General features: G+C 35.6%; 5 protein-coding genes and 2 non-coding genes across 8 annotated transcripts; 2 read left to right on the top strand and 5 right to left on the bottom strand.

The window, feature by feature from the left end:
• Window positions 1-1,462: 1,462 nt before the first annotated feature.
• On the bottom strand, window positions 1,463-20,886 carry LOC138314635 (nostrin-like). Its single transcript, XM_069255071.1, has 16 exons — window positions 20,719-20,886; window positions 14,190-14,275; window positions 13,751-13,831; window positions 12,930-12,992; window positions 11,801-11,882; window positions 11,207-11,269; window positions 10,905-11,012; window positions 10,529-10,645; window positions 9,796-9,903; window positions 9,363-9,482; window positions 8,983-9,091; window positions 8,630-8,718; window positions 7,345-7,473; window positions 6,913-7,039; window positions 6,028-6,138; window positions 1,463-5,451 (listed from the first exon to the last, which is right to left on the bottom strand). The coding sequence occupies exons 1-16, from the start codon at window positions 20,803-20,805 to the stop codon at window positions 5,348-5,350; spliced, it is 1,584 nt and encodes a 527-aa protein (XP_069111172.1). The 5' UTR covers window positions 20,806-20,886; the 3' UTR covers window positions 1,463-5,347.
• Window positions 10,043-10,171, bottom strand: LOC138317109 (U11 spliceosomal RNA). Its single transcript, XR_011207729.1, has one exon. It is a non-coding gene; the product is annotated as a U11 spliceosomal RNA (small nuclear RNA).
• A 17,829-nt stretch (window positions 20,887-38,715) lies between the features above and the next one.
• On the bottom strand, window positions 38,716-63,704 carry LOC138314638 (nostrin-like). The gene is made up of 16 exons (XM_069255075.1): window positions 63,214-63,704; window positions 54,063-54,148; window positions 53,622-53,702; window positions 51,297-51,359; window positions 50,533-50,614; window positions 49,936-49,998; window positions 49,632-49,739; window positions 49,262-49,378; window positions 48,532-48,639; window positions 48,099-48,218; window positions 47,719-47,827; window positions 47,366-47,454; window positions 46,079-46,207; window positions 45,637-45,773; window positions 44,791-44,891; window positions 38,716-44,213 (listed from the first exon to the last, which is right to left on the bottom strand). The coding sequence occupies exons 1-16, from the start codon at window positions 63,391-63,393 to the stop codon at window positions 44,110-44,112; spliced, it is 1,677 nt and encodes a 558-aa protein (XP_069111176.1). The 5' UTR covers window positions 63,394-63,704; the 3' UTR covers window positions 38,716-44,109.
• LOC138317110 (U11 spliceosomal RNA) lies at window positions 48,776-48,904 on the bottom strand. The gene has a single exon (XR_011207730.1). It is a non-coding gene; the product is annotated as a U11 spliceosomal RNA (small nuclear RNA).
• A 24,344-nt stretch (window positions 63,705-88,048) lies between the features above and the next one.
• Window positions 88,049-98,981, top strand: LOC138314637 (prostaglandin E synthase 3-like). 2 transcript variants are annotated; one of them, XM_069255073.1, is made up of 8 exons: window positions 88,049-88,121; window positions 90,193-90,315; window positions 92,064-92,133; window positions 92,391-92,489; window positions 95,053-95,139; window positions 96,412-96,462; window positions 97,845-97,890; window positions 98,502-98,981. In XM_069255073.1, the coding sequence occupies exons 1-8, from the start codon at window positions 88,087-88,089 to the stop codon at window positions 98,519-98,521; spliced, it is 531 nt and encodes a 176-aa protein (XP_069111174.1). In that variant the 5' UTR covers window positions 88,049-88,086; the 3' UTR covers window positions 98,522-98,981. The 2 variants fall into 2 exon arrangements, with proteins under 2 accessions (XP_069111174.1, XP_069111175.1); XM_069255074.1 differs by having other exon boundaries at window positions 88,072-88,121; window positions 90,196-90,315.
• Window positions 98,982-100,104: 1,123 nt separating this feature from the next.
• LOC138314636 (ATP-binding cassette sub-family F member 2-like) lies at window positions 100,105-112,323 on the bottom strand. The gene is made up of 14 exons (XM_069255072.1): window positions 112,223-112,323; window positions 111,029-111,183; window positions 110,560-110,772; window positions 109,946-110,134; window positions 108,096-108,363; window positions 107,302-107,404; window positions 106,949-107,044; window positions 106,002-106,121; window positions 105,369-105,458; window positions 104,898-105,008; window positions 104,570-104,632; window positions 104,096-104,224; window positions 103,067-103,270; window positions 100,105-102,562 (listed from the first exon to the last, which is right to left on the bottom strand). The coding sequence occupies exons 2-14, from the start codon at window positions 111,174-111,176 to the stop codon at window positions 102,416-102,418; spliced, it is 1,881 nt and encodes a 626-aa protein (XP_069111173.1). The 5' UTR covers window positions 111,177-111,183; window positions 112,223-112,323; the 3' UTR covers window positions 100,105-102,415.
• Window positions 112,324-112,648: 325 nt separating this feature from the next.
• On the top strand, window positions 112,649-140,736 carry LOC138314640 (ubiquitin carboxyl-terminal hydrolase 40-like). Its single transcript, XM_069255076.1, has 31 exons — window positions 112,649-113,210; window positions 113,792-113,859; window positions 114,258-114,371; window positions 114,642-114,767; window positions 120,966-121,004; window positions 121,181-121,327; window positions 121,471-121,557; window positions 121,985-122,041; window positions 122,451-122,570; window positions 123,166-123,306; window positions 123,690-123,758; window positions 123,946-124,103; window positions 124,351-124,511; window positions 124,746-124,827; window positions 125,199-125,364; window positions 125,523-125,610; window positions 125,862-125,935; window positions 126,618-126,810; window positions 127,087-127,192; window positions 128,078-128,150; window positions 132,011-132,064; window positions 132,590-132,698; window positions 133,153-133,365; window positions 133,843-133,982; window positions 135,091-135,196; window positions 136,004-136,238; window positions 136,644-136,709; window positions 137,405-137,633; window positions 138,673-138,768; window positions 139,176-139,276; window positions 139,488-140,736. The coding sequence occupies exons 1-31, from the start codon at window positions 113,015-113,017 to the stop codon at window positions 139,588-139,590; spliced, it is 3,717 nt and encodes a 1,238-aa protein (XP_069111177.1). The 5' UTR covers window positions 112,649-113,014; the 3' UTR covers window positions 139,591-140,736.
• The last annotated feature ends 1,224 nt before the right edge of the window (window positions 140,737-141,960 follow it).

Consider the following 141,960-nt stretch of genomic DNA (forward strand, 5'->3'; position numbering starts at 1 on the left):
TTACAACCTATATTAATTGGTATCAGTCAACAACTGATGCATACACCATATCATAGTTTTAACTTACAGAAAACATCACACATGCAGGCAATATAAATGTACAGCTTATTGATACAACATTGTTAAATTTGATCAGTATGCATATCAGCAATTAATTAAAATGCTAAAATATTAATCTACCTCAATATAAAAGATGGAGAATAATAGGTGTTATTAATGGCAAAGTTCTCACCATTTAATATTATGCAAACATATCATTCATTAAGTCAATATCTGATAAAATATCTGTAATGAATCAATCATTCCATTTAAAGATGCTACACTGCTGACGAATGGCATATTTTTCCGATCAAAAAATAGGAGCAGATTAACTAGTATCTTTTTTCAGTTACAAAAGTTACTTACTTTACACCATTACCACTATTGAAAAGTTTGTTTTTGTTTTACTTCAAGATAGAAAATATTAAAAATAATCAATTGCATCCCCGAAAAAACATCATGGCACTATGCTCTATATAGAATTAATTACTGTTTGTGCATGCACCAAAGGAAACTAAATTATTCTACATGTATATGTGTTTTGGTGTTCATTTAAACACATGCATACACAATTAAACATCAGTTATTGTTCAAATGAATGGTATTGTGTATGCTCTATCAGTGGTGAAAAATCTGTTTTAAATGTATTTGTTTGCTTTAATCACTAAACATTAGCAAAAAAATTAGCAAACCAAAAGCAAAAAGCAACATATCAAGTTTTGAATGCAAGTTTGACCAATAAATATAAATCCTATATTAAACTGTTAAAAAATTGAGCAAATTGGGACAAAAAGCATTGTGTATATATACTCTTCAACATAAATATACATGTATTATCAAATAACTCATTTGCTAAACTTATTAGAATATTTCTGTAAAATAAATTGTTTCAGAAGTAATTACTATATTTATGTATTGCAAAATGCTAATCTAACAACGGTGCAATTGATACCTGGTGTCAAGGTTTCAAAATTCTATAAACATTTTCAACAGCAATCATTCAAATAACTATTTCAACATTATACATTTTTTAGAAAAAATATTCTATCCCTATAACTGTAATGATTTTTTGTTAACATGATCAATATTCTACAAAATAATTTATTTCATGCCTACAAACTACAAAAAATATCTGTGGCTCGGAAATCACTTGTTTTGGAATAAAAGTTAAATCCAGATCTTGAATATACTTCAGATTTATTTTATTTCTCAATGCAAGTTGAAAATCTATGTACAGATAGCTGAACTATTAAAAAAAACTTTTTTTTTCTTTATTCTTAGAAAGAAATGATTGTATCTTATTAATGCAGTTGAGCTCTGTTACTCAAATTAATAACTTATTAAAGATGTTCCATCGCTGACAAATGGTATTTTTTCACTATCAAAACAGGAACAGACGATTTAGTATTTTTCTTCAGTTACAAAAGACCATTACCACCATTGAAAAGTTTGTGCTTCCTATTTTACTTCAAGTTAAAATTACAATAAATAAAGAATTGTATCCTGAAAAAATTCCGTGGCACTATATCCTATATGGAATGAAGTACAAATTGTGCATGCACCAAAGGGAAAATAAATTATTTCATATTTTTTGTGTGTGTTAATTAGACATATATATACATGATTAAACACCAATTATTGTTCAAATGGTGAATATCATTTATGCTCTGTCGGTGGTGGAGCATCTTTAAAGATTTGCTTTCAAGCACTATTCACTAAATACTCGACTAGATTTATTTGGATTACATTTAAAAGTTTTTACACTGGTCCTTTCAATTAACCAAAAAAGGAAAACCTGATTATGGGAGTAAGGTGGTATTATATATCCTTACTGATTTTAATAATAAATTGCATCTCATCATTAGCTTTAGAGGGCGAGAAGTTAACTAAAATGTTTGACATTTCACTTCTGTAGCTATCTTTTCCAGGGGGAGTGTGTTCCTGGCCCTCTGGAACTGCTGTCATCACTGTTTCTATGATACATTTGGTGAACAACCTGTCAATATGTACTCTTTCAAAACCCCCCATAGTTTGCTAAGCTACACACCCGACAGGGTGAAAAGGGAAGTAACTCTGACATATCTCAGTGGTAGTCCTTAACTGGATTGCCTGCTACTTTCTCTTGAGGCATGACACATTTTTACATCCGACACATAGAAAATTTGGCTTCTCATGTACTGGAGCTTATCAACACTTCATTAAGGTGTAAAAATAAAGCAAGAGTTGTGTACGTGCAATAAAATATGACATTCAAAGTATTTGGTTTGGAATTTCACTTTAATATAAAATGATAACATAAAGCTATATTTATATCAACGCAGTTGTAAATCTATAATGCAACAGGTATTTTCTACAACCATTTACATGTAACAACAATTTTACGAAAATAAAATAGTATCAGTTATGAAAATGAGAGATGACGCATGAAATAAACAACAGAAAAGAATGAATCATATTTCAGTAATGCAATAGTTGGAATAATATCATGAGTTAATAAACAATCTGTTGAAAGTTTCAATAACACTATAAATTCGATATAATCTTCAGATGTAAAGCTCTAATTTATATTGGTTAAGAGACAGTTAAAATAACTTTTACAAAAAACCTGAAAATCAAGAAAAAATAACTTAGTGTAATATCTACACTGGGAGACAATGTTACTATTTAAAATGTCCCTAGTATAGTACTGCTGTTTGAATAACTGTATGTCACACTAAAATAGCTAAAACCTAATCAATCTCATGTTGACATTGTTATTTTCAAAGTTAATCAATAAAACCAAATGCCATAAACTGATGCATGAAAAGCAACTCTAAAGATTCACCACCCCGGGCAAGATAAATTAGTCAGTGAGTACCTAACAGAATATTGCAACTTAGTCACAAGGACCAAAAAAACTCATATTACCCTCATTCCAAGACAATAAATGTAGATGTTTTTCTACAAGAATTTTAACTAGTAATATTGAAAATTTTACAAACTTACAACAAAATATGAAAATGTACTTATGAACCCGTGTTCAAAACGTGATGAATATCAACATAGAGTATATAAACCTACAACACATGACGGTGGAAACAGACGACATATCTCACTAATACAGTTAATATACAGGTGTTGTTATTCACACTCTGTCCTAAGTCACTCTTGTGATATGTAGTGATTATAATATGTAACAATTATGGACATTTATTGAGGTCAATCAAATGTTTTATAGACCGAAATGAGTTTAAGTATAATCACTACCGGCTCAGTTTTACAAACATTAATATCCCTTAACTTAAATGAAGTCCTTAACTATAAATTTCACAGAAGAAAGTATTACAAAAGTTAAGGAGAAAATTTGTGTTAAGGAACCTTCCTCAACATCTGTAATGCTTTCCTATGGAGAATTTTAAGTAAAGGAATTCCTTAAAGTTAATTATGAATATTGGTGAAACTGGTCCAGCTCCATGTAAATCAGTACATAGATAAACTTATAAAGACATTGCAATTGAAGCTTGATAACTAAATTACATATCGTAAAGCATGACATAACAGATGTTTCAACACTAGTATATGTTTTAATACACAATATAATACTAAAACTAACATTTTCTTTGTGCAGTATAGAATGCCTGCATAGATTGGATTATCATAGACGATTTCCTACCAACACGAATACAGATGTGACAACAAAGATCAGATTACAGGGTGAAGGTCATCAACAAGGTCAGATTACAGGGTGAAGGTCATCAATAAGGTCAGATTACAGGGTGAAGGTCATCAACAAGGTCAGATTACAGGGTGAAGGTCATCAACAAGGTCAGATGATCTTTATCCCGGAATGTGAACCTCAACATTTTAACACAAAGTACAAGTAGTCTGTTGGCTTATTATGCAAGGCAGCTAAATGTAGTATATTGTTTTAATGTTGATTTCATTTAAAAACAGTAAATATTGCAAAACTATTTCTCAAAAACCCATCCACCGGTGACATCAAAATCATCTGACAACAGCAAAGAATGCATGTTCAAACAGGAATATACCAAATCAGTTACATGCCATATGGTCAATCAAAGTGAGAAATTATCAAGAAGAATATCCTAAGAATCTCTTATTACCATGACAATTATAAACTATGATGGCTACCAGTAATATTCAATCTTACCCAGGAAATTCATTGTATGTAAGGGGAGACAACTCCCAAATCAGACAGGTAAGGCAGTACATAATAGATTTAAATATGTAAATTATACAGTACATGTACATTAATTTTTCATGATTTTACGGTATTAAAATTATCTATCTTAAATTACAGTATTATATATAAATATATAATTCTGATGTTTATTTCTGAATGTAGGATTTAAATTACATCCTCAAAATACATTTAAACAGATCGATACCTTTATACATATTATCTACCTAAGCCTTTGCTAAATTTGGTATAAAAACAATGGTATGGTTTTACTTATTTCTTTTTACAAAAAATTACTTTACTAACCTTAAGACTTTTAGCTAAACACAATTACATTTGTAAATACAACACACTTTTTATGATACTCTGACATACTGTAAAACACAGTTATAACGAACCGCTGGGGACCAACAAAATCACTTGATTATACACGTTGTATGATATTATAAACATGTTATATAATTATTGATAGGACATACGAACTACTATGTTATATTGATGAATGTGTTGTAAGCATGTTCGTTATAACCGTGGTTTACTGTATACAACAAAGGGATACACTGTCCACTGCAGTATTACATTGCCATGCAGTAGATTCACTCTTATCATCACTGTTCACATAGCACTATATGTGGTCAGAAACATCTAATGGAGGGACATGTTGTACAAGATCTCTTTATAAAATAGATAACTTCCCGATACAGGAGGTTTTCAAAGATCAATTTTCAGGATTAACATAGCAAGATCTGTAGATCTGTAGAAAGCTTTGTAGGATTAAGATCATATCATCGGTTCAATATCTACAAGTCCCCTAGGATCACATATATTCTCCTCACAAGGAAAATACTTTAATTTATACAAGTTTATCTCACAGTCTGAAGTCCATTACAACCTCAAGTTAAAGCTTCCAACTTCAGGATCAAGTTTCCAATATCCAGACACATCAAATAGGCTTTTCGGCCCTATCACAATTATTATACATAAGTTGTTGAGAAGACGCCAACATAACTCTGCTGGACTCATGCTCATGTACCTCTGTTTCAGGAGGATATCTACATGCACACTCGAATTCCATGCCTCACACTTCCTGTACGTAGGTTGCCTCACACTTCCTGTACGTAGGGTGTCTCATACTTCCTGTACGTAGGTTGCGGGGAAGATACCAACCCTTCCCCGTAATTCTCCTTGCCACCATCCATCTGGCTGTTTTTCGTAGATATTTATTAAATCCCCTAAACATCAAATGATATATTCTTAGTTCAGTGGGTAGATTATACATTTTAATGATTTTATACCACTCATCCAAGGCAGATAGGTGGATAAAACATTCAACAAAATAACTTCTACATGTACATATATATACGGTACACAGACCTGCATTACAGTACAGTAAAAAAATAAACAATGATAGGAACTTCCAAGTCCTTCAGGACAATGTGAATGGCGGAGAAAAGAGGAATAGGAAATGTCAACTCTTTTACACACATTTTGGGTTATGGTAGTAAAAGTTGAATAGTCAATAATATGGAGGTGTGAATGAGTTACCAGTATTTATTCAAAACATTGTATCACCAGGGTTATAGAGGTGTCATCTCCAATGTGTGTTTCTGTATCTTTTCTGTATCTGTCACATAACTTGTATTTCCATATATATAGTATATAAAAGGGACGTTTGTTCACTACAGGATAATAGATAGTAGCTGAAAGGTTAAAGTTGGTTGTGGAATTGTGTAGTTGAATGAGTATTGGATTAGTGACCTATTCAGTTGGTGGGTAGACGTATTCCGTTAAAGGGCGTAATGACTTACCAGGTTGTATGGGTAGTTCATCGTTCTGTGATGGACTGTATTCATACATGACCTTACATCGACCAATCACATGTGTCTCTACGTTTTCATCAAACTCAAACTCGTCATCATCTAGACGCAAAAAAATTATATTCTTAAAGATGCTCCACCGCCGACAAAGCATAAATGATATTCATTAGTTGAACAATAATTGGTGTTTGATCATGTATATATATGTCTTATTAACACAAAAAAATCATATAAAATGCTTTATTTCGCCTTTGATGCATGCGCAATCAGTACTTCCTTCTATATAGGATATAGTGACACGGAATTTTTTCGGGATGCAATTAATTATTTTTCATAGCTTTAACTTGAAGTAAAATTAGAAGCTCAAACTTTTCAATGGTGGTAATGGTGTAAAGTAAGTAACTTTTGTAACTGAAGAAAAATATTTAATCGTCTGTTCCTGTTTTTAATAGTGACAAAATACCGTTTGTCAGCGGTGGAGCATCTTTAAATATATGAAAGCAAGAAATTATTGAAACCTTTAATTTCTTTTTAATGATTTTATATTCCAGTGAGGATATTTTTTTTAAATCCTCTATACTAACATACGTGCTGAGTGCTTGACAACTTCCAAATCAATATCATTAAGATTTACCCTCATCCTATATGAATGCCGCCATTCCCTGTTGGTACATAATACTGTACGGTCAATGTTCTGGAGAGTTAATATTCCCTTGTAACATCATCAATGAGGTAAACATAATGTATCTACAAGTCCAGGATAGGACATTTTTTCCTTGCTTTAGAACTAGATTTCCAACCTTTTCTCATTATTGTCAGTTGCAGTCTGTGAGAGTTCTGTATCTATCTATAGATATTTTAACACACTCAACTTACCAAAATCCTCGTATGTGTCACCTCCCTGACTGGCCAGAGCCCCCACTGTTACGGACGTGACATCATACCCAGAACTTCCCTCTATGGCCAGGTTCATAGGCAGTCTCAGGGTGCTGATTGGGATACCCTGGAAACAAAAGATTTCACAGTTACCAGGACCTCGCCAAGGATGGTACAAACAGGCCTTACATTGTTTACTATAGTTATTGTACCCTTCCTAATAAAGAGTAAAAAAGGCCATATCAGTTGGTTCTGAAAGTCTAGAATTTTAAAAAGGAGAAAATTATTTTAATACTTCAATGAGAAATGCTTATTTTTACCTGTTTATCTTGAGCCGTTTCTATGTATTGTGGATGAGAAATGCTTGTTTTTTACCTATTTATCTTCGTGAGCAGTTTCTATGTATTGTGCATGAGAAATGCTTGTTTTTACCTGTTTGTCTCGAGCCGTTTCTATATATTGTGCAAACTTGTGGGTTAGTTTCTGCTGTCCCTCCAACTTGGCAAGTGTGGACGCCATCTTAAAATGACTAGCTTCTAGAAAATTCATCGTAAATGTCACCTAGAAATCAGAAGATAGTACAACAATTATCAATCATGCTCCTTGGTATATACACTAGAACTTATGTATTGTATAATTATGACTACAAAGAAGTGTGTAATGAAAATCTATACTCACTTAATAAATACTGAACTTAATTCACCACTTTAAGTCTATACCTTTGAGTAGTAAAACCTCACTGATGATTACTGTTGTCAGTTTGCCTAACTTTTGACAGTTTCTGCTCTATCTGCCTAACTGCTGACAATTTGTATTTCACCTACGAAATTGCTGACGATGAATTGAAAGTTTCTACCTTATCATCCTAACTGTGGACAATTTCAACTCTACCTTTCTTACTGTTGAAAATTTCTATTCTATCAGCCAGTGGATAACACTGAATCCTATCCACAAAACACCCTTACATGTACAACTGCCTACCTGTGACATTACTAACTGCCTACCTGTGACATTACTAACTGCCTACCTGTGACATTTCTACCTGCCTACCTGTGACATTTCTAACTGCCTACCTGTGACATTACTAACTGCCTACCTGTGACATTTTTAACTGCCTACCTGTGACATTACTTACTGCCTACCTGTGACATTTCTAACTGCCTACCTGTGACATTACTAACTGCCTACCTGTGACATTTTTAACTGCCTACCTGTGACATTACTTACTGCCTACCTGTGACATTTCTAACTGCCTACCTGTGACATTACTAACTGCCTACCTGTGACATTTCTAACTGCCTACCTGTGACATTACTAACTGCCTACCTGTGACATTTCTAACTGCCTACCTGTGACATTACTAACTGCCTACCTGTGATATTTCTAACTGCCTACTTGTGACATTACTAACTGCCTACCTGTGACATTACTAACTGCCTACCTGTGACATTACTAACTGCCTACCTGTGACATTTCTAACTGCCTACTTGTGACATTACTAACTGCCTACCTGTGACATTTCGAACTGCCTACTTGTGACATTACTAACTGCCTACCTGTGACATTACTAACTGCCTACCTGTGATATTACTAACTGCCTACCTGTGACATTTCTAACTGCCTCCCTGTGACATTACTAACTGCCTACCTGTGACATTTTTAACTGCCAACCTGTGACATTACTAACTGCCTACCTGTGACATTTCTAACTGCCTACCTGTGATAATCTTTGTCTGGCATCGTCTTGAGCATCTTGATCTGCAAAATTTGGTCTCTGCTTGTATACCTCAACTAATTTTTCCACTCCTGTTTAAGAAATGATTACTACAGTTAAGAGAATTTCAGATTTGATTACCGTGATAAAGTAACCATGAAGTTGCTATGGCAACAAAAATAAAACCATAGAAAATCTACCAAATAACAGTATTACAATCCAATTACATTCAATGATTGTAAAGCACACATTGCCTATTTGTCCTAAAAAGTGATTGTCAAACTTTGTGAATTAATTGCCCATATTGGGTTTTTGACTAATAACATGACTGAAATTAAATGAATTACTATTGGTACCTTCTCGTCCTTTCCGTTCCCTTTCTATTGCTTGTCGCAGATACAACAGATAGTTTTGTAGAGAATTTTTTCGTCTTTCAGCTTTCATACTAAATTGCATATCTTCAGACTGTAAATTAAAGAAGAAGTTACACTGAGATATCACAGCAGATACATACACATGTTGTCAGCTAGGTGAGATGGTATAAAGCTTATTACACCACAATACAGAGTTTATTGAAGTTTTTTAAAGAAATATTTTATTACGTTATTGACTTGAAAACAAATATAACAAAGCTCATTTTCAATATTAGACATCAATTTTTTTTACTATGATATGATTCTATCTTCCTATCACTGATTTAATAAAATCAGTAAAACTAAGGCTGGTTAAAACTTACATAACAATCGAGGAGGATTTGTTCAGGAGTCGTCATGGACGATCCTTTCTGTTGTACAATCGTGCGGAGGTCAGACTGAAGGTCAACAGAAATGACCGCTTCATGAAGACGGTCACAACTCTGTAACAAAACAGTTTACAATAGCTTATATAACCCAATCTGAACGCTTGGTGAATTTTGTCACAAATGAGTAAAAAGAGAACACTTCAGAATGGCCTTTGAAATAAAAGCACTTGATTATATAAAGAAGTAATAAGTTATAGCTGTAAATCGGAATCATACAAGTACAGCAAATCACATGAACACAGTCATAGTATCCCAGATTATGAGACTAATGTCCTGTACAGTCAGCGGCAGCAGTAGTTTTTTTGTCCAAAGTGAACATGTCTAACTTATATCTGTATATTCTGTGGTAATAGCTCTGTTAACCTACCTGTGTAAGTCGAGGCCCCAGCACAGAAATGTGGCTGTTGTATTGGTTTAGATATTCTGACATTTTGTTTATTCTCTCTTCTTCTAGTGTTTGTAGTTGAGCACTTCCCTGAAAACATATTATTTATATACTTATCAAGACTTCAAAAATTCCCTATTGTCTAGGAACTTTTAAGTTGTGTCTGGAATAACATTGACAAAAGCTGAAGGCTCCAAATTACTACTTAATTTATTTATTTTGAGTTTGGTGGGGCGTCAGGTCAAAGGAACACCAACTGCCACCAGTGAACAGAAATTATGCCTCCGAAATGTCTTGATTGTCATTCCGCTTGGATCCCAGAGGGAACCAAGTGCCACTCACGACAAAGGCCCTTTTTATTAAAGTTTGCCATTGCTACTGTCTTACTCTATCAAAAATCACTGTTGTACAGCTGTAAGCTAATTTGCATATTAAAAAGTTTTTCATAAATTTTTTAAATTAATGAATAGATATTATATCGACTAACAATAAATCTTTATTTATATTATAATATACATATTACATCAAAATATTTATATAAAATTTGCAGGAGTTTTCTTAAAAATATGCATTTTTAACACACACAAAAAAATATAATCAAGGGAAATAACCCCTATGAAACTGTAATCAGATCTATGGGGCATAACTCTTCCAGACTTACATTCCTGCCTTTAATTGAAACAACATTCACAGATTTTCATATTTCTTTTCGTACCTTGCAGACAGAGAAATCCCATTCCTGTCGCGCTGCTTCTGCCCTCTCGCACAATTCACAATAATCCTTGTCTGCTTTCCGTAATAATTTTGCTGCTTGTTCACATTTCTTATCCAGCTACAAAATAATTAAAACAGAAATCTTTAAAAAAAAAAAGGATTTAAAGACAATCTACTCATCTACAATACTACACAGTTCAGCTGTGAAATTATTGTTCATTGATCGTATTGAAACAATTGAAAAATGAACCCAACAGAAAAAAAATATTCCACTCTTAAATTCTTAATTCATTAACAATCATAATATAACCTATTGTTTATCACATAACTATCAAATTTTCCTGAAACAGAAGTTAGAATATGATACATAAACAAACCTTTGTTAACTCCTTTTCTGAATATTTGCCTTTTCCTGATCGTGCATCTGATAGAGTTTCCTCCCCTTTTTCTCGATCTTTTGCACTAGCATATGCTCCTCTTTTGGCCTGAAATTAGAATTTTCATTATAAACTCTATATTTACATCCCAGCCTTATCCTGTTTGAGATTGACTTCCACTGATAGTATTGTTTTGGTGTCAGAAATAAAATTCTTACTCTGAAAGTTGAAGCTAAAATGATGACATATTAAGTTCTGTTACATACAAATCAGGAGTGTTAACACTATGTAAACTGTATCACCTTGTATTCCTCAGCCCTTCTGTCTGTCAGGGTTTTTAGACTTTTGTCGACAGCAACTTCAATCTGTAAAGATCAAAATTCAATTTTAGATTTCATCAAGGTATCATTAGACATCAGACACAGTTATCAGTTTTCATGTTAAAATTAAATTCTCCTGTACTTGACAGGGCTATCCTGCAGTCTAGGGAAAAGATAACTGTTTACACACCCTAGACAGTGACATCACATCATCAATACATATAGCAACCATTGTCAGTAATGTCATTAATTTGTGATGTAGTGATGTCTTTTTAAACAATTGATTTTTTCGTTAAAAGTATGAGAGAAAAAGAATCAAAAGCCTCAGATTGACCTGACCAGCCAGATTTTTTCACTTGGGTTGAGATATCCCTGTCCACTTGATGAGTGGATTATCTTCAATAAGATTAACTTTTGCTTTCCGAAAATGTAGTGAATTATAAACATTATAAGTAATTTTTTACTTGTGTGCTTTATATATCACAGCAGAAAAATGCTTTGTAAATTTTTTCAAATTATGTTTGCTTATGATTTTTTCAACCTCATTTTGCCAGAGGAAGTGTCTATAATACCTACAGGTTTCCTGGCTTTGTGTTGGGCCTCCATCAGGTGTTTGATAGGCTTACTGATTTCTTCCTGTAGGGCCGATGACAGATTCCTGTAAAATGAAAGGAACAGCATTGCTATAAGGTCTACTAAAATACATCTACTCTGTGTGAAATAACAAGTTTATCTGTAAACCATAATTTTAAGCTATAAATAGGCAATATGATCACAAAATCTTTCAAGGATTTAACTTTGATACACTCATGAAAGCCTATATGGAAGATGACACACACAAATCCATTCCACAAATCTCACATATAATCCCTGCTGGAAGTCTCCACGAAACCACTACAGTAAAGAAAAGAAACCTATGAAACTTATTACAAAGCTTATTAGCCAAATAATGCCAGGAAATTTATCATTCACAGAAACCTATATAGGAATCTCCAAATACTTCGAAACCTCCTCTAGAAAATCCCAGTTAACATCGCAAATTCACACAAATCCTTTGATCCCCTAGATGTCAAGAATCTTTGAAACTTCCTTTCCTTCTAAGACTTCAGATCAGCATGAATCAGCTCCTCATATGTATGTGACCAAAGCTTATCCATCAACATATATCTTGTTGGTTTTTTTTCAATTTTCTTAAATATGCTCCACCGCTGACAGAGCAGAAATGATATTAATCACTTGAACAATAATTGGTGTTTAATCGTGTATATTTATGTCTAATTAACACAAAAAATAATATCAAATGATTTATTTTGCCTTCGGTGCACGCGCAATCAGTACTAATTCATTCCATATAGGATATAGCGCCTCGGAATTCTTTCGGGATGCAATTAATTATTTTTTCTAATTTTAACTTGAAGTAAAATTAGAAGTTCAAAAATTTCAATGGTGGTAATGATGTAAAGTAAGTAACTTTTGTAACTGAAGAAATATACTAAATCGTCTGCTCCTATTTTTGATAGTGAAAAAATACCATTTGTCAGTGGTGGAGCATCTTTAAGCTTTTATTTATTCATATATGGAATGTTGACCGATTGTAGATCTCCAGCAATATAGCTTTCACATTTCAGTATGATGATATAAAGCCACATACAGCCAACAACTGAGTAAGCTTTTTACTTATAGTAGCTAGATCCTCTAGACTTACTTGTGTAATTCTGCCTCTTGCTCCATTGTGGCAGCAACTGCTTTCCAGCCATTGGAAAGAGTTCTACAAATCAAAATAAATTACAAAGAGACAAGAAAATTAAATGATGATTTGATTAATATTGTACATTAAGTGTCACATCCTATAAACAGTGGCTATGAAAGGGGTATCAGCATTATACTGACTTCTCAAGAGTTTGTCAAAAAGAAATTAGACTTGTAATATATTCCAAGGCCTTTTTAGTACAAATGGATACCTATAAGGTCTATAATGGAAGTTTATGAGTAAATTGTTGCTATCACAGGTTTCTATAAATAAGTATGACACCATCTTTGATATCTTTATAGTTCAATAATTACAGGACATACAGTAAGTCTGTAAAGGATATCTTGTCTTCTTTCTTTCAATAAATAAGTAAGTAATTACATATTGTAAAGTTTAAAGTCAATGTAAGTCTATAATAAAGTATATAGAGTTAGCTGTAAATGACACAATATACAGGTCACTTGTTCCGGTATATATTCGGTCCTAACAACAGGTGTTATAGTCGCATTAAACAGGTTGTTGTATTATAGAGATAAATATACATGAATTATGTCAGGCATACTGAGATAGTGGTGCATTATACAAGGTGACACTAAGACAGACTGTATTGTCAACCTCGTTAGCTCAAAAGTCGTTGGGACCATTCATACATGGTAACACTTTTACTTGGATGTATATATTGAAAATTTATTTGGTACAACATAATACTTTGATCTTAGTAGAGACTTTGACTTGTACAAGTTTGTGTTAATATAAGGCAGTTTATCTGTACTTACCCTATCGTATTGCTGGAGGACTTATTCAACTTGGCGGCAAGTTTGGCTAATCCTTTCGCGTATGTGCTTTCTAGCTCAGCCCTGTATAAATTAAAACATGCCAATAGCTATGAATTTCTGTAATGTCATTAACGTGTCCTGGTGCCAACTGGTTCTATAGATTTAAGTCTGCAATTACATAATATACACTGCACATGTAATGGATGTTTTATGTACTTATATGCACAAGGCTACGAAACCAAATAATAAAACTGCAGTGTATTATAATATAGTTTTTATTATCAGGATTCCTCATCAAAATAACTTTTAGGACCATTTAGGTGTGATCAAACAGGTGCTTTCATGTGCAATTTAGCTTTTACTAATATCAGGAAGAGTTTGACTCCATAGTAAGTTTACATAACCATTAACAATAAAAAAGAATCCTAACATCATTTACCTTTCTGCCAGTATGATGGACACATCCTTACAAAACTCACAGCCTTGCTTGATGTACTTCCTTAACTCCTCAAACCCATTCAGGCCCTGGTAAAAAATAAAGAACCTAAACATTAAATAAAATGTCACATTAATACGTAAACATACAGGCCCTGAAAACAGAGTGGAAGCATGTTACTAACAATGTCATAAATACATGAATATTCAGGCCCTTGAAAACATAACCAAATGAATGAAGGTCAAGGTCATTCATTTGAACAAACTAGGTAGCCCTTCATCCCAGCAGGTTACAATATCCAATATCATGCCCTGTCTGAAACTCAATGATCAAGGTATAATTATGCATTCCTTATAAATTAGATATGCATATGAACAAGCTTGCATTTGCAGGGCCAGTGCTTTCAGTGACTTGTAACCTAACTCATGAACATCACCTTTGTATACACCAATTTGAATATTTACAACAAAATTAACTTTAAAGCCTAGAGTCAATTATTGCCAGGAATCACTAATACTACATATCATCAAACTTAAGTGTTAAATAGAATCGTCATCACGTAAACTTTTCATTGTTTTGGTCGGGATACACGAATATCGATAAAAAAAAAGAGAAGAAATTATTTGACCTTCAAGTTTTGACAACCATTACGAGGTCAAATTAATTATATAAGTTAACAATATCAATGTCCCTGTTATGGTGTATCATAAAAATTCTATATCTACAAATTATAAATCATTGTTCATGACAAATACTAGCTATAGGGTTCTGATGATGGATGGCTTAGCCATCTGAAACATGTCAACTTATAATTAATAAACCGTTTTTGTACAAATCCTTGGTGTTTATGCTTCATCATTTATCTATTTACTTTTTGTATCCACTACAAGTTCCTGCACCAAACCTTCACCGACCAGCACCTTCAGGACCTTGGACCCCTCTGCCAACCCCTTTACTTACATATACAATCATTATTCAAGGTAAACTTTAAGTATACATACAGCTGACCTCAGGGAAATTAAGTTTACATGTATTCAACATAATCATGCCAATATGAGCTTTACATACTACATACCATAAGTAAATAACTCAACATTTGTTTACTGTCCACATTTCCTAAACAGCTTAATGTTGTGCAATATGTAAGGACAAACATTGCTTTGATCTGCTATAGGTATGGGTGTGTTTATCAGTAGATTCAATGCTTCAGCTACCAAACACAATATACTTTTTATTCATCAAGTGATAACCTATATTTCAGGTGATGTGATGTCTATATACATATTATATGTACACCATATATACTTCCTGAATCCTGCCACTGATATGATAACTGTCATTTTAGGACGACATGTTGGAGTTGTGACTATTCTACTTTAACTTGTTATATATCAGGACAGGTTTCCTTGAGTCATGATATAGATACAATGTATATATAGTACCCTCTAAACTATATGACACAACAATGTTTTCACTCTGTAAAGAGCCCAGGGATCATAACTACACCAAACCATACATGTTACAGTTAGTGTGACTTTCTAAACCAGATTTCACAGAGACCAGCATATTTGGTCAGTATAGCCAGGTTTCCATTTACTACACGAATAAAAAAAAGAAAATGCCTTACAATAACACTGGAATAGAGAGAGGTCCAGATTAGATATTTTAAGGTTCAGTTTGGATAATTTTGCTGTATTCAGTATATATGTGATCAAATAACTTTCAGATTCTTTTTATTCCTATATGATCAATTGTGACAATTACAATGTCTATTTACATATTTTTAAGTAATTTTGTTAAATAATAGATCCATTCATGAATTTTGGGTATTAGATGTTCACAAAGTCTACTTATCATCAAATTACAAGAATTCATAGCCTGCTGCTTACTACCTGTGAGCCAAGTCTTATTTCAAACTAAATACAGCCCTAATATAATAATAATGCGGTCTCTACTGTGAAATATTAAGAGCTGACATATATCTACAAAATTCCTGGAGACTATTATGGGGATATTCAGCAGAGTATATCTCTCTAAAGTACTGGTTCATTTCTAAGGAAGAGTTATCTCCGTTTGAGACCAATATGAAGTATAACATCAATACCTGATGTGAAAAGTCTTAATTTCACTCACAATGTCAGGACGAAAACTTGCACAACAATGATGTTTGATAAGTAACAGTCAGCTAAGAGAAGATCACTGAAGTTATTATCACACGTAATGAAATATAATAAACTGGATAAACAAACAATGTACATGCCTCAGACACTATATATAACTGACAGCTTCTGAGTAGTAACTACAACACACACATCATATACAGTAACATAGTTACTGTACTCCTGTTGTACATCCCCCCCCCACCCCCCAATAAAGCAGTGTTACTGTCAGTAACATCAGATATTAGATAAAGTATTTCTATGTTAACACCATACCAAAAGCCCCTTTCTACTCAAATCACACAGAATGACATGCTCTGAGTTTACATGTAAACAATTGTATGATAGTAGGGTAAGATGGTCTAATTTCGACCACCTTTGGACCCACCGCTCAGCCTGCAATTATGGTTATCGTTCCTGATCTTGTTGTCGATCATGTAAGAGTAACCTCCCTTTCCTGTACATGCACAATCACTTACTGAGTTGATAGTCTCGCAAATAGACACCAATTCAATGATATAAACATGTACGCCTATCAGGGGGAATATCGACCACCGCTAGGGTATCTTCGACCACCATATCGGGGTAACTACGACCACACATGGGTAATTTCGACCACTGTATATCTTTTTAAAAAAAAATGAATAGATCGTCGAAAATCATTTAATTTTTCAAACTCGTGGACATAACAGGTTATCCATACATAGCTCTTTCCTATTACATAGTCCAAAATTTAATTTCAAATGAAATAGAATCTTAAATATTTGTGAAAAATTCATTTGAATACTAACGCTATATAATGTACATGTATTTAATCGACAATGTTTAACCACACAGGTGACATTGGAACGGGACAGTTACTTCATGGGAAGTAGGAATACATTCCAAGTGCATCCACTTACTACAAGAATCGCACTTTGCCCAGTCTAGCTCTCTGCAGCCAACCGTGTATTCTCCTAAGCAAATAAAACAAGTTTTGTCCAGAACATTTTCTTTCTTTAGACGTCGTTTTTTGTTTGCTTTTTTCTCTTCTTTTACGGCTTTACTCAGGTTTCGTTTGTGTTGTCTTTCTTCCTTTGCTTTCATTTTCTCTTCTTTTAATTCTTTTGCTTTTTGTTTTTCCTGTATAACCTCGTTACTTGTTAATAAACGATGGCTTGTAACAGACTTTTTTGCGGAAGTTTTCTTCACCGGCGTTGGCAACCTGAAAAGGTTCTCAATGTCATCATACACTGTATCCCCAAAGTTTAAGTTTTCCTTTTCATCCGTTTCAAGTACAGAAACTGTACCGGTTGTTAGTGCCTGTAACAAAGGATCAATGTCCGAGACGGGGATATTGAGTCCTTCATCAACACAAGGAGAAGCTATCGGCGACGAAGCCGAGATGGGATCTATTCCAGAAACCTGTGGTGGAAAGTCGGGAGTCTGAGATATTGCTTCTTGTGATGCTATAGCCGAGCCAGGTACTACTGTTTGAGTCACAAAAGGTGGAGGAGGTAGCGCGGTACTTTCAGCAGGGGAACTGTTCAATGATGTGTCAGCGGAGCATCCATCTTCGAGTTGGCTTTGATTAGACAATGGTGTATCGTACACCGACGACGGGAGGAAAGCTGAAGTAGGGATCTGGGAACCATCCACTGGATACAAACCACAGACTTTGAAGCCCTTCGTTATATTAGCAGTTGTCATTGCTGCTGTCCATGCCCCGTTAAACAGGCGAGGCCAAGATGCCTTATTAACCACATGGTTTGGATTTGCAGCAAGGAATTCTGAACAAAGCCGATTGTAGGCTTTGTTGAAGGGACCAAATACCGTTCTGTCCAGTGGTTGTAAAACATGTGTACAGTGAGGGGGTAATGCCATAATGTGGATGTTTTCCTGTTTAGCTTTTTCCAATAGAGAAAGAACTTCATGTGAAGAATGGGAGTCCATTATCAACAATTGGGGTCGTTCAGGACCACAGTTCTTTAGGAAAACATTAGTGAACCACTCATCACCAAGGATATCGCACATCCATGCTTTGTTTTGATAAGTCCATAGAGTACCCTCAGGGGCGTCTACAGTATTAAAAGTCTGTAAACATTTTCGGGTTTTTCCTTTGGCAACACATAGTGGTGGCATAGCTTTGCCGGTGGCATTGATACAGGCTAGAATGGTCACATTTTCCCTTGAATTGCTTGTTCTGCTTTGTAAAGTCCTGGTCCCTTTCTTGGTACAGACATTACTTGGTGAATGCTCAAATTGCTTGCCTGTTTCGTCAGCATTCCAAACAAGATGCGGTTTGTTTTGTAAATTCAGCCCAGTGACAACTTTATTTAGATCAGCAAAGAAGCTGTCAATGACGGGTTTGTTTAACATTCTGACTCGAGATGTTGACAGCCTCTCTGGTTTACGGAGTACTAATTCAGGGTGCCTTCGTTTCAAACCTCGCCACCAGTCATCCCCTGGTACATTTTTCTGCAGCGGAATCTGAGCAGATTGGCATAGACGGGCCGTTTTTAATATCAGCTGGGATTTAGAAATTCCGAAGCCTTTGTCAGCTGCGCTGATGACTTTTGATACCAGGGCTTCCTCTATTTTGGGAGCCAAGTACGGTTTCCTCCCGGGCCTAGCTCCGCACTCGATCCGCCCAGAAACATGGTCAATCAATGTAGTTTTCGGGACTGCATACTTCTTAGAAGCCTTCCTAAGACTAAGGTGTCCATTGCGCACTGCCGAAACCGCTGATTCTAGTGCCTCTGCTGTGTACCGCATATAGATATTTTTCGATTTTCGTGGCATATTGACCTGCAATGAAAATCATTAAATGGTTTATATTATATAGTTCTACCAAAAACCATTAACAGTTTTACCGTGTCTTAGTCTTAGAATGATTTCAAATATTTGAAGTAGATCTACTCACCGTATGGTAACGACACCAGAAATAAGTAAGATTGTCGCTTTTATCTGCATTGTGGGATGTGTTTTGGATCCCGATGTTCCTTTATTATGATATATAAAAATAGATTCACAAGAAAAATCCTCCTCAGCCCCATTCATTGATGAAAATGCAGATAAAAGCGACAATCTTACCTCTGTTCAAATCCGGACTTTCCCAGTTTCGCTTCAAGGGGTACCTAGTTCGGTGTCGTTACCATATGATGCTACTGCTGGTCGAAATTACACCACCTATATAAATCATATAGGGGTAATTTCGACCGCTTAAAAGATTTCAATTAATCGTAATTTGTTTCATTTTTTAGTTTAACAATACATATAACAATAAATAATACAATGTAAACATAACTTATACAGATACGTTGAACTGATAAGACACCATGGAAGGCATTAAAACTATTATGGAGCCAAGCATGCTTTGAACACCTACCTTTTGAAATCCGCGGCTTTTCAACTTCGGTACCGGATGTCAGTCAAGTACCGCAAAATCACGCGAGATGTCTTTGAGTTTGAGACATGGAAGTTGCCATGACAACTGCCTACGAGAAACCAAAGCGGAGAACAGTCCTACCCGCTAAACCATTGCAATTTTATGTGTATGTTTAATTCATAATGAGATACTAAACAAAAGTGGTCGAAAATACCCACGTGGTCGAAATTAGACCATCTTACCCTATAGGAATATGAATTTTATGATGAAGTTCTTACCGTTATATAAAATATCATATTTATTTAGTTACAGACACTTCAGTGTCATCAGTAGGGGTGTGGTAGTTTAGTAGTAAAAGCAACACTTCAGAACAGCCAAACTTATAACTCAAGTATTGTACATATCATAACTCAATCATCACATGACCTAAAAATGAGGAATAATATAAACAATAAGCTTGTTTTCCAATCCTAGATTCAAATGTATGTGTATGTATATAGGAGCATACTGGGATAAGATATTGTCTTATATAGCTAAACAGTTAAAACAAGATACAGTATGTATCAACATGTTTTACTCTAATATAATATAATATGGATCATTCAGAACACAAAAGTTTTATTCAAATGAAAAAATTGCTGAATGCTAGAACTTACTTTTTATTACCAGTAATCTGATTCTAAGTACAAAACTTTCATTGAGAATTTTGTATACTCAAGCCTCATGTGTATAACTTAATTCCTAAATCTAATGACTAATAGCTATGTTTTACAATATACAACCGGGTTCAACAAATCTCCTAACACTTACAACAACATTTAATGAATCAGCTCAAGTCTGATAGTAATTTTAAATGAAATTTTATACACACACATATATATATAAGCCAATGCTACCAATATTTAAAAGTTATACACATTATTGCTAATGTAGAAACTGTAAACCGTGTAGTATAAGGTACCCCTGGCAGCTGTCCTCACATCAATTCATTCTAACAAAAACTGACCCTAGACATCCAATATAAGATCCGATCCTCCTCAAAACATGGTAATGTCGCACTAGCTTCATTGGGAGGTGTCGTTGATGCGGACATCTTGAAAACAATGCCCAGTTACGGTGTAACATCTGTACACTTCCCTATAGTTTATGATCACACACGTACATTTTCACTTCCTGTGGTAATATTAGCATAGGTACACCCTGCTATAAATACCCAATACACGCAATCACAGGACAACGCAGGCCAACAACTTAACATCAAACGTCACTTCAGACATTTAAACAAAACATGATTGAAAGCAATCAATCCATGCAGATCTCTAGGACAAGTAGCGATTTATAGGATTTACCTCTATTTCCCCTATTGGGCCCCGCCCCTCCTGCCCATGGAGGGTCAGAGCCAAAATTTATACAAGTTCTGTTCCCCTTCCCCCAAGGATGTTTATGGCCAAATTTGGTTACAATCCATGCAGAACTCTATGACTAGTAGCGATTTAAAGGATTTACCTCTATTTCCCCTATTGGGCCCCGCCCCTCCTGCCCCTTGGGGATCAGAGCCAAAATTTATACAAGTTCTGTTCCCCTTCCCCCAAGGATGTTTGTGGCCAAATTTGGTTACAATCCATGCAGATCTCTAGGACAAGTAGCGATTTATAGGATTTACCTCTATTTCCCCTATTGGGCCCCGCCCCTCCTGCCCCTGGAGGGTCAGAGCAAAAATTTATACAAGTTCTGATCCCCTTCCCCCAAGGATGTTTGTGGCCAAATTTGGTTACAATCCATGCAGATCTCTAGGACAAGTAGCGATTTATAGGATTTACCTCTATTTCCCCTATTGGGCCCCGCCCCTCCTGCCCCTGGAGGGTCAGAGCCAAAATTTATACAAGTTCTGTTCCCCTTTCCCCAAGGATGTTTGTGGCCAAATTTGGTTACAATCCATGCAGAACTCTATGACTAGTAGCGATTTAAAATATTTACCTCTATTTCCCCCATTGGGCCCCGCCCCTCCTGCCCCTGGGGGATCAGAGCCAAAATTTATACAAGTTCTGTTCCCCTTCCCCCAAGGATGTTTGTGGCCAAATTTGGTTACAATCCATGCAGATCTCTAGGACAAGTAGCGATTTATAGGATTTACCTCTATTTCCCCTATTGGGCCCCGCCCCTCCTGCCCCTGGAGGGTCAGAGCAAAAATTTATACAAGTTCTGTTCCCCTTCCCCCAAGGATGTTTGTGGCCAAATTTGGTTACAATCCATGCAGATCTCTAGGACAAGTAGCGATTTATAGGATTTACCTCTATTTCCCCTATTGGGCCCCGCCCCTCCTGCCCCTGGAGGGTCAGAGCCAAAATTTATACAAGTTCTGTTCCCCTTCCCCCAAGGATGTTTGTGGCCAAATTTGGTTACAATCCATGCAGAACTCTATGACTAGTAGCGATTTAAAGGATTTACCTCTCTATTTCCCCTATTGGGCCCCGCCCCTCCTGCCCCTGGTGGATCAGAGCCAAAATTTATACAAGTTCTGTTCCCCTTCCCCCAAGGATGTTTGTGGCCAAATTTGGTTACAATCCATGCAGAACTCTATGACAAGTAGCGATTTAAAGGATTTACCTCTATTTCCCCTATTGGGCCCCGCCCCTCCTGCCCCCAGGGGGTCAGAGCCAAAATTTATACAAGTTCTGTTCCCCTTCCCCAAGGATGTTTGTGGCCAAATTTGGTTACAATCCATGCAGAACTCTAGGACAAGTAGCGATTTAAAGGATTTACCTCTATTTCCCCTATTGGGCCCCGCCCCTCCTGCCCCAGGGGGTCAGAGCCAAAATTTATACAAGTTCTGTTCCCCTTCCCCCAAGGATGTTTGTGGCCAAATTTGGTTACAATCCATGCAGAACTCTATGACTAGTAGCGATTTAAAGGATTTACCTCTATTTCCCCTATTGGGCCCCGCCCCTCCGGCCCCTGGGGGGTCAGAGCCAAAATTTATACAAGTTCTGTTCCCCTTCCCCCAAGAATGTTTGTGGCCAAATTTGGTTACAATCCATGCAGAACTCTAGGACAAGTAGCGATTTAAAGGATTTACCTCTATTTCCCCTATTGGGCCCCCGCCCCTCCTGCCCCTGGGGGGTCAGAGCCAAAATTTATACAAGTTCTGTTCCCCTTCCCCAAGGATGTTTGTGGCCAAATTTGGTTACAATCCATGCAGAACTCTATGACAAGTAGCGATTTAAAGGATTTACCTCTATTTCCCCTATTGGGCCCCGCCCCTCCTGCCCCAGGGGGTCAGAGCCAAAATTTATACAAGTTCTGTTCCCCTTCCCCCAAGGATGTTTGTGGCCAAATTTGGTTACAATCCAGTGCAGAACTCTAGGACAAGTAGCGATTAATAGGATTTACCTCTATTTCCCCTATTGGGCCCCGCCCCCTCCTGCCCCTGGGGGATCAGAGCCAAAATTTATACAAGTTCTGTTCCCCTTCCCCCAAGGATGTTTGTGGCCAAATTTGGTTACAATCCATGCAGAACTCTATGACTAGTAGCGATTTAAAGGATTTACCTCTATTTCCCCTATTGGGCCCCGCCCCTCCTGCCCCCGGGGGGTCAGAGCCAAAATTTATACAAGTTCTGTTCCCCTTCCCCCAAGGATGTTTGTGGCCAAATTTGGTTACAATCCATGCAGAACTCTATGACAAGTAGCGATTTATAGGTTTTACCTCTATTTCCCCTATTGGGCCCCGCCCCTCCTGCCCCCGGGGGATCAGAGCCAAAATTTATACAAGTTCTGTTCCCCTTCCCCCAAGGATGTTTGTGGCCAAATTTGGTTACAATCCATGCAGAACTCTATGACTAGTAGCGATTTAATAGGATTTACCTCTAATTTCCCCTATTGGGCCGCCCCTCCTGCCCCATGGGGGTCAGAGCCAAAATTTTATACAAGTTCTGTTCCCCTTCCCCCAAGGATGTTTGTGGCCAAATTTGGTTACAATCCATGCAGAACTCTATGACTAGTAGCGATTTATAGGATTTACCTCTATTTCCCCTATTGGGCCCCGCCCCTCCTGCCCCTGGGGGGTCAGAGCCAAAATTTATACAAGTTCTGTTCCCCTTCCCCCAAGGATGTTTGTGGCCAAATTTGGTTACAATCCATGCAGAACTCTAGGACAAGTAGCGATTTAAAGGATTTACCTCTATTTCCCCTATTGGGCCCCGCCCCTCCTGCCCCTGGGGGGTCAGAGCCAAAATTTATACAAGTTCTGTTCCCCTTCCCCCAAGGATGTTTGTGGCCAAATTTGGTTACAATCCATGCAGAACTCTAGGACAAGTAGCGATTTATAGGATTTACCTCTATTTCCCCTATTGGGCCCCGCCCCTCCTGCCCCCGGGGGGTCAGAGCCAAAATTTATACAAGTTCTGTTCCCCTTCCCCCAAGGATGTTTGTGGCCAAATTTGGTTACAATCCATGCAGAACTCTAGGACAAGTAGCGATTTAAAGGATTTACCTCTATTTCCCCTATTGGGCCCCGCCCCTCCTGCCCCCAGGGGGTCAGAGCCAAAATTTATACAAGTTCTGTTCCCCTTCCCCCAAGGATGTTTGTGGCCAAATTTGGTTACAATCCATGCAGAACTCTAGGACAAGTAGCGATTTAAAGGATTTACCTCTATTTCCCCTATTGGGCCCCGCCCCTCCTGCCCCTGGGGGGTCAGAGCCAAAATTTATACAAGTTCTGTTCCCCTTCCCCCAAGGATGTTTGTGGCCAAATTTGGTTACAATCCATGCAGAACTCTATGACTAGTAGCGATTTAAAGGATTTACCTCTATTTCCCCTATTGGGCCCCGCCCCTCCTGCCCCTGGAGGGTCAGAGCAAAAATTTATACAAGTTCTGATCCCCTTCCCCCAAGGATGTTTATGGCCAAATTTGGTTACAATCCATGCAGAACTCTATGACTAGTAGCGATTTATAGGATTTACCTCTATTTCCCCTATTGGGCCCCGCCCCTCCTGCCCCCGGGGGGTCAGAGCCAAAATTTATACAAGTTCTGTTCCCCTTCCCCCAAGGATGTTTGTGGCCAAATTTGGTTACAATCCATGCAGAACTCTAGGACTAGTAGCGATTTATTAGGATTTACCTCTATTTTCCCCTATTGGGCCCCACCCCTCCTGCCCCCAGGGGGTCAGAGCCAAAATTTATACAAGTTCTGTTCCCCTTCCCCAAGGATGTTTGTGGCCAAATTTGGTTACAATCCATGCAGAACTCTATGACAAGTAGCGATTTATAGGATTTACCTCTATTTCCCCTATTGGCCCCCCGCCCCTCCTGCCCCTGGAGGGTCAGAGCAAAATTTATACAAGTTCTGTTCCCCTTCCCCCAAGGATGTTTGTGGCCAAATTTGGTTACAATCCATGCAGAACTCTAGGACAAGTAGCGATTTATAGGATTTACCTCTATTTCCCCTATTGGGCCCCGCCCCTCCTGCCCCCGGGGGGTCAGAGCCAAAATTTATACAAGTTCTGTTTCCCTTCTCCCAAGGATGTTTGTGGCCAAATTTGGTTACAATCCATGCAGAACTCTAGGACAAGTAGCGATTTAAAGGATTTACCTCTATTTCCCCTATTGGGCCCCGCCCCTCCTGCCCCTGGGGGGTCAGAGCCAAAATTTATACAAGTTCTGTTCCCCTTCCCCCAAGGATGTTTGTGGCCAAATTTGTTTACAATCCATGCAGAACTCTAGGACAAGTAGCGATTTATAGGATTTACCTCTATTTCCCCTATTGGGCCCCGCCCCTCCTGCCCCCGGGGGGTCAGAGCCAAAATTTATACAAGTTCTGTTCCCCTTCCCCCAAGGATGTTTGTGGCCAAATTTGGTTACAATCCATGCAGAACTCTATGACTAGTAGCGATTTAAAGGATTTACCTCTATTTCCCCTATTGGGCCCCGCCCCTCCTGCCCCTGGGGGGTCAGAGCCAAAATTTATACAAGTTCTGTTCCCCTTCCCCCAAGGATGTTTGTGGCCAAATTTGGTTACAATCCATGCAGAACTCTAGGACAAGTAGCGATTTATAGGATTTACCTCTATTTCCCCTATTGGGCCCCGCCCCTCCTGCCCCTGGAGGGTCAGAGCCAAAATTTATACAAGTTCTTTTCCCCTTTCCCCAAGGATGTTTGTGGCCAAATTTGGTTACAATCCATGCAGAACTCTATCACGATTAGCGATTTAAAATATTTACCTCTATTTCCCCCATTGGGCCCCGCCCCTCCTGCCCCTGGGGGATCAGAGCCAAAATTTATACAAGTTCTGTTCCCCTTCCCCCAAGGATGTTTGTGGCCAAATTTGGTTACAATCCATGCAGATCTCTAGGACAAGTAGCGATTTAAAGGATTTACCTCTATTTCCCCTATTGGGCCCCGCCCCTCCTGCCCCTGGGGGGTCAGAGCCAAAATTTATACAAGTTCTGTTCCCCTTCCCCCAAGGATGTTTGTGGCCAAATTTGGTTACAATCCATGCAGAACTCTATGACTAGTAGCGATTTAAAGGATTTACCTCTATTTCCCCTATTGGGCCCCACCCCTCCTGCCCCTGGGGGGTCAGAGCCAAAATTTATACAAGTTCTGTTCCCCTTCCCCCAAGGATGTTTGTGGCCAAATTTGGTTACAATCCATGCAGAACTCTAGGACAAGTAGCGATTTATAGGATTTACCTCTATTTCCCCTATTGGGCCCCGCCCCTCCTGCCCCCGGGGGGTCAGAGCCAAAATTTATACAAGTTCTGTTCCCCTTCCCCAAGGATGTTTGTGGCCAAATTTGGTTACAATCCATTCAGAACTCTATGACAAGTAGCGATTTAAAGGATTTACCTCTATTTCCCCTATTGGGCCCCGCCCCTCCTGCCCCCGGGGGGTCAGAGCCAAAATTTATACAAGTTCTGTTCCCCTTCCCCCAAGGATGTTTGTGGCAAATTTTGGTTACAATCCATGCAGAACTCTAGGACAAGTAGCGATTTATAGGATTTACCTCTATTTCCCCTATTGGGCCCCGCCCCTCCTGCCCCCGGGGGGTCAGAGCCAAAATTTATACAAGTTCTGTTCCCCTTCCCCCAAGGATGTTTGTGGCCAAATTTGGTTACAATCCATGCAGAACTCTAGGACAAGTAGCGATTTATAGGATTTACCTCTATTTCCCCTATTGGGCCCCGCCCCTCCTGCCCCCGGGGGATCAGAGCCAAAATTTATACAAGTTCTGTTCCCCTTCCCCCAAGGATGTTTGTGGCCAAATTTGGTTACAATCCATGCAGAACTCTAGGACAAGTAGCGATTTAAAGGATTTACCTCTATTTCCCCTATTGGGCCCCGCCCCTCCTGCCCCTGGGGGGGTCAGAGCCAAAATTTATACAAGTTCTGTTCCCCTTCCCCCAAGGATGTTTGTGGCCAAATTTGGTTACATTCCATGCAGAACTCTATGACTAGTAGCGATTTAAAGGATTTACCTCTATTTCCCCTATTGGGCCCCGCCCCTCCTGCCCCCGGGGGGTCAGAGCCAAAATTTATACAAGTTCTGTTCCCCTTCCCCCAAGGATGTTTGTGGCCAAATTTGGTTACAATCCATGCAGAACTCTATGACAAGTAGCGATTTATAGGATTTACCTCTATTTCCCCTATTGGGCCCCGCCCCTCCTGCCCCCAGGGGGGTCAGAGCCAAAATTTATACAAGTTCTGTTCCCCTTCCCCCAAGGATGTTTGTGGCCAAATTTGGTTACAATCCATGCAGAACTCTAGGACTAGTAGCGATTTATAGGATTTACCTCTATTTCCCCTATTGGGCCCCGCCCCTCCTGCCCCTGGGGGGTCAGAGCCAAAATTTATACAAGTTCTGTTCCCCTTCCCCCAAGGATGTTTGTGGCCAAATTTGGTTACAATCCATGCAGAACTCTAGGACAAGTAGCGATTTATAGGATTTACCTCTATTTCCCCTATTGGGCCCCGCCCCTCCTGCCCCCGGGGCGTCAGAGCCAAAATTTATACAAGTTCTGTTCCCCTTCCCCCAAGGATGTTTGTGGCCAAATTTGGTTACAATCCATGCAGAACTCTAGGACAAGTAGCGATTTATAGGATTTACCTCTATTTCCCCTATTGGGCCCCGCCCCTCCTGCCCCTGGGGGGTCAGAGCCAAAATTTATACAAGTTCTGTTCCCCTTCCCCCAAGGATGTTTGATGGCCAAATTTGGTTACAATCCATGCAGATCTCTAGGACAAGTAGCGATTTATAGGATTTACCTCTATTTCCCCTATTGGGCCCCGCTCCTCCTGCCCCCTGGGGGTCAGAGCCAAAATTTATACAAGTTCTGTTCGCCCTCCCCCAAGGATGTTTGTGGCCAAATTTGGTTACAATCCATATAGAACTCTATGACAAGTAGCGATTTAAAGGATTTACCTCTATTTCCCCTATTGGGCCCCGCCCCTCCTGCCCCTGGGGGATCAGAGCCAAATTTTATACAAGTTCTGTTCCCCTTCCCCCAAGGATGTTTTGTGACGAAGTTTGGTTACAATCCATGCAGAACTCTAGGCCAGCACCTTCAAGGGATGTGGGAAAAGTCAGACCAATGAAAAACATTAAACATTTATGCCCTCATTAATGACCTCGATGATATCACCTGTGCCATTTATGGTTGCACGAGGGTCCACAAGATTGATGAATTAGTACTTCATACGAATTATGGAGTTATGTGCTAAAGAGAACCAATTCCACCATTGGAAGAATGTGCATCTGGTGTAATTTCCATTATGCCGGGAAGTCTGGAACAGCATATACGTACGATATGTTAGAATCTGAAAGAGATCCCACATCCCTGAACTTGTTGTTCCTGATATGAACTCTGGTCAGCTGGATGGGTCATAAAAGGCTAGAACAACACTGGTAATGCAGTGTCACATGAGCTCATCGACATCGAAGACGTCGATCTGGCTTTCGACGAATTGGATACTGATATCTCGAGTACTCTGATTCGGACTACATGTACCAGCTACCAGATATGCCGAGTCTCTTCAGTGGATATGTCAGTGAGGCGAGAAAGCACGCACAATGATAATGGTTATCAATGAGAACCAGTGAAAGACATATTAGTGACATTGTAGTAACCATATGACATTTTGCTTATGCTATGCATAGGGAAAAAAACAATGAATGTGCTCATTTTCAAAGACACAAACGCTTTGGGAACTGTTAATGATATTAACGGAAACACAGGCTTAGCTTAGGTTACATTTGTTACGCTATCAGTAGGTGTTGTGTTATTTTTGAGACGCTGCTAATCTACAAAATTGAGGGTATAACAATATTTTTTTTTTTTTTTTGCATTTCTATATATTTTTGTTGTTGTTTTTGTTTTTACTGATTGATAGGAGTTTAAATAACTGATTACGAGTAATAATTTGTTGTTGGGAAACATTTCTGCTGCGTCAAGCCAAGTATGAAAAATTTGCTGAAAAATCACCATTTTTGAGCTTAAAATATTTTTTTTTTATTTCTTCCGTACAAATCACTACACATATTGGATTATTTGGTCCTGATATGTATTTGTCGTTCTATTGTGGTCATTTTGATACCACATTTGTCTACTTTAGTTGAAAAATATTAGTGTTATGACTATTCTTCATTTTTTAGTGAAATTCGAGATGGTGGCCATCTTGATGACGTCATAACCGGAAGCTATACCATGTTAACATTGGTTTTTGTTGTTGTTTGTTGTTGTTTAAACTGATTGATAAGTGGTCAAAACACTTATTAGAAATAATAATAGATTGTTGTTGGGAAACATTTTTGCTGCGTCAAACAAAATATGAAAAATTTGCTGAAAAATCACCATTTTTGAGCTTTAAATCCGATTTTTTAATTTCCTGCGTAGAAATCACTACATATATTGGGTTTTTTGGTCCTGATATGTATTTGTTGTTCTATTGTGGTCATTTTGATACCTCATTTGTCTACTTCGGTTGAAAAATGTTAATGTTATGACTATTTTTTAATTTTAGTGAAATTCGAGATGGCGGCCATCTTGATGACGTCATAACCGGAAGTTCATCCCAACTTATGCAATGTTAACATTTGGATTTGTGATCAGTGGGTCATAAGGGTTCAGAAAAATATTGGTTCGGAGGTTTGGGGGGGGGGGGGGGGGTGCATGTGGGACCCTCCTAGCCCATGGCCTATATGGAATGGAACAAAATAAAAATCTAACGCCATACCCGCAGGAAAAATAAAATCTACTATTCCAAAGGATAATGTATGGTTTGATCGCTAATCCAGAGTAATTAAATTGTTTTTAATTAACTATCGAGTACATCTTTGATAGTATAGGTATGATAGTTATGTGTAATTACAGTTGTAGTTTCTATGGTAACCATCCTCAATATGTAAAATTTATCAAAACTTTGTTATTCTTGGCCATTTTTGCCAAGTTTTTCATCTAGAAATTATAGAAACTACAGTCGAAACTCGTTATCTCAAAATCGCTTGAGTCAAAATTCCGGTTGTTGAAGTCCCGTTTTTTTCCCCTTCTTTGTGTATGTATTTTAAGATCGGATGACTCGAATTTCGATGACTCGAAACTCCGGTTGAGTCAAAGTAAATTCCTGGTCCCTAGAACGGATATTCGGCGAAAAAAATAGTTGCTATCTCGAAATCAATTTCATTCAAAATTTTAAATAAAAAAATCAATTACGTAAATGAAACATAGATACAAGCAATTGAAATTCACCTGTGGTTTGTCGTAACACGATTGGTTTACCTGCACATATCGCGATCGGTATACGCAGGCCTATGGGAACATACTATAACAATGACTTCTAATTATGAATTGTTTAATAATCCTCTCAAGTCTGGGTTCCTAATTAGTGTCACTTTACAACTGTGACTTACCTGTACATAGACACGGTAAGTCACAATAGGTACATCCTTTAACAAACTTTATATTTTCCCTAAAGAGGTGTCTTGCGTACCCTCATATTCTGAATAAATGTGAAGTATGTTCAAGATTGCGCTCTATTGTTTTTTAGACAAATTCAGTTGATTCATGCATGTTTCGGATGGTTACCATGTCAAATTAAAGCTGCGAAAGTATTATACTTAAATTACAATTTGTTTGGTTGTTTGATTAATTAATCAACGTCATATTAACAGCCAGGGTTATGTTAGGACAGTATCCCATGTATGCAGTGTGATGCGTGTATGTAGTGTGCGGTGTATGTTCTGGGAGACTACAGTATGTTATAATTAAATCAGGGATGTACTAATATATCAAATGCATTAATTTTATTTATTAATTCGATGGTTTTGGGGGCCAAAAGGACCCGAACCATACATGGTCATTGTAGTGCTTTATTTCGACAGACAGTATAATTTCAGGATAACAAAATACTGTGATTATTTTACAGTACTTAACAGTCTTTTAGGTCAACTTATTGTCATCATGTTTCGATCGTTTTCGTGCTTCGTACACTGTCCGTCGTGCGTAAATCTATTTCATTCAAAAGCCTACAGCTACTCCTCCTTAATCCCAATGCGAATTTTATATAAGAGAGCCAGGTCCGAACCTTGGGGTAGATGGGCGTGGCTCCAATAGGGGAATAATGCTGAAATTTGTTTTCAAATTTCACTCCTTCTAAAACCTTTACTGGACTACAACCAGATTTGGTGTGCAACATCATTGGGTAAAAACAATCTTATTTCATATAAATTAGCCTCGTTCCACCTCCAGAGGCAGAAGGGCGGGGTCATAATATGTGAATATTGTTGATATTTTGTTTTAAAATCCTACTCCTCCTGGACTGAGGAACTGAGGTCCAAAAGATTGCATTGCTTGATGTTTGCTTTAAATCCACACTGCTCATTAACGCTTGCATGGGAATCATTGGCAAAAAAATCCACACTGCTCATTAACGCTTGCATGGGAATCATTGGCAAAAAAACAATCATATGTTTTAAATGCATGATGTCTTTTCGTACCTATTGCTCTGTGTCTCTATGTTTATGTGCATGATATAGCTCGTGTTGATAAACACCACAAAAATCCTTATGAATAGTTAATGAAGTTATTTAACAAAAGCATAACCAGCACCTAAAATGCATTGTTCTAGAACTTAACATTCTAAGAATATGTTGCCTGTGGAATTATTTTGGAAGGGAAATCATTTTGGAAGTGAGAAATGTATAGAACTTCGAAAAAAATACTCGCCTTTTATGATAATGCAAGCACATATTAATTCTTCCTTTCTTTATTTTTGGCGATTCAACTGAGCATACGCTCTAATGAGGATTTGGTTGATTAGTTACCAATATACGCCGGCATAGCCTGATAATGACGTTGATTGCCACCAGTGTGTATGCGGTGTGTTGCGTGCGCAAATGTCTAAAAGGATGCTCAAATTTCAGGCCGAAATATACCACTCCTGTTCACCTCTCGATGTACAAAGAGGGCGGGTTCAATTTTGCATGGACCTAGGGATATCTCAACTTAAGTGAAACGCTTATTAGACTAAGTTTTATTCTGTCATGTGGTCAAGATTAATAGAATCCTTTATCCCCGAGACGGTGCGACTGGTCGTAATTAAAGCTTCAATAAAGGTGAGACGGAAGAATCTCAAGTTGTCCAATACGAGGTTTGCCGAATGTTTGAGAGCATGAAAATATTACCACAAGGTTCGAGAATGATCATTTCCTCTTATCACGACTGTATATATGACTATTCCAGATACGTCATAACACTTTTAAACAGTCTCAAAAGACACACCAATGAAATATTTAATGTAATGAACTTTTACTTAATTAATCTGTTAGGGGTTCAAAGTAGAAGTACGTGGCAGGCAATAATATTGAAAGTTTTGGTTGACAGCTCTGTGACTGTATCATCACTAACTGTTATACACCTGATGTCACCTAAGATGTAGACAGGATACTTCAATGCCTTGTCTTCACTCTCACGGAACAGCGTCTACTGGACCGTAATTAAAAACTACAAATGATTAATTGGTAGAACGCGTTAATTACCATTACTGTGATGGATATTTTAATGTTTCCAATATAATTCAATAACATGTCAGAGTCACAAAAACAAATTAAGATTTATTAATTTTTACATTTTTTATTAGACTAAATTTAATTCTCTTCTTTTTGTTTGATTTGAGACAGCGAAAAAAGCTTGCTCACCCTAAAAAACTAATAAATATTACCATGCTATTTGATTATATACTAGTACATGTACAGTTAAGTTCGAAGGTTTCACTAACTTTGTATGGAATCGATAGTATGTTCAAACTGTGTATTCGCTGTCTTTATCAAGACTAATTACGACAAGAAAACATAGACCGCTAGATACTACCTATATGTGAGACTTTTCTGCTGTGTATAGTGAGGCCTATTTGTGATATATATTATAGGTCTTTGAGACTTTTCTGCTGTGTATATTGAGGCCTATTTGTGATATATATTATAGGTCTTTGAGACTTTTCTGCTGTGTATAGTGAGGCCTATTTGTGATATATATTATAGGTCTTTGAGACTTTTCTGCATGTGTATATTGAGGCCTATTTGTGATATATTATAGGTCTTTGAGACTTTTCTGCTGTGTATATTGAGGCCTATTTGTGATATATTATAGGTCTTTGAGACTTTTCTGCAGTGTATATTGAGGCCTATTTGTGATATATATTATAGGTCTTTGAGACTTTTCTGCTGTGTATATTGAGGCCTATTTGTGATATATTATAGGTCTTTGAGACTTTTCTGCTGTGTATATTGAGGCCTATTTGTGATATATATTATAGGTCTTTGAGACTTTTCTGCTGTGTATATGTGAGGCCTATTTGTGATATATATTATAGGTCTTTGAGACTTTTCTGCTGTGTATATTGAGGCCTATTTGTGATATATTATAGGTCTTTGAGACTTTTCTGCTGTGTATATTGAGGCCTATTTGTGATATATATTATAGGTCTTTGAGACTTTTCTGCTGTGTATATTGAGGCCTATTTGTGATATATTATAGGTCTTTGAGACTTTTCTGCTGTGTATATTGAGGCCTATTTGTGATATATATATATAGGTCTTTGAGACTTTTCTGCTGTGTATATTGAGGCCTATTTGTGATATATTATAGGTCTTTGAGACTTTTCTGCTGTGTATATTGAGGCCTATTTGTGATATATTATAGGTCTTTGAGACTTTTCTGCTGTGTATATTGAGGCCTATTTGTGATATATATTATAGGTCTTTGAGACTTTTCTGCTGTGTATATTGAGGCCTATTTGTGATATATATTATAGGTCTTTGAGACTTTTCTGCTGTGTATATTGAGGCCTATTTGTGATATATTATAGGTCTTTGAGACTTTTCTGCTGTGTATATTGAGGCCTATTTGTGATATATATTATAGGTCTTTGAGACTTTTCTGCTGTGTATAGTGAGGCCTATTTGTGATATAATATAGGTCTAAGGACTTCTATAGAATAGTACTGTCGTTGATTGTATGTCCGGTAGGTAATATTCGTTCTTTTGAGGCACTTTGGATGTTTTTTCACTGTAAAATCGAGACTGTTTTTTACAAATTAACCGAGCTGTCTCATTTAGCTAGCTTTTACAGGGGTTCATGAGATAGTTGTTACAAGTTAAAGGAAAACAAAAATGCGTACTTTGATTACACTAATTTTATTGAATATCATCAATATTTCTGTACATTCTGAGTAAACACTAAATCTTTGTATAAGCTGGACTATATCAGTAACCATACACTTCTAAAGAATCGAAACAGTAATATATAATGTGAGAAATTAACTACAGGGACCATGAATACATCCCTGTGATTGACAGTATTTAAAGGATCTTACATTTGGCAATAGTCTGGTCCCTGTGAATAAACCTCGCAAACTTTACATAAACACAACAGTGTTCTTAACAACTACAGCTTCCTACAAGTGGGTATATTTAGAATATCACCTTCTTACCTAATAGCGTCAGAGAAATAGAAGCAAAATATTTTCACAATATTCACTTTAAAGTAAAACTTATAGGAAAAACAATTTGACAATATATGCATACAACATCAAAACACTTTAATAGGACTATAAACTAGCGGTAGAAAACATGTATAAAAAATTGATGTTATGTATATGCATTTCATTACTCGCCGTATCAGAAAAAACTAGCATCTCTGGGAATAACTCACATTTATGTTATTTACCTTGTGATATTAGTTTTGGTTATAGCTGGAAGTTGTACAGATCATCGATTGAGTTCTAGCTTAGCAGTTATAAATACATAATCACCTTTTCCCTTGGTCTGGTAGGTAATTACTGTCTGCCGTTGATGTATGTTAATTGGAATTACATGATATAAATGGTTTTTGTATAACACTCAGTCATGCTCAACTTATGTTGTTTTAGAATACAATCAATACAAAGGATACAGGTTGAAAATATTATTTACATTGAAATGTGGGTTGATCCCTAAATTTATTCTTACAATCAAAAATCATATGTGTCAAATATATCCCGTTTATACATTCTATTGGACGTCTTAGAATCTTGACTTACTTTTTAATTCATTGCTGTTTGAGTTACATTTAACACTTTCCCATTTTGTGTTAAGGTCTACAATAAACGTTTTCTACTCTATCCATACCTGTTTCACAAGGGAAGCTTAACTCTATCCAGTGAAAAGAAGAGATGTTGGCATCGACATAGAATTCTATCATATTACATTAAGGAATATCAAAGAACATGGTGCTCTAAATTGACTAGTGGTGATTGGCATTAAGGCAAACTAATGAAATAATATCATGGAATGGTGCTAATAAAATTATGTTATCTTTTATATAATGTTTTATGACATAGAATAAAATTGAATACTGTTGTTTACTGTTACGACATGTAGTGGTAAGTTAACCTATAGATATAAGATAAAAACATTGGACGGCCCCGTCCCAATATACATGTATTAGTGGGACTGAACGGGATGGACATACTCTGTAGGTAACACTATGTCCCTCTCCACTGTAGGTAACACTATTCCCCAATACTTCACAGGGATATCCCGTGGTTGCTAGGGAAAAGATATCTATCTTACACAGGAGGAATTCTTTTTGTCGAGACTCGAGTTTCGAGTCAACTTTTTCGAGTTTCGAGTTACACAGGGGGCGCAAGACAGCTCACACGCGATAGAAAATAACGTGACGTCATCAATACATGCTGCGTAACTGCGGCGCGCATTGTACATGACGTTCCTGCGGCAATGGCGCGACGAAAACGCTGGAAAAAAAAGTGGTAATTTCATCATTTTTTGTACTAAGTGTCGGGAGCAAAAGAATCAAACATGGGTCTGTGAAGTGGACAAGGATATATCTCACACCCTCGTGAAATTATTTTGTCCGTCAACCCTCGGTAAGCCTCGAGTGGACAAGCCAAAACTTTTCACTCGGGTAGAGATATCCCTGTCCACTTCACAGACCCATGTAAGGTTATATAAGTTCCACTCTCCTGTAGGTAACACTATGTCCCCTCTTCCCTGTATGTAACACTATCTGTCCCTCCTCCCCTGTAGGTAACACTATGTCCCTCTCCCCTGTAGGTAACACTACGTCCCTCTCCCCTGTTAGGTAAACCACTATGTACTCTCCCCTGTAGGTAACACTATGTCCCTCTCCCCTGTAGGTAAACACTAAACGTCACACTTCTCCCCTAACGTAGGTAACACTATGTCCCTCTCCCCTGTAGGTAAACAACTATGTCCCCTCTCCCCTGTATGTCCCTCTCCCCTGTAACACTACGTCCCTCTCCCCTGTAGGTAACACTATGTCCCTCTCCCCTGTAGGTAACACTACGTCCCTCTCCCCTGTAGGTAACACTATGTCCCTCATCCCCTGTAGGTAACACTATGTGTCCCTCTCCCCTGTAGGTAACACTATGTCCTCTCCCCTGTAGATAACACTATGTCCCTCTCCCCCTGTAGGTAACACTATGTCCCTCTCCCCCTGTAGGTAACACTATGTCCCTCTCCCCTGTAGGTAACACTATGTCCCTCTCCCCTGTAGGTAACACTATGTCCTCCTCCCCTGTAGGTAACACTATGTCCCTCTCCCCTGTAGGTAACACTATGTCCCTCTCTCCTTGTAGGTAACAACACTACGTCCCTCTCCTGTAGGTAACACTATGTCCCTCTCCCTAGTAGGTAACACTATGTCCCTCTCCCCTGTAGGTAACACTATGTCCCACTCTCCCCTGTAGGTAACACTATGTCCCTCTCCCCTGTGTCCCTCTCCCCTTGTAGGTAACACTATGTCCCTCTCCCTGTAAGGTAACACTATGTCCCTCTCCCCTGTAGGTAACACTATGTCCCTCTCCCCTGTAGGTAACACTATGTCCATCTCTCCCCTGTAGGTAACACTATGTCCCTCTCCCCTGTAGGTAACACTATGTCCCTCTCCCCTGTAGGTAACACTATGTCCCTCTCCCCTGTAGGTAACACTACGTCCCTCTCCCCTGTAGGTAACACTATGTCCCTCTCCCTCTGTATGGTCCCTCTCCCCTGTATGGTAACACTATGTCCCTCTCCCTGTAGGTAACACTATGTCCCTCTCCCCTGTAGGTAACACTATGTCCCTCTCCCCTGTAGGTAACACTACGTCCCCTCCCCTGTAGGTAACACTATGTCCCTCTCCCCTGTAGGTAACACTATGTCCCTCTCCCCTGTAGGTAAACCACTATGTCCCTCTCCCCTGTAGGTAACACTATGTCCCTCTCCCCTGTAGGTAACACTATGTCCTCTCTGTAGGTAACACTATGTCCCTGCTCCCTGTAGGTAACACTATGTAGGTCACTATGTCCCTCTACCCTGTAGGTAACACTATGTCCCTCTCCCCTGTAGGTAACACTATGTCCCTCTCCCTGTAGGTAACACTATGTCCCTCTCCCCTGTAGGTAACACTATGTCCCTCCCCTGTAGGTAACACTATGTCCCTCTCCCCTGTAGGTAACACTATGTCCCTCTCCCCTGTAGGTAACACTATGTCCCTCTCCCCTGTAGGTAACACTATGTCCCTCTCCCCTGTAGGTAACACTATGTCCCTCTCCCCTGTAGGTAACACTATGTCCCTCTCCCTGTAGGTAACACTATGTCCCTCTCCCCTGTAGGTAACACTATGTCCTCTCCCCTGTAGGTAACACTATGTCCCTCTCCCCTGTAGGTAACACTATGTCCTCTCCCTGTAGGTAACACTATGTCCCTCTCCCCTGTAGGTAACACTATGTCCCTCTCCCTGTAGGTAACACTATGTCCCTCTCCCTGTAGGTAACACTCATGTCCCTCTCCCCTGTAGGTAACACTATGTCCCTCTCCCCCTGTAGGTAACACTATGTCCCTCTCCCCTGTAGGTAACACTATGTCCCTCTCCCTGTAGGTAACACTATGTCCCTCTCCCTGTAGGTAACACTATGTCCCTCTCCCCTGTAGGTAACACTATGTCCCTCTCCCCTGTAGGTAACACTATGTCCCTCTCCCCTGTAGGTAACACTATGTCCCTCTCCCCTGTAGGTAACACTATGTCCCTCTCCCCTGTAGGTAACACTATGTCTCTCTCCCCTGAAGGTAACACTAGGTCCCTCTCCCATTTTGAGGAATCAATATGCATCTATCTATCACACACAGAAATAATAAACAGGACCAACAACGAGATTACCTTATGTTAACAAAATCATTTTGGCATGTAGACCATATACCTGAACGTAACTTACTTCAAAGACATTACATTGTTGAAGGTTGGGTTAAAGAAGGTTGATTTGGGGAATTATTCTAACATTTTGGTCCATTTCAGATGATTGTGAGGGTGGAGGATGAGAGGAGGGATTATCATGAAAGGAGTGGTTATTTATAAGTCACACACAGAGGGACTACTGTACTGACATTTATATCTATTAACGTTTCTTAATGAAATCAATATGACAAATTATTGATATAGAACAACAGGTTCAGTTAGTTTTGACAACCTTGTCTTTTTATAATCAATTTACATATGATTTCCATACAACCTATATTAATTGGTATCAGTCAACAACTGATGCATACACCATATCATAGTTTAACTTACAGAAAACATCACACATGCAGGCAATATAAATGTACAGCTTATTGATACAACATTGTTAAATTTGATCAGTATGCATATCAGCAATTAATATAATGCTAAAATATTAATCTACCTCAATATAAAAGATGGAGAATAATAGGTGTTATTAATGGCAAAGTTCTCACCATTTAATATTATGCAAACATATCATTCATTAAGTCAATATCTGATAAAATATCTGTAATGAATCAATCATTCCATTTAAAGATGCTACACTGCTGACGAATGGCATATTTTTCCGATCAAAAATAGGAGCAGATTAACTAGTATCTTTTTTCAGTTACAAAAGTTACTTACTTTACACCATTACCACTATTGAAAAGTTTGTTTTTGTTTTACTTCAAGATAGAAATATTAAAAATAATCAATTGCATCCCCGAAAAAACATCATGGCACTATGCCCTATATAGAATTAATTACTGTTTGTGCATGCACCAAAAGGAAACTAAATTATTCTACATGTATATGTGTTTTGGTGTTCATTAAACACATGCATACACAATTAAACATCAGTTATTGTTCAAATGAATGGTATTGTGTATGCTCTATCAGTGGTGAAAAATCTGTTTAAATGTATTTGTTTGCTTTAATCACTAAACATTAGCAAAAAATTAGCAAACCAAAAGCAAAAAGCAACATATCAAGTTTTGAAATGCAAGTTTGACCAATAAATATAAATCCTATATTAAACTGTTAAAAAATTGAGCAAATTGGGACAAAAAGCATTGTGTATATATACTCTTCAACATAAATATACATGTATTATCAAATAACTCATTTGCTAAACTTATTAGAATATTTCTGTAAAATAAATTGTTTCAGAAGTAATTACTATATTTATGTATTGCAAAATGCTAATCTAACAACGGTGCAATTGATACCTGGTGTCAAGGTTTCAAAATTCTATAAACATTTTCAACAGCAATCATTCAAATAACTATTTCAACATTATACATTTTTTAGAAAAAATATTCTATCCCTATAACTGTAATGATTTTTTGTTAACATGATCAATATTCTACAAAATAATTTATTTCATGCCTACAAACTACAAAAAATATCTGTGGCTCGGAAATCACTTGTTTTGGAATAAAAGTTAAATCCAGATCTTGAATATACTTCAGATTTATTTTATTTCTCAATGCAAGTTGAAAATCTATGTACAGATAGCTGAACTATTAAAAAAAACTTTTTTTTTCTTTATTCTTAGAAAGAAATGATTGTATCTTATTAATGCAGTTGAGCTCTGTTACTCAAATTAATAACTTATTAAAGATGTTCCATCGCTGACAAATGGTATTTTTTCACTATCAAAAACAGGAACAGACGATTTAGTATTTTTCTTCAGTTACAAAAGACCATTACCACCATTGAAAAGTTTGTGCTTCCTATTTTACTTCAAGTTAAAATTACAATAAATAAAGAATTGTATCCTGAAAAAATTCCGTGGCACTATATCCTATATGGAATGAAGTACAAATTGTGCATGCACCAAAGGGAAAATAAATTATTTCATATTTTTTGTGTGTGTTAATTAGACATATATATACATGATTAAACACCAATTATTGTTCAAATGGTGAATATCATTTATGCTCTGTCGGTGGTGGAGCATCTTTAAAGATTTGCTTTCAAGCACTATTCACTAAATACTCGACTAGATTTATTTGGATTACATTTAAAAGTTTTTACACTGGTCCTTTCAATTAACCAAAAAAGGAAAACCTGATTATGGGAGTAAGGTGGTATTATATATCCTTACTGATTTTAATAATAAATTGCATCTCATCATTAGCTTTAGAGGGCGAGAAGTTAACTAAAATGTTTGACATTTCACTTCTGTAGCTATCTTTTCCAGGGGGAGTGTGTTCCTGGCCCTCTGGAACTGCTGTCATCACTGTTTCTATGATACATTTGGTGAACAACCTGTCAATATGTACTCTTTCAAAATCCCCCATAGTTTGCTAAGCTACACACCCGACAGGGTGAAAAGGGAAGTAACTCTGACATATCTCAGTGGTAGTCCTTAACTGGATTGCCTGCTACTTTCTCTTGAGGCATGACACATTTTTACATCCGACACATAGAAAATTTGGCTTCTCATGTACTGGAGCTTATCAACACTTCATTAAGGTGTAAAAATAAAGCAAGAGTTGTGTACGTGCAATAAAATATGACATTCAAAGTATTTGGTTTGGAATTTCACTTTAATATAAAATGATAACATAAAGCTATATTTATATCAACGCAGTTGTAAATCTATAATGCAACAGGTATTTTCTACAACCATTTACATGTAACAACAATTTTACGAAAATAAAATAGTATCAGTTATGAAAATGAGAGATGACGCATGAAATAAACAACAGAAAAGAATGAATCATATTTCAGTAATGCAATAGTTGGAATAATATCATGAGTTAATAAACAATCTGTTGAAAGTTTCAATAACACTATAAATTCGATATAATCTTCAGATATAAAGCTCTAATTTATATTTGTTAAGAGACAGTTAAAATAACTTTTACAAAAAACCTGAAAATCAAGAAAAAATAACTTAGTGTAATATCTACACTGGGAGACAATGTTACTATTTAAAATGTCCCTAGTATAGTACTGCTGTTTGAATAACTGTATGTCACACTAAAATAGCTAAAACCTAATCAATCTAATGTTGACATTGTTATTTTCAAAGTTAATCAATAAAACCAAATGCCATAAATTGATGCATGAAAAGCAACTCTAAAGATTTCACCATCCCCGGCAAAATAAATTAGTCAGTGAGTACCTAACAGAATATTGCAACTTAGTCACAAGGACCAAAAAAAACTCATATTACCCTCATTCCAAGACAATAAATGTAGATGTTTTTCTACAAGAAATTTAACTAGTAATATTGAAAATTTTACAAACTTACAACAAAATATGAAAATGTACTTATGAACCCGTGTTCAAAACGTGATGAATATCAACATAGAGTATATAAACCTACAACACATGACGGTGGAAACAGACGACATATCTCACTAATACAGTTAATATACAGGTGTTGTTATTCACACTCTGTCCTAAGTCACTCTTGTGATATGTAGTGATTATAATATGTAACAATTATGGACATTTAATGAGGTCAATCAAATGTTTTATAGACCGAAATGAGTTTAAGTATAATCACTACCGGCTCAGTTTTACAAACATTAATATCCCTTAACTTAAATGAAGTCCTTAACTATAAATTTCACAGAAGAAAGTATTACAAAAGTTAAGGAGAAAATTTGTGTTAAGGAACCTTCCTTAACATCTGTAATGCTTTCCTATGGAGAATTTTAAGTAAAGGAATTCCTTTAAGTTAATTATGAATATTGGTGAAACTGGTCCAGCTCCATGTAAATCAGTACATAAATAAACTTATAAAGATATTGCAATTGAAGCTTGATAACTAAATTACATATCGTAAAGCATGACATAACAGATGTTTCAACACTAGTATATGTTTTAATACACAATATAATACTAAAACTAACATTTTCTTTGTGCAGTATAGAATGCCTGCATAGATTGGATTATCATAGACGATTTCCTACCAACACGAATACAGATGTGACAACAAAGATCAGATTACAGGGTGAAGGTCATCAACAAGGTCAGATTACAGGGTGAAGGTCATCAATAAGGTCAGATTACAGGGTGAAGGTCATCAACAAGGTCAGATGATCTTTATCCCGGAATGTGAACCTCAACATTTTAACACAAAGTACAAGTAGTCTGTTGGCTTATTATGCAAGGCAGCTAAATGTAGTATATTGTTTTAATGTTGATTTCATTAAAAACAGTAAATATTGCAAAACTATTTCTCAAAAACCCATCCACCGATGACATCAAAATCATCTGACAATAGCAAAGAATGCATGTTCAAACAGGAATATACCAAATCAGTAACATGCCATATGGTCATTTGGTTCAATAACCAAGGGCAAAGAAAGATCAATCAAAGTGAGAAATTATCAAGAAGAATATCCTAAGAATCTCTTATTACCATGACAATTATAAACTATGATGGATACCAGTAATATTCAATCTTACCCAGGAAATTCATTGTATGTAAGGGGAGACAACTCCCAAATCAGACAGGTAAGGCAGTATGTAATAGATTTAAATACGTAAATTATACAGTACATGTACATTAATTTTTCATGATTTTACAGTATTAAAATTATCTATCTTAAATTACAGTATTATATATAAATATATAATTCTGATGTTTATTTCTGAATGTAGGATTTAAATTACATCCTCAAAATACACTTAAACAGATCGATACCTTTATACATATTATCTACCTAAGCCTTTGCTAAATTTGGTATAAAAACAATGGTATGGTTTTACTTATTTCTTTTTACAAAAAATTACTTTACTAACCTTAAGACTTTTAGCTAAACACAATTACATTTGTAAATACAACACACTTTTTATGATACTGACATACTGTAAAACACAGTTATAACGAACCGCTGGGGACCAACAAAATCACTTGATTATACACGTTGTATGATATTATAAACATGTTATATGATTATTGATAGGACATACGAACTACTATGTTATATTGATGAATGTGTTGTAAGCATGTTCGTTATAACCGTGGTTTACTGTATACAACAAAGGGATACACTGTCCACTGCAGTATTACATTGCCATGCAGTAGATTCACTCTTATCATCACTGTTCACATAGCACTATATGTGGTCAGAAACATCTAATGGAGGGACATGTTGTACAAGATCTCTTTATAAAATAGATAACTTCCCGATACAGGAGGTTTTCAAAGATCAATTTTCAGGATTAACATAGCAAGATCTGTAGATCTGTAGAAAGCTTTGTAGGATTAAGATCATATCATCGGTTCAATATCTACAAGTCCCCTAGGATCACATATATTCTCCTCACAAGGAAAATACTTTAATTTATACAAGTTTATCTCACAGTCTGAAGTCCATTACAACCTCAAGTTAAAGCTTCCAACTTCAGGATCAAGTTTCCAATATCCAGACACATCAAATAGGCTTTTCGGCCCTAATCACAATTATTATACATAAGTTGTTGAGAAGACGCCAACATAACTCTGCTGGACTCATGCTCATGTACCTATGTTTCAGGAGGATATCTACATGCACACTCGAATTCCATGCCTCACACTTCCTGTACGTAGGTTGCCTCACACTTCCTGTACGTAGGGTGTCTCATACTTCCTGTACGTAGGTTGCGGGGAAGATACCAACCCTTCCCCGTAATTCTCCTTGCCACCATCCATCTGGCTGTTTTTCGTAGATGTTTATTAAATCCCCTAAACATCAAATGATATATTCTTAGTTCAGTGGGTAGATTATACATTTTAATGATTTTATACCACTCATCCAAGGCAGATAGGTGGATAAAACATTCAACAAAATAACTTCTACATGTACATATATATACGGTACACAGACCTGCATTACAGTACAGTAAAAAAATAAACAATGATAGGAACTTTCAAGTCCTTCAGGACAATGTGAATGGCGGAGAAAAAGAGGAATAGGAAATGTCAACTCTTTTACACACATTTTGGGTTATGGTAGTAAAAGTTGAATAGTCAATAATATGGAGGTGTGAATGAGTTACCAGTATTTATTCAAAACATTGTATCACCAGGGTTATAGAGGTGTCATCTCCAATGTGTGTTTCTGTATCTTTTCTGTATCTGTCACATAACTTGTATTTCCATATATATAGTATATAAAAGGGACGTTTGTTCACTACAGGATAATAGATAGTAGCTGAAAGGTTAAAGTTGGTTGTGGAATTGTGTAGTTGAATGAGTATTGGATTAGTGACCTATTCAGTGGGTGGGTAGACGTATTCCGTTAAAGGGCGTAATGACTTACCAGGTTGTATGGGTAGTTCATCGTTCTGTGATGGACTGTATTCATACATGACCTTACATCGACCAATCACATGTGTCTCTACGTTTTTCATCAAACTCAAACTCGTCATCATCTAGACGCAAAAAAATTATATTCTTAAAGATGCTCCACCGCCGACAAAGCATAAATGATATTCATTAGTTGAACAATAATTGGTGTTTGATCATGTATATATATATGTCTTATTAACACAAAAAAATCATATAAAATGCTTTATTTCGCCTTTGATGCATGCGCAATCAGTACTTCCTTCTATGGTGGTAATTTTTTCGGGTGCAATTAATTATTTTTCATAGCTTTAACTTTTGTAAAACTAGAAGCTCAAAAATATTTAATCGTAACTTTTTAACTGAAGAAAAATATTTAATCGTTTTCCTGTTTTAATAGTGACAAAATACCGTTTGTCAGCGGTGGAGCATCTTTAAATATATGAAAGCAAGAAATTATTGAAACCTTTAATTTCTTTTTAATGATTTTATATTCCAGTGAGGATATTTTTTTTAAATCCTCTATACTAACATACGTGCTGAGTGCTTGACAACTTCCAAATCAATATCATTAAGATTTACCCTCATCCTATATGAATGCCGCCATTCCCTGTTGGTACATAATACTGTACGGTCAATGTTCTGGAGAGTTAATATTCCCTTGTAACATCATCAATGAGGTAAACATAATGTATCTACAAGTCCAGGATAGGACATTTTTTCCTTGCTTTAGAACTAGATTTCCAACCTTTTCTCATTATTGTCAGTTGCAGTCTGTGAGAGTTCTGTATCTATCTATAGATATTTTAACACACTCAACTTACCAAAATCCTCGTATGTGTCACCCCTCCCTGACTGGCCAGAGCCACCCCCCACTGTTACGGACGTGACATCATACCCAGAACTTCCCTCTATGGCCAGGTTCATAGGCAGTCTCAGGGTGCTGATTGGGATACCCTGGAAACAAAAGATTTCACAGTTACCAGGACCTCGCCAAGGATGGTACAAACAGGCCTTACATTGTTTACTATAGTTATTGTACCCTTCCTAATAAAGAGTAAAAAAGGCCATATCAGTTGGTTCTGAAAGTCTAGAATTTTAAAAAGGAGAAAATTATTTTAATACTTCAATGAGAAATGCTTATTTTTACCTGTTTATCTTGAGCCGTTTCTATGTATTGTGGATGAGAAATGCTTGTTTTTTACCTATTTATCTTCGTGAGCAGTTTCTATGTATTGTGCATGAGAAATGCTTGTTTTTACCTGTTTGTCTCGAGCCGTTTCTATATATTGTGCAAACTTGTGGGTTAGTTTCTGCTGTCCCTCCAACTTGGCAAGTGTGGACGCCATCTTAAAATGACTAGCTTCTAGAAAATTCATCGTAAATGTCACCTAGAAATCAGAAGATAGTACAACAATTATCAATCATGCTCCTTGGTATATACACTAGGACTTATGTATTGTATAATTATGACTACAAAGAAGTGTGTAATGAAAATCTATACTCACTTAATAAATACTGAACTTAATTCACCACTTTAAGTCTATACCTTTGAGTAGTAAAACCTCACTGATGATTACTGTTGTCAGTTTGCCTAACTTTTGACAGTTTCTGCTCTATCTGCCTAACTGCTGACAATTTGTATTTCACCTACGAAATTGCTGACGATGAATTGAAAGTTTCTACCTTATCATCCTAACTGTGGACAATTTCAACTCTACCTTTCTTACTGTTGAAAATTTCTATATTCTATCAGCCAGTGGATAACACTGAATCCTATCCACAAAACACCCTTACATGTACAACTGCCTACCTGTGACATTACTAACTGCCTACCTGTGACATTACTAACTGCCTACCTGTGACATTTCTACCTGCCTACCTGTGACATTTCTAACTGCCTACCTGTGACATTACTAACTGCCTACCTGTGACATTTTTAACTGCCTACCTGTGACATTACTTACTGCCTACCTGTGACATTTCTAACTGCCTACCTGTGACATTACTAACTGCCTACCTGTGACATTTTTAACTGCCTACCTGTGACATTACTTACTGCCTACCTGTGACATTTCTAACTGCCTACTTGTGACATTACTAACTGCCTACCTGTGACATTTCTAACTGCCTACCTGTGACATTACTAACTGCCTACCTGTGACATTTCTAACTGCCTACCTGTGACATTACTAACTGCCTACCTGTGATATTTCTAACTGCCTACTTGTGACATTACTAACTGCCTACCTGTGACATTACTAACTGCCTACCTGTGACATTACTAACTGCCTACCTGTGACATTTCTAACTGCCTACTTGTGACATTACTAACTGCCTACCTGTGACATTTCGAACTGCCTACTTGTGACATTACTAACTGCCTACCTGTGACATTACTAACTGCCTACCTGTGATATTACTAACTGCCTACCTGTGACATTTCTAACTGCCTACCTGTGACATTACTAACTGCCTACCTGTGACATTTTTAACTGCCAACCTATGACATTACTAACTGCCTACCTGTGACATTTCTAACTGCCTACCTGTGATAATCTTTGTCTGGCATCGTCTTGAGCATCTTGATCTGCAAAATTTGGTCTCTGCTTGTATACCTCAACTAATTTTTCCACTCCTGTTTAAGAAATGATTACTACAGTTAAGAGAATTTCAGATTTGATTACCGTGATAAAGTAACCATGAAGTTGCTATGGCAACAAAAATAAAACCATAGAAAATCTACCAAATAACAGTATTACAATCCAATTACATTCAATGATTGTAAAGCACACATTGCCTATTTGTCCTAAAAAGTGATTGTCAAACTTTGTGAATTAATTGCCCATATTGGGTTTTTGACTAATAACATGACTGAAATTAAATGAATTACTATTGGTACCTTCTCGTCCTTTCCGTTCCCTTTCTATTGCTTGTCGCAGATACAACAGATAGTTTTGTAGAGAATTTTTTCGTCTTTCAGCTTTCATACTAAATTGCATATCTTCAGACTGTAAATTAAAGAAGAAGTTACACTGAGATATCACAGCAGATACATACACATGTTGTCAGCTAGGTGAGATGGTATAAAGCTTATTACACCACAATACAGAGTTTATTGAAGTTTTTTAAAGAAATATTTTATTACGTTATTGACTTGAAAACAAATATAACAAAGCTCATTTTCAATATTAGACATCAATTTTTTTTACTATGATATGATTCTATCTTCCTATCACTGATTTAATAAAATCAGTAAAACTAAGGCTGGTTAAAACTTACATAACAATCGAGGAGGATTTGTTCAGGAGTCGTCATGGACGATCCTTTCTGTTGTACAATCGTGCGGAGGTCAGACTGAAGGTCAACAGAAATGACCGCTTCATGAAGACGGTCACAACTCTGTAACAAAACAGTTTACAATAGCTTATATAACCCAATCTGAACGCTTGGTGAATTTTGTCACAAATGAGTAAAAACAGAACACTTCAGAATGGCCTTTGAAACAAAAGCACTAGATTATATAAAGAAGTAATAAGTTATAGCTGTAAATCGGAATCATACAAGTACAGCAAATCACATGAACACAGTCATAGTATCCCAGATTATGAGACTAATGTCCTGTACAGTCAGCAGCAGCAGTAGTTTTTTTATCCAAAGTGAACATATCTAACCTATATCTGTATATACTGTGGTAATAGCTCTGTTAACCTACCTGTGTAAGTCGAGGCCCCAGCACAGAAATGTGGCTGTTGTATTGGTTTAGATATTCTGACATTTTGTTTATTCTCTCTTCTTCTAGTGTTTGTAGTTGAGCACTTCCCTGAAAAGATATTATTTACATACTTATAAAGTCTTGAATTCCCTATTTTCTAGGAACTTTTAAGTTGTGTCTGGAATAACATTGACAAAAGCTGAAGGCTCCAAATTACTACTTAATTTATTTATTTTGAGTTTGGTGGGGCGTCAGGTCAAAGGAACACCAACTGCCACCAGTGAACAGAAATTATGCCTCCGAAATGTCTTGATTGTCATTCCGCTTGGATCCCAGAGGGAACCAAGTGCCACTCACGACAAAGGCCCTTTTTATTATTGTCAACCATTGCTACTGTCTTACTCTATCAAAAATCACTGTTGTACAGCTGTAAGCTAATTTGCATATTAAAAAGTTTTTCATAAATTTTTTAAATTAATGAATAGATATTATATCGACTAACAATAAATCTTTATTTATATTATAATATACATATTACATCAAAATATTTATATAAAATTTGCAGGAGTTTTCTTAAAAATATGCATTTTTAACACACACAAAAAAATATAATCAAGGGAAATAACCCCTATGAAACTGTAATCAGATCTATGGGGCATAACTCTTCCAGACTTACATTCCTGCCTTTAATTGAAACAACATTCACAGATTTTCATATTTCTTTTCGTACCTTGCAGACAGAGAAATCCCATTCCTGTCGCGCTGCTTCTGCCCTCTCGCACAATTCACAATAATCCTTGTCTGCTTTCCGTAATAATTTTGCTGCTTGTTCACATTTCTTATCCAGCTACAAAATAATTAAAACAGAAATCTTTAAAAAAAAAAAGGATTTAAAGACAATCTACTCATCTACAATACTACACAGTTCAGCTGTGAAATTATTGTTCATTGATCGTATTGAAACAATTGAAAAATGAACCCAACAGAAAAAAAATATTCCACTCTTAAGTCATTAACAATCATAATATAACCTATTGTTTATCACATATAGCTATCGAAATTTCCTGAAACAGAAGTTAGAATATGATACATAAACAAACCTTTGTTAACTCCTTTTCTGAATATTTGCCTTTTCCTGATCGTGCATCTGATAGAGTTTCCTCCCCCTTTTCTCGATCTTTTGCACTAGCATATGCTCCTCTTTTGGCCTGAAATTAGAATTTTCATTATAAACTCCATATTTACATCCCAGCCTTATCCTGTTTGAGATTGACTTCCACTGATAGTATAGTTTTGGTGTTAGAAATAAAATTCTTACTCTGAAAGTTAATGCCAAAATGATGACATACTAAGTTCTGTTACATACAAATCAGGAGTGTTAACACTATGTAAACTATGTATCACCTTGTATTCCTCAGCCCTTCTGTCTGTCAGGGTTTTCAGACTTTTGTCGACAGCAACTTCAATCTGTGAGGATCAAAATTCAAATTTAGATTTCATCAAGGTATCATTAGACATCAGACTAAGTTATCAGTTTATATGTTAAAATTAAATTCTCCTGTACTTGACAGGGCTATCCTGCAGTCTCTAGGGAAAAAGATAACTGTTTACACACCCTAGACAGTGACATCACATCATCAATATATATAGCAACAATTGTCAGTAATGTCATTCATTTGTGATGTAGTGATGTCTTTTTAAACAACTGATTTTTTCGTTAAAAATATGAGAGAAAAAGAATCAAAAGCCTCAGATTGACCTGACCAGCCAGATTTTTTCACTTGGGTTGCGATATCCCTGTCCACTTGATGAGTGGATTATCTTCAATAAGATTAACTTTTGCTTTCCGAAAATGTAGTGAATTATAAACATTATAAGTAATTTTTTACTTGTGTGCTTTATATATCACAGCAGAAAAATGCTTTGTAAATTTTTTCAAATTATGTTTGCTTATGATTTTTTCAACCTCATTTTGCCAGAGGAAGTGTCTATAATACCTACAGGTTTCCTGGCTTTGTGTTGGGCCTCCATCAGGTGTTTGATAGGCTTACTGATTTCTTCCTGTAGGGCCGATGAGAGATTCCTGTAAAATGAAAGGAACAGCATTGCTATTAGGTCTACTAAAATACATTTACTCTGTGTGAAATAACAAATTTATCTGTAAACCATAATTTTAAGCTATAAATAGGCAATGTAATCACAAAATCTTTCAAGGATTTAACTTTGATACACTCCTGAAAGCCTATATGGAAGATGACACACACAAATCCATTCCACAAATCTCACATATAATCCCTGCTGGAAGTCTCCATGAAACCATTACAGAAAAGAAAAGAAACCTATGAAACTTATTATGAAGTTTATTAGCCAAATAATGCCAGGAAATTTATCATTCACAGAAACTAATATAGGAATCTCCAAACACTTCGAAACCTCCTCTAGAAAATCCCAGTTAACATCGCAAATTCACACAAATCCTTTGATCCCCTAGATGTCAAGAATCTTTGAAACTTCCTTTCCTTCTAAGACTTCATATCAGCATGAATCAGCTCCTTATATGTATGTGACCAAAGCTTATCCATCAACATATATGGGTTTTTTTTCTATTTTCTTAAGCTTTTTTATTTATTCATATATGGAATGTTGACCGATTGTAGATCTCCAGCAATATAGCTTTCACATTTCTGTATAATGATATAAAGCCACATACAGCCAACAACTGAGTAAGCTTTTTACTTATAGTAGCTAGATCCCTCTAGACTTACTTGTGTAATTCTGCCTCTTGCTCCATCGTGGCAGCAACTGCTTTCCAGCCATTGGAAAGAGTTCTACAAATCAAAATAAATTATTAAGAGACACGAAAATTAAACAAGGACATAGTCATTCAGATCCCCCGCCAATGGAGATATCAAAGCTGAAGTAAGTTTGATTGTGGAGACTTATGTGTATGAAAAAAACCCAGGAAAAAGGAAGTTGAGTTAAAGAAAATGGAGTATAATTCAAGTAGAGCGGGGCTGCAATTGTTGAATCAGGTATACAGCCTTGACATTTATATTAGACTATATACACAAAGATGGGTGGAGTTTTGCAAAGTAACATTTACCATTTACCATGATATTTTCAGCGATGTTTCCATGGTAACGGAAAAAGTGCAAAAAATGAAAACCTAAAAATAGCAAAAGGTACTACTAGACCATAAGAACAATGTGTCTATGAAGTTTCATGGAAATATCTCTGCTGCTTTTAGAGTTGTGCTCCCGAAACGGTTCTTACACAAAAATCTGCCATTTTCAGCAATGTTTCCATGGTTACAGAAAAAAGTACAAAAAGTGAAAACCTTAAAATAGCAAAAGGCACTACTAGACCATAAGACTAATGTGCCTATGGAGTTCCATGCATATATCTCAACCAGTTTTCAATTATGCTGCAGAAACGAACCTGGTACAAAAATATGATATTTTCAGCAATGTTTCCTTGATTACGGAAAATAGCAAAAGGTACTACTAGACCATAAGAACAATGTGTCTATGAAGTTTCATGGAAATATCTCTGCTGGTTTTAGAGTTGTGCTCCGGAAACGATTCTTACACAAAAATCTGCCATTTTCAGCAATGTTTCCATGGTTACAGAAAAAAGTACAAAAAGTGAAAACCTTAAAATAGCAAAAGGCACTACTAGACCATAAGACCAATGTGTCTATGAAGTTTCGTGGAAATATCTCTTCTGGTTTTAGAGTTATGCTCCGGAAACGAACCTGGTACAAAAATATGATATTTTCAGCAATGTTTCCATGGTTACGGAAAAAATGCAAAAAATGAAAACCTAAAAATAGCAAAAGGCACTACTAGACCATAAGACCAATGTGTGTATGAAGTTTCGTGGAAATATCTCTTCTGGTTTTAGAGTTATGCTCCGGAAACGAACCTGGTACAAAAATATGATATTTTCAGCAATGTTTCCATGGTTACGGAAAAAATGCAAAAAATGAAAACCTAAAAATAGCAAAAGGCACTACTAAACCATAAGACCAATGTGTGTATGAAGTTTCGTGGAAATATCTCTACTGGTTTTAGAGTTATGCTCCGGAAACGAACCTGGTACAAAAATATGATATTTTCAGCAATGTTTCCATGGTTACGGAAAAAATGCAAAAATGAAAACCTAAAAATAGCAAAAGGCACTACTAGACCATAAGACCAATGTGTGTATGAAGTTTCGTGGAAATATCTCTACTGGTTTTAGAGTTATGCTCCGGAAACAATTCGGACGGACGGACAGACGGACGGACAGACGGACGGACGGAACCCATTTGTATATCCCCCGCCAACTTCGTTGGGCGGGGGATAATGATGATTTTATTAATATTGTATAAACAGCAATCCATTCATGTTTATTTGTTAAGTGTCACATCCTATAAACAGTGGCTATGAAAGGGGTATCAGCATTATACTGGCTTCTCCAGAGTTTGTCAAAAAGAAATTAGAATTGTAATATATTCCAAGGCCTTTTTAGTACCAATGGATAGCTATAAGGTCTATAATGGAAGTTTATGAGTAAATTGTTGCTATCACAGGTTTCTATAAATAAGTATGACACCATCTTTGATATCTTTATAGTTCAATAATTACAGGACATACAGTAAGTCTGTAAAGGATATCTTGTCTTCTTTCTTTCAATAAATAAGTAAGTAATTACATATTGTAAAGTTTAAAGTCAATGTAAGTCTATAATAAAGTATATAGAGTTAGCTGTAAATGACACAATATACAGGTCACTTGTTCCGGTATATATTCGGTCCTAACAACAGGTGTTATAGTCGCATTAAACAGGTTGTTGTATTATAGAGATAAATATACATGAATTATGTCAGGCATACTGAGATAGTGGTGCATTATACAAGGTGACACTAAGACAGACTGTATTGTCAACCTCGTTAGCTCAAAAGTCGTTGGGACCATTCATACATGGTAACACTTTTACTTGGATGTATATATTGAAAATTTATTTGGTACAACATAATACTTTGATCTTAGTAGAGACTTTGAGTTGTACAAGTTTGTGTTAATATAAGGCAGTTTATCTGTACTTACCCTATCGTATTGCTGGAGGACTTATTCAACTTGGCGGCAAGTTTGGCTAATCCTTTCGCGTATGTGCTTTCTAGCTCAGCCCTGTATAAATTAAAACATGCCAATAGCTATGAATTTCTGTAATGTCATTAACGTGTCCTGGTGCCAACTGGTTCTATAGATTTAAGTCTGCAATTACATAATATACACTGCACATGTAATGGATGTTTTATGTACTTATATGCACAAGGCTACGAAACCAAATAATAAAACTGCAGTGTATTATAATATAGTTTTTATTATCAGGATTCCTCATCAAAATAACTTTTAGGACCATTTAGGTGTGTGATCAAACAGGTGCTTTCATGTGCAATTTAGCTTTTACTAATATCAGGAAGAGTTTGACTCCATAGTAAGTTTACATAACCATTAACAATAAAAAAGAATCCTAACATCATTTACCTTTCTGCCAGTATGATGGACACATCCTTACAAAACTCACAGCCTTGCTTGATGTACTTCCTTAACTCCTCAAACCCATTCAGGCCCTGGTAAAAAAATAAAGAACCAAAACATTAAATAAAATGTCACATTAATACGTAAACATACAGGCCCTGGAAAAAGATAGAAGCATGTTACTAACAATGTCATAAAAACATTAATATTCAGGCCCTTGAAATCATAACCAAAGGAATGAAGGTCAAGGTCATTCATTTGAACAAACTTGGTAGCCCTTCATCCCAGCAGGTTACAATATCCAATATCATGCCCTGTCTGAAACACAATAATCAAGGTATAATTATACATTCCTTATAAGTTAGATATGCATATGAACAAGCTTGTATGGCCAGTGCTTTCAGTCACTTGTAACCTAACTCATGAACATCACCTTTGTATATACCAATTTGAATATTTACAACAAAATTAACTTTAAACCTATATTAGAGCCAACTATTGCCAGGAATCACTAGTACTACATATCATCAAACTTAAGTGTTAAATAGAATCGTCATCACGTAAACTTTTCATTGTTTTGGTCGGGATACACGAATATCGATAAAAAAAAAGAGAAGAAATTATTTGACCTTCAAGTTTTGACAACCATTACGAGGTCAAATTAATTATATAAGTTAACAATATCAATGTCCCTGTTATGGTGTATCATAAAAATTCTATATCTACAAATTATAAATCATTGTTCATGACAAATACTAGCTATAGGGTTCTGATGATGGATGGCTTAGCCATCTGAAACATGTCAACTTATAATTAATAAACCGTTTTTGTACAAATCCTTGGTGTTTATGCTTCATCATATATCTATTTACTCTTTGTATCCACCACAGATTCCTGCACCGAACCTTGACTGACCAGCTCCTTCAGGACTTTGGACCCCTATACCAACCCCTTTACTTACATATACAATCATTATTCAAGGTAAACTTTAAGTATACATACAGCTGACCTCAGGGAAATTAAGTTTACATGTATTCAACATAATCATGCCAATATGAGCTTTACATACTACATACCATAAGTAAATAACTCAACATTTGTTTACTGTCCACATTTCCTAAACAGCTTAATGTTGTGCAATATGTAAGGACAAACATTGCTTTGATCTGCTATAGGTATGGGTGTGTTTATCAGTAGATTCAATGCTTCAGCTACCAAACACAATATACTTTTTATTCATCAAGTGATAACCTATATTTCAGGTGATGTGATGTCTATATACATATTATATGTACACCATATATACTTCCTGAATCCTGCCACTGATATGATAACTGTCATTTTAGGACGACATGTTGGAGTTGTGACTATTCTACTTTAACTTGTTATATATCAGGACAGGTTTCCTTGAGTCATGATATAGATACAATGTATATATAGTACCCTCTAAACTATATGACACAACAATGTTTTCACTCTGTAAAGAGCCCAGGGATCATAACTACACCAAACCATACATGTTACAGTTAGTGTGACTTTCTAAACCAGATTTCACAGAGACCAGCATATTTGGTCAGTATAGCCAGGTTTCCATTTACTACACAAATAAAAAAGAAAATGCCTTACAATTACACTGGAATAGAGTGAGGTCAAGATTAGATATTCTAAGGTTCAGTTTGGACAATTTTGTATATATGTGATCAAATAACTTTCAGATTCTTTTTATTCCTATATGATCAATTGTGACAATTACAAGGTTGATTTACATATTTTTAAGTAATTTTGTTAAATAACAGATCCATTCATGAATTTTTGGTATTAGATGTTCACAAAGTCTACTTATCATCAAATTACAAGAATTCATAGCCTGCTGCTTACTACCTGTGAGCCAAGTCTTATTTCAAACTAAATACAGCCCTAATATAATAATAATGCGGTCTCCACTGTGAAATATTAAGAGCTGACATATCTACAAAATTCCTGGAGACTTAATTATGGGGATATTCAGCAGAGTATATCTCTCTAAAGTACTGGTTCATTTCTAAGGAAGAGCTATCTCCGTTTGAGACCAATATGAAGTATAACATCAATACCTGATGTGAAAAGTCTTAATTTCACTCACAATGTCAGGACGAGAACTTGTACAACAATGATGTTTGATAAGTAACAGTCAGCTAAGAGAAGATCACTGAAGTTATTATCACACGTAATGAAATATAATAAACTGGATAAACAAACAATGTACATGCCTCAGACACTATATATCACTGACAGCTTCTGAGTAGTAACTACAACACACATCATATACAGTGACATAGTTACTGTACTCCTGTTGTACATCCCCCCCCCCACCCCCCAATAAAGCAGTGTTACTGTCAGTAACATCAGATATAAGATAAAGTATTTCTATGTTAACACCATACCAAAAGCCCCTTTCTACTCAAATCACACAGAATGACATGCTCTGAGTTTACATGTAAACAATTGTATGATAGTATAGGAATGTGAATTTTATGATGAAGTTCTTACCGTTATATAAATATCATATTTATTTAGTTACAAACACTTCAGTGTCATCATTAGGGTGTGGTAGTTTAGTAGTAAAAGCAACACTTCAGTACAGCCAAACTTATAACTCAAGTATTGTACATATCATAACTCAATCATCACATGACCTAAAAATGAGGAATAATATAAACAATAAGCTTGTTTTCCAATCCTAGTTTCAAATGTATGTGTATGTATATAGGAGCATACTGGGATAAGATATTGTCTTATATAGCTAAACAGTTAAAACAAGATAAGTATGTATCAACATGTTTTACTCTAATATAATATAATATGGATCATTCAGAACACAAAAGTTTTATTCAAATGAAAAAATTGCTGAATGCTAGAACTTACTTTTTATTACCAGTAATCTGATTCTAAGTACAAAACTTTCATTGAGAATTTTGTATACTCAAGCCTCATGTGTATAACTTAATTCCTTCCTAAATCTAATGACCAATAGCTATGTTTTACAATATACAACCGGGTTCAACAAATCTCCTAACACTTACAACAACATTTAATGAATCAGCTCAAGTCTGATAGTAATTTCAAATGAAATTTTATACACACACATATATATATAGCCAATGCTACCAATATTTAAAAGTTATACACATTGCTAATGTAGAAACTGTAAACCGTGTAGTATAAGGTACCCCTGGCAGCTGTCCTCACATCAATTAATTCTAACAAAAACTGACCCTAGACATCCAATATAAGATCCGATCCTCCTCAAAACATGGTAATGTCGCACTAGCTTCATTGGGAGGTGTCGTTGATGCGGACATCTTGAAAACAATGCCCAGTTACGGTGTAACATCAGTACACTTCCCTATAGTTTATGATCACACACGTACATTTTCACTTCCTGTGGTAATACTAGCATAGGTACACCCTGCTATATATACCCAATACACGCAATCACAGGACAACGCAGGCCAACAACTTAACATCAAACGTCACTTCAGACATTTAAACAAAACATGATTGAAAGCAAACTAAGAGGAATGAGTGAGCAGGAAAACAACAATAGTTTTTATAAAGTAATTTTATCCTTAATGATAAACTCAAAAAAAAGATCATGATGGATTATAATTGATATATGCTAACAAGGCAAATCCCTGAGTGTGTAAATTATATCTAGCAGGAAGTTGTAGTAAATACTTCTCCTATTTCCATATACCAATGGAATTATGGATGCTATCAAAAAGTTATACCTCGATCATGTTATCTGTAAATGTACAATATCTCTATCACTATCTATATAAAACATCAATATTTATACAGTTTGGTTTCTGAACTTACAATTTGTATGTAAATCATACAATAATGTAACATCAACTCACATTAGGTATACCTTCCAAATTATCATAATTAGTGTCATAAGTACAATTATCATCATCAATACCATATAAGTGTGCCTTATCTCTTTGTACTTATTTTAAATGACAATAAAATATGTCAAAGTCATAACTATATATGAGATGTGGTTTATTTGACTCATGATCATGTTTTGCTGAAAGTAGGTCAAGGTTATTCATTTGAACAAACTTGACGATCTTTCAATCGAGCAGGCTAAATGCAATCCTAGAAATCAGTTAAACTTTACTTTTGTTTATTTAACAAGAATTGCAAAGCTTGTTATATTAACGTTTGATTGCCTTGGTAAGTTGATGGAGGAGTCTTATGTCAAAGGAAAGCAAGGAAACATGGAACATCCCTTTGGACAGATACAAGTTACCAGCAAGCAATAATGTTCCCGTGTTTCCATTTGGAGGCAGCATGGGCATCCAGTCAGAAGGCAAGTGTATAACCATTGACCCAAGTAGCCATAGGAAAACCAAATCTTTATATGTTGGGTGAATTTTAAAAGCCAGAACTATCTCAGTAATGCCTCTCTATCTTTTTAAACTTAATTTTAATTCTAATATACCTGGAAACTACAATGGAAATTAATAGTAAATAGCTTCTTCATTAATTCTCAGTTACTTCTGATATCAGAGCAACAAACTATATACTGGTAAGTGCTTGTTGACTAAGATGCCTGAGGTAAAATTTACCACCACTGTATATATCAAGTAACATGGATGTAGTCAATGTAACAAAAGGTAACTCAAGCTTTACATCCTAAAGGGACACTGTGTCCTACATTGTCTGCCTCAATAGGCATAGTTCATAGTTAGGGAACCATTGGCTATACAACCAATACAAAACCTCTCATCTCTATTCCACAACAGATCTTAACATTGAAAAGTAAAATAGACAAAACTGTCAAAATCTAAATAGATACAGAAATACAACACAAGTTTGTAGAAAGGTTATCTCACAATGTTTAAAATGAGTAAAATACTGTATTCAAATTCGCATCCAACAGTCTACCTATATACTGATCGTGAGATGCAGAAATATATTTTGTAGCCATATTCTTAAACGGTATATTGTATATCAATGAATTTAGACTGATAAAGGAGAAAGAGCAATGTGATCTGCATGACCTCACTATACACACTGCATAGAAGGGTACATTTAGGAGCTAGTTCGTGTCAATGTTACCATCAGGGACAACCTCCCGGAATCTTTCATTGCCAACTAATGTATGGATATTAGCAGTTCTGATACAGTTTATATTGACCAAAAGGTTAGAGAAGTTTGCAATATACATACCTCATTATCGGTGATCATAGGAATAGCTGAATTCCTTCTCAACCGAATGGTCCCTCCAAACGTTTTCATTTTAGATGACATATATGTATATGTCGATGTATATGTATTTAAAATAGGTTGTCTCACATCTATCAACAACAGACACCACACACAATAGATCCCACGACAGTCACTACTACGAAAATTTATACAATCTGTATTGTTAGCATTATTTCCAATCAGTTGTAATACTTCTCCAAATCAATGAGGATTAAAAAACACATTCAGCCCTGTATGATAGAGAGACAAACCATTTTTAGAGCGACCAGGTCGACATCAATCTCTGTCAATACCTGTACACCTATATGTACGACACACAACCAAATTGTGTTGCGCCTCACTGACCCCACTCTGATGATGTACCAGTCTGTCCAGTCAATACTTATAGAACTTTCTGTATATTTTACATGTACACCATCACACTCTCTATCTCTACATCTTCTCCAATATATTGGCACATTTTGATACTTGAAAAAACAAAAAAAATGTTTTCCGATACCAATAAACAAAATATAAGACAATTTCATGGTTGAGTGATTCAGACCTAAAACCTCACTTTTTTACTTTATTTGGTGTTTATTTACATGGACAGACTTATTTTCACCTGCGTAGATCACCTCTAAGCTCAGTGATGTTTTCACTCACGTCAGTCAGTAAAGCGGAACTAAACACTCACGACACATAATTGTATTCAAATTGAAGTGAAGTAAACAGTCTAGTTACAATAGCATTATCCCCTTGTCACCTTAGGAAGGTCAGGGCGATGATGTCATCTCCTTACTCAGAATCATGCTGTACCCTCGGTATGGTGACAACAGGAACAGTGCGAAATTCTGAGATCGGTAACATTACCTGGTACAAGTTCCATGGAAGGTCCAAATCTGAATACTGGTTATATATTTTACATCTTATGTTAGATGCTTTTATCTCACTTACAAATAAGTCTGATAAATGATAGCAGGTAAGCTTATATATATTATAGTGATGTAGCTTGATTCATCATTCTGTATATGGACGACAAGGCTAGCAATTTGCAAGGCCTTCAAAAGTTTGCTACATGAAATGACATTTTATCCTGTGTCTGAGTGAGACTGTTTAGGGGATTTTTTTCCCATTAAAATCAGTGATAACGTATAACCATCACTCCCTCATGTATGATCTTGATTCATTAATACAGCAATATACTCCAGGTAATAAGCTACAGCAATCTTGGATATTTGAATCAGAAAAACAAACAAAGCAACGTAAGAAGACATATGATTACATATGGAGGACTTAGTGAGGATCATATCCTAGGTAGGTAGTTCCTAATAACTGTAGATTTACATTAAAATAAGAATTGATGTGGAAAATTAAATAAATCAGATTATTTCTTTGGTGCAGAAATAATATTTTTTACATAAATGTATAAGTCTATTTTGTAACTAGAATTTAGGCAATTATAAATCCAGACTTACATTTAACATATAAATTGCTCAAAAAAAGAATAAAATAAACCATGCAGTTATTATACAAATGGTGTTTGTTTGTAATCATTTGTTGTAAAGAAACAGGTTGAGTTTTAATTTTTAACCCTGGGCAGTTAGCAATCTCTGGACAGTATCACTTGTTGTTTAAATGGTATAACAATAAACATATGTCACCTGGTCAGACAGGAACTTCTGATGCATGTGATATGTTGATTCTACTTCGTGATGTGCATGTGCAGCTATAAGCTTGTTGGAAAGAATAGTACAAAACCACACATTCGATACAAAAATGAGATTTTCTGTCAGAGATTTTTGTTTGATTATTCAAATCCTGTCATAACCTATTTGCCTGGCCAGCTAGAATAGTTAACATTTTACACTGGTACATTTAAAATTACTTTCTCAAATTATGCCCAAAGGTTACAAATTTACATTTCAATTAAAATGTAAATGTTATTCCAACAAAGACAATAATTTGTGGTGTCTTACTTATTGTACTGTATAGATAAATATTCTATCTTTATTTTGATACAACCAACTGCTTTATCAATTACAATTACATCTTTTCAGTGATTTAGATTAACAATTTAACATGGAGAGAACTGTCATTCTAATTACGTTCTATAACATGATAAACTGACTTAAACTCAGAACATAATACAGGGGAGGTAACTCTGACATAACATTGCATGTCTACATTTTTAAATACATTGTTTTAAAATGAAAAAGTGATTATAGTGATAAAGGTAAGTTAATCAAATTATTTTTCTGTAAAGATGAAGCATCAGAAGGTTTGTTTTCCACACCATTCTATCTCCTAAAAAGAAATTTCAACAGCAATCACACTTACAAGTAACAAGCTGTACCTGCCAAACTGTAAATTCTTCAGACTCCGCATTATCCAAGCAATTACCATGGCATGGGTTAAAATATTGTTAAATCATTTGCACACAGAAAGGTATGCAGCCATCACCAAATTCTAATGCAATAATTCCATGAGACTGGACAGAGAGTGAAACAGGCAGGCATGATCATTAGCAACCTTATCTGTAGTAGGAAGTCTTGAGGGATGAATTTGAACTGGGCGACACTTCCTTTGTGATGTAATGTATTTAATGAAGTGAAACTTCTCATGATTACCTGTGGTGATACAGGTAAAAACCAACAGGTAAAATATGTACAGGTGTATCTCAAGTAAGTACAGCTTTTCAAGAAAAATATCTTCGAGAGATAAGAAGCAAAAATAAAACTATGTTCGTACTTCAAATTGACGTCTATAGAAATATATGATGGCCTGATGGCCTCGATTTGTTCAAACTTAAGAACTGCAATAACCATCAATTAACTTTTAATTTGTACCTTTATAAATCACAGTATTCCAATCAATGATTTCACTTGATGTAAACTAATCATGCCATGTTAACGTTTCTGATTGATGAATGAGACAATCAATCACAGTCATAATATCTCACTTAAGACTGTTCAGTTATTAATTGGATTTCATACTTCTTCTATCTATACAAGAGATATTGAGGGGGAACACCTGTAAAACCCAGTGTATAGAATACCAATTGTAACACATAACAGCTAGTAAAACAGATATTTCCATCTCTTCGCTGTTGCTATGATGAGCTAGGAATTTGAAACATCTCTCAATTGTAAATTGTTGATACAGAAGTGATTGGCCTTAGCACAAAGTTTAATTTAGCATGTAAAACAATGCTGCTCTAATTAAATCAGCAATAACATGTGTTTTAATTATCAAAATTTTGATGCCATATTGTGACAAACAATTTTGATCAATGTGTTACAGAATTTTATTTACAATAATCAAGATTGCATTTTTTTCATTCAAGCAAAATAATATTGTCAACAAACTTTCACTGATAGTTAAAGAAATAAGTTTAAATTTGCAGGGATTAACTTTTGAATTGAATAAAGTTTAAAATTACCGGTAGCTAAGCAAACATTAAATTCTTCAAGGCAATAATTTTTTTTTATTTTACTTTTACAACAAAAAGTAAATAGCTCACAAAGGTTAGTTGGTTTACATTAAGCTATATTAATCCAACCTGGTCATAATTCACAAGAAATGTTTATGACATTGGGTTGAGTTGGCCGATCTTATTCTGAGTTGGGAGTTCAAAACCTGCTGGGTACAGTTGTATGGCTTTTCCCTGGATGCTCTTGCTTTAATTTTCATGGCTTTTCATATAGGATATAAAATAAAAGAAACCATCACCTAATTTTTGCTTAAACATGAAGGTTCCAGTGAAAAGGTTTATGTATAAGAAATTAAATGATGATCAATGAAGATAAAAACTTCAAACATCCAGTAGTGCCCTAGAGGAATTTCTACAGCACACATAGGAAGGGGCAAATCCAACCAAACGTAAACATGCAGTCATGCTGATATGTAAAAGAGCGGTCACCTTGGCGATGGACTCGAGTGACCCTGGTATGGTCCAGCTGTTGAGCCACCACTGGACCGTATCTGGGATGACCATGGACATTCGGCCGAATCGTCTGCTGTACCGAGCCTGGTGACAGATTTTACAATGTTTACAGAATGGATGATCGTGATGCACTGGTGTGTCCTGTGACGTCATCATTCACATTGTTCATTTTGATTAATCCTCATCTGTTATGCTTTTATTATTCCTCCACAGAGTTGCTCAGATGTAATATTGGATTCAGTATTAATCGGAAAACATATTTGGCTATTATTTATCATTTGTGTCCATTCAAACTTCTACCTTGATATTTGGTCATTCACAATATATCATCCACACGGCATTAACCTTATTTGGAATTTTACCTATTAGCATCCAATTGAAATCTCACCATATTTGGTTATTCACAAATTATCATCCATATACTTTCAACATAAAATTCCTTGTCTACATTTCTCTCAGTGTTCCACAGTATATATCTTCCTAGGTATACGTATTAATCTTGAAATGTCTGACCTGTTAAGAGAATAATTCCAGTGAACTTTTATCATACCTCCCTATAGAGATCCTTGTTGGAAGCATGCTATAACCTAATCCAGTTTATACACACAATCAATAGATCACACACCCAGCCTCACATTTACGTATCAGTAGTATAACGCACCATTTACACTGTATACCAGCATGTAATCAGCACTTAATGGGACACACAATTTCTTTCAATAATATGAAGTATTTACATATCTTTTCTGTTGATATGGCTGGAATACAGGTACAGCTGTATCCTTCTCAGCCCACTCTAACAGGACATGGTCTTATTCCATACACTCATTAATCTAGAATCAAATCTCATCAGTGGAATACACAGTGACTATTGTTTCAGATTTACATGTAGGCACCAAATTAGTGAATTTGTTTCTAATCCACACACACATATATAATGGTCCTAATGTCACACAAAATACCGAAAAGACGTGCAAGCATCACCACACAGCGACATAATTTCCCTCATGATCTCATTAAATTAATATCTGAGCCTGTCATAATGTTACATGTATAATACAGCCGTCACTATTTAGGCAATGTACATACAAGGGCTGGGCAATAACATTCAGCTGTTCAAAGTATGTGGAGGCTATCTGTACATAGACAATGAGATGATAGCCAGACATTGAGGGCCAAACCTCTGTTACGCATGTATAATGTCCAGTGATATCACTTCTTTATCCTCTCATTGTATCCAAAATGTACAAATAGGCATAGGGGGCCTGTATTGACAGATGTGTACTGAGCTACAACATGGACATGCAATGTTAATTATATAAGATGCCAAATTTTATTGCAGAATAATATAGTGTGTCATATTAAGCATTCACCACATGTCCAATTGTTATAATATACAACAATATGGAAGGGAGATTTATCAATTAGAATCAATTAGCTAGGTTAGAGTCTGTTGATGTGTTTGTCCATAAAAACATTTAAAACATATTTGACATCTGTGCATGCTAGAACATTTTGTTTGACACCTGTTGACATATTCTATTGAATATTACATAATCATATAAATTATCTACTAAGAACTGTTAGAAGAAAAACCTCACAACCACATTACTTACAGAAAACAAATTCTGGTTTATAATATAGAGAGAGTAATAATAACAAGTACAACCTAATGACTTAATTTCAACCAATCAGATGTCTTTATTTTGTTTTCATGATAACAGTGGGTTTTGAAAATGTGAACCTGTTGACATATCTATATATCAACATTGTGCATGTTCAACAATACCAAGTTGAGCTGAAATCAGCCAATGCCAGAATTTTTGGTCTCTTTTTATTACCAATCAGAAAACAGGAAATGATCACCATGTTGTTGTCAATAAAATCGATGACGGAAGAAGAAATTGAACATAACTAAAAGTACCCCATTTTTGGAAACTTAAGTATGGTATAAACATATGCGTGTGTACACCCATGAAGAGGTATAAAAGTAAGCAGACATCATATATTTGCAACACACATGAGAGGAACTCCGTATATAAGTGCCGTACTGTACCAGCTGTGGGAGGGACTATAATCAACAGTTCTAACAGGCCACCTGTAAAAGGAGATAATAACACTATTGTCTTGTCCTGACATTCATGGGCTTGTATTTACCGTTTTATTTCACATTTACTGTGTACTGCTATCATAGAGTGCCAATTACTTGTGCATTAAACACAGCAACGTACTAACAACACCTGTATATATAGTTAACCATACAGTATATATATCACCTAACTATCTATATCATCTCCTAACATCTATATACCATCTCTTACATCTATCATATCAACTCCTTACATCTCTCCAAACATGTACCCACCTCCTAACATCTATCTCTATAACATCTCCTAACATCAATACCACCCTAACATCATACCACCTCCTAACATATACCACCTCCTAACATCTATACCACCTCCTAACATCTATACCACCTCCTAACATCTATACCACTCCTAACATCATACACTCCTAACATCTATACCACCTCCTAACATCTATACCACCTCCTAACATCTATACCACCTCCTAACATCTATACCACCTCCTAACATCTATACCACCTAACACATCCATACCACCTCCTAACATCTATACCACCTCCTAACATCTATACCACCTCCTAACATCTATACCACCTCCTAACATCTATACCACCTCCTAACATCTATACCACCTCCTAACATCTATATACCACCTCCTAACATCTATACCACCTCCTAACATCTATACCACCTCCTAACATCTATATACCACCTCCTAACATCTATACCACCTCCTAACATCTATACCACCTCCTAACATCTATACCACCTCCTAACATCTATACCACCTCCTAACATCTATACCACCTCCTAACATCTATACCACCTCCTAACATCTATACCACTCCTAACTAATCTATACCACCTCCTAACATCTATACCACCTCCTAACATCTACCACCACCTAACATCTATACCACCTCCTAACATCCATACCACCTCCTAACATCTATACCACCTCCTAACATCTATACCACCTCCTAACATCTATACCACCTCCTAACATCTATACCACCTCCTAACATCTATACCACCTCCTAACATCTATACCACCTCCTAACATCTATACCACCTCCTAACATCTATACCACCTCCTAACATCTATACCACCTCCTAACATCTATACCACCTCCTAACATCTATACCATCTCCTAACATCTATACCACCTCCTAACATCTATACCACCTCCTAACATCTATACCACCTCCTAACATCTATACCACCTCCTAACATCTATACCACCTCCTAACATCTATACCACCTCCTAACATCTATACCACCTCCTAACATCTATACCACCCCTCCTAACATCTATACCACCTCCTAACATCTATATACCACCTCCTAACATCATACCACCTCCTAACATCTATACCACCTCCTAACATCTATACCACCTCCTAACATCTATACCACCTCCTAACATCTATACCACCTCCTAACATCTATACCACCTCCTATACCACCTCCTAACCACCTCCTAACATCTATACCACCTCCTAACATCTATACCACCTCCTAACATCCATACCACCTCCTAACATCTATACCACCACCTAACATCTATACCACCTCCTAACATCTATACCACCTCCTAACATCTATACCACCTCCTAACATCTATACCACCTCCTAACATCTATACCACCTCCTAACATCTATATACCACCTCCTAACATCTATACCACCTCCTAACATCTATACCACCTCCTAACATCTATACCACCTCCTAACATCATACCACCTCCTAACATCTATACCACCTCCTAACATCTATACCACCTCCTAACATCTATACCACCTCCTAACATCTATACCACCTCCTAACATCTATACCACCTCCTAACATCTATACCACCTCCTAACATCTATACCACCTCCTAACATCTATACCACCTCCTAACATCTATACCACCTCCTAACATCTATACCACCACCTCCTAACATCTATACCACCTCCTAACATCTATACCACCTCCTAACATCTATACCACCTCCTAACATCTATACCACCTCCTAACATCTATACCACCTCCTACACATACCACCCCTATACCACCTCCTAACATCTATACCACCTCCTAACATCTATACCACCTCCTAACATCTATACCACCTCCTAACATCTATACCACCTCCTAACATCTATACCACCACCTAACATCTATACCACCTCCTAACATCTATACCACCCTCCTAACATCTATACCACCTCCTAACATCTATACCACCTCCTAACATCTATATCCTAACACCACCACCTCCTAACATCATACCACCTCCTAACACATCTATACCACCTCCTAACATCTATACCACCTCCTAAACATCTATACCACCTCCTAACATCTATACCACCTCCTAACATCTATACCACCTCCTAACATCTATACCACCTCCTAACATCTATACCACCTCCTAACATCTATACCACCTCCTAACATCTATACCACCCTCCTAACATCTATACCACCTCCTAACATCTATACCACCTCCTAACATCTATACCTAACATCTATACCACCTCCTAACATCTATACCACCTCCTAACATCTACACCCCTACATATACCACCTCCTAACATCTATACCACCCTCCTAACATCTATACCACCTCCTAACATCTATACCACCTCCTAACATCTATACCACCCCTAACATCTATACCACCCCTAACATCTATACCACCTCCTAACATCATATACCACCTCCTAACATCATATACCACCTCCTAACATCTATACCACCTCCTAACATCTATACCACCTCCTAACATCTATACCACCTAACATCTATACCACCTCCTAACATCTATACCACCTCCTAACATCTATACCACCTCCTCCTAACATCTATACCACCTCCTAACATCTATACCACCTCCTAACATCTATACCACCTCCTAACATCTATACCACCTCCTAACATCCTATCTATACCACCTCCTAACATCTATACCACCTCTATAACATCTATACCACCTAACCTATACCACTCCTACATCTATACCACCTCCTAACATCTATACCACCTCTCAACATCTATACCACCTCCTAACATCTATACCACCTCCTAACATCCATACCACCTCCTAACATCTATATACCACCTCCTAACATCTATAACCATCTCCTAACATCTATACCACCTCCTACATCTAACATCTATATACCACCTCCTAACATCTATACCACCTCCTAACATCTCTCTCCTAACATCCATAATCCATCTCCTAACATCATACCATCCTAACATCATACCAACTCCTAACATCTATACCACCTCCTAACACCATACACCTCCTAACATCTATACCATCTCCTAACATCTATACACTCCTAACATCTCACTCCTAACATCTATACCACCTCCTAACATCTATACCACCTCCTAACATCTCTCCTAACATCCATACCATCTCCTACCATCTATCATCTCAACTAACATCTATACATCTAACACACCTCCTAACATCATACAACATCTCCTAACATCTATCCCCTCTCCTAACATCATACCACATCCTAAGGATACTACAACACATACAGACAACAAACAGATACATACAAGGTGACAGACATACAACAGACAGACAGACATAGGTAAGACGTCACAAACATAACAAACATACAGACATATACATACAAACATACAGACAGACAGACATAAAGGTGACTACAAACATACAGACAGACAGACATAAAGGTGACTACAAACATACAGACAGACAGACATAAAGGTGACTACAAACATACAGACAGACAGACATAAAGGTGACTACAAACATACAGACAGACAGACATAAAGGTGACTACTATAGGGTTAGACAAACATACAGGCAGACAGACATAAAGGTGACTACAAACATACAGACAGACAGACATAAAGGTGACTACTATAGGGTTAGACAAACATACAGACAGACAGACATAAAGGTGACCACAAACATACAGACAGACAGACAGACATAAAGGTGACTACAAACATACAGACAGACAGACATAAAGGTGACTACAAACATACAGGCAGACAGACATAAAGGTGACTACAAACATACAGGCAGACAGACATAAAGGTGACTACAAACATACAGACAGACAGACAGACATAAAGATGACTACATACATACAGACAGACAGACATAAAGGTGACACTACAAACATACAGACAGACACACATAAAGGTGACTACTATAGGGTTGGACAAACATACAGACAGACAGACATAAAGGTGACTACTATAGGGTTGGACAAACATACAGACAGACAGACATAAAGGTGACTACTATAGGGTTAGACAAACATACAGGCAGACAGACATAAAGGTGACTACAAGCATACAGACAGACAGACATAAAGGTGACTACAAACATACAGACAGACAGACATAAAGGTGACTACAAACATACAGACAGACAGACATAAAGGTGACTACAAACATACATACAGACAGACATAAAGGTGACTACAAAACATACAGACAGACAGACATAAAGGTGACTACTATAGGGTTAGACAAACATACAGACAGACAGACATAAAGGTGACTACAAACATACAGACAGACAGACATAAAGGTGACTACAAACATACAGACAGACAGACATAAAGGTGACTACAAACATACAGGCAGACAGACATAAAGGTGACTACAAACATACATACAGACAGACAGACATAAAGGTGACCACAAACATACAGACAGACAGACAGACATAAAGGTGACTACAAACATACAGGCAGACAGACATAAAGGTGACTACAAACATACAGACAGACAGACATAAAGGTGACTACAAACTATACAGAAGACAGACATAAGGTGACACTAAGGTTAGACAAACATACAGACAGACAGACATAAAGGTGACCACAAACATACAGACAGACAGACAGACATAAAGGTGACTACAAACATACAGACAGACAGACAGACATAAAGGTGACTACAAACATACAGACAGACAGACATAAAGGTGACTACAAACATACAGACAGACAGACATAAAGGTGACTACAAACATACAGACAGACAGACATAAAGGTGACTACAAACATACAGACAGACAGACATAAAGGTGACTACAAACATACAGACAGACAGACATAAAGGTGACACTACAAACATACAGACAGACAGACATAAAGGTGACTACTATAGGGTTGGACAAACATACAGACAGACAGACATAAAGGTGACTACTATAGGGTTAGACAAACATACAGACAGACAGACATAAAGGTGACTACAAACATACAGACAGACAGACATAAAGGTGACTACTATAGTGTTAGACAAACATACAGGCAGACAGACATAAAGGTGATAACTACAAACATACAGGCAGACAGACATAAAGGTGACTACAAACATACAGGCAGACAGACATAAAGGTGACTACTATAGTGTTAGACAAACATACAAACATACAGGCAGACAGACATAAAGGTGACTACAAACATACAGACAGACAGACATAAAGGTGACTACAAAACATACAGGCAGACAGACATAAAGGTGACTACAAACATACAGACAGACAGACATAAAGGTGACTACAAACATACAGACAGACAGACATAAAGGTGACTACAAACATACAGACAGACAGACATAAAGGTGACTACAAACATACAGACAGACAGACATAAAGGTGACTACAAACATACAGACAGACAGACAGACATAAAGGTGACCACAAACATACATACAGACAGACAGACATAAAGGTGACTACAAACATACAGACAGACAGACATAAAGGTGACTACAAACATACAGACAGACAGACATAAAGGTGACTACTATAGGGTTAGACAAACATACAGACAGACAGACATAAAGGTGACTACTATAGGGTTGGACAAACATACAGGCAGACAGACATAAAATAGACTACTAGATAGAGGGTTAGACAAACATACAGACAGACAGACATAAAGGTGACTACAAACATACAGACAGACAGACAGACATAAAGGTGACTACAAACATACAGACAGACAGACATAAAGGTGACTACAAACATACAGACAGACAGACATAAAGGTGACTACAAACATACAGACAGACAGACATAAAGGTGACTACAAACATACAGACAGACAGACATAAAGGTGACTACTATAGGGTTGGACAAACATACAGACAGACAGACATAAAGGTGACTACTATAGGGTTAGACAAACATACAGACAGACAGACATAAAGGTGACTACAAACATACAGACAGACAGACATAAAGGTGACTACAAACATACAGGCAGACAGACATAAAGGTGACTACTACAAACATACAGACAGACAGACATAAAGGTGACTACTATAGGGTTAGACAAACATACAGACAGACAGACATAAAGGTGACTACAAACAAACAGGCAGACAGACATAAAGGTAACAGACAAACATACAGACAGACAGACATAAAGGTGACTACTATAGGGTTAGACAAACATACATCAGACAGACAGACAGACATAAAGGTGACTACTATAGGGTTTCCATTGATGCCATGTCCTAATAACATAATATGTTGTATCACCACACTATAAATTCTAAAAGGTCAAATGTTTTACTAACTGGGAAACCTGAAATCAAATCCTGGGAACAAACTATTTCTATGTCAATGTACATAGCAATTTATATATGACATTTCAACTGATAATGTTCATATATGCAGTCCTATGTGATGCATCTCCAAAATTCAAATTTATTTCCTGTTCACTTCAAATGGTGCATATGCCAGTTAAATCAACCTTGAACCAAACAATGTCACACAAGGTACAAATTTAAATTCAGATTTGCAGTTCATGAACACATTTAACACCCAATTCAAAATTAATTTTACACTAATCTTTGAATCAGCCAAGTATTATGTGTTTAAAGTAATTTGATAAACCATTGAAATTCACAGCATTTTCATAATTATAAATGAACCACCAAATCATTGGAATGTTTCTATAAAAATAACGCCTTCCTGTGGCCTTGTATAACACATAATAACCAGCACATCTGCATGCATTATGTAGTTAGATGGTTGAAACATGTAATTAATTACTGTGACGAGTCTGCATCATCTACATTATGACAGCTATATATCATGTGCATGCATTAGCTTCAAAAGACATGAATGCCTTCGCCAATACTGCCAAATAATTCTGTGGAAATTCTTGCAGTAAAATATTGTATACACACAAAACTGCACAACATATAATAAATGTCCTTTATGCACTCTAATGTTGTGTTTACAAGTAAGCCTGCATTGAAAATCTTCAGTCTTGAATGTTTGCCTGGGTTTCATTGTGGAGAAAATTAAAAGTTACTTTTATATATAAGCTGATGAATTTAAGAAATTACCAAGGATAATAACAAAAGATATGTTGACATGTTTCTTATAATGCTTTATAAATGTCATCTTAAGAATACAACGGAAAACTGCACATTCAGTTTTAAACTTGTACTGCACAGCCAGTTTTATACATTTGACAATTGAGCTGTGCAGACATAACTAGCTGGCATTGATTTTGTTAGGTACTGAAGCAAATCACTCGAAATCTAAAGAGGCCATTTGGGATACAGAGATAGGATGCAGACTAAACTATTCTGACATAATAGTTAGAGCATCACCATACGATATAGGTTCTCATCAAATATATAAGTAAAATATTTACATACTTGACACAGTTCCATTTGGACAATCAATGTTATTTCCTTCATTCCTTCTGACGGAGAATTATGATAGATCACTAAATTATAAATCCAGCTTCAAATTATTTTGGCAATTCCGTGCATCCAAAATCAAGAATTCATAAATCAAATCCACAGAGCATTCTCTAAAATCCATCCAGTTTACCAGAACATACATTCAGAATTCAGTCAGCCTATTTCCTATAGCTGTAGTAATTATATATAAATCCAGAAAAAAACACCATTGACATGTGTGTGAATATCAATGTTTTGTTATTATCACTATTTCACCACTACTACACATGTTACACATGTACATGTATATGATAATCTGCTTAATGAAAGTATATAGATTTTGGGACACTTGAGTCACATTCATTGAGGAATTTGTCAAATGTCAAAACATAATGATTCATGATGAATAAGATACATTTTGTATCAACATATCTGATCATTTATAAATACATCCTGGGGCTAAATAGGATATTTATAGGAACTAGAAACACCACAGGAATAACTTTGGTTGTTTATATTTATATAGTCATTCAAAGTGTGGTCAAAATCTACTGCATGAAATTAAAATTATTTATAATAATTTTAAAACTTAACATAAAATAACTGGAGAATATGTAGACTCACACTGAAAGATTTATCAAGAGTCAGGGGCAATAACTCTTTGATTTGAGATTGAGGTGCCTATAATTGAGTAATTCTATCCTGGGGTTATCAGACCTTAGGGGTATAATGCCAGTAAATGTTGATACATTGCCAGGACATTACAATCTTTCAAAGCTACAACTCCTACATCAGTTCATTAGTGGTTAAGGGTCTAGTACATCTGATTGGACGCTAATTTATACAATAATTATACAGCATGATAACACTAAACACTTAGTAAATGTATCGACATTAGCACCACTTACATTTTAGTAATGATTTCCCCTGACAATTTAAATAATAATATAATACAATTGTAAATTCCTACGCGATTGTTACAGCTTTAAATGCAATTGAAACAGTAGAAACATGCAATTGTTCAGTTTTGCTTTCCACTTATAAGTTGTAGACAATGGTTATTGTGATTGACCTGAATGTTCTTGATGATTGTAGAGTGATCATGCAAGAAACTTAAGATTAAAAACACCATACACAACGTTAAAAGACAACATCTAATCTGCTCCATAACTTCCTCCAACCAAGCCTTATCAGTGAGTAGCCCCTCTGACATAGAGGTATCATCAATCCTAGATTTTATGTAAGGGACTGGTATATATGCACACAGCCAGGAGAGATCAGTAAGTCTATTGATTTTAATACAGAGCAGTTTGTCTCCTATATTCTACATTAGCTGGTCGGGATTGTTAATCAATTAGCTAAAACAAAACTGTATCTCCTTTGGGTATAATATAAAGTTATAACTGGCTATATGTATGTACCATACACAGACAGGCCACTGAATCCATAACCACCTCTTAACCTAAAATATACTTCTCTAGAGCTTTAAAATCACGACAAATCCTCACTCATAATTCCCTCTATGTAATATATAAAACCATTCATAACATAAATTAAAATTAACCCCTCCCCCCCCCTCGGGTAATTGTGTTTGCAACAGAACTATATATATATTTTAATGGTAAAAGGTCAAAGGACAACATGGATATGACCAAATTCTGTATGTGTTATTCTATTAGGTGGCCCTATAGTTCAAGTATGATTTTTTAAATATCCTATTTGTTTTAAGATCCTGCAACAATTAATAGTTTGGATACCTATATACAGCTCTTTCTTTTTAGGATAATCAGAGAATGTGTAACAGTGACAAGTAGTTTAGGAAATTACAATGTTGTGTTTCTTTGACACTGACATTAGGATGGATGGACTGAATACAAAACAGGAGGTCATTACCACTTAACTCAGCTTTTAGACCAGTCAATGAAAATTTACATTTGTAGGCATTTTATTAGTAAACGTTCTATCCAATCATATGATATATTAGAGGTATATGCAACACGCCCTACATGTATATCCCAATGACCTATAGAACTTCTGAAAATAGGTCACTTACACAGTGTGGTACCTATAATTTTGGCGGTAATAATTCGGTGAAAAGGACCTGTGATAATGTTAACCCAAAATAGCTACAAATCAATGTGTAAACCTATGTATCACTACTATTTACTTGTTGCACGACAGAATGTGATCATTTTAATCCTTTATCGTTTGTACATGTTGATGGTGAGAGCTGATCAGTCCATACACCTTATTAGTTACCAACATTTATACTTGTGTTACTGTTTTAAAAACTGAACAGCTTGTAGTTATTGATTGATAATTGTCTGTTGCCCAGGTATACCCACCTGTATCACACTGTACCATGATGTAACATATTTCAGTATGTAGATATTCAGACATCAGACCCAGCTGACAGCCATATATATATATATATATATAGTGACACTAATTAATATATGTCTAATTTATCCTGTAGTACAGGGACAATAAAAAGAATCATTTATTATAACAAACCAGAAAATAGGGAGTAGCTAAACTATACTGTAAACCAACGTACTTTCAGGTAAGATTAATCTTCATGTATTTCAGGGGCAATAGAAAATTAATTGCGAACATAAATTGCTGCAGAAAAGTTTCAAACACAAGTAAAGAAGAACTGTAATTATAAGAGTCTAGATCCCCAAATCAAACTGTTGTGAATAAGTCAACCAACCGAGAAAAAAACCACCATGAAATTAAAAAGTTGCTACAATATAAGTTGGTTTGTTACAGTACACATGTATATTGTACAGTGTCTTAAATTTTATAATCAACATTCAAACTTCAATTTGAGTCATTCACCCAACAAGTTGACAAGAACAAAATAATTCAACTGTCCAGCCAGTCTGGGCTTTAATCGCAAAGAAGGATGAACAGACAGACACATCACATTCCGAAATCTGATAGGGCACTTATTAGTAATTTGCATTAGGCCTACATTGAGAACTTTTACTATACATCTTTCCATTCAGATGACTGTACAAGTAATCCAGATTTCACAGAATTTATAATCTTGGCCATGATTTTGTCTCTGTCCAACTTAATGCCAAATCATTTACAAATGAGTCTTTGAAGTACTAACAGGTTGTAATTTCTCTTCTTATTACTCAGGTCACTTCTTTTAACTATGGATTTCCCATGAACAGAACCTTCTCATATAAACAGCATATATATATATATATATATATATATATATATACATATATATCATATCCATTATGGTAGATGTTTCCGATGAGTAAGACCTAATACCCAAAAGGGAACCTGCCAATATTATGATGTAAATTTGTCATTCGAGACATAACACTATAACATAATTCAATTACCGTATATAAATTTGGCTTGAGGAAGTTTTACACATTTATTCACTGGTTACTCTTTTTCCCCTCACATAATTATATGTAACTATATCTTTTATGCTTGCCTAATCACAACTATGCAGTACTTCAGTTTTATCCTATTGTTTTTGTGTTTTGTCTGTTTGTTCATTGAAATAACTTTTATACTCAGATAGGAATGGCTATCAATGTCAAAGTTTAAGTAGAGAAAATGAAGAGAGTGATGGTTATATAGACTGAGTAGTCAAATAGATAACATTCCGTGGAAGGTCAGTTCTCATCTAAGACTGTTGCCAACACTTCCCCTGTAATGGTGTTTGTAGCATTACTCCAGATCTAAGGAAGTTTTGATAAATCTCCGAGGAAATCCAGGTGTATGTTTTACTGATATACCCCACTAACACAACCAGGTTTTACCAGCTGTTTTCCTTCCCTATAGTCCTGTCTAAAGCCTAGTGCATTTTTTATGATCTGTTTTTCTGTTTAGTATAAGGCTATTTATAACTATTTATAAGGTATATAATATAAGATACCTACTAATTCTGATGTTGATTTATCATTTAGTCTGATACTGATTATGACGTACAATCCATTTCTCTGGACATATCAACACTTTAACAATCATGCTTTAAGCTATATCCTGTATTTATCTGTACCTCACTGTTTCTCCCTTACAGCAAAAATACTACAAAATGTCTACAGTTATAGCCACGTTAGGCATGCATAATAAGTAAATTAGTATATATATGTTACGTGCCTATACTACCAGGTATACTGGTAATTAGCATCACCTTATCGTCATTCACTCTAGCAAAGAAATAATATGAACAGTATACACAAACAAACATGTGATACAGTGCCAATAAAGATGCTCCTATTTTGTTGGTATGGGGACTATATTATCTAACATTCTAATAACAGATTTATGGTTAATTAAGTAGCATGCATGATGCAAAAACAGTATGATTATTTAATCAATTTATGATACAAAATGTATATCCTATATACTGGGGGTGTACATTGAAGGTATTGATGTGATAGACTACCAACAGTATAATCAATGAAGGAATCAAGGGAGCAGGTCTACCCCTGAAGACTACATTTATGATCCCAGAAAAGAAAGTGGTAAGGCTAGACTTAACAACCATATTATACACTGGAACTATGAAATATTAATGAACAAAATCTAAAGAAATGCCTGGTCAACTTTTACAGAACATACAACTATTATAACCATATATATTTTAACACCACAGTTCTATACAATATTGTATATCATTTTGAATTAGAAAGCTAATTTCAAAGCAATGAACCACACACAGCTTTGCCAACTTGTTTTAAATATTGTTTCCCCACTAAGCAGTGTGAATTAGTTCCCTGAAGCTGACAGGGCTTTACCATTTTAAACCTCCCCACCCTGGCACCAGTTCTGGTGTATGTATAATGTAGATATAGGGCTAATTAAGTCTGATCGGACTCATCACACCACACAAAATAAAGGTAGTAACATCACAGGTATGGATCTACAGGATAGCATCTATCAGGTACCACCTTTGTATTCAGCAGGTACAAAAGGTAGACTTGCTCAAGTCTGAGTTTCCTTTTAATTAGAATCCATTATCAAATAAAGCAACACATTTCCCACTGAACAGGCCATCAAGCATCACTCAAAGCCAGGAATTATCAAACAAATGTTGATGCTAATGCTATAGCTGCACCACTTAACAACTCCAACAGCAAGTTCAGTTAAGATGTTCTAAAGTTATCTCAGTCTTGAAAAATACAGATTCAGTAGAGATACTTCAGCATGCTGGGTCTCTGGAATGTTTCATTAAATTGCACAGAAGCACTTGTACTCCTTCCATCCATTTCTACACAATTTCCAAGCCAGATTATTTTTAGCCTTCTGTGAATAGGTAGACCACTTGTTTCTAGCACTCTGATCCAGTGGTGAAGAAACAGTATCTTTCACCACCACACCAGTCTCTGGCTCATAACTAATACACAAATTGTAACAATATGTAACAGTTAATTACATGTAGACGCTTAATGTAATGTATTTTATAATGGCATTAGCCAAAATATTTTGTAGTGAAGCTGCAGTTATATATGATCATGAATATGACTGAAATACAGCAATTCTGTAGGCAGATGCAAAGCAGTTTCATTCCAATGAAAAGGTTAAAAATCTAATATTTTCTTTGTCAATCCATGTACCGTGTACATAGTCAATCAATTTATAATTTTTCTTGAGAATTAATCCCCTTGTTACTTTTAGCTTCAACACTTGGAAGAGTCGAGATTTAAAGTTCAGAAATGCATTATTAACTCAAAAACTATTTCATTGCAGTGTTTCATATAAGTAAAATATGTGGCATTAAATTAGGACTAGAATATATCAAGCAATTATTCTGTTTAAGAGCCAACAAACTTTCTTTCTAGGTACGTTCCAAAAGTATAGACTACAGCCAACAGTAAATTATCTATTACTCTTAAAATGACCCTACATGCATATGATAGTAATTGAGATAAAGTCACAATGTAAAATGTATATACCAGAGGGCTACAGTAAGTGTAAATATACACGTATATATAAAATCACTCGGGTGAATCCAGGGATCAGACATCCTCCATCTTGATCAGGAGATGTGTGTAACAGATTACACTATAACAGCTGAACAAGGTAATTGATTCATTCAATGAAAGAGACATCACAGTGATTGACAGCTTACAGTCGTTATTTATAGTTCCTAACATCTGACAGCTCACCACACCTGCTAACCTAACTTATACGTACGACCTCTGACCTTCGCAGGTGCACTATATATAAAATTATAGTGAATTTCTCACTTGGGTTTTATGTACACATGCACACCATTTTATTAACCTCGGGACAAATAATATAATCATCCTAGGTAATTATTTATTAGTGGATTTACACCTGGTGACAGATTAATGATTGTTGACGTGCTGGTCGTGTACTTGTGTCGCTGGACACAGATATCACCACTGACTGACCATGCATATATACTATAGCCAACTAATGAGTGATTGGACCATCAATTTGACCACATATACGGGTAATCATGGGGATCACCTTGACCAAATCATGTACTTTAACCAATTGTGGTTATGTTGGATCCATGCATGGGCAAGGCGGCGGACCTTATAGTATGTACAATGTACATGAATTACTGATGGACTTCTGAGATGGTATTAAAGGAATTAGCCATCATGATAATACCCTGAACTCTGGGACCAGAAACCCGACAAACAATGATGTTCAATCCAGAACAACATCTAATTTTTCTCAAAATCCATCACTGGTTTTCTTTCAAAGCTAAAATAAAAAACAATCATGAACAAACGGGTCTTTACAATTTACCTAACTAGTCTCACTTTATTCCTGGGATATATAGATCTTATGCTGATTACAAATAGATCTGTAAATTCTGACATCTGAATGCACAGCTATAGTTCAAATACCAGCCATGTTGTTTTATTCACATATAATATCTCTCAAACCCGATGAACTTACATAAGCATTGTTATATAAATCCACAGTAATTGGATACATGCATGGTTCTCTGGGTGCAGCTTGATATTGATCACCTTATTACAATGATTGATAAGAATTGTATCAATTAAGCCAATTAGTGATGTGGAGAGGTCAACTGATAGATACTTTCATCTTACCCTATGGACAATTTTTATAAAGGGGTTGGCAATATGAAAGTTAAACTATTCTGAACAAGATCTTACAGTGACGACACCTGTATTATAATTAAGATGGCCTGCTTAATAAGACCACTTTACTAGGTTCCCAAATGACCAATTTCAACACAAAAGACCATTTGGCTATATCTGCACAGTTTTGACTGTACAATCTAGCAGTAACTTTATGAACAATAGTTAAAAAGAGGTTGGTGATGTAACAGTTAAACTTAGATTCTGAACAAGCTTCCCCTAGACTTTATAGTTGTACTAGAATGGCTACTTGTACCTGTCTCTATGGTAAGGAAATTAAAGTGTAACATGATTCTAAAAAATATTACAGTATTCGACCCAATAAGTGTCCATGTCCATATAAGCGCCCCCTCCCACTTTTGAGGCCTCAATTTCAACTGTCCAGACATAAATAAAGACCAAAACTAAATAAGGTTTGCAATAATTTCGTCTTATTAACACATTAACGTTTTTTCTAACTGCCCTGGGTGCTTATTGGGTCGAATATGGTGAGCACTGTAAGCAATGGGCCCAGGGGAGATTATCCAAATCTGTTGGGTGATTAATAATGATTTGATATCTATCTAAAGATCAGTCAAAAGATGCCCAGTAGGTAATGGTGTTCAAGTAATCATTATTTAAATCTTTCATTTATTACAATAAAATACATATTTGGCCAGTCTCAAGCTTTTCACTTTAAATCCCATTGAGGGATTCACACCAATTAATGGATCTTCATCCCGAATTGTTTCGCCCTACTTTTTATACATATTGTTTGTTATATATATAAGAACCATGTCTATGTGATGGTTTCCATATACATAAAAAGAAAACATAACTATAAAACAGTTTTTACATAAAAAGAAAACACAACTATAAAACAGTTCAGACATAAATAAAACTAAACCCATGAAGACCGGCATGAGCCGAGAAAGCGCTAGGGAGGAAAAAACTGTTTTATTGTTGTATATATATATATATATATATATATATATTGGGAGATAATGTCCTTCAATATGAAATTTATATGTCATGCACTGTTATTTTTTTTGATAATTCCAAATATTAAAACAACATATTTTATAACCTGTAGAAATCAACAAAGAGCAACAATTGATTTATTAAATGTGTGTATATTAATCATGAAGTCAAATATAACATTCTTCAAAGATGCTCCACCGCTGACAAATGGTATTTTTTCTCTATCAAAAACAGGAGCAGACGAATTGATATTTTTCTTCAGTTACAAAATTCACTTACTTAACACCATTACAACCATTGAAATGTTTGAGCTTCTAATTTTATTTAAGGTAAAAATATAAAAATAATTAACTGCATCCCGAAAAAATTCCGTGGCACTATATCCTATATGGAATGAAGCACTGCATGATTGCCCATGCACAAAGGCAAAATAAATTATTTTATATTATTTTTTGTGTAAATTAGACATATATATACATGATTAAACACCGTTATATTATTTTTTGTGTAATTTAGACATATATATACATGATTAAACAGCAATTATTGTTCCAATGATGAATATCATTTATGTTCTGTCGGCGGTGGAGCATCTTTAACAAAAATATAAACAAAATTTTAGAGTTAAGCCTGACCTAACTGATATATATATTATATCTGAAAATTAATGAATTACATAATAAAATAAAAAAATATTTCGACCTAAGATTTCGGATTCAGGGTGAACCAACTCAATGAGAATGCAATTTACAGCAAAACAGTCTGTCATCTGCTGATCTAGGTATTGTTAATGTGATATAACAACTTCCATAATTCTCTTGCTTTATACTAAAACTAGCTAGCTTTGTATTTAAAAAAATCTTCTGTATAAGTGTCAGAACTCTAAAACAACTGACACTGTTTTGAAGATGGCTCAAATATTTGGAGGTGGCAGTATCTTTTAGAATATTCATAGTTTGCGTAATTATATATATGTAAAATAAAATTTAAAAGGTAATTAATGGTAAGACCTTTACAAACAGCATGGTTTTATATCGATAAATGCGTTTCATCAACAAATATCTGAATACATCTAAACAGACATGATGATATAGGATGATGTTAAGTTAAACGCATCTTCTCCACACAACATAAATAATCAGCATCTGAAGAATTTTGACAGGTGCAAAACTGCAGAGGTGAAATAAACATAACACAAAAGTAAGTATGTTAAAACTAGCTACATACTCGACTAAAATTAAGAAAAGACTTACCCTGAAGCTCGTCCTGAAGAGCGACATATTTGCCGTAGCCACTGTAAGGTTGATAAAACTTAAATCGAAATTTTCCGTTAGGCTTAACACTGTCCCATTTTCTGTGTTCACCTGCAACCGGAAACCAAACAGGTTTTCACTCCGTAAATATTTTGTAAAAGTATGCGAATAAACAATTGAAAATATCAATAGTAACAAAGTATATAGTAAAAATAATATTGAAGTAAGTTGCATTGATTCTTATAATAAATATATTTTGTTCTTATTTTGATTGTTTGTAATTAAATATTCTGCCGAACTACTATTTCCTGTTACTGGTATATACATTTTACAAAATAGCATATTTTTTTATACGAAACGAACTTTCACCTCGCGTTTCCCACCTCAGTTACCTCCCATGTAGTACCATGTAGACTGTGATTTTTATCGGTTTTTTTTTTATTATTTTATTTTTTTTTATCTTTAGACCTCTAAAGCGTCTTAAAATGGTCTTAAGTCACTCTGGTGGGTCCATGATTATAAAATCTCCCTTCCCCGAAGACATCAAAAAGATGACATAGTCAACATCACAGAAGAAAGGGTACTTGAAGCCAGTAAGAATACAAACCCTAACAAGTCTCCTGGCCTTGACAACCTTCACCCGAAGTTTTTTTTACCGAAGCAGCAGAAAAACTTAAAGGACCTTTGAAAATTATTTTTAAGAAGTCCTTACAAAACTGTAAATTACCATCAGCATGGAAAGAAGACATAGTCACTTCATTATTCAAAAAGGGAGCAAAAACCAGACATGTTAAGCTTTGATGACAAAAAAGAGGTAGATTTTTTACTCAAAAGCGGTAGCATTGCACGCGGCATTTGTTCGCGGCGCGTCAGAGATATTAATATGTTATAAATCTCAATAATATGCAAAATGATTACAAAAACATATTTTGTTAACAAATTATGTTTTAACTTTGATTATCTCCATAGGCCTTGGTGGTTCATTTGGCATTTTTTAAATGTTAATTAATGCTTACATTACATTTAGAAGATAAAAAGTGCCAATAAAGATATTGTATACTTTTATTTCAATGCTATTTATCACCATTTTTGAATATACATTTTGTCTACTTATTTAAAAAAAAAAAACAAAAACAAAAAAAACCCGATCCTAGCAATTACAGACCAATCAGCTTAACATCAGTTCCATCAAAAAAATTCAACGGATAGTAAGGCATAAAATTGTTACTTATATGGATACCAACAACCTATTCACTCCTCACCAACATGGCTTCAGATCAGGAAAATCGTGTGTCACTCAGCTACTAGAATCAATGGAAAACTGGACCAGAAGCATAGATTCAGGAAAAAAGTTTTGATGTCATTTATCTGGACTTTAGCAAGGCTTTCGACAAAGTCTCGCACAAATATCTTCTCCATAAATTAAAACAGTACGGAATCAGCGGTAAACTGTTGGGATGGATCAAAGCTTTCGACAACATCACTCAACGAGTATCGGTAAATGGAGCAACATCAGAACCCGATCCAGTTACAAGTGGAGTACCACAGGGGAGTTTACTAGGACCAATCCTCTTTATGATCTATGTCAATGACATGTCAGACATGCTAAACTTTACAATTAAACTTTTCGCTGATGACACAAAGTTATACTCCAAAATCAACTCTATGGATGATAGACAGAGCCTGCAGCACAACATAGACCAAATGTGTAGATGGACACAGACCTGGCTCATGCAACTAAATACATCCAAATGTAAATACCTGGAGATTGGCAGATCTTAGGGAAACCATGAGCTACCATGTTTATACTATTAGGCAAGATGACATCGCAACACCAGTACAAAAAGTGGAATAGGAAAAGGACTTAGGAGTGAACATTGACCAAAACCTGCAATTCTCAATTCATGCCAACTCGTCAAGCTCAAAGGCCAACAAATCATCGGTTTAATGTTTAGATCTTTGTCGTATACGAGGCCTCAAATGTTCCTGGCACTTTACAAATCTCTTATTCGTCCAATTGTGGAATACGCAACACTAGTATCCTCACCACACCTGGTCAGAGACATGATCGTCATTGAAAACGTACAAAGACGAGCAACAAATAGGATACCGTGTTTAAAACATCTACCTTGTCAAGATCGCTTAAAGAGTCTGAGTCTACCAACACTTCAATATCGTAGAGAACGGGCAGATATCATCCAAACTTACAAAATTCTAAATCATTTGGACATACTGAACGTTGACTTATTATTCTATGAAATTGGACGAACTTCAACAAGAGGAAAACTATAAAAGAGGCAATTTAGACTGGGTAAATCAGGCCACTATTTCAGCAACAGAGTTTTTAACATCAGGAATTCTCTACCAGAGGTGTTCACCATCTCTAAACACTTTCAAGTCAAGACTCAATAAGTACTGGAAAAACCACCCAGCAAAATTTCAGTCATCTTTCTGACAAAACTGTACAAAACTGAACAAAAAAAAGTTACTTACAGGAATGGACAGTAAACCCTGTGATTTTCTAAATTTATGGAAACTTTTAACCTGTGTATTTATTTTATCAGTGTCTGGCACTTACAAATGAGTCGATATCTTCATTATTATGAGAATAGGTAACAATGTGTATGTATATATATCCTGTTCCATTCTCAACGGAAAAGGATTTCAACATTATTGACATGACTGTATATCATTATTTTAAGCAACCGGAAGTGCATAGTACGCGTTAGGAGTATACTATGTCATTGTTTGAAGAAACTTTTTAAAATACAAGCTAACTTCAGCTTACCAATGATGTCAACTGAGCGAATATTGAGCGAATTATCTGTAGCTAATTATCATATCCCTGTGGCAGATACTTCCTTTGAAGATAAAAGAAAAAAGGCACGCCAAATATCAAAGCCATACAATGTGTTATTTAATTATTTAATTCTTTTGATGCACACTAAAGTACTAAAATACTTGTTCATATGCTGTAGCAGAATGGGCCTTCAGTTTTGCTATGACGTATTCCAAAGGTTGAAATGACGACAGTCATAGTAACCCCTGGAATCATCGAAAAGTTTCATTTCATTAAGATTCACTGCATTTTATCTATGTATCAAAATTGAGCTTGACGGATATCAGAGAAAGAATTTCCGTATCTCTTTTGAAATTTTGTGATTGTTGCTGAGAGCAGATTGCGACAAACAGATAAATCAGCGAATTAACCGCAGTAGGAAGGCAAGGATATTGGCTGTACAGGATCAATGAGGATGAATTCGATCAAGAAAAGAGAAAGCATACCGGGCCTAAACCGCATGTATTTTGTGAAAGTTCATGGATATAAACATTTTCTACAGCCCTCTCATCCTCGATACTCCAGGGGCTACTGTTATATTCATCCCTGGGCTGTCTCATAGTAAACCGAAGGCAACCAAACAGGTAATTTAATCCTTTGATGTACACCAAAAGAATCATATATAACGATACACTGTTGTTGACGGTGTGCTTTGAAGTTGGGCGTCGCGCGCTCTCTCTCTCTCTCTGTAGTCTTCAAAGGAAGTCTTTGCATGCCTGATATTGGTCTTTTTTTCTTGGATTTTTTCTCTGTATCTTCAGTTTTACTGTGAGATAGTATAAGGGTGTCTATCAAACAAAACAAACCTGACTATCCGTTTGCCAAACATTTCAACTTACCCATCCATAGTTGAAAAGACATGCAGGTGATTTCAATTTGGCACTGTTCCTACTGGACACAAACCAAGCGTCGATCGAGAGAGAGATTCTGGATTACCTATCTACAGACCCGCTATCCCAAAGGCATTAACGAACGTTAAATATATATATTACAAATTGACATCTATTGATCCCTCGTTTTTCAATTACTTATCCCTACTTCAAGAATTTCCCCGATCTGTTCAACGCTTTTTTATTTTTGCATATACTGCCTAGCAAAAGGTGACTGAATTTAGGACTTTGCTCCTTTGCACACACACATCGAGGAGATAGGCGACTAAATTTGCATCCTATATATACCAATGAGCACTACATATCGCCACACATTTGACGTCACACGTGGCACGTGAATACAGTCATCGCTCATATTTCAGCGTTCTGTCGAACAACATGGCTATATTTTGGTAAATCCGGCCTTCGTTTGCCACTTGCGAAAATTTGACATGTTTTTTGTCCACATGGTTGGAATTACTTCCTTGTCCCATATTTACCATTTTAAGTAATTCGTATCCTATAAACTTAAGTTTGAAAGGATCCCGTGTCATCTGGAAAATCCTGTTGATATAACTTCTTTGACCCATAGTATAAGGGTGGACATAATGTCACTCAGTAATAGTAATCCCCTGGAGTATCGAGATGTAGCCCTCGAAGCTGTTGAATAACGCGGCTGAAATGTCCATATCCGTGAACTGCCACACTATCCGTAGCAAACAAGCTTCGTCCGGAAGTTTCTATGGGTTTAGCCTGACATTGCTCAGCACACACAAAGTACTAGTCTACTCACAACTGTCCCTGGTGTTTTATAGTAGACAGTCTCAAGACTTCAACCCCTCTAGTCACCAATCTGTACAAGATGCCATATAAGACGAAGGGCAAACCAACGAATGGTTAACTACGATATTAACACTCCTCCGCATTCGTCACGTTACATATTGAAAATATGGAAACATCCTCAACTCCAACTGAAGTTCCACTTCCTATCGAGGGAGATACACTTTGCATGCGCCACAAAAACTCTAAACGGAGATGAGAGACGCTCTGGGAAATTGTTCCAATCAATATAAGGCTGGATGTTATTCTTTTGTCAGAAGTATTCATGGATGGTTGAAATAATAACATGAAAAGAATTATACAAGGAAGCCCACGAAAGGAAAGTGAGCGAGATATGGAGTACAGTGGTTAACGTGATGCTACCCAGTTGAAGTTTGATGCAGATGCCCTGTACAGTCCGCATGGAGAAAATATTTGCATATGGTGTGTCTAACAGCAGAAGAAGGCAAAGGAAACATCTTCATGCGGATACCAATAACTAGAATCACAACACTGATATGCACTGACTGATCATCACTGCTGACCCCTTTTGAGAGAATACAAAGAAAGGGGCCGAACAAGGAATGGATTCTGCATTGGACGTCAGTGGTACCGCAGCATGCCATAGGTTATTAAAATCATGGCACCATTTGTATCTTCCATCCGAGAGTATAACATGGCATAATATGAGGACACATGTGCCAGATTAGCTGATTTCCCATACATGTACAGTCTGTGCTGTTCTTGATATCCCAAGTTAACAGGTTTGTTGGCTTGATAGTAGATCATGCATTTATTTCATCAAGAAACCTTGTATGTGGCCTTCCAAATTCCACATGTTACTCAGGAAAATTTGCCTCTGCCTCATTCCCTCACAGGGAATCTAGCTACCTCGCTGTCTCGCCTGCCTTTGTCGCACTAGGACTAATCAATTAACTAACGAAGCCTTGATACAATAGCGGTTATCAATTTAATAAATTAGGTTACGTTGGGGGAAAATATAAGCTTCAACACAGAATTGATTTTAAACTTAAGCATTTATATATATAAAAAAAAGAGCATAAGTATATGCAAACTCAATCGTCGGATAGTTTCGAATGCGTGTTGTCTTGCTATTTGATTTGACCAGTTTCGTTTCGTTTTATATTTGAAGGTTATTTCGTTAGATAAAAACAATCACTTCCGGCTCACATGGCGTCAAAATTCAACAAAATGGCCGACACGAGGTGCGTATGCTGGATACGGTGTTTGAATGTTCACGTTCTGAGTGAATTAGTCATTACTGTCAATGCAATAAATGTTTGTCGAATCATAATTACAGTCGCATTTGGTATATTGTAATTGAATAGCATCTGTATTTTCGTATGACATGCTAGTTTCGGTTTGTTGCGGCGAATGTTCTGGAAGACATGTTTGAGAGCGAATGATGCTACACGTGCTTTACCGATCGTTGTTATTTCTCTTTAAGAAAACCTAAGATAGAATGAAGATTAACGAAAAATGAATAAATTTTCAACTCTAGAAACCTTGTGATATTTTGTGAGCATAGAATCCGTTGTTGAACGCATCAAAACAAATTCCATTCATTAGGATACTGTATCCGCAGTAGGCCTACTCTTTTTTTGTGTAAGAAGTTCTATGTACCGTTACATCCCAGGCCATTTAGGATCATGTGGTCCTTTTGCTTTATACAGAAAGTCACATCATAATTACCTCATACAGATGAATACGATATTTAATGTCCCATTATGTTTTTGACAGCATAAATGAATGTTCTACAAACTTAACATTGATACAGTATTCGTCGTAATTAGCGCCCCTCCCCCATAAGCGCCCCTCCACACATCCTGAGAAGAAATTGAAGGTAGATTTAACAATGTTTTACAACTGTGTGATATATATAACATTGTATCCTCAATTATAACGTGAACTTGCATGTTTTTCACATGTGAATTACAATATAATAATGTGTTTCGGAGGAAAGAAGGCATATGCAATATGCATGTTTACTCTGTGATTAGTCAAATACAGGTTAATGTGTCATGCATATATATGCAAAAAATGTCACTGGAGGTTTTTCGTCCACAACTTACCGTTTCTTACACGCACACACACACCCCCCCCCCCCCCCCCCCCCCCCCCCCGCCAAATTTTGGTGTGTTTAATTTTGGCGCTTTCATGTCAAAATATGACCACATCAAAAATATCCAAGTTTAAGGTAGAAAGCACAAAATAGAAATAACAACAGGTCATGATTTATTAGGGCTGAAAATATTAGTAATTTTTGTATTTGATTATTCTGTCACATGCAATCGATTACTAATCGATTAATCGTTTGAATTGAAGGCAACTGTATTGTTTCACTATATTGACTACTGAAAACGTCCGCAATGTTTTGTTATCAACTAATAACACCTACTGTACAATATGACAGAGGACATGCCTTATATAACATAAGCCTACTAACAAATAAGAATATATTTATTGACAAAACAAACGTAGTTTATCCCAAATAAGCTCTGAATTCCGTTCCTGTATTGTCTTCCGTAACATCGTTTAAATCAAGTCTGCTAACCCGCTGTTTTGGCGTGACCTTCACACGTACGACTAATCAACCAAATCTGTATCGCCACGGAGCGACATGACCAAATTTTCGTCAATGAACGTTTTTATTTCCGTGATCAAAAAAATAAAATAAATCAACAACTCTTATCTTCAATTAGAATATGAACAAAAACATTCTTTTTATATGATAAATACATGCAATAGTAAAATTTAAATGTTCAAGATTACTGCTCCTTCCACTCCCGAGCGTCCTGGCGGCGATAAGACCTCTGTGACGTAACAAACATGGAGTTGATCGCTAGTGAAAATTGGCGAACAACGTGTTGCAAGCTTTCTCATGACATCCACTTTTTCATTGATTAATGACTTTAACTTCCACAGAGACGTAATTTAACAAGTATTTCTCACATCATATATGCTTTGTTGAGTTCAAAACATGTACATAAAGAGATGAAACTCCAGTCGGAATGGCTAACTCAGAAATCCATGATCTGTCAACATGTTTAGTCAGCTTACAATGCACTTGCTATGCATATTACGATTAACGATTATCAGCAATTAGCTTCATCAATCTAATCGCCTCCGATTATTCGACTAATCGTTTCAGCCCTATGATTTATATAAAATATTAATGTCAATATGTTGTTCATTGGAACTGAAAAGACTGTATTGGGGACCAATTTCAAGGTTTTTGTGCTTTATAGAACTGAAGTATTGTTTGATCTGTTTCAGTAGTACCCCCCTCCATCCTGCTGTGGTCTGGGCTCAGAGGAAAGACAAAATCTACCTCACTATAAACTTGGAAGACAGCAAAGAAACAACAATTAATATTTCAGAAAATGAATTTCACTTCAAGTATGTCATAGAATCTGTTAACTTGATAGAATCAGAAAATTATTTGTGTAATACGATCAAGTTTTTTAGCCCACCATCATCAGATGGTGGGCTATTCAAATCGCCTTTCGTCCGTGGTCCGTCGTCCGTCCGTCCGTCCTTCCGTCCGTCCGTTAACAATTCTTGTTACCGCTATTTCTCAGAAAGTACTGAAGGGATCTTTCTCAAGTTTCACATGTAGGTTCCCCTAGGGCCCTAGTTGTGCATATTGCATTTTGGGACCAATCGGTCAACAAGATGGCCGACTGGCGGCCATCTTGGATTTTGATAGTTAAAGTTTGTTACCGCTATTTCTCAGAAAGTTCAAAAGGGATCTTTCTCAAATTTCACATGTAGGTTCCCCTAGGGCCCTAGTTGTGCATATTGCATTTTGGGACCAATCGGTCAACAAGATGGCCGACTGGCGGCCATCTTGGATTTTGATAGTTAAAGTTTGTTACCGCTATTTCTCAGAAAGTACTGAAGGGATCTTTCTCAAATTTCATATGTAGGTTTCCCTAGGGCCCTAGTTGTGCATATTGCATTTTGGGACCAATCTGTCAACAAGATGGCCGACTGGCGGCCATCTTGGATTTTGATAGTTAAAGTTTGTTACCGCTATTTCCCAGAAAGTACTGAAGGGATCTTTCTCAAATTTCATATGTAGGTTCCCCTAGGGCCCTAGTTGTGCATATTGCATTTTGGGACCAATCTGTCAACAAGATGGCCGACTTGCGGCCATCTTGGATTTTGATAGTTAAAGTTTGTTACCGCTATTTCCCAGAAAGTACTGAAGGGATCTTTCTCAAATTTCATATGTAGGTTCCCCTAGGACCCTAGTTGTGCATATTGCATTTTGGGACCTATCAGTCAACAAGATGGCCGACCGTCATCTTGGATTTTGGTAGTTAAAGTTTGTTACCGCTATTTCTCAGAAAGTACTGAAGGGATCTCTCTCAAATTTCATATGCATGTTCCCCCTTGAACCCTAGTTGTGCATATTGCATTTTGGGAGCGATCGGTCAACAAGATAGCCGACCGGCGGCCATCTTGGATTTTGATAGTTAAAGTTTGTTACCGCTATTTCCCAGAAAGTACTGAAGGAATCTTTCTCAAATTTCATATGTAGGTTCCCCTAGGACCCTAGTTGTGCATATTGCATTTTGGGACAGATCGGTCAACAAGATGGCCGACTGGCGGCCATCTTGGATTTTGATAGTTAAAGTTTGTTACCGCTATTTCTCAGAAAGTACTGAAGGGATCTTTCTCAAATTTCATGTGCAGGTTCCTGAAGGGGTCTAGTGCACATTCGGACTTATCGGTCAGCAAGATGATCGACAGGTAGCCATCTTTGATTTTGATAATTGAAGTTTGTTACTGCTACATATCTCAGAAAGTACTGAAAGGATCTTTCTCAAGTTTCATATATAGTATGTAGTAAAAGTTTGAAAAGCAGGGAAAAGATCCCTCTTTCTGTTGTCAGACATAGATCATTCTTTGGTGGGCGCCAAGATCCCTCTGGGATCTCTTGTTATGGTAATCATGTTTATTACACCATATACAGATATTTCAGTTTGTTTGTAATGTTAAGATAAATTAATTGGACATATGTATGTAGTATCTGGTAAATGTTCCATCACCTCTGTTAACTATGATGACTTTCCTGAAAGAGTGATGTTTTTGCAGTAGACATTTTGAGATGTATTGATGAGTTTTGTTTCTGTCTACAGAGGAAAAGGTGGACCTGAAAAAAAAGCATATGAAGTAAAACTAGAATTTTTTAATGAAGTTATACCCAGTGTAAGTATTATATAGTTTATGTCGTACAACATTTTCTGTTACGTCCATTAGCTACATTTGCTTTTTTAGCATATTATGTACATTTTGTATGTGTAAAAATAACATATATATATGTATGTATACTTGACTTTCCATGACATCATTAGCAGGTGCTCTACTGTGTGTTATGACTTGTAGTCGGATGATAAAGAGATATTAGCTGTCACACCTACACATGTACAGAACTTTATTAAAATATATTTTTTGTGCATTTACAGGATTCCAAATACCAAGTGTTACCTAGAAATGTGCCATGTGTAATCAAAAAGAAAGAGGAGGGAGTGTTCTGGCCTCGATTAGTAAAAGAGAAACAAAAGGTAAAAAAGACTTGTGTTAATAAACACCATCTGGTATTATCATAGAGGTATGCAATAAGTGTGAAAGTTTCTTTTAAGTACAGTAAAACCCCTATAACTCGAACAGCAGGGGACAAGATCAATAATTCGAGGAATACAGGGTATTCGACTCATCCGAGGTTGGTCATGATCGATCGTTGACAGTCAAAATGTCCGGTTTCTCTACGACAAACAATGCATTGCAATGATATTTTAATTACCGTAATTTCAGCATTTTGGATTTTTTATGAAAGTGTTTTTTGATAGCAATATCAAGTTGAAAAAAATATGTATTACATAAAATGAGGGTTTGAAAATACTGACGGCAAAGTAAATCAAATGTAAACGATCGTCAAACGTGGTACAAAATACCATATTGGTTCAAACAGACAATGTGTACAATTTCGATGATTTAATTATCAAAAATCATTTAACACATTTACAAAATAAATACACACTTTAAAGTTATTAACCAGCATAGTTACGAACAAACAACGATACCTATGTCTACCTTGTAAAAGCGTAAGGTTACACGTGTTCACGAGGAAAGTTACGAAAATACAATATGCGGGAAAAGATACGGAACACACTGATAAAAACGAACATGGGTCAATGTGATTTGTACTTAGCACTATCAAATTTTGGTATCGTTTATATCTTTTGAAAAAAAACCAACAACTATCAAATTTTGGTATCGTTTATATCTTTTGGGAAAAAAAACAACACTGAAATAAAAAAAAAAATGAACTTATATAGGAAGTCGGACGTCAGCGATTTCTTCCGACTCTTTTGTCATTTCACAATGCGTACTTTCTATTAACACGAATCAACATCTTCCGTATTTTCGTATTTAAGCGAAAATTATTACGAGAGAGACATCGATTATTTAATGCCTTTTCTTAAATAAAGTTTGCATCAAACAACGACTGGCTATCGTGTATGTAGGTAATACTGACACCGTTAATCCCTTAATTACCGAAAGGCTTGATACGACACCTGTATAAAACACAGGTCGTGAGCTATTATCCGTGACGGTCAGTGCAGCCAGGTTTGACACAGGTAAAAAAATATCAAGGGCCGAACACCTGTTCGACGAATACATGGGTAGATACTATGTATTTGCTGAAACGGGGATATATTTCTGTTCGAGGAATAAGGGGTATTCGAGGAATAGCTATTCGAGCTATCCGGGGTTTTGTTACATAGATTATATAGGGACACGGTCGGGACCGTACGACCAGTTCGACGAATAAGGGGTATTCGAGGAATCCGGGTTCGAGTTAGAGGGGTTTTACTGTATATATAAAGAGAATGTTTGGAACCATTAAGTGGATGGCAATACATTATCTGAACTTGTGATCATTCACCCCCAAAAATTTATAATTGCAGTAAATTATGATATTTTGGCATCAGGAAAATTTGGCATTTTTGTATCAAAATAGGGTGGTTAGATTTTGGTGTGTTTTAATTTCCCATTTCCTATGTCCTTTGTATATTTATATAAAATGGATTAAGTAAAATTTACCTGAGAGTACATGTTTACATACCTGATAATTAAATGACATGTAGATGTATTGATTGTTATATACAAACAAATAAATATATTGCCAAATTTTGGTGTGTAAAAATTTGAACGCTCTCATGCCAAACACCAAATAAGCCAAAATGTGACCACATCCAAAAAATCCCAATTTACGGTAACTCTCCCAGCTATTGAATTAGAAAAGTTCAAATGTGTCTCTACGGGTGAATGAGTTAAGCAGGGCAAGAAATATCCCAGATCCGATGGCCAGTAAAATAAGATCCCGGGCAAGTGAAAATTGTGTGAAAACTTGCCCGGTTTTAATGTTAATTACCCTGTTTTGGGTAAAATTAGGCTAATATCTCAAATTGGGGCAATATGTTTTCAAAATAAGTTTCTTGCCCTGTTATGTAGTATGTCGTTTTTCATTTTTACAAATTGAAATCACATCAATTTATTCATGAGCAATCTGTGTGAATATGATAACATAGCACATTAATGATCAATAATTCATTCTTCTATCCATCTTTATAGATTTAAGTTCCAGTAATCACCCTGTCTTATCTTTCCTTATACAATTGACTTCAAGAGATTTTCTTTCCTACACATTTTTTTTTTTTCAAAATTGTACTTGGTAATTGCTGATGGTATGTAAATGTTCATTAAGGATGTGATTTTGTCCTTAAAAATCAAGATAATATAGATGGCCACCTTGACCCATTAAGAGAATAAAAGATTGTCCAATTTTTACGAAAATTGGTATCCAGGGTTTCTATCATTATGGTCCAATTCAGCAGGACCCTTTCTGATGGATGTCAGTTTTCTAGTAACAATACTATATTATTTTGTTCTATTCTGAATAACCTGACTGAAAATAGGCTGTCAATTTTAAACACTATTAAAGACAGAGGTTGACACTAACAATAGCCTGACATTTGGGGGGCTTCCTGAGAAAATAACTGGCTGCCATTAATTAAAGATTTAAATTAGTGCTACCTAAACCTTGTGTATTGATGCTGCCAGGTACACTGGATAAAGACAGACTTTGCCAGGTGGAAAGATGAAGATGATAGTGACTTCGATGAGGAGGAACCCATGGACCTAAACGAGGTGAGATGTTTTGACGTGTCAGGACGTTACGGATTGGGATTCAAAATTGTTTGAAAAAATGCATTTTTTTGGTCGATTTGTCAAGAATATAGCCATCAGGCAGCCATCTGGAATTTTGAAAGTTGAAGTTTATTACTGCTACCAATATTTCTCAGTACTGAAAGGATTATGTATGGATACACAACTAGGGCCCTAGGGGAACCTTCATATGAAATTTGAGACAGAGCCCTTCAGTTCTTACTGAGAAATAGCAATAACAGACTTTAACTATCAAAATCCAAGATGGCTGCCAGGTGGCCATCTTGTTGACCGATCGGTCCCAAAATGCAATTTGCACAACTAAGGCCCCTAGAAGAACCTACAAATGAAATTTGAGACAGACCCCTTCAGTACTTTCTGAGAAATAGCAATAACAAACTTTAACTATTAAAATCCAAGATGGCTGCCTGGTGGCCATCTTGTTGACCGATCAGTCCCAAAATGCAATTTGCACAACTAAGGCCTTAGGAGAACCTTCAAATGAAATTTGAGACAGATCCCTTCAGTACTTTCTGAGAAATAGCGATAACAAACTTTAACTATCAAAATCCAAGATGGCTGCCTGGCGGCCATCTTGTTGACTGATCAGTCCCAAAAGACAATATGCACAACTAGGGCCATAGGGGAACCTACATATGAAATTTGAGACAGATCCCTTCAGTACTTTCTGAGAAATAGCGATAACAAACTTTAACTATCAAAATCCAAGATGGCTGCCTGGCGGCTATCTTTTTGACCAATTGGTCCCAAAATGCAATATGCACAACTAAGGCCCTAGGAGAACTTATGTATGAAATTTGAGACAGATCCATTCAGTACTTTCTGAGAAATAGCAATAACAAGAATCGTTAACGGAGGGATGGGCGAACAGAAGGACGGGCAACGGACAAAAGGCAATTGGAATAGCCAACCATCTGATGATGGTGGGCTAAAAATTGGCTGATAGACACTGGCAGCCATCCTGGAATTCGAAGACAGAAATTTGTTATTGCTGGTTCTCTTAGTGGATATATTCACCAGTGTCGCTTAGACTCTATCCTTAGAGTTTTGACATTTCAACAGAAGAAGAATGATCAGAGGTCATCTGGGCCTCTTATAGCGAGCTAGGCCACATGCTTATTTGTAACAGAGCTGACCATACAGAATATAATTACACAAACCATTATGCTGGGGCTGTGGTACCTTTCAGTATTTATACCGGTAAATATTAATTTTGTCAATTCTGTTTTACAGATGATGCAGAACATGGGAGGAATGGGAGGCATGGGTGGCATGGAAGGAATGGTAAGTAGACAGTCTCTTGTACAGAAGTCATGATTGTCAGGTAAGTACGCAGTCTCTTGCATAGAAATCATAAGTGTCAGGCAAATAGGCAATGTCTTGTATAGAAGTCATGATTGTCAGGCAAGTAGGCAATGTATTGTACAGAAGTCATGATTGTCAGTCAAGTAGACAATGTCTTGTACAGAAGTCATGATTGTCGGTCAAGTAGACAATGTCTTGTACAGAAGTCATGAATGTCAGGCAAATAGGCAATGTCTTGTATAGAAGTCATGATTGTCAGGCAAGTAGACAATGTCTTGTACAGAAGTCATGAATGTCAGGCAAATAGGCAATGTCTTGTATAGAAGTCATGTTTGTCAGGCAAGTAGACAATGTCTTGTACTGAAGTTATGATTGTCAGGCAAGTAGGCAACCTCTTGTACTGAAGTTATGATTGTCAGGCAAGTAGACAATGTCTTGTACAGAAGTCATGATTGTCAGGCAAATAGGCAATGTCTTATATAGAAGTCATGTTTGTCAGGCAAGTAGACAATGTCTTGTACAGAAGTCATGAATGTCAGGCAAGTAGGCAACCTCTTGTACTGAAGTTATGATTGTCAGGCAAGTAGACAATGTCTTGTACTGAAGTCATGAATGTCAGGCAAGTAGACAATGTCTTGTACAGAAGTCATAATTGTCAGGTAAGTACATGTATACAGTCTCTTGTACAGAAGTCATGATTGTCAGGTAAGTACATGTATACAGTCTCTTGTACAGAAGTCATGATTGTCAGGCAAGTATACAGTCACTTGTACAGAAGTCATGATTGTCAGGCAAGTAGACAATGTCTTGTACTGAAGTCATGATTGTCAGGCAAGTAGACAATGTCTTGTACTGAAGTCATGATGGTCAGGCAAGTAGACAATGTCTTGTACTGAAGTCATGATTGTCAGGCAAGTAGACAATGTCTTGTACAGAAGTCATGATTGTCAGGTAAGTACATGTATACAGTCTCTTGTACAGAAATCATAATTGTCAGGCAAATAGACAACCTCTTGTACAAAAGTCATGATTGTCAGGCAAGTAGACTGTGTCTTGTACAGAAGTCATGATTGTCAAGTGACAACATTTACAGCCAAAGTTCAAATAAGTACTCTCCTATATGGATGCCAAGAGTATTATTTGAAATATGTCTGCATGTCAGTTCTTATTTATAGTTTATATATCAAGCCCTGGACCAGACAGTTGAACCAGAGTTGTTTATGAAACTAAAATCAAGAAAATGAGAATCATTCAGGCTTAGCAATATATAATGTAATCACACAAGAACATTTTCTTACAATGCTGGATAATGTAACATGTCTTAGCTATTGTATATTTTGTTTATGTTTAAATGTTTACAGGATGGTAAAGATGAAGGGAGTCTGAGTGAAGACAGTGATGACGACGGTAATTAAGTTTACTTAATGTATCAACTCAAAGTCAGGTCGAGAAGTGTTAAGTCTGCCAAATTATCTGATGTAGTTTAAGAGTTGATCTCTCTCTTGATATTTGTCTTATTAGATGTTAGTATGACGATCATCAGCATTATAATAATAAAACGTTTTACTAGATCAATAGCAAATGTGCTTCAGGCATATTTTAGTGAAGTAGATTTGAAGGTTCCAACTCATAACTTCTGGATCATTAGTCTAATACTAAGACAGGTATTACTGACACATTTTTTTCAAACTGAGAGCTGTATGGCAGCTAGTGTAGAGAACAGAAGCATGTTCACGATCTCTAATTCTCTTATGACAGAATGGTCTATTCTTAACAAACACAGGTCAAAATGGTGACCTTCAATGTACTTACCCAACAAATATCATGAAATCATTACTAGTCAATACTGGTTGACTAGTTCTGAGAAATCTGATTCAGTATGTTTTATGGTATCTTTGAAAGAAAGTAGATCTATATACATGTTAACAGTTCTTTTGCATTTTAAGGTCAAGGTCTTTAATTCTATTCTGTCATTTGTATTTAATACTGTTTTAATGACTTTGTTGTTTGTTTTACAGATCTTCCCGACTTAGAATAACTGGATTATACCATCCTTGTATTTTATTTACTTCAACACTCCCACATTACCAGTCAAAATTCTCATAGACATTGTCGCCATGGAAACAAAGTTGTCTTGGAAAGAACCAAGTATCATGTTACTAGAACAAAACATAGGAGATCCTTTTCCGTAGGTTCCAAGAGCCATGTGACCTTCAGCAGGAGTACATCTGCACTTAGTCACCAGGATATATGTTTGATGATGAAACCAAGTGGAAATAAGGCTTCAATATCCGACAGGGGGAGATTACTCTGGAAGTATTACACAGACACATTGTTCTGTGGTTCAGTGGTTGTTTTGTTGCTGCATATTTTATTTGCTATCTGATAAAACATGTGTAGAACATTTTGTACGCATCATTTTTCACATTCTTTAAGTAACGACATAATTTCCATTTTTTATTCCATCATAAAGTAATCTGTGTATTATCATGATGAAATTTGTTTATTGTTGTTTTTTGAGTACTATAAAGTTTTTGTAATACAGTAAAACATCTTTAACTCAGACTGCAGGCTGACTAATAGTTCGAGGAATACAGGGCATATAAGTCATCCAGTCAAAAACTATCATCTCAAATCATGATAAATCATGCTTGTCATTGGCATTTGAACTTCTGTAATTTACATTATTCTAACTATTTATAAAGTGATTTTCAACTGACAATGGCTGAATTGTATTGAAGTACTGTTTGAGAGTATGCAAAGTTGTGTCAATCACTTGTTTGAAGTTGTTTCGTCGCCGTTTCATAGGGATGCAATTATGACAATGAAGGCCTATAATGTATCAAATGGCAAAATAACAGTGGCACACTTGGAATGACAACCGTTTTAGAAGATATTTGAACAGCATATTCCTTAAATTTGTAACAATTTCAATGGGGGCCAAGTATTTAAGATGTCCCGACATATTACCACAATCCCTCCACCTCTGGGATGCGGATTCGAATCCCATGTGGGGCAGTTGCCAGGCACTGACCGCTGGTCGGTGATTTTTCTCCGGGTACTTCGGCTTTCCTCCACCAACAAACCTGGCACGTCCTAACATGACCCTGGCTGTTAAACTAATAAAATCCCCTAAAAAAACAATTTTATTGAAAGTTCACGTTGTATTCAGTAGTTCATTAATATAGCAATGAATTGTGTAGCTGTAGCATCCGTATCAATTTACCTGTGTGGCAACACGACATTTATAAATACCAAATACTTTCAAACAGAACTTTTGATAGAAGTCGGCCACTGAGCGGTAGGTAGGGCTTTATATACCTGGTTTTTAGCCCACCATCATCAGATGGTGGGCTATTCAAATTGCCTAAATTCGTGTTCAGTCCATTAACAATTCTTGTTACTGATCTTTCTCTGAAAGCACAGAAGGGATCCGTCTCAAATTGCATATGGTTCCCCTAGGGCCCTTGTTGTGCATATTGCATTTTGTGGGAGGTAATCATTCTTTGGTGGGTGGTAAGATCCCTCTGGGGTCTCTTGTTTAATGCATAAAACATACTATAGCTATATTGGATTAATACATACAACTCTCTCCATGAGAAGAATAACCAAATAATCTGCTTCTTTTTTCTTCAGTTTATTTTTAGATGATATTTAAATTGCCAACATTAAAACAGCCAAACAGCATTGTTCGTTTCGTTAATAAATACAAACAATTTATTTTTACAAGTGGCTCTCATGTATATTTCTTCTTGATCATGATAAAAACATTGCAGTCTCAATAAATTGCCTTAAAATGTGGGATTTAATTCTCAGTCGTATGGCAAAAAGATTTTGTGTAAGGTAGATCAATATGGTACCTATAAAATTTTGGAGCATACACTTATCAACATATGAATTTGGACTCCCATTAAAACATGGGAAAGCACTCCAACCATCAAAACTGTAACTGATTGATGTAATTATAGATTTGAGAATGTATGGATGAGGTGCCTCACGGAAACCTCCATTTTGTCTACAGAAAGCATGTGTTTATGTGGGAAAGAACAAATGAAAAATAATTTGAAGTTCATAGGATTAAGTGCTAGAGCTTGCTTACTGTAAATTTTGTCAGGGTAGAACTTGTTACGCTCAGAGGAGTGCTAATTAAGTTAAAAGAAAATCAGAGAGTTTACTATATCAAAACTTACCAATAAACAATAATAAATACTTGCATCAGGAAACATGTATAAACATGTGATAATTAACTTACAGCGATACCGCCTATTATTTAGCAAAACTTGTAACGGTAAATAGTTTTGATCCCTTAGATCTCCCACACAGCTCGGCGACGATCAGTTTGAAAAACTTTTCTGATTGGCCAACCAATCAGAGAACAGTAACGGCATGAGCGTAAAACTTTGATTGACTAATAGTTTTGCTTGTAGGCGGGACCAACGTTTGACGGTAAAAGTCCTTTCTTTCTTTGCTTTTCAATTGTTTGGATAATATCTAAATGTTCACATTCTCTAGACGCAGCGTGCAGTTTGTAACCAACTTCTTTTCTATGTGTAACATAAAGTCTAGGGATCCAAACTATTTACCATTACAAGTTTTGCTAAATAATAAGCGGTATCGCTGTAGTTCATCAATAACATTCCTCAAATATTTCCCTCCATGCTATAAAGTAAATTCTGGGTAAACCATTTCAAGATTGATTGCCAGTGTTCCTTCTCCCCTCTTTTATGATTTGTGCTGGTATGAAAACATTTACAATGTAAATAATTGATTAAGATAAAAATTATCATTAAACATATATACAACAGGCAAATTTACACTGGCACATTCTTCTTCAGTTAAGTCTCATAAACAGCATGATAAACTGTTTACTTGAAACCACTTTTAACATGTGTGTTCCGCATAACTTAAAACGTTATTCTTGTCTTATGCTCTAAATAAATGCACTTTGTATAGGATATGAAGTATAAGACTTCCTTTAAAGTCTGACCATAAATCAATCAGGACGGACAACCCAACATGATAGATGTGTTAAACAGTATGGCTTGTGAAACTGATTTCATTGATAATGATTTCAGCTTTTGAGATTATACAACAAGTTACATCAACATGATGTTGAGATGATTGCATATATGAATACAATTTAGCAGGCAAAAATAAATAAAAACAACAATAATTTACTTAAAAGACGCCTCATCTCAGACAGACCGACTATCAAAGAAAGACCTTCAGACAAATTGTTTGACCGTTATAAGCTTCAAAAAGTCTATTTGATTGGGTTCCAAAAATATACCTGGTAGTTAGTACAAATATCTTGAACAAGATTAAAATGTCTGATACTATGCAAGCATAATTTGTCATTTGCCACTCTCTATATATATGTCATGACTAGCATTACTAACTGCCTTGTAACTTGTTATCATTCTAGACCAATAAATAACATCATATTTGTTCTTTTAAAGCAGATTCCAAATAAATTTATGAGTTCTGAATGATATGCAACAATGCCAGTGAATAACATGAAGAAGAAATATGAATATCAGAATTACTCCCGCTGGTTTTAGCCTATACCGAGAGTAAATACTGATAAATTACTCCTTCAGAAGTCTGAATCCTGCACCACGTCACTAACAATTTGGAATTTCATGGTGTCTTGTAAATCAATCTATACCATAGCTATCGCTCTAAATCAGTGTATAACTGTCGTGCTACAATATAAAGTGTCCCAGTTCAGGTAAAAATCTCTCATATAAACAACAAATTGTTCACAGTATTATCACATCAGAGATCTCCATAAAGTCCTCCAATAAAAATCATGGAAACACTTTTAATGTGTTTCTCATGTTTCCATGGAAACACTTTCAAATATATTTTAAGTGTTTTCATGGCACAGATGTACACTTGTCCTAAATTCAGTCCCTAAAATCAGCCATCATCATATTGACTTCTGCGTCTGTTGTAACTTTGCGAGCTTTGCATTGTCCTTCTTTACAATCTGTGTCAATTTGGTTTTATACGAGAATATATCACCTTCCCATTTGGTAACAGTCTGTTTCTCGCAAATCCAAATCTCTTCAACAACCTGCAAGCAGAAAAGGATAGTCACAAATATATTACTCAGTTATGACTTATGAAGGATTCAAACACAATGCATATATGTGACTATTATTGAAAGGGGACCAATACACACACAACCTCAATTCTTTTATTACAAAGCTATCAACTTCTTTATCAAAAAAATTTGAAAGAAATTCCGTTCTAAATTTTAGAACTAAAATATTAAAATATACAGTATTCATTTGAATCCATGCATTTTATCTGAATTCATATATGTAATTGTTGAACTTATTCCTTTTTGTAGGATGAACACCGTTGCATAAAATACCTACATTGGAAGAATTAGATTTTTAGCATTAAAACTTGTTAAATTTGTTGAACAGTACTGTAAACATCCACAAAATCTGATACATAGCCCATCAACATATTAATTTTGGCATGTAAATGCATGGAAGGTATTAATAAGTGATTTTAATAATAATGGAGCAAATTCTATCGTTGCGGGCTTTGTAATATTAAAGGTTAATACCTGAGATATGAGTCGGAAGTCGTGGCTAACTAACATTAGTCCTCCATCAAAGTCATTGATAGCCTCAGCCAGGGCGTCAATAGTCTCAATATCCAAATGGTTAGTAGGTTCGTCCAACATTAACAGATGTGGATTCTGCCAAGCAAGCCAGGCAAAGATCACGCGGCATCGCTGTCCATCTGATAAATTCCTGATGGGACAGACCTACAAAGATAAAGTGGTTGATACATATTTTATGACAGCATGTTGTTGGCAGTGAGACCGGACATGACAGAATCAGATTAAAACTGGAAAGGATTTTATGACACAATATTCTCTGTCTCAAAATATATCAATATGGTGCAAGATGGGACAGATAGTGATATTACACTATATGCACTAATATGTAACCCATTCCAGTGACATAGATGTGTTCATTAATTTTAAACCGAAAGTTAAAACTAGTTGAGAACAGGTGCTTGTAGTACTAAACCATTACCTGTGCTATGATAATAGTAGTACTAGACCATTACCTGTGCTATGATAATATAACTATCCCACAATGATGGTTAAAGGAGAAAACCACAATGATTTATCTGCCATCTAGGTAGGAAATTAAAGATGCTCCACCGCCAACAGAGCATAAATGACACTCATCATTTGAACACTAATTGGTGTTTAATCGTGTATAGATGTATCTGATTAACACAAAAAATGATATAAAATAATTTATTTTGCTTTTGGTGCATGCGCAATAAGTGCTTCACTCCATATAGGATATAGTGCCACGGAATTTTTTTGGGATGCAATTAATTATTTTTTATATATTTAACTTGCAGTAAAATTAGAAGCTCAAACTTTTCAAAGGTGGTAATGGTGTAAAGCAAGTAACTTTTGTAACTGAAGAAAAATACTAAAACGTCTGCTCCTGTTTTTGACTGTTCAAAAATACCATTTGTCAGCGGTGGAGCATCTTTAAACATATCTTTGGAAATTTCAAGATATATTTTCAGCTAAAACTACCACTACAATATGAAATCAATATTTCACCTGTTGCATTCCAGAAAGACCATAACGTCCTATGATTTTTCTCATTTCCTCGCGCTCCTTGATATCTGGGTAACATTTCAACATCCAGTCCAAAGCACTCATGTCCAAGTCAAGTTGTTCTTGTAAGTGCTAGAAAACAAAACATTCAATATTAATTTAAATGAGATGTGTTTGTTTAATCAGGTGTTGTTGGTATTGATTACTGAGACAAACAGGTTGATAATACATCAACACATGTAATCTATAATCAATACAAATATGTCCTGTGAGCACAGGTGCATACTACTACAAGTAGTCACACACTGTCATATATCAAATTTGGGACAAACTGACACATATATCATATTGTATACAGGGAAGCAACTCAGGCACACTCACATCATTATGAACGTTGACATTGCTCTCTAAATGTGCTTCACATTACAATTTTATAACCTATTTAGTTAACTAAAGAAAGATGGAAACTGTTCTCACCTGATGATAACGTCCAATCTTTAAATGGGAGTGTCGGCGAATGAGTCCATCTGTCGGTATTAACTGTAAAATAAGCACACATTCAGGAATGAGTGTATAGCAAGAGTACCAGATACATATTAATGTTGTTTTATAACATCTTACCTCAACTATTTAAACATTTGACATGAATACTCTGATAAAGTAACGCTTTTGCATAAGCCACAGGCACCAAGTTTGGTCCATAGCAAGGACAGTGAATAAAATTGTAGTTTTTTATATGCTACGTCACATATAGATATGAATTCTAGACTTACCTCACCAGCGATGAGAAGAAGTGTAGACTTACCTCACCAGCGATGAGCTTAAGAAGTGTAGATTTTCCAGCACCATTTGGTCCTACTAAAGCTACCCGTGTGTCCAAGTCGATTCCAAAGTCAAGATTCTTGTAGATTTCAGGCTAAAATATTCAACATTGATATCTGATAACTCTTCTAATAACTAGTGAGCTTCAATCACTATTCATTTTCTGCACATGTAATAGAGGTTCTACATAGTTCACTCTATCACTCTTTTTTCCTTCTAATTCATTAGCATTTTTAGGGGGTGATGTTTCAAGAGCTGTTTGATAATAGAATTGATCAGCCTCAGCAAAATATTCAATGAAAGACCCGCATGCCTTGATACAATGAAATCATCAAATTATTTATAATATTGCTTGAAATGATTGTCAATCGACTTGTGGTACAGTTGTTACACAAAAATGAAGTTGATTTCTATATAAGTGGCACCCCCATCTTACAGACTCACTGTCTCTCACCTTGTCATCTGCGTATTTGAAGCTGACATGTTGTACCATGATGATTGGTGGAGGTATCTTGCCACAGCTTGGGAAATAGAAGGACATTGTCTGTAAATACAAGAGTATCATTAGTTTAAAATGACTTCCCATCAAACATCTATGAAATAGAAGGACATCGTCTGTAAAAACAAGAGTATCATTAGATTAAAATAACTTCCCATCAAACATCTATGTTTTTAGTTCTGAAATGATATCAAACTATTTTTTTCAAGCTAATGAAAAATAAAGCTCATTCATAGGAAATACAAATCACTTCATATCTATATAACATATTTGACCTCATAAGTGCCCCCCTCCCCTTTTTGAAGCCTCAATTTCAATTGCCCGGCATAAATGAAGACCAAAACTGTATAGGTTTGCAATAATTTTGTTTTATTTAAGCACCTTTTCATTTTTTTCAATTTTTCAAATGCCCTGGGAGCTTATTGGGTTGAATATGGTAAGTATTTCTTCACAGACAACAATTTCTCAGACTTTTGTTTAAAGAAAAGAGTTTGTTCTGGTATTTTTTTTTAATTGCATGATGTGGAATAGATGATAATTTAACTACCAGTATAAAATACTCTACATCTTTTGTTACACCTGCTTTACCTTATCAGCGCCAACTCTCTCTGTAAGTCCACCGTCCACCATTTTCTTTAATGTCTTTTCCTTACTCTGTGCTTGTCGGGCCAACTTTGCACTACCGTGTCCAAATCTGGCAATGTAGTTCTAAAATAGAAATGGAACACCTCAGTAAACCAATCATAAAGTATTTTTGTTACTGACTATATGACATTGATGACTTCTTCATAGGACTCAAATCGCTTCTTCTGTCAAGCATAATACAATGCCAGAGTTTAAAACGTCAGCGTTTTACAGCGAGTTTACACTCCGCATTGCCTCAAGAAAGTAGTAAATCCAAGCAGGTTTCATCATTGTCCTATGATATTCACTGTGTTTAAACAAGAACTCAGAGAGTAAAATTTAATTGCTTCCGAGTTTCGAGCACCGTGTCTGAGCTACAACCTGACAAGTCAAGGAACCTGACACTCTACCTCGGCCTTTTATGTCATCATGGTTCTTATTAGATTTTATTCAGAATCAAAATCAACACATGTTCACATAATTCCAAATTTCTAGAAAAGTTTTCAGCAGTGCTTAAGGACTCAAAATTATTAATGCCAATAACGAATTATTCAAAGCACATTTGAAATTCATGAAAAATTATTACACTTAAATTCATGAAAAATTATTACACTTGAAATTCATGAAAAATTATTACACTTGAAATTCATGAAAAATTATGTAAATAGAGTAAGTTCAAGGAATTATTGTTTAACATTATCCATGCTAGGAACTCAGTGAATAAAATTTAATCGCTTCCGAGTTTCGAGCACCGTGTTGGAACTACAACCTGACAAGTCAGGGAGCCAACACTCTACCTCGGCCTTTTATGTCATCATTGTTCCGCATGGTTAACCAGGTGATTTTTTTTTTATCTTTACATTTTCTGAAGAAATTAGAAAATTATTTCACATAATAGAAAAGAGACCAACCTTCATATGAGCAATCTGGTCCTGTTCCCATTTATATCTCTTCTGTTGATTCTCCTCCAATTCAAATCTTGTCTGTACATAGGCATCGTAGTTACCCTGGCAACAACCACAAATCCTATCAGCATACACACTAAATACTCATAAGAGCAAAGTTTATATTTTCCAGCTAATTGCCATTTGTCATTTTTAATTATTATTAAAATATTGTTAATCATTATCAAAATGTTTTCTTCGATTCTTCTTTTTCTTCTTCTTCGATACTTCAGAAAATTTGACTTTTTTTTTAAAAAAGTTGGCTACAGTTGACTCTCAGCTTAATGCTAAATCATCTTACACAATGGGGGAGAACTTACGCCATAGTATTTGAGTTTCTGTTGGTGGAAGTGTATAATGTTGTTACAGACGCCATTCATAAAGTCCTGAGAGTGAGAGATGACTACCAATATTCTCTTGTACCTAGAAAAATAGACATACAGAGTTAGAGTTCATTACATTAATAAAGGTTTTATCAAAGGGTAGCCTTGTGTATTAATATAAACAAACAGTTTACATGGATTCGGTAAGGTCTATGGCAGGTAAAGATAAACTACGTTTGATAAATGGTCAATATGGTGATTAAAGCTGAACCATTCATAGCTTGTTTAAAACATATTGTTCTAATTGTTCATCACATAAATGACAGCTTAATGCTATGAATATTGAATACCAAGTCTTGAAATCTATTTCAAATTATTAATGATTGATTTAAGATATATTAATAAACCTCAGAGATGATAACAAGTGTCATCATACCTTGACAATATTTGCACACTGGATTATTATAAGTATCTTTATAAAATCAAATGCTTTATCATTTATATACAGTGAACCCACAATAATCTGGAAAACTCACAATTCCAACGACAATACCAAGGAATAGATTTTATAATTGATTAAATAGACAATTGATTAAATAGACAGACTCCGGTAGTACAGAAAATTTGTAATACAGACAGTATGGGCTGAGGACACAGGATTATAGAGGGTCCACTGTATAGGAAAACTAGGTAAAACTACTATGAATCTTTTAATTAGACTTTATAATTTGACTATAAATTCCTGGATATATTTATTAGAATGTCATGTTTGGTGTTCTACTAGAACTTACTGCTGAAGTTCCTCCTCGAGCCAGACACAGGCCTGGAGATCAAGATGATTGGTTGGTTCGTCGAGTAACAGCAGGGAAGGTTTGATATACAGGGCTCTGGCCAATGCTATCCTCATCCGCCATCCTCCAGAGAAGTTCTTCACCTTTGTGTGCTGCATCTCCTTTGTAAATCCCAGACCGTACAGTAGATAACCAGCGCGAGCCTCGGCTTTGTCAGCGTCCATCTCCTCCAACCTATCGTAGACATCCATCAAGCGTTCATGGGCCTCTGTGGATATCAAACAAAGGCACTAATAATTTATATATCTTACTGATGGATTAACAACAATTGTTTAACAACTTAAATCAAAGAAATTGATAAAAAATCTGTTGTTTGTTAAAATTTTAAGAAGAGTTTTCAGAAGACACAACTTCAATGAATGTACTATTCAAAGTTTATATTTCTCTAAATCACAAAAAGGATTTTATGTTTGATGTAAACAAACATCAATAACTCAAATTAAGAAAAAAAGGTAATTTTTTTATATATAACATGATATGATTATCATTCTATTATGGACTTGTTCTCATGACAACTAGCTATAGGTCTAAAGTAGGCCTACTAATGAATTTTTTTTGACCTACTTAAAATTATTAAATTATTACATTTAATTTTTTATTCAAAGAAAAAAATCTGTGTTCATAAAATTTCTGTACGTTTTTTTTTATACTTGTACAATTTATTGACATTTGCTATCATAAGTATATAATTGATAAAATTTCATTTAAATCTGGATTTTTTATACCTATCCAACTCCTTTATTACAATTAACAAATGCAAAAATGGCGGCCATTACGATTGCATACTTTATGATTTCCTTCAGACAGTATAGGCCTATTTAACATTGAAAATGTGAGTAAATTATTAACAACTGTGAAAAGTGTTTGCTTTTGATGTGATTCTTAGTAACTGTAGTCATAACATTTATTGGAATGGCTTTAAAAGTTGGTAGCTTGTTTCCAAATTGGTCGTGACCGGCTGGTCCACTTTTGCAACAGACACACCTGAATAGCCACACTAGCTCACTACCAGACTTAATAGGCTCAGAATGTTAATCAAAACAGGTGGGGAGATGGTCAGAGTGTGTTTACATCACTTTTGGGTATGATCCCAGTGTCTGATAATCTTTATATGGCTAAGATTTATTGCTTCAAGTTTACAGTCTAAACACTGCAGAGACTGCATCGTATCATACAGAAACGGCAAGGCTGTATCGTAAAATTGTATTGACATACAAATATCGCAATTCAATGTGTATCGCGATGAATCGTTTCAGCCCTATCTACTTCTCTTGGGGAAACCAACATTTCCATATGGAATTATGTCCATTTTTGCACCCATATATAAAATCAGGTGCTGCATGTTTTTATGCCAATAATTGCCCTTCAAGTATAAACAATATCCACCTACCTTCCGTGTCCACACTATCTAGTTCCACACTAGCTACAGAACTACCCCAGTATAAACAATATCCACATACCTTCCAAATCCACACTAGCCACAGGACTACCCTACTATAAACAATATCCACCTACCTTCAGTGTCTACACTAGCCACAGAACTACCCCAGTATAAACAATATTCATCTACCTTCCATGTCCACAGTAGCCACAGAACTACCCCAAAATAAACAATATCCACATACCTTCCATGTCCACATTCGCTACAGAACTACCCCAGTATAAACAATATCCATATACCTTCCATGTCCACACTAGCCACAGAACTACCCCAGTATAAACAATATCTACCTACCTTCTGTGTCTACACTAGCCAAAGAACTACCCCAGTATAAACAATATCCACCTACCTTCCGTGTCCATACTAGCCAGGGTCTCAGCTTCATGTTCAAGTTGTAGACGTTCTTTGTCTACCTCGATCACACATTGTAGGGCTGTCTTATCACTGGGCGGCATTTCCCGACTCAAATGGAAAATGTCAACGTGTTCTGGTATTGGTACTTCTCTACACTCCAGTGCAAATAACAGAGAAGATTTTCCTGTAAAAAAGGTCATAGGAAACATAGTGTCAGCAAGATTTTAGCAATATATTGGTAATTAATATTACTAGTAAAATAGTAGAGATTTAGAAAAATGTCATAGACATTGGCTATCAGTTTTATTAACACAATGACAAGATAATTCAATAAACAAGAAAATGTCTATGAAGATTTAAATGATCCTTGCCATCATATAAAACTAAAGGTTGTAACAGAAATACCACATGATTGATCCAGAGAAAGCTACCAAACAGCATCAGCAGTTCCCGAGATAAACTAATTACAGAATTTGGTCAATCATCTCTACATGTCAATCTCCTTATCATGCATACAATAATGAAATAGTTTTAGCAAAGTGACAAGCAGGTTAAAGACCACATTTTTATTAAACTAGAACAAGATAAAATAATACATTTAGAACATACCACAGCCATTGAGTCCAATTAGACCGTACCGTCGACCCACGTTAAGCTCTAGACGTGTGTCTACGATTAGTTCAGCTCCGTGGAAGGTGAGAGATAAGTTGTGTATATGTACATCTCTACTGTCTGGATGAGAAGCTAAGACTCCTGTAACAGATCTGTGTTTGGCCTTTAAATCCATGTCCTCCATCTCTTTGGTAACCTCATGTACTCCATCTAAAGAGCAAATTGTATATATATATATGCATATGTCTAAGACTTAAGTGTTTCTGTTTCCATATAAAATCTGGATATGATGCAACCTTCAATAGCACTTTCATGGTAGGGATATAAAAAAAGGATCAAAATTTTACTTTAAACATTACACCACATATAGGAAATATTTGAGATGACTTCAGATCTAGAGTTAATGTATTATAAATATAACCCAAACATCAATATGTTTTTTTCCAACTTGATAAGAAATTCCTACTTGTTGCACCGTTCATTGTATCTCCATTTGTTTGTGCTTCATCTCCATCTTCCCCATTCTCTACCCCATTTTCTGTTGGCTTCTTCTTGCCACGCTTGGCAGCTTCTTTCTTCTTTTGATCTCTCTTCTTTTTTGCGTCTGAAGGCATGTTTACACTGTAAAATAATAACATCTATTTGTTACAACAACCCTTTGTTTTCTCGATGAAGACCTGTTCTTTGTTGGACTAGTGGTATAAGGCTGGGGTGGCAGACCTATTTATCTAAATTAATTGTTGATTAATTGTTATTAAATTGCATGTCATCTCTATCATTGGCTTGAATCATCTTTAGCAATGATTTAATGATTTTCTTACTCTCAGGGGCCTGTACCTTTTAAATTTGGAAAAATTTACATAGTATTTTTCTTGAAATATATATATTTTACAGAGTTTTTCTTTGTTCAGAAAAAAATATTTACATAAAATTGGGAAAATAAATCAAAATTTCATTAGGGGAAGGCTTTATTCAGCCCTAAATGCACCTAAAAATCACTGTCTAGATCTAGATGTTTTATTGCTAAGTTTATTTACCGTTTTTTTCCCTGAAATCAAATTCATTACAAAGAAATTCTGAAATGACACAAACATTTTTTTTAATTAATAACTACTTTTATTTTTTCTTATTCTAAATGTTTAGTCTAATGAGTGAAAAATGAGACAAAGAAATGAAATTTAATTCGTCACACTTCATTACCTGAACTGTATTACTAAAGAGTTAAAGAGTTAAAATTTCCCTGTATACAGATTTCTAAATCAGGTTACCTAATACGGATTCCTATACTGTTAACAATGGCGCATCTCGATCACCCATTCTGATGGCAAATATTACAATAAAATGGCGATCGCATTTCATTACATACAATCGAACCGGCCGATAAAATTAATATAAAGTTCAATTAAAAACGTTCAATCACGATAATCTCTCACGTTATGTATCGTTTATTTGGTTATAATCACACTCGGATCGGCCAAGGAAAGATCTCGAAGTACACAGCTGCCGGCGAAAACACGCAAAAAGAAAATGTCGGTGCATGGCGACACACGTGAACGGAAAAAAAATATAAATTCATGGAACTGTCGGGCAATCAAACGATAAAAATGGTTTGATAGTATTCCAAAATACCTTCACAATAAAGGCCATAACTTATACAAACCTTGTGTAGTCAAATCTTAGTCAATATTCAACAATAATCTCAGTAAGTGATGGTAGCGCCAAAACACATGCCTTCCTCCCTGTCAATGTCGCTTCCGGTGCGAGTGGCCGATGACGTACGTTAAATAAAGTATATGTTTAAATTGGGATAAGATGACATAACGGATAAAATATAAGATTTTAATTTTATAGGAAATATACATACGTAATTTGGTAATTTAGTTCAAAATATAATATCATTTTTTTTGTTATTATAATAAACAAAACAAAGTTCGGAGAGGGAAATTTGCGGAGAACTAATAAGAACTTAATTTTTTAAGAAACTTGAAAAATAAGTAGAAACAGTAAGGCTTACATATACGTAATCATAAAATATGTTGTAAATATTTCTTTTATCTGAAATTTAAATAGCGTGATTAATAGTGTTTCTATCATTGTGTAATGTCATTTATTTTCATTATACGCTATCCGGATATTTGAGAGCACCTGCTAGCGACCCGTCTTTTATACAGATGTATTTACCGCGGAGCTCTTTTTATTTATACCGGAAGTTATTTTTAGTTAATGGTAAAAGTTTGTGCAATGCAAATGTCGAGCAGTTGAAGTTTATCTATTTATCAATTTAACAAAAAAAAAAACAAAAACAAAAAAACGTCGCCGTGAACAGATAACCCGAAGTTCAGCAGTGATGTGATTTCAGTATCGGTTAATGTCATGTAAACTACGAGAAGGTTGATGCTCATTTACTAGAGGTTTGTGAGCGGCTAGGTTGCATTTCATTACACTCACAAACATGTTATCAGGACTATTTGGCGAAGACGAACAAGCTGGAAATGGATCTAATCCAAAGTCGACGATCAATAAATCAAATGTTCCCTGTCCTCCTCGTCCCCGTGTCCAGTGCGGCTTGGCAGGGATCAGTAATCAAGGAGCTACATGTTATCTCAATTCACTACTTCAAACACTTTTCCTGACGCCAGAATTCAGAGGTCAGCTTTCAGAAGAAAAAATAATGACACAGAAACAGCTGTTAATTTCTTGACATCTTGTTGTAGAAATCTATCATTTAATGTATATATATAGGTCATGATTATCAAACTTTAGCATTATATATTAAAACATTGATTTATTTCCTAGTGTAGGATTGGGCTGTATCGATTATCAGTGACCAGGTAGCTGAGCGGTAGAGCATTTAGCTAATGTTCAGAAGTCCCTGGTTCGAATCGCGGTCTGGCCGCTACATTTTCTCCTCTCCTGTTACACCACAGCCAGAAATACATACATATAAATAACACAAGGGATTCATCAATAGCTTGCCAGAAATCTTACCTATTTTTTTCTAACTCGGTATTTTCATACTTAATCGTCACCTACCTACGTATTTATAGCACCGATATCTTCATAAAGGTTCAATCTTTTCATCCATACCAGTGTTCACACGTCTCTTTTTACTATACATGGCCCTGTGGTTACACTATGTATTATTTCCAATAGTGAGAAATTCAAAGCCATTAAAAATGTAGTAGTATAATGCCTTTCATAAAAAATTGTTTTCTTTCTTGATTTTCAGAAGCTTTATTTGATCTTGGCGATAAGGATCTGGGAGTCCTGGAGGAGAAAGATAAACCAGGAAGTAAGGTCTGTATTTCATGGTTACCAGGAACATCTACATTAGTCTGACCATAATGGAATAGCACTCACTTAAAAAACATGTATATAGAAAAGTTATTATATGTCTTTCGAGTAACTAGGGATTATTATACCCAAACAAACCTCAAATTTTGTTACTTAATCCTTTTCTACTTATCAAACATGTCGATTGGCTATCACCACAATTTAAGTTAATGATTATCTCCCCTTTTCTTACATCATTTAATTTTGTTACCACAATCAACTGCATACATGTCGATTGGCCATAAACAAGTATCATGAACTATGGTAGCGAGTGATTTTTTTGTCCACATTTTTCCTTTTTGAGAGATTGGAAGTATGCAGTAATTGATAGATGTTTGAGTATCCATTTTTTATTGACATAGGTAAGAGTGATTCCGATTCAGCTACAGAAGCTCTTTGCCAGATTATTGCTGAGTGACCAGCAGAGTGTTCCCACTATTGACCTTACAGAAAGTTTTGGGTGGACAAACAATGAGGTAAGTAACGGTCAGCATTTATCTTATAATGTTGTCAGCCACAAAATACGTTTATTGCTGCTGCAATATGATTCATTATAAATCCATTACATTCTTTTGATGTGTATTATTCACCAATGTTTTTTTTTTTTTTTTTTTTCATTGAGTTTGAATTAGGAGTTGATGGTAGGACTGTAGTAATGCATACTGAAGTTACACTGATTTACATTATAATATACTTATTTAATTCTGTCAATTTGTGCACCTCATTCATGACCATTCTGATTACAGGAACTCCAACAACATGACGTCCAGGAGCTGAACAGGATCCTTTTCAGTGCTATTGAAGATTCACTGATTGGTACACGTGGTACAAACCTTATCAGTCGACTCTATCATGGCATGGTCGTGAATCAGGTAACCATGCTGATTCACATGGAACCATTTGTTTAGTTGGCCCCAGTTTCATCAACATCATCAACTTTAAAGAATTCATTAGCTTAAAAATTATCCATAGAAGATAAGAAAAAACTTAAAGATATTTAAAGGATAAAGATGTTTTGTGGAAATTTTCAATAACACAAAAACATACAATATACAAAATAACAATTTCATTGGTCCATAAAACTATTTCTTATCATGGTTTTGTTAGGCTATAGATAAAGATTTAGGCATTTTGAAACAATTTTTCATTACGTCAGATTAAGAGTGGTACTGTATAGGTACATAGCGATACTGGCAAACATCATACACAAACAACGATGGCTTTTGGTTTCATCTTTTAAAAAAGAAATATATTAATTAAATAAACTTAACGTAATGATATGAGAAAAAAAAACACCTTTAAACTGAACAAACAAAGTATTTATTTTAGTACACATACGTTACATAAAAACCTATGATATAGATTACAAGGTCAAAGGGAGTAACTTGTAAATGACAACTTTAGAATTGACTAAGAACATGAAATTCAGCAGTCCGGAAAATTCGTAATCTGGACAGTTTAGGCTGGGAACGAAGGTGTCCGGATTATCGAGGGTCCACTGTAATGTTGATGGAACTAGGCCCTGGTTTGTTTTCTCTACATTTATGCATCTAACAGTCTGTGACATTCATTTTTTTCGCTGCTAGTCATTTGGACTAGTCAAGGATGTATATGAGAAGAATAAGTCACACTGGGTTTTGGGGAAGTACAATGCAAAAGCTTTTGTGTTTGTGCACTGACTGTGACGATGATTTTCCTTTGATATCTGCCAGCGCAGCCATGGATGTAGCACAGCTTGCTGGTGTGAGGGTTACCGTCTTACTTTCTGAAGAGGACCGACATTTCATATGCTGTCATATTTTTTTAATGAAAATTAAAGACAAATCTTCTGAATCTTCCGTCCTTAAAGCAAGTGGTAAACGTTGTGAAATTTAATAAACTTACATAGGTGTTTCTTTTGACTTGGTAAGACAAGTGTTGGTTGATAAAAACGTTTTTTTATTATCGGTTTATATGTGTCTCGCGTGGTGTTTAGTAGTATAAAGAAACAGTGACGAATCCATCTCACTTATAAATCCTTGGACTAGTAAACCCCAAAATTTTACAAGTCCGACTATTTTATCACTAGTCCAAATTAAATATGCAGCAGTTTTGCTTCAGCATTTCAGTCATGATCAGTTTCATTTTTTGACCCAAATTACAGTCTGAATTATTATGCAAATTCTCAAAATATGATGCATCTGGACTGAAATAATCAGATACAGATTGAACTCAAAATATATTGAAAATGCAATTGACCACTGGTCTTAGACTCTTGCATGTAAATATACTATTTACCAGTTTTAATTAGGTGGTGAGCTACTAGTCCAATCGAACTAGTTCATTTACAATTGGCACTAGTCCGGCTGTAAAATTACTAGTCATGGGCATGGGAATCGTGCTTAAAGTCGCAGACTGTCATAATGATATGAGTGATTTTCTGACAAAATGTCCACATAAAAGATAATTTGCTCTCTTTGAAGAATTTAAAGATGGTGCTGAAAGTTAAGCATAGAACAAAATGGAAATTCAATACATAGTAAATAAATTTTCATAAGATTGTATGTGAAAAATTAATCCATTACTTAAAGCATTCTTAATATTTTAAATTCTTTATTTATCATTCATTAAATTCTTTCCTGCTTTATTTTTGGCGAGGATCACCTCGCCATTGTGATCCTGGTTGCAAAATTCTCTTACAGTCAATTTCCTCAATATGATTGGCTTAGAAATTGCTCGCAGATACTAGCGCTCCTAGCGGCAGTGTATTCAACAACTTTGATTTTACCGGGAATTTTAAATAGCAAATTTTGAATATGAAAGTTACTGATATAAGCGTATCTGTAACGTTGAAATAGGAATAGTATATTACGGCTTTTATATCCTTACTATATACACTATCCAAAAGATCTTCTGTTTGAAAATTTTCACCTGAATTATTTACAAAGTATCTATACTTTTCGTTCCCAAAATGGTGTTTACAATGAATGAAGACGTTTCGTCCCAAAAATGCTTCGCTTCAAAGCTGGTTCCCCCCAGTCGTTTACTCCCTATTAGTGACAGTTATCCCGCAATGGAAAAAAAAATGAAATCAATATTTCACCTCGAACATCAAAATTGATACCTTAATGCATTTTGTAATTTGAATCAAATTTGTCTCGGAGCAAATACATTTCATGGCGAAATGGAAATGCATTTATCACGGTTGTGTTATGGCACATGGCGTTCATCCGGAACTACAATGGAAGAAAGACAACTCTAACAAAATTTTGGACAAATTTGGTCTACTGATAAAATAGTACGTGACAGACGGTGAACATTTTGTAAATGTCCAGGGATGGCGTAATCTTAAAACTAACTGCAGTTAATAAGGTATGAATATTTACCACATCCATAATTATCGATAATTTTATAAGCACATGTATAAATATCAGATTATATCCATATACTAAAGTACGTTCAGAGATTACCACTAAACCATACTTTTAAAACATTTTAGTTATTTTCACCACAGGAGCTTGACGTTCTGATCATATACATACAGCATATTCATTAAACTAGGTAATACGAAGTAAATTTTTGGCCGAATGACATAAATCATATATGGAATGTTCATATAACTCGAAGTGATATTTTTTGGACTACTAGATCGACGAAAATGCCGATTTCTTTTTCATAATTCTTCCGTAAAACGGCATTTAAAAAGCTGTTTCAATCCGTAACAAATGTAGAGAAATTAATTGTTAATCGTTTAGCAATTATCCTGAGTTATATTTTACCAACAAGCATCAGAGATTAGCAATCAAAACTTACATAAACATATTCCCGACTCTCACTTGCATTGTGTGATCACTCGAACGGAACTAATCTCTACCACCTGGCACAGTCTTAGAAATGCAATCGCACAAAAGCCCACATGATCACTGTTTTTAGTGCGATTACATCTTAGGGTGTGAACAATGTTAGTTTTTTTTAACTTTTCACTCAACAAAATAGACTTTACGCTTTTCATGATCAGCACCATCATTTTCTGTATAACTTATTAATTTACCACTGTACCCATGCATACGTGTGTATATTTATACTTCTTTGTGCACATTATATAACAACTGCTATATTACAAACAATTTATGAAGGACAAAACTCTTACATGTAAGAACAGGAGGACTGAAGAGCAGCGGGAATTAAACTTCAATAATATTTCCTCTATGCTGGTATTGGTATTTATGATTAAAATGTTTAATTATATGATATTAGCCTTTTCAGTAATTACTCTGTTAACACATTTATTGTTTCCTTATGTTTTACAGAATGTCAGCATGCATGTTTCATTTCAACTGGAAACAGTCTAGGAGAAGAATTGTGTGAACAAAAAGAAGTAATTTTCCACTGTGGAAGCTTAATATTTTAATAATTATCAATCCGAAAAAATTACTATCATCATCTTCAAATTCCTTATTGTGAATTTAACTGTAATATGATTTAAGCATATACCTGACATTTGTTTATATTCTATGACATGTACATGCTTGAAATGAAAAGAATAAATAAAAGATAATTTAAATTTAAAACACAATATGACGTTAGCTGGTATATTTTTTGTCAAAAAAATTTGAAGCTTATCGTTCATAACACACTAATCATCACCTTCGAGACAATTTAATGAAAATCAATTAAACATTAATTTGTATAACACAGGTCGTCTTATGTTTTCCCCGATTTGGCTATCAATGTATTAATTTTACTTTTTTTTCGGTCACCACATGAACTGCCTTTAAATCAATCACACCAATGAGACATACATTAACTGCATTCATTATAACACTGTAAGGCAATTCTGCAAGATCAGCGAACATTGTTGATTTACCTTGAATATCTACATGCACAGTATGGTACCATATGTAACAGGAGAGGAGAAAATGTAGCGGCAAGACCGGGATTCGATCCCGGGACTCTCCGAACACTAGCTAAGTGCTCTACCGTGCTCTACCTTGTCATCGATAATCGACCCAGTCCAGTCCCGCTACACTCCTCCTCCCTCCTTTTTTGAATACATACGAGACCCTTTCAAACACCACAACCGTTGGTTATTTAGTTGGGTGCCAATTCTGTAACAGGAGAGAAGAAAATATAGCTCTTCCGACTGAGCTACCTGATCACCGATAGTCAACCCAGTCTGATCCCGCTACAAATATTTATCTGGTTATTTTATCTCCCTTCCTATTTTCAATCTACCTTTATGACTTAGAATCTTACCTGGTGGAAAAGAATATTTTGTCTTACAAATCTCGACAAATTATGCACACTGTGATTGTTGCAAGCTAAACTACGTATCCGCTAGCTGATTACTGTTGATTGTTAATGATCTCAAACACACTAATTACTTATTGTGCCAATGTAAATATATTCTACTCTTTTCAAATATTCCTGATTACTATTCATGTGTAATATCTCAAAACATCGACATGTGCACGGAGTTACGGCGGACCAGACAGCCGATGTTTTGGACATATCTGCTAGATATTTCAGTTTCAGGTTACGGTGGCCAATAAAAGAAAACAAACACAATGCCGTTTTCATATGTTATTTCTTCTAAATACAACACTTTTTGTGCAAGTTGTCAAGCATTTATGGGGAATATTTTGCATTGAAATTGTCACCTTCATACATCGGTTTTGGGACTCCCTGGACATTGTATTTCCCCATTTTTTGATGCGCAAAATATACTGATAGTAGATTTTTTAAGCATTTTCAGCCCTAAAAAGTACCTGCGCAAATTATACAAGTTTTTACGGTATATGATATTGAAATGTATCCCAAACTTTTTATCATATTATTTGCCAATAACACTGTTATGATATCAGAAATATTTGATGGTCTACAACAAATGTTACCTGAATTTTAACAATATTGCATAACATGGAAATTAGAACTTAATATCAGAAAGATAAAAATTGTGATATTCTCAAGACGTAAATCGGTACCACAACACCAGTTGATGTTATGGAATACAGAATTAGATTTATAAGAATTGTTTACATATCTAGGTACAGAACATAATGTTAATGGTAGTGTTTTTAAAGAAAGGGAAAAAACCTGCTGAACAAACAATTAAATCGGTGTTTGCTATTTATAAGAAATAAAGGAATGTATCTCTTCCTGTTCATCTTAAACTGAAAATATTTGATTCACTTGTAATGACAGTTTTAGTATACTCATCAGAGGTATGGGGATTTGAAAATAAAAAAATGTTGTAGAAAAATTCAATTGTAATTTTGTAAAACAATCCTGAAGTTAAGAAAGTGTACAAACAATTTCATGGTCTATGGTGAGCTAACAAGTTATCCGGTTTGAATTGAAGTTCGGATACAATGTATATCAATCAACTTGCTGTTTTACAAAAGAATAGTTACAAAACTTGTTAAAAGTAGACCAATTAACCAATTTATTCAAAAATCACGTGTTGATATTGATAAGTCTTCTAGAGGACAGACATATTCTATATTTAAGACATTTTGTCATAGAAAAGTACGCCTCTTGTCTTTCTCTGCTGCAAACGATACTTGTTAACTGATACTGTGGTCCCAGGAACTTGATGACAATAGTCATTAAGAATGGATATTTTCATTAACATCAAATTAACAAGGAAAATGCTGAATGTGTTATAAAATCATTTGACATATAACATTATAGGAAATATTAGAATAGGTTTCCAAGATTTTAGTATGTGTCTCTTATTTTACACCTTGGTGTCCAAGGAATCCTCAAAAGTCCAAACTGGAAGGAACACCAGCCAAATATATTTCTTATTGTACAAAACTACAGTAGTATTGACCTAAAAAAATATATTTCTCCTATCATCAAGACCGAGCCATTTAGTACTTTCAGTACTTTGATTGTAAAGTATGTTTGACATGGAAAATGAAAAGTGTTTTGCCAGAAGGTACCAGATGATTTATTGTTCGACCGTTCTCCTTAGAACCTGAAATATCTCTGTTTGTTTGACTTTCAATTTAACCTGATTGGAAGCAGTTACTGGAAATTAGTTTTCTATCATCATGACTTTTTTCAATAATAATTTTATGTTTCAGATTATTTGCACCGTGTGTGGGCAGATCAGTGAGAGCGAGGTACGTTCAGAAGATAACAAATTATTTTGTGTTTCTGATTCAAAGACAAAACAATACTGTGAGTCTGTTGTTTTTTATTGCTATGTATGCAATTGAAAATATTAAAATTAGGATTCATGTAAGGTCAGCACTTTTTCTGTGAAAAATATGATAACACTTTATAATTCTTTCCACAGGAGGACTTTCTGGACCTGACTGTGACGGTAGCCGGGAATGTTGATCTGGAGACTGGATTGTATAATGCTTATTGTGAGATGGAATCTATGGACGGACGGAACCAATACCGATGTGACAATTGTGATAAACTTGTTGATGCCAAAAAGGTGGTCATGTGATTACATGAAAATTGATATTCAATGTGCAAAAGAAAATGATGCCAAAGTTAAAGCTGAATTATTTGTTATATATGTATTTTAGAGCTCAGATGACTATTAACGCTAATATACCTGTTGTATACATGTTGCAGGGAGCAAAAATACGAAGTCTGCCAGAGATTTTGACCATATCACTACTGAGATTTAGCTTTGACTTTGTTAAGATGCAGAGATTCAAGGTAAGTGTCATGTTATCATTGTATAATTAAACCCATTTACATTTGTTCTTACAATAAAGTAAAGGTGGATTAGGGTTCTGCATCAGAGCCTGATAGTAATAACTTTTATCTTGTCCATCCTTCTGTCTTACCATCTATGCATCCACAATAAGTTTGCAGGCTTTCTTTGATAACAACAGGCCTGTTGAGCTCATTGCTTCATAGGATCACTTCAGCAGAACTCTTTATGACAGACAAAAATGAAATTGTAAAGTTCAGTACATCGAAATATTTGTTTGTTTTCTGTGTGAGTTCATCCTACTTTGAAATCTACGCAGGTGCCACAATTTTTCGATGGACTTAAAGAGCATCATTTAAAATCTACTACATGTATACCCAACCAAGTATTTGACAATTGCTCACTAAATCTGTGACTTTTGATTTTCAGGAGTCGGGCAAATTTGTGTTCCCCCAGACTTTGGACATGTCCCCATATTTGGAGGAGGTGAGTATATATACACGTACAGCAGTTACCTTGGTGATTATCAAACATGTAACACTTGACTGTCTTAGGCACATTAAATTTATTCCTTGGTAATGAAAAGTAAAAAGCCAAATGGGTTTATGTGAAGGTTATGTTTATATGACATTGAAGATTGCAAGGTACATCTTATGAAATGGAAATAAATGTCAAAAGACTATCATTGAAGTGAGATTTTGATTATAAGCATCCCTATTTTATAAGATTTGAAACGATAAAAACACATTCCCACTAACCTGTGTAACATCAATATTAAGGATATATACCTCAATACTATTTAGTACTTGGTATTATGAAGTGATGAGAAGGCTCAATGTTCTATATGTAAATGACTTCTTTTGGTAACACTTGTTTCCTTTTCTGTCCATTTTAGGCAACATCCCCAGTGAAATACAAGTTGTTTTCAGTGGTAATCCACAGGGGCGGAGCCTATGGAGGACATTACCATGCCTACCTACGGGATGTTGATGCTCTTGGCAAATGGACCACTCCTGTAAGTTGTATATCTCATTCAATTCAAAATTTTAAAACATACATTGTAGTTTCTTATCGTTTATATAGAGATTTACAAATGCATGACTGCTGTTTATCATGTTCAAATTTTGAAAAGACACAAGCTTTAACTTTAACTCTATATTTATCCTGTGGTGACCATTTTCTCGTCTTCATTCAGAGGAATCACTAATGTGTAGTGATATCTTTTCGCCATAAATTATAGTGCCTAAATAGAGGGCCAATATTCTATTCTTTAATACTTGGAATAACCAACTACTTGTTATACAGTAAATACAATGCTATTTAAAAGAAAAGAGCCATAAATGATAACCAACTGCTATGGAATTTATCACATGGGTTTTCGATTATGAAACATGCATAGTTATGGGATAAATGTATCTTATACATAACTAGATTGCATTATAGTTTTCCTTGTGTGAATTTTCATCACCACGTAATACAAAATACTATAGCCATGGTGATGAGCGAACAGATAAAGGAAATATGAGAAATTAAACTAAAAAAGTCAGAATATGAATATTTTGGAATAAGAACTGATATACATGAGCAACTGTGTTGTTAAAACTTTGCAGGAAGAAGAGGCCGTACAGTTACCTAAAGACCCTAGTACTGGTGAAGTAGACTTCATCGAGTGTGACTCGCCAGTAGATCTTATACACACCATACTGTCACGATCACCAGCCAAGTCACTCTCCGTAGACAAAATCTGTGCTGTAAGTCGCTGAAAACACTGGCTGCTATGTCCTTATGTAGTGTCACATATATACAGTACACAGCTCTCAACCTCAGACCCTCAACTGAGTCTATTTGTGTGCTTGCAGGTTGTATTCTACCAAAACTTAGTGCCCTTTGGCCCGGTTCTATGCTTAGAAAAGTGTAATATCAGTTGATATTGTCATTTTGTGTGTAATGGTTTAATATAAAAGAAACCCAATTTGAATTCAATCAGTTAAACTACATGAATACTTATTGTAAAGTTAATAACCCTCAAAGACACAGCTGACATGAATCTTTTGTAGTCTAATGTAAAACAATATCTAAATAATTCCTATAGAAATGGAGCGAGCGCATGAATTATTTATCATATCTGTTACAGGAAATCACCAAACAGACAGGAGTCTCATGGAACAAACGATTCAAACGTAATTATGGATCTATACACAAGGTTTGTACACTATTGTTAGTTGGTTGATCATAGTAGAAATATAGGGACGTGTATAAGGTCTAGCATGTGCTGAAAGTTTTGCTGTCAGAATTAAGTTTTGGATGCTGTCAGAATTAAGTTTTTGATGCTCATTTTCCACATTTCGACCCCATGGGGTGTAATTATGTGTAATGTGTTATTGTTCCAGTTCTTGGATAAGCACAGTGACGATTTCTGTGTAGATACTGTAACACACCTTGTGTCTTCAAGGGAGATAACTACTACCCAGAAAGAGGGTTTGGCTGGAGGATGTCAAGCAGCTATTACGGACCTGTCACCAGAGGAGCCTATACCCGATAACAAAAGGTAACAAATACTCGGAAGATGTTTTACAAATGTTACATGGATGATGTAGAATAGCATTAATTACATACACATTTATTAAATCTTCATGTATTTAATACTAGAAACACTGCTATATATAGTGGCAACTGTTCCTTGCCCTGGATGTTGAAACAATTAAGAAAAGAAGTACCTCTGTACACTCTCTTTATGAATATATTAACATTTAACATCTTTTAATTATTGTCGGACATGCATTTTTATTGTGCAGGACTCAATCTCCAGCTCCAGAACTTGGAAGCTGCTGGTTTGACTTTGATGACGCCAGAGTACATCCAATAAGGGAGCGTGATATTCAGAAAACCTATTCAGGAAAATCCAGTGCTTACATGCTTTTCTACAGGAAAGAATGTCTTGTGAGGCCCCCAGAAGGTAAGACATTCACCCTTATTGATTGATGTAAAAATATTACAGTCATCATTTAATTGATGACACTGGTATAAATTTTCATTTAAAAGTTTAAAATTATCAATATTTTTTCTTAAAGTCAAATGTTAAGTTAAGTACAAAATATGTGTAATTGATATTTGTTCTCTTATGTATTACTGCCTTAACAAAGTATTTTGTCAACTGTGAATGTTATACAGTAAGTGGCTTTGATTTCAGCAATGGGAGATCTTACTTATGGACTGCCACAAAACCTTCTGGCAGAAGTGATTCAGGAAAACGAGGACATCCATGTTCAGAGGTAAGCTTTATAAAACATAGGTCCTGGACAAAAATGCTAAGTTAATATGGATGTTCTTCAGAGTCAACACTCACATCATTCTATAATCCAGAAATAAAAGTAATGTCATGATCAACAGGTGCCCTTTCATAACTTTATTGCCTCTTTAGAAAGATAGAGGATGCTGATGGGGGAAGAAAAAAGATACAATTTGTAGGCGTGATAACTGATGCTGACATGTATCATCAAATTGTTCTTTGTCTCAGGTTGATATATTTTTTAACCGACAAAATTATGTATAAACTTTATTATGAACATTTATGATTGCATAGTAGTTTTTATATACAGTCACAGATACTAGCATTTTTACCTAAACTGTTTTACTTTTACAGAGAGTTATACGATGTAGAAATCAACACAATCACCTTACATATACAGTTTGAGGACACATTTGAATTTGTCGATGGCTTGCTCCGTCTTCGGACACAGACACCTAAAACACAACTTAGTCTTGACAGGAGAAAAACTGTGAGAGATCTGAAAGCTGCTATCCTAGAGGTGAACGTTAATTTTAATGGTTTTAAATGCCCATATTTTGAGTTCTTTCAGTTCAAAATGATCTTATAGTAGTGATGGATATAGCATTTGCAAAATGTTAATGGTAGTTCTTATGCTCATTCACATTGACATATATGTAATGTAGTGTGATATTCCAGGTGGCAGAGGGGCGTATAGCTGAACAATTCCACATACATCTGATGAAGGAACTTGTGGCAGGTTATCATTTGTACGAAGACATATCAGGTAAATGTGGTGAGAAATAGAATCTTGTACTTCTGGGACTCTTAATCTATCAACAATTTGGTATTACTCAAAGTATTTAGGTATATTTACATGTACACTGATACATCTTTGATAATCAGTTCTTTTAAATATTAAAGCTTCTTTGTAATATTAATTATTTCAATTTAATACATGCCACCAATTAAAAACATTTGCTGTATACGTGTACAACATGAATGGAGTGTAGTGAAATGCTGCCCTTTTGTTTGAAGGTGACGATGACCTGCCGTTGATGAGGACACCAGTAGACGATGCTAACATGCTGTTTATTTGGGAAGGTGGAAAGGTAAATAATAACAATATACTTATAAAATGTATAGGCATCTTCTGGATGTGAAATTTCAACTTGTTCTTCTTCAGTGTATAAATACTGAATTGATATTTGCCGAGGAGAATCATGGTGATCCGAGATTCGTTTCTAATGGAGTGGCATGTTTACTAAAAAATTGTATTCAACTCTTCATAAATAAATTTATATATCACCTTCAACTCATCTGGAAATCTAGATTTGGAAATAATACTACTGAACAGAATTTTATATCTTTGACAATTACATATCCCTGTGAACCAAGACTAAAGGAATCCATATCAGATGTATTATGTACCTCCATTGAAGTTGTGTGATCTGGTGGTGGTTTGGAGATGGTAACCATACTCTATACTAATTTAACAGGATTTGATTTTCCATTCATGGATAGGTATGGGGCTCGCCTGTACAATCATATGGCTTTTTGCTGGACACTTTTGATTTCCTCTGAGAATGACTCTATCTGGGACAATAAGCATATGATTAAAATTAGTTGATTCATCAACATGTTCTTGATTTTGCAATTGTTGGACAGGATTGAGGTTCTTACAGGATTATCAAGTGCTAAAGAAGGAGGCTTTAGCTTTGTATAATTCACATTTATTCAATATGACGACATATTGGGTTTTGTTCACTTTGGTAATTAATTATCTAATTACAGATAAATGGTCAGTGTGTGCCGACAGGTGTGGCGTGTGAACCAATCTTCCTTACTGTAATACATGGACATCCTCAGTCAGAATTATCTGATGGATTCCCAAAGAACTTGACCTTGTATGACTTCAAGGTCAAAGTGTCAGATAGAACTTGTATTCCTCTAAGTCAAATGACTTTGAAAAAGATCATGGGCGAAGGTCAGTATCCCTTCAGCTTACTGATGTAAATAGAGAAAAAATTGATCAACATTTAACACAGGAAGCTATCATTGGAATACAGAAAAAAATCTTTATTATAGATAGTGGGATTAACTTATTATGTGGTGATAAAATCACATTTGTAAATGTCATTGATCATCATCCTAGTGGGCTATTCAGAGTAAGATAAAGATCTGCCATTGGTGGACATTATGATCTCTCTAGGATCTGTTTTTATTAGAATGCAATCTGTAACTAAATAAATTTTATTGACAGGCGCCTCTCAGAAACTTGTCGAGTTTCAGGAGGATGAGATGGGTTCCACATTGAAGGACTTACAGATGGCCGACTTTGATCGGTTTGTGGCTGAGAACAAAAACAGGTATTGTACCAAACTCAAGAGTTGAAACATGTTGACCAAATCCATACTACTTGTAGTGATATTAATAGAGCTCAAAAGAAGTCAACCAGTCAACCAAATCCATACCACATGTAGTGATAGGATTCAAAACAAGTCGACCAAATCCATACCACATTTAATTACATAAATAGCGATCGCAACAAGTCGACCAAATCCATACTACATTTAATTATATTAATAGTTCAAAACAAGTCGACCAAATCCATACCACATGTAGTGATAGGGTTCAAAACAAGTCAACCAAATCCATACTACATTTAATTATATTAATAGCGATCGAAACAAGTCGACCAAATCCATACTACATGTAGTGATAGGGTTCAAAACAAGTCAACCAAATCCATACTACCATAATTATATTAATAGCGATTGAAACAAGTCGACCAAATCAATACTACATTTAATTATATAAATAGCGATCGCAACAAGTCGACCAAATCCATACTACATTTAATTATATTAATAGTGATCGAAACAAGTCGACCAAATCCATACTACATGTAGTGATAGTGTTCGAAACAACTCAACCAAATCCATACTACATTTAATTATATTAATAGCGATCAAAACAAGTCGACCAAATCCATATTACATATCACTAGTGATATTCATAGGGTTTGGAACAAATTGCTTGTGGGTGTTATTTTCATGCATTATCAATTGTAATCCTGAATAACGTCCTATTTGAGATAGAAGATTTCCTGTAATGACATATAATGTAATGAGTTTTGTAAAGCATTTTGTTATGCACTCACTTGACAGAAAAGTATTGAACAATGGTGCTCTTCGTTGAATGTAAATGCAGAATTATGTGGTGATTGACTGTATATGTTTTCTGTTGTACAGACAAAGTATTGAGGAGAAGATGATACTGACCAACACCAAAGTGGTGCTCTTCATAGAAAACAAGTGTACCTCAGTAAGTTATCTCCATGTTAACTCAAAAACCAAAGTGTGGTGTTCTTCATAGACCCAAGTGTAGCTTGATAAGCCGTCTCTCCATGTTAACTCAAAAAGCAAAGTGTTGTTCTTCATAGAAAACAAGTGTAGCTCGTCAAGTTATCTCCACATTAACTCAAAAAGCAAAGTCTATAGAAAAAATGGCTCGTAAGCTCATTTATAGAAAACAAGTGTAGCTCAGTAAGTTATCTCCACATTAACTCAAAAAGCAAAGTGGTGCTCTTTATAGAAAACAAGTGTAGCTCAGTAAGTTATCTCCACATTAACTCAAAAAGCAAAGTGGTGCTCTTTATAGAAAACAAGTGTAGCTCAGTAAGTTATCTCCACATTAACTCAAAAAGCAAAGTGGTGCTCTTTATAGAAAACAAGTGTAGCTCAGTAAGTTATCTCCACATTAACTCAAAAACCAAAGTGTGCTCTTTATAAAAAACAAGTGTAGCTCAGTAAGTTACTCTGTTGTAGTCGTCTCTCCATGTTAACTCAAAAACCAAAGTGGTGCTCTTCATAGAAAACAAGTGTACTCAGTAAGTTATCTCCATGTTAACTCAAAAACCAAGTGTGCTCTTTATAAAAAACAAGTGTAGCTCAGTAAATTATCTCCATGTTAACTCAAAAACCAAAGTTGTGCTCTTCATAGAAAACAAGTGTACCTCTGTAAGTTATCTCCATGTTAACTCAAAAACCAAAGTTGTCTCTTATAAAACGTTCTCGTGCTCTCCATGTTAACTCAAAAACAAGTGTGCTTTATAGAAACCAGTGTACTCTGTAGTTATCTCCATGTTAACTCAAAAACCAAAGTGGTGCTCTTCATAGAAAACAAGTGTATCTCAGTAAGTTATCTCCATGTTAACTCAAAAACCAAAGTGGTGCTCTTATAGAAAACAAGTGTAGCTCTGTAAGTTATCTCCATGTTAACTCAAAAACCAAAGTGGTGCTCTTTATAGAAAACAAGTGTAGCTCAGTAAGTTATCTCCACATGTTAACTCAAAAACCAAAGTGGTGCTCTTTATAGAAAACAAGTGTAGCTCAGTAAGTTATCTCCAATTAACTCCAAAGTGTGTCTTATAGAAAACAAGTGTACTCAGTAAGTTATCTCCATTAACTCAAAAACAAAGTGTGCTCTTTATAGAAAACAAGTGTAGCTCAGTAAGTTATCTCCATGTTAACTCAAAAACCAAAGTGGTGCTCTTATATAGAAAACATGTGAACCTCAGTAAGTTATCTCCATGTTAACTCAAAAACAAAAGTTGTGCTCTGTATAGAAAACATGTGAAGCTCAGTAAGTTATCTCCATGTTAACTCAAAAACAAAAGTTGTGCTCTGTATAGAAAACATGTGAAGCTCAGTAAGTTATCTCCATGTTAACTCAAAAACCAAAGTGTGCTCTTTATAGAAAACAAGTGTAGCTCAGTAAGTTATCTCCATGTTAACTCAAAAACCAAAGTGTGTGCTCTTTATAGAAAAAAGTGTAGCTCAGTAAGTTATCTCCATGTTAACTCAAAAACCAAAGTGGTGCTCTTTATAGAAAACAAGTGTAGCTCAGTAAGTTATCTCCATGTTAACTCAAAAACCAAAGTGGTGCTCTTTATAGAAAACAAGTGTAGCTCAGTAAGTTATCTCCATGTAACTCAAAAACAAAGTGTGTCTTATAGAAAATCTCATTCATGTTAACTCAAAACCAAAGTGTGTCTTTATAGAAAACAAGTGTAGCTCAGTAAGTTATCTCCACATTAACTCAAAAAGCAAAGTGGTGCTCTTTATAGAAAACAAGTGTAGCTCAGTAAGTTATCTCCATGTTAACTCAAAAACCAAAGTGGTGCTCTTTATAGAAAACAAGTGTAGCTCAGTAAGTTATCTCCACATTAACTCAAAAACCAAAGTGGTGCTCTTTATAGAAAACAAGTGTAGCTCAGTAAGTTATCTCCACATTAACTCAAAAACCAAAGTGGTGCTCTTTATAGAAAACAAGTGTAGCTCAGTAAGTTATCTCCATGTTAACTCAAAAACCAAAGTGGTGCTCTTTATAGAAAACAAGTGTAGCTCAGTAAGTTATCTCCATGTTAACTCAAAAACCAAAGTGGTGCTCTTTATAAAAACAAGTGTAGCTCAGTAAGTTATCTCCATGTTAACTCAAAAACCAAAGTGGTGCTCTTTATAGAAAACAAGTGTAGCTCAGTAAGTTATCTCCATGTTAACTCAAAAACCAAAGTGGTGCTCTTTATAGAAAACAAGTGTAGCTCAGTAAGTTATCTCCATGTAACTCAAAAACCAAAGTGGTGCTCTTTATAGAAAACAAGTGTAGCTCTCAGTAAGTTATCTCCATGTTACTCAAAACCAAAGTGTCTCTTATCTCTCGTAAGTTATCCATTAACTCAAAAACAAAGTGGTGCTCTTATAAAAAAGTGTGTTACTCTCAAAAACAATGCTTATAGAAAACAAGTGTAGCTCAGTAAGTTATCTCCATGTTAACTCAAAAACCAAAGTGGTGCTCTTATAAAAAACAAGTGTAGCTCAGTAAGTTATCTCCATGTTAACTCAAAAACCAAAGTGGTGCTCTTTATAGAAAACAAGTGTAGCTCAGTAAGTTATCTCCATGTTAACTCAAAAACCAAAGTGGTGCTCTTTATAGAAAACAAGTGTAGCTCAGTAAGTTATCTCCATGTTAACTCAAAAACCAAAGTGGTGCTCTTTATAGAAAACAAGTGTAGCTCAGTAAGTTATCTCCATGTTAACTCAAAAACCAAAGTTGTGCTCTTTATAGAAAACAAGTGTAGCTCAGTAAGTTATCTCCATGTTAACTCAAAAACCAAAGTGGTGCTCTTTATAGAAAACAAGTGTAGCTCAGTAAGTTATCTCCATGTTAACTCAAAAACCAAAGTGGTGCTCTTTATAAAAACAAGTGTCTCAGTAAGTTATCTCCATGTTAACTCAAAAACCAAAGTGGTGCTCTTTATAGAAAACAAGTGTAGCTCAGTAAGTTATCTCCATGTTAACTCAAAAACCAAAGTGGTGCTCTTTATAGAAAACAAGTGTACCTCAGTAAGTTATCTCCATGTTAACTCAAAAACCAAAGTGGTGCTCTTTATAGAAAACAAGTGTACCTCAGTAAGTTATCTCCATGTTAACTCAAAAACCAAAGTGGTGCTCTTTATAGAAAACAAGTGTAGCTCAGTAAGTTATCTCCATGTTAACTCAAAAACCAAAGTGGTGCTCTTTATAAAAACAAGTGTAGCTCAGTAAGTCGTCTCTCCATGTTAACTCAAAAACCAAAGTGGTGCTCTTCATAGAAAACAAGTGTAGCTCGATAAGTCGTCTCTCCATGTTAACTCAAAACCTGGTATTCGTGGGAGAGAGAGGGAATAGAATTATTTACAGTGACGCAATTTAAAAGTGAATTAGATTTCTTCATAGCAGCTTCATAATGATATTCAAATCAGGCATGGATAGTGATTGTAGACAATACCATATTCTATTTTGTTATTTATATACAGTTAAAAACATTTATAACAAATTCATGGATATAAGTTTGTAATTTTCTTTCCGAGTCAGGTCCTATAAGATGTATGTTCCTATAAGATGTATGTATACAAATATATAGGGATATTTTTTATATATGTATACTATATATTATTGACAGAACGTCAGACTCCTTTGGTAATACATGTGCATTGTACATGTATGTGTATAACAAACTATGCATGTAATAAAAGGATTTCGTTAGTCCCCAGAGATTAGTTAAAACTGTGTGTTACTGTGTGCATTCTATGCCCAGTATCAGAAAATGATCTGGTAACATTTTCATGCTCTTTCTTTGTTCAGACTCCAGTAGATGGAAACAGGGTGACAATCCGTTTGGATGTTGACAAAGATACAGTATGTACATGATTTTAATTGATTGATTATATCTGCTATTAACTTAAGCTTGTTCTACTACTGTAAACCAACCTATTTTCGCACATGATTGAATTTTGCATATTTTGTGGTGATAAGTTGAGAAAATGTTGTAGGTAATTTGGAACTATATGACTTTAACTTACAAAAAAGGTTGTTAGACATGAAAACATGAAATTCAGTTGATGCAAAAATTTGTTGGTTTATAGTATAGAAATAAAGTCCAATGTGGTGTTGTTATTTCATGGTATTGGTGTGAAATGATGTAGAATAACTGATAAAATTAGGATGGTTATAATAGAATTAATGAACATTGTAAACCAGATTTAAACCTTATTGTTGATTTGACTACTGTGTGCATACTGAAGGCAACAAAGGATACAAACCAGGATAGTTGTATTGTTTTCTGAATCGCTTAAATTATGCTGGTGAAATGTGTATACACTGACGATATTTAATGATTAAAATGTATTTTGATGTATAATATAAAAATTTCTCTACATTCAGAGTGTTGCTGAAGTAAAGATTCTGGCCCTGTCCAAGTTTGACATGTTTGAAGTTGAGGATGGAGGTCGTCTCAGGATTGACCACGACACTCTAGGCCTTCGGCCACCGTGTAAGTACAGACCGGCATTGACCACTACACACTAGGCCTTTGGCCACCATGTAAGTACAGACTGGCATTGACCACGACACACTAGGCCAACGGCCACCACTAGGTACTTTGGCCACCATGTAAGTACAGACTGGCATTGACCACGACACACTAGGCCAACGGCCACCGTGTAAGTACAGACCAAATACCACTTACAGACATTGGGATATCAATTATTTCTTACTCAAAGTTGATGTTATACCCCTGCCTTGAGATGGGGAGTGGGATGTAATCTACACTACTGTATATATGTAATATTCTCTCATGTCACACGTTTTATCTTAATTCCATACACAATTAAGAGCATTGCTAAAAGAATAAGTATTACCTTATAAAACATGTTTCAAACATTTTGAATGAAAATCCTTTTCAAAGAAATTATTGATGATTTAGAAAATTAATTCATATTCCACAGTACATGAACAGTTGACTGTGGAGGAGGCATCCCTAACAGGGGGAACAACTCTAATCCTGGAAGGAGGACAAAGTCCAGCCTCAAACCAGTTAACATTAACCATCACATCTACTGACCCCAAGGTTGATGCTGTAAATATGGAATTTATTCTAGACAAATCATCTACAGTGGGGGAGTGTCTGGAATGCATCAAACGCCGAATCGGGCTGAAAGGTAAGGAATAAATCAAGGATGTGTTCAAAAATAAACAATGCCATAAATACCTGCAAAATATGCATGAATAATTGAAAAATATACAAAGTAAATGGAAAGGTGATTCTTAATTCTGACCTCAGGAAATGACCATTGAACCTATATTGTAATAATAACTAGAGAGGGCGCTGTATAAATATACACGATTTGTATAGCGCCCTCTCTAGTTACAAAATTACACTAAAGCGCCTTACAGTGAGCATGAAATGAGCATTCATAAAAGAACATACAACATAAGTTATAAATGTCACAAGCAAAGTCCAAAAAAAGTGCTACTAAAACTAAAGTTTAGTCACTGATTTCACAAATTATAAACTAAAAGTGTCATTGCAAATACAACTGTTGGAAAAGATGAGTCTTCAAAAAAAGTGTTGTAAATGAACCAAAGGGAATTAAGCAAGTCATAGATTAAAATATCCTTCTCCATATATATTCCAGAGGATCGTTGGCACTTGCGGAAGACCAACTGGTTTGGTGAGGCCACGGATGTCCTGGATGATATAGACCTAGCTTTGGACCGGAGCCTAGTGAACGATGGAGACCATTTACTCCTGGAGGAAGGCAGACTGCCACCCAAGGTAGGATGTTAATCATTACTGTGAAATTTGGCCAAGGAATAAGTAGGAACTCTGGCTCTAAGTGGGTCATTGCACCTGAGTGATTAAGGTTTTCTATTAAGTGGATTTTCACCTCTGGGTTAAGGGTCATACATTTTAGGCTATGTAGATTAGATGTAGGTTACTAATACAGTGTAACTTCACAAAACCGATCCTTCTCAAAACCAATCCCCTCTGAAAACCAAACACAGATGTGATGTAAGGAATAAATTCCTCTATATTTATACTAATTTAAAAAACTTCCCAAAACTGATCCCTCCCAATTCCGAATACCAGACCAATCTTAAGATCAGAATAGTAAACTAAAAAAACACTTCTAAAATTTGGTATACTGTATGTAGATCGGTGCAGACAAGAACATTCCCAAGAACATTCACGCACCTAATAGCGTTTGTAAGCGGTGACAAAGCCAAGATTGTTGATTTTATTTATTTTAAACTTATAATTCCTTCTTGTATGATAATGTTCACATTAACAATAATATTGATCAGTTATAACGAACACTAGGCACACGTATGTGGTTATAGTATATTGTAGAAAACAAGTTCTGGTCAGTTAAATCTGGATCATGATGATCGATGTTCGGTTTACTACTCCAACCCGAACCCTCTCTAAACAGGCTGAAATTCTATGTACCGACCATGTTCGGTTTAGGGAAGTTCCACTGTAGTTGGCTGATTCCTTTTTACCTTGGGACTTAACTTAATAAACCGCCCAAGTCTTACCCTGGTTTTCACTTTTCAGCCGAAACCGTGTCTGGCTTTTGAATGAAGAAATACATTATCTCTGATTTTTCTCGTGATTTAGTTCAGGAAAAAAATTTCCTCAGTAAAACTTTTAACTTGCTTCATCTTAAGCTGATATACAGTAAAATTAAGTAATGTCAAGTCATCATGACCCAAAGATCGAGATCAGAAATCTATACTTTCCTAAAGCTGATACCATTGATCATTTGTCTTTAAAACTGTTCAAATAAACCAAATAGTGTATTTCTGGTTGTATGTTTAAAATCATTTTTGTGCCAAACTTTTTATTTCTGTAACAACAGAGTGATCTTTCATCCTAACAGGGCTACATCCGGCCGTGTGTGGTGTTGTACCCGACATTAGAGGAGCCGTACCAATCAGACATTAACTCTGGGGGAATGTTATCGTGGATTACTTCAGGAATCAAAGGTAGTGTACACACACTTCAGTTATCTTGGTTTTTTTTTCTGTTATTTACACCATATACTGTTAAAACTGAAATTTATTAAGTATAACAAATTTAATGTGAAGATAGTGTAGTGATCAGTCAATGCATGCTTACTACTTGCTATGGAAAACAGGATTGTGAGTGCAACAGTGCCATTGTCCTGTATTAATAAAGAAATAAACTTTTAAATCAGAATTCAGCAGATTGATTTACCCAAATGACCATTACAGAATGTACTTTTTAAACCGCTAATGGCTGAGCCAAGCGGCTTTATTAAGATAGGTGCGTGTTGGACCCATCTCTGGTTGATGCGGACACATCTGCTGACTTCCAGTATTGACAGTTTGCCAGATAAAGAAGCGATAACTATGTCACCAACCTGTTTATATTATTATCATCATAACTTTTTTGTACCTCACAAATAGAAGCGAGGTTTTCGTGATGCATTTTTCTGTATTATTAGCATGTGTCCCGTTCGGTATATGGCTTCAGACGATGACCTAGTTTTGGTCGCTGGTAGTAGATTTGTTGTACCGCACACTTTCTTAAAATAAGGCACATGCTTTAGCGGGTATACAAAAAACGTGGTTCGTAGGTAACATCAGATCTGTAGGATAGATTGTTCTTAAGATGAAATTGTTATAGCGGCTTTTCACGTCATGCTGACATGATTCTAGTTTACATATTCTTTTCTGTTATTTCTCTTACACTTCTAATTCTATTTTGTTTACACCTGTGTATTGCTTTGTTGACATTTGAACCTGAATGGACATAGTTTTTTCGGTCAGAATTGCTGAGACTGAACCAGACACCATCAGGGGAGACTACTGAGAGTGCTGAACCGCTGACGATCGGCGAGGTAGAAGTGTCGCTCCAGGATACATTGGAGGACTTCCAACAACTTGTAATGACACTCCCTGTGATGGCAGACCTCAATATCCCTACCATACACTTTATACGTGTCCGACTGATAGAAGAAGGTCAACTAACCACAGTCCTCCGGCCAGCTACACAGACACTACAGTAAGTATGTCTGTTCACTGATGGTGGTATGCGCTGTAAATATGTTACCAGCTATACTTGTATCTGGATATGGAAATTTATGTCTACTGTATAACTCCTGATTCTGTGATGCTCTATGCTGTGAAAGAATTTTGAAACTTATTAAATCATTATTGCCATTGACAAGTTGTAAGAAAATGTACAGCTTATATTTAAAATTCAGTTTGCATTTTGTTCCATCAGTTTTATAAGTTTATAGCTATACCATGGCATCTATTACCAATGGTTCTCCACATTTCTTTACAGACTAAAGGAGCCATGTCTTTTCCTTATAAACTTCCTCCAATATTTGGCCTTGACTCTTCTGAATAACCTGACATCTTTATTTTAGTTTCATTGTATTCTTACCACATTTCTTCTTTCCAGAAAACTAAAACTGAAGTCATGCTGTAAGATAGCAATCCAGGTGTTGTCAAGGGAGGAGAAATTAAGGTAAACTTATTGTCATATGGATGTACGAAATTTAAACAGAAAACAGCTTTACTGAAAACAGTCCTATTGGCCTATAATGAACACAGATTTCAATTCGTAAAAAGGCGTTTCAGATTTTTTCATCAAGAGTTATGAGAATTTATTCAATTTTAATAGCAAATGCTGAATTTTTGGAGCAGTATCACAAGAGTACAGCTCTTCAATGCATTGAAGCTCTACTAACCATAACACATATTCTTTTTTTGACTTTGAGTCTCGCGAGAAAAGTCTTGCAACTCTGTATATTCAGGCATGTTTTAATTCTCGTTGTCAACCTTTGAACTATTTTCTGGCATCGGCCGGAGAGTTATTCTGGTTGTTGTTAAGGGTCATTGTATTCTGTGAAGTTATGAAAAAACATTTAAATTAAAATTAAAGATGACTTTTAAGGGAAAGCCTTAGTATTGTATTACAACACAATATCCAATGATAGGGATAATGTACAAGATAAACACAAATTAAGTGTAATTTTAATCTTTGAAAAATGCTATATATGATTAGGGTAAAGAAATCAGCTGTGTTCCCCTAAGGCTTTTGCCAATAGTCATACTTAATACACTGTGTGGAAGGGTATACATAACTACCATTAGCTATAGATTGGTATAATCTCTGGACAGGTTCTGAATATGACTTTCACCCTCCTCACTCTGTTGCAGTGCTAGTGAGGTTGTGTTAAAAGTCCAGCAAAGAATCCCTGAGACTAGGATGTATAGCTCACCACACGAAGTGATCTGGGATACATCCCAAGGGGCCACCATCCAAAGTCTGAAGCAAACCTTGAGTAACGCACTGATTATTGAGGAACAGCACCTCCACCTAGCTAAACACTTCCCTCGCAGATACGAGTGGCTGCTTATACAGGAACAGCAACATCAGCAAACTAAGGTCAGTACTATCAACTCTGTTAGCTAATTCTGTATCCTTTTCAACCACTATTAGCTAATTCGGCATCTGATTTAACAATTCTGTTAGCTAATTCAGCATCCTATTCAGCAACTCTGTTAGCTAATTCAGCATCTGAATCAACAACTATTAGCTAATTCAGCATCTGATTCAACACCTCTGTTAGCTAATTCAGTTTACGATTCAACAACTCTGTTAGCTAATTCACCATCTGATTCAGCAACTCTGTTAGCTAATTCACCATCTGATTCAGCAACTCTGTTAGCTAATTCAGCATCCAATTCAACAACTCTGTTAACTAATTCAGCATCCGATTCAGCAACTCTGTTAGCTAATTCAGCATCCGACTCAACAACTCTGTTAGATGGTTCAGCACAATCTACATCCGATTCAACAACTCTATTAGCTGATTCAGCACAATCTACATCCAATTTAACAACTTTGTTAGCTAATTCAGCATCTGATTCAACAACTCTGTTAGATGATTCAGCACAATCTACATCCGATTCAACAACTCTGTTAGCTGATTCAGCACAATCTATATCCGATTCAACAACTCTGTTAGCTATTTCAGCACAATCTACATCTGATTCAACAACTTTGTTAGCTATTTCAGCATCTGATTCAACAATTCTGTTAGCTAATTCAGCACATTCTACATCTGATTCAACAACTGTGCTAGCTATTTCAGCATGCGAGCCATGCTAAACTTAAAGTCTAATTCAGCATTTGTTTTAATAATTGCTACAAATTTAATTCTCAATATCGGTACCATTTAATGTCTTTTTAACCTCATTGTGAATTAAGAATGTAATATAATTAATTTAAAATTCAGAGATGCATAAGGTGAAGATCTGAGGTTTGACCAATGACTGCACTGTAGATCTCTGACAGCAGAGAAATAGAACGATTTCAGCAGCCATGAATCTCTAGCCTGCCCCCTATCTCGAAACATTGATGTTATAAAGGAAATGATATAAATTAAAAACCAATTGTTCACTTGTGTTTATTTTTGTTATAGAAGCATAATCAGAAGGGGAAGAAAAAGGGAGGACAGAAATGTAACCTGAAGAATGCTCCATTTCACATCCGGGACGGTGATACAATAGGGGTGAAGGTCAGTATCAGGATATATACAGGAACTTTATAATGGCAGTCGGTTGTCTGTCCGTTCTTTATTACAGTACACAAATCCGTTTCTCAGAAAACACTGGAGGGATCTTCTTTATATTTAATCTGTTGGTTCCTCTTTATCTCTAACTGTACATATTTCATTTTGGAACCAATCTGAAAACAATATTGCCAGCACTAACAGAATTGAAGGAATCTTTCTCCAATTTCATCGAATTGAAGGGTATTACTATTATTTAGCATTTTTGTTGTATCTTCGTGTTTATCAAATGTTTCATAGGAAAGGGTAAAAAAAAAATAGAAAATTATTCTGATAAAGATTTGTTTTCTATAAGTCTCTGTGTTACATGACAATCTCAATGTTGGCTATTTCACCTTTCCTGCCATCACTAGGATATGCAGTTTGACCAGATGAAGAAGAATGATTTTGCGACATTACAAGATGATTATGGCCAAATGGAGCTACAGAAGGTGGTAGAGGAAAAGAAAAAAGAGTAAGTAGATGTGTGCTGACATAAAGGACTTTAGAGGATTCTATCATAAACCAAATTAATAAAAACAAATCAAACTTTTAAATGTACATTGGTTACCTAGTTATAATGTTTGCAATAAATATGTGCCATCGAAAAATTATTTGCTAGAAAATTGTCATGTTTAAATAAAACATTATTCCTTGGGGATTGATTTTTGTTTTAAATGATGTAGGAGGGAGATGAGGAAGAAGAGACAGGAAGAATTTGGAGGATTTGGTTCGAGGAGTAACAGACCAGAAGTAGCTCTTACTATCAAAGTCGACAATTTCAGATAGCACAGGTCAAAGGTTAAAAGAAGTTATCAAAGTGGAGAGTCAGTTGAAAGATTACAAGAGGTCATCATTGTGGAGATGCAGTTAAATGGTTACAAGAGGTCATCAATGTGGAGACACAGTTCAAAAGTTATAAGAGTTCATCAATGTGTGATATACAGTTCAAAGGTTAACAAGGTCATGATACAGTTCAAAGTTACAAAGGTCAACTGAAGACATCAGAACGACGCCATCCAGTACAAGGCCAATAAATCTACAATGACAAAAGCAGATTTAATTGTGATATCTGTGTGCTATAGGGGTGATTGATATGATTGAGAGAAAGAAATGAGATTTTAGTACTTTTGATAATTTAAATGTTTAAAGGAATGTGTGAGATGGATAGCGAGCTAATCTAAAGTTTGTCAAGCGTTTATAAGTTGGGATTGAGTTAAGCCATGAAGCTGAGTGTTTATAAGGATGGGAGACAAGGATAAATACAGGTAGTTTGGTTTGTGATGTAACTTGTTAAATAATTATTAGTATTTTAGTTGTCAAAATAATTTCAGTCAAAGTTCAGTATGTTCACGAAGATTAATTATATATTTCTATGAAGTAAAAAATGACAAATCATATGGTGTATAGTCTGCTGTGATAATGGAACATAAAATGACCTCAATCATAGTATTACAATGTATATATTATTGTATGGGATATATAATACATTGTATTTACATGTTAAAGATGCTACATTGCTGATACTTATTCAGAAGAAAAATACAATTTGTCTGCTCCACTATTAATTGATGAAAATTGCCTTTCATCGGTGGTTTAGCATCTTTAACTTAAAACGAAAAATAAAAATAAACTCATGATAGTATTTAATGCATACGATGGTGGTTTAAAGGTATCAGTAAAACACTTTTCTAGTTTTCTTAGATTGTGTCATTGAAATATTTTTATACAACACATGTAGTTTGTGATATATATGAAGTTGTTAAGGGAGATAAGAATGCTGTGTAGAACAATGTTAAACCTATAACAAAACAATACATTTACATCTCAATAGTTTATTGTTAGTGTCTGTGATATTGGCCTGCTGGAAATCAGAAGACCAAAGTAATCTCTTATATATAGTGTAGAAAAACAATAAAAACAAAATGTCATAAACCAATAGATTTATTTAACAAAGAAATAATGTCAAACGAAAAGGCAGTCTAAAAAGTACTTCATGAAAGCCTTCTTACACTTAACATTACAGTACCAGCATCAGTGAATGTAAGTTTATAACCTGTTCCATAGTTGTTTTGCTATAATTATTACAGCAATTATAATTGTGATGTAAAGAAAGCAATTTGATTACAAATTATGCTATATATCACGCTGTATTATTATGATAAAACAGAGTGATAGTTGGACCTGTGATACAATATTACCCCCAGTTATCCTGTGGCACTCTGTTCCTTCATTGGTCAATGTTATTTTGATAACTACTGTCACTAACATAGAATTTCCCTGCATTATGTGTCAGAAGCATTGATCGGAGTAGGGGTCTGGGGGAATAGCTTTTGCCAGAAGCGTTCATTGGGGTAGGGGAACAGACTTTGTCGGAATTTTCAATCAGGTTGGGGAACAGGGTTTTTTATCAGGGTAGGGTGACAGACTTTGTCAGAAGCGTTGGTCGGGGTAGGTGAATTAAATCTGTCACAAAGGATTTAATTCATTTTTTAGTTTAGTGGAATGGATTTTGCTTAAATTGCAACTCTGACTGCCCAGGGGCAAGCTCTGCTAGCTCTACAGTATGATACTTCTAACTAAATTTGGTCGTTCACGTCTATGATCTTGATATGGAACCCCTGGGGTAGGAGGGACAGGGCCCAATTAGAGCCATTGGATTCTGATATATCAGAGTTACTTCCCTTCTTTTCAATCCGTCAGTAGGTGGGTGAAACAAAGGGAAGTAATTCTGGTCGATCAGAAGAGAGATATAGAAGCAAGTTGGTTTTATTGCTATATATGTTTGACTGAAATTTCTTGATGAGGGATACAGTTTCAGTTTTGTTTCATCTTATTAATTTATGTATACAGATGACTTGTTAAGAAATCTAAAAGCAATGTGATCCTTGTTTTTATAAATTATTTGTTAATTGCTGATTATGAATTAGCGAATAAAAAATGTTAAACAAAACCGTATATTTTTTGTCTTAAATACCCAGAAAAGAAGAGTTTTAATGGAGGAAGGTGCTCAGGAACAATGAAACTGACAAGTCAGAAAGGGGTTAGTTAATGTATATATACTACAAGGGGACAATGCTAAACTGCATTTTATACAAAATCCTCGTTTAATGTTTCATATTAAAGCTGAAAGAACTCCAGATTTAGTCATTCTGACAG

This window comes from Argopecten irradians, chromosome 2 (genome assembly GCF_041381155.1).
Source record: "Argopecten irradians isolate NY chromosome 2, Ai_NY, whole genome shotgun sequence".
NCBI classification, from domain to species: domain Eukaryota; kingdom Metazoa; phylum Mollusca; class Bivalvia; order Pectinida; family Pectinidae; genus Argopecten; species Argopecten irradians.

Excerpts from the sequence above, each read along its gene's own strand:
- LOC138314636 (XM_069255072.1), bottom strand. The coding sequence starts at position 111,176 with ATGCCTTCAGACGCAAAAAAGAAGAGAGATCAAAAGAAGAAAGAAGCT. Across the intron at positions 106,122-106,948 it reads ACCAGATTGCTCATATGAAG|AACTACATTGCCAGATTTGG; the intron begins GTTGGTCTCTTT and ends TTTCTATTTTAG. Across the intron at positions 104,225-104,569 it reads AGATTGGACGTTATCATCAG|CACTTACAAGAACAACTTGA; the intron begins GTGAGAACAGTT and ends TTTGTTTTCTAG.
- LOC138314637 (XM_069255073.1), top strand. The coding sequence starts at position 88,087 with ATGGCGTCAAAATTCAACAAAATGGCCGACACGAG. Across the intron at positions 88,122-90,192 it reads AACAAAATGGCCGACACGAG|TAGTACCCCCCTCCATCCTG; the intron begins GTGCGTATGCTG and ends GATCTGTTTCAG. Across the intron at positions 95,140-96,411 it reads AACCCATGGACCTAAACGAG|ATGATGCAGAACATGGGAGG; the intron begins GTGAGATGTTTT and ends TCTGTTTTACAG.
- LOC138314638 (XM_069255075.1), bottom strand. The coding sequence starts at position 63,393 with ATGATGACGTCACAGGACACACCAGTGCATCACGATCATCCATTCTGT. Across the intron at positions 48,219-48,531 it reads TGGGGCCTCGACTTACACAG|AGTTGTGACCGTCTTCATGA; the intron begins GTAGGTTAACAG and ends GTTTTGTTACAG. Across the intron at positions 45,774-46,078 it reads AAACGGCTCGAGACAAACAG|GGTATCCCAATCAGCACCCT; the intron begins GTAAAAACAAGC and ends TTTTGTTTCCAG.
- LOC138314635 (XM_069255071.1), bottom strand. The coding sequence starts at position 20,805 with ATGTCCGCATCAACGACACCTCCCAATGAAGCTAGTGCGACATTACCA. Across the intron at positions 11,883-12,929 it reads CAAGAGGCAGAATTACACAA|GAATCTGTCATCGGCCCTAC; the intron begins GTAAGTCTAGAG and ends TTCATTTTACAG. Across the intron at positions 9,904-10,528 it reads GGGATTTCTCTGTCTGCAAG|GGAAGTGCTCAACTACAAAC; the intron begins GTACGAAAAGAA and ends ATATGTTTTCAG.
- LOC138314640 (XM_069255076.1), top strand. The coding sequence starts at position 113,015 with ATGTTATCAGGACTATTTGGCGAAGACGAACAAGCTGGAAATGGATCT. Across the intron at positions 122,571-123,165 it reads TTGGCAAATGGACCACTCCT|GAAGAAGAGGCCGTACAGTT; the intron begins GTAAGTTGTATA and ends AAAACTTTGCAG. Across the intron at positions 124,828-125,198 it reads GAGGACATCCATGTTCAGAG|AGAGTTATACGATGTAGAAA; the intron begins GTAAGCTTTATA and ends TTACTTTTACAG.